Raw genomic sequence first — 144,179 nt, forward strand, 5'->3', positions numbered from 1 at the left:
CTGAATATCAGGGGATTTTACAGGAAGTTTCTTCAAGTCAGATAACATAACATCATTTTCCTCGTCATATTCAGTAAAACAGACAGTTGCAAACGTTTCACAGAGAGCAACAATTTCTGCTGCATAAAACAATCCATCGTCAATATACTTAGCCTGACAGTGTTCACCAACCTCCCAACTGTTAACTGTTGGAACTTTCTTTTTCTTGTTTCTCTTTTTCTTCTTTGAGGATAAATGATTTGTGTTAGGCTTAACAAAATTCTTGTTGTCAGATTTTGCTGCAGTAGTGCCATTATCCAATAATTCTGTTTTAAATGAATCAATTGTTGAGTCCCAGGCTTTGATTAATGCTGAATCGTCCCATGCATCTGAGTCAGAGGTAAATATCTCTATTGGTTCTGCCATTGAATTCCTGAATTGGAGCGATATGAAAATCAGTGTTGATCATTATTGGTTTTGGTATACTTGTAATTTCGAGTATTATTTAAATTACATCAATACATCACAGGTCTATGACAAATTTAAAAATGTTTTATTAGTGATATAGACACACAAAAAATATTATGGATGGCTAATTGAGGACTTGTAATAACTAAGATGGCTGGGATTTTCCTATCTTGACCTGCAATGTAACGAAAGTGACTGTCGCTGACATGCAGCACCACTCATCTAGCAACAGATAAAAATGTATCCCATTGGGGATCCTAGCCGTAATAGTACTGCTTTGTAAGCATTCTTTTAAAGTAGACTTAAGGGATCCCACAAGATAAAACACATCAGATGCAATCCAGATCTAATTAGAGCAAATATGGAATGTAAGGTTCCCCATACCTCACAGAGTGGTTAGAGCTTCCACCTTCTACACAGAAGGTCCAGGGTTCGAATCACAGTGTGAGCTAATCTAGAGGGATAGCTAAAGATCCGCTGGCTCTGTGAGAAGTTAATTCGTGTAATATATAATATAATGTCTCCTCGGTTGACTCAGCCAAATAATCAAAACACTGTGATTGAAGGTTAAATGAGGAGGGTCCTGCCAAGAAGATTGTCGAGCCAGTAAACAAAATTCTGCAAGCTAATAATTCTGCAAGCTATCAAATACTAGCTATAAAACTTTCCTGTTTTCTCTTTTGGTTTAGGTTCTCCGTTCTTTAAACAGCTTTTGTAAGTATAAAAGATGCAACAGTTTATTTAGAGTGTACGAGCAAAAATCTTTAAATCACCCATACTTGTTACCTGAGGACCCCAGGCTTTAATGTTGATAAACAGAAAAGATCGTTCTATTTAGCGTTAATTAGGTCTATATTTGAACATTGTTCTGTCATATGGTCCCCTCAATCTGCAACTCATCTTCAACAGTTTGTTGCTATCCAAAAGAGGGCTATTAAATGGATCAATGGTGAACCTTACTCTAGTTATAATGACGATAAACTTGCTACAGAGCAAAAGAAACTAAATATTCTCCCTGTTAAACAGAAGTTTATTTATAACGATCTTATGACCTTCTATAAAATAGTGAATAGCATAATTCCAGTTTCGCTCCCTACATATATAGTCCTATGCCGTCCAGAGGGCACCCGATACACTAGGCACAATGCTCAAATAATTGATATGTCGGATACTTCAACTTACATGAGTACCACTGTGCCCTGCTCGGATGCCTTCCGAAATAGCTTTTTTCATAGATCTATGCTGAAATGGAATAGTCTACCAGTATGTATCCGGCAGTCAGAGCGGATTTCTACTTTTAAGGCCAAACTGATCAAGTACCTCTGGGCTGCCGATACAGTCTGGCCAGATTAGCTCATCAGTCGACAGTCTTATGAGTCTCAGAAATCTGTTTTTCTTTAAAATCCTAAAACATTGTGTCAAACAGTATATATATACATTCAATTAAATCAAGTGATGCAATTGGCAGAGCACAATCAAATTTTAAGTGTTGCAATTGGCGGAGCACAATTCATTGCTACCAATAATTTTTTCAAAAACATTTTAACAAAACACATGATCTACTCCATTATAGGGGCAGGGATGAGGTTGTATGAAATTTCTGATAGCTGAATCTCACGTTTGGTGTCCACCTTCTTTCATCTGTTTTTCTTGGTTACAATTCTGTCCGTCCAATTTCCTATCTGCTTGTCCTTTTCTTTTTTCTTTATCAGTTGTGACGGAATTGTAATGAACAAAATCCTTATAATTATTTATGATATGTTTGATTTCTTGTTAATGTTTGTCATTCTAATTTGGTAGACGGCCCCAACGTTAATGTGGCTCTTGCTATGTGTTGGTTCAGCCGAATTAATTATTATATAATCAAGTTTATTTTTCTCGTTAGTTGTCATCCGGCCAAACATTAAGCAACTTATATTGCAGTACCATTTATCATTTAGTAATCAATATATGTCATTGTAATTTTGCATGGCTGAAATGTAACGCTTGATTTATATATATAATGATTAATTGAATTTTCAAATAAAAAACAACGAATAGAGATTAGGCGGAATGACAGGCTGAGCGCGGCTCAGTAACCGGGGCTGGTTACTGGATAATGGATAAGCAAATTTCATAAAAAGCCACACAACTAAACCAAACACAGTAGGGAAAACCTTAATTACACATTTTTTTCGTTAATCGTTATTCTTTAACGATATGATATGAATATTTTAAAATAATTTCCTGGCCTTGTAACTCATAAAAATAATTATACAAACATGCAACTGACATTTAATTTATTTGACACTGCAACCCCGCAAATATCAATAAGCGCGGCGCTTTTTTTCGAGATTATCGCATCAATATACGTAAAGGACGTTAAAGGATTGGCAATTGCTATTACGTAAATTATATTACTTTCCTTGTGGCAACATTTCGAGAAAGCTGTCCGCGCTATTTCGAAAAAATTTAGACGAATCTCATTCTTCAAGTTAGAGTAGCAAGCAATTAATTGTAATATAACTAGCCATAAACATGAACACCTAATTCATGTTGATAAATTTGTTGTAGGTTTACAACCTACCAGGACGCGCGCCGAGTTGGACTCGTCGATAATATATGGAACAAATATTTTACGAGTATCACCCGTTAATGAATTTGTAAGGCTTTTTATTAAAATGTTACATGTCACTTGTGACTTGTAGCGCGATGCACTACTGGGTCGCGCGCGCGCATCCAATAATGCTTCTCGCAACCACGTATGCAGATCGGCGAGATGCGAAGGATTGACATCGTGAATCAACATGTCACGTGATCAATATCAGACATGACAGATTTTTGCCAAAATCTCGTCAGAGGAGAATTTCAATTTTATGTCATTATGTGAGAGCAACAAGCAATAAACTAACAAGCTATTTCAAGCCAAGTAATGCTGTGTAATTTCGTTCGATCCAACGTAACGGAATCCTTTGACGGATATATTACTCGGCTAAATTTCTTCGAAGTAGCGCGCGCCGGGCCAAATCATTAACAATGGTCAACGGAATCCTTAGCTGAGCTATAAGTTAGCTCATTCTTCAAACTAGTTGACCATTGACACTGCGATTTTAACTTGGGCCTTTAAGTTTGGGGACAGTAGTACTAACCAGCCGGCAGTTAGCCTATGAGTCACATTGAACATGTCAGCATTGGAAATGGATTTCTCTTTTTCTATAATTTAGAGAAAAAGACCTAATTCATTTTTGGTAATTATTCTTTGTGGTATACTGATTATCTCTGCCCAGGAAAAGTTACCGGCCAGCGGGCGCGCCACCAATATGATAGTTTCGATACAGCTGAAGACACCGCGCGTGTCTGTAAAGTAATTAGCCATTACAATTCATGTTTAGATTGCGCGCGCATAGGAATTCTGTCAAGAATAGTTAAATTTGACCACAAAATACCATAAATGTATTCACAATGCTTGGATAATGATGGTAAAAATTTAATCTTTAAAAGAATTTTTGAATTTTTAGTTTTCGTTCAACAAAACCGATTTTACAGTTCAAAAGCAGAATTTTCAACTTTTTAATAACAATCCCTTCACGCCGCGCCGATATGTGTTTCTGTACTAATTTGCGCTCTTATTTCGCGTTGGATACTTTTACCTATAGATATGTCATTCTATAATTAGGATTGTTTCTGGGGCTCGCTTGCAATATATATATTCAACATTTTCTTTCCTATTTCCGTACATTTTGTATTTTCCTCGTTCGTGGTAATTAGTTTTTATTAGCACAATGAGCAAACGATCACGTACCGAAATAGAAGTTCAATTTCTTAGCGACTGTGTATACTCTGCGTTAGTCAAATCTGGATACTCAAAGCTTCCTTTCTGTAAGTACATTTTGGCACATTTTGTATTGTCAGAATTTGACGGACGCGTAGAAGACCATGTGAATCAATTTCCCCATTATTTTGGTTACGTTCGTAATTACTTGGATTCGCGAAATTTTCGTCGAATTATTGGTCAAGCCAAGTGTATCGCCGATAATAAAGAGGTTTTAGATTCTCTTAAGCAGACTTATAGGAGTGATCAAATTCGCATTTCACATGAAAACAGTAGGCCACAAGTAGAAGGCGTCCCTTGTAGTGTTTGTTTTAATATAAATCAAGAGGCTTGCATATAATGAACATATTGACACGGGTGCAGAGTTGAGTCTGTATGGAACCTAGTAGTTTCAGATCCTTGTTTAACTTGCCGTACAGCAAGGTCATTCACTACTTAAACTTTAGCCCGGCGAGGCACATAACTCCCTCTACAACTCCATGACAAATGTTTCATATATACTAGCCGAGTTCACAAGTTATATCCTTGTGTTTGAGAAGAGCTCGTTAGAACTGCTTCCTTTCCCTTCAGTATCCCACAGTCTCTCGAGTTTCGTAACTGCCAGAGAACTCTCTTAAACAATTACTAGACTCGGTGATTATAAATCAAGAGGCTTGCATATAATGAACATTATTGACACGGGTGCAGAGTTGAGTCTGTACGGAACCTAGTAGTTTCAGATCCTTGTTTAACTTGCCGTACAGCAAGGTCATTCACTACTTTAGCCCGGCGAGGCACATAACTCCCTCTACAACTCCATGACAAATGTTTCATATATACTAGCCGAGTTCACAAGTTATATCCTTGTGTTTGAGAAGAGCTCGTTAGAACTGCTTCCTTTCCCTTCAGTATCCCACAGTCTCTCGAGTTTCGTAACTGCCAGAGAACTCTCTTAAACAATTACTAGACTCGGTGATTATAAATCAAGAGGCTTGCATATAATGAACATATTGACACGGGTGCAGAGTTGAGTCTGTACGGAACCTATGTCAAACAATGACGGAGGTGATAATTTGAAAAGTAGATGCAACAAAATTTTATCCGAATTTGCTAATAACGAGTTAGGTCGTGGAAAGAGTTTTAAGGAAATCCACGAATGCATATGCAGGACTTCCTACGAAATTCTTTCTAGCTACGATAAAAGTGTCGAAAATTTCGAAATATCTTTGAGCGAATTAAAAGTGGAATTTGAGCGGTACAAATCGGAACTAACCATCAATGTTGCAAAATTCAATGATCATTTAACCGAGGCTAGTGCGCTTATCCACTATGGCAGTGGTCTTTCAGGAAGTCAGGTCGAGAATTTAGACCGTACTATATTTTGCACTGAATTTTCTAAAACAGACATCGAGCAACATCTGTCTAATCTACCAGATTATCGCCACATTAAGTCATCCGATCCAAATATTGAGCTTGGGGACCTGTTTAATGAATACTGTTCGCACGTCCTTACGTACCATTTCGAACCAGGTTTCTTTAAACTGGGTACAAAATATAGTTTAACTGGCCCTAAAGGAGGGAAAAGATTGTCCGATTATGCACAATCTGTCTGCTTAAATTACCTTTTACTTCCGAGAAATCATGGTATTTACAGTGAGTTAAGACCCATACTTGCTGTCCACAGTAATGCCCGGACACGCTACAAGCCCCACCCTCTAGTTGACGATCTTTATATCCCAAGAATTCCTCCAGCTAGTGTCGCTGATGAAAAAGTTGAAATACTAAGAGAACTCCAATCAATTTTGCTGGGGACTCCCCAGATACCACTTTTGTATGAAGGTTGGGATTTGGTTAAATCATGTCCTAAACAGGTAGCAGCTAACTCACGATTAGTTGACCTTATGTCAATTAGAGAACATTCCCTTAGTTTCCAGTCTGGTAATAATTTCTTGAAGGCCAAACCAAAAGAGCATTACCAAAATTTGTCGATTGACGAGGTGAAATGCACCTTAAAGAGTTATAGTTTGATTTGTGATAGCGACTTCCAAAAATACGACGAAAGTTTTCTTAGAAAAAAACTTGAAGAAGCTGAGTCTACAAGGAGCTTTGCAATGTGGTATGATCACGCCGTTATTTTAAACAGAAGTTACATCCTTTTTGTCGTTTGGCCTTTATACAGCAAGTCCCTTTACCAATCAAATGATCTATGTGAAGGGGATTTACAAAAAGCTGTCGAGCAAATTTACATCCATTACATAGCTATGTCTCCTTCGACAACCAAAAGCGAAGAGGCATTACAAGAATTTAGAACTAACCAGTTAGCTGCCTTTAAAGTTACAATTAAAACAAACTGCGGAATCGAATTCACGGACAGATTAAAATTTGTGAATGGCGATGCGCCTGTAAGGAGTGTTGAGAATGGTTCAAACAAGAGTGGACCGTATCGTAATCCTACCTTATTAGAATGCTTCCCTATAGATCATTATGAATATTACGAAATTGTAAAATTTGAACACATGACATTCGACAAAACTACAAAACATGCTAATAAAGGTGGGTTCTTCGAAAATCCTGAAAATCGCGGAAAATCGCTACAAGATTTAAAAGATAAACCCGCCTCAGCATTAGAACTAATGAAAATAAGATGGCCACATAAGCGTCTTGATAATATGAATAGCGAACAGATAAAAGAGTTTTTGAAAAATGACTTAGGGGGTATAAGGCGACCCCCTATTCTATTCATGGCTACTCCTGATAAATCACCTGAAGAAATTGGTCTTGAAGGGGCTGAACTTTTGGGAAATGAATGTCTTCATGGTCTCAGAGGCGAAACCCTCAAATCATTCAAACACATTCCAGGACCTCAAGGTGACGGACCATTAAAATTAGTACATGAGATTATATCCAATTGTTGTAATTTTGATTACGGATCAAAACACGAAAAATCTGGCGAGTCAGTTTTTAAGAATTTAATTGAAATTGTTCAGAAACTAGAAATGAAATTATTTCCAGACGGGTTGTCCTGTAATATTTGCGGGGATATTTTTACTTTGTCAATTGTGACCAAATGTCCTAAATGCCTTTATTATACTTACTTCAGAGCACTTCTAGAAATTCATATATTTGGATACAAAGATGAGTCTAAACGGTCAGGTGCCTCCACATTGCTGCTTCATAATATCATTTTTGTATGGTTTAAAACTTTGAAAGAAATACAGATTACGATACCTACTGCTCTTAAAGTTATTAATTCTATTTACTTCCTCGGCATAGTTTACTACATGGGTCCAACATTCGAACTTACTAACTTTTTGTCAGTGCATGCCGGACGCATGGAAGATATTTTTCGGCAACTGAAGGTCTCTGCTCACAGTTTTACCAATCGAAAACACTTTCAAGAGAGTTTCCTGCTTAATGTCCTAAAACGTCAAGAAATCTCCAGATACTTTAAAACTGCAAACAATTTCAAAACTTATCGTAGCACAGTTTCTTCTGCCATCACTGCATTTCATCAAAGAAGTCCTATTCCTGACATTGTTTTTACCAAAGAATTTATAACGTCCAACATCCAAGACTTTGCAGGACACGTTTATCGCATTTCAAATTTTGTCGTTTCCAATACTAATGAACGATATATGAGTTTGTCCTCGGAAAACGACCTTAAATTCTTTTCCTCTAGAGAATGTCGCTCAGAAAACTGTCTGTCATCATGCCCACCATGTTTATCAAAGTTATTTCCTGATTTCCCAATCCACAATATATTGACATCAACGATTGAGATAATTCTAAATACCAAAGCTGCTATCTATCAGAAATTTGCTTGCAACATTTTTGTCAATGGTGGGGTAGATTTCTCCAATTTGCGTAAACTATTAGGTCAGGGCCCACTATTAACACCTGATATCATAACGTCAAGCGAAATAATAGAAAATATTAACATTGATAGGGAAAATCCTAGCAGACAAAAGCTGCCTGCAAACTTTTCGTCAATGTTGAAATTATTGATTGAAATGTTTCCCTCTGATCCTGAAAAATACGATAAGCTTAAACACAGCAACATGGCTAAATGTATTTCCAAAATTCTTAACGCTGTCCCAGATGAAATTATTCACTTAGACAGTAGTAGTCGCAGATTAGCCTTGGCATCATCTAGTTGTATTAAGGATCCAAAAGACAGTAATAATAATAGACAGCATAATGAATTAGCATACTATACAAGTAGGATTACGGACTCAATTGAACTCATAAGCACCAAATTGTTATCTTACCAAAAAGACATCGACAAACTATCAGGTGCCGTAGATAAATTAATTACTAATAGGCAATCAACCGATTCCATTGAGGACAATCAGTTTGTCAAGAAACTTAGAGAAAAACAAAAATTAAAGCTCATAGCTCTCGAAGTCTTGAACAAGCTCACCTATGAAATTAGTACTCACAATTATTTTATGTACAGATCACTATAAATATTAGAGCAAGCAAGTCCTTTTAACCTATTTTGTATCATTCAGTATGATTTATTTTGTGTCGATTTCAAGTATTATTTATTTTGTGTCAATTGTTCGGTGTAAGTATTAAATAAGTCAGATTGATTCTATTGCAGTTATTTTATGTATCGTGACAAATTTATTTTATGATTGATTTATTCCAAGTTAAGTCATTGCATTTATATTATTTTTATTACATATTTTTATCTTGACTAAATTCAACAAAATTCAACGAAAATTTGTCGAGCAAAACATGTTTACATGTTTTTGAATCCAATGGAGTAGTTGCGAAAATTATTTGTTTATTATATACATTTTTAACATTATTTTTGAGAGAAAGATTGAGAAATTGACTGTTGTGTGAGGAGCCATGAAGTACTCATTGAGTTAAGATCACCTATTCGATCCTGCTAGTTGTGTGGTTGAAAAACACTGCATTAGGCTAGATTGTGGATCATAGTGTTGAGCTGGCTCAATGACTGCCTTGGAATTCACACCAGGAAGGAAATGAGCTACCAAATTTAGTTATGAAAGATAGGGAAGGGATTTGATGTAGTAACTTACATTTTTACAAAGTAGTTGGGAAGTAGTTGCTAAATAAATGCAGGGTAAAGTTTAGTTGGTGTAGTAAAAGTATCATGTTAAGCTTGTTTTCTTCTGGAAAAGGTCAGTGTCTCGTTTTATTATTATTTTATCGTCTGTTATTGTAATTATAAGAATCATAATTTTGTAACGTTTTAAATCATTTGTAAAAACATAACAAATATCTGATGCTGCTTTAATAGGTAAGACCTCCTCGTTGGTAAGCAGTGGGTGATGCAGATTTTGTTGGCTATGATTAACCGTTTGTGGGATAATGGCAGGGAGTTTATCCTTATTTTCACGTTTCACAGTAATCGAATTAACATTTTGCTCTTAGAACATTCGCTCGAGAAATATATTCCCTGCCATTGCTCATTTAATGCTGTAAAACATCATCTACAAGCTTGATGTTTTACAGTATGTTATTTTTCCAGCTACAATTTTTGTATTAGCAGACTATACCTTATTTTATTTTAAAATATTTTAACTGTATTTTAAGTGTGAGTGCAGAATTGAACTGTGTTGATATGTTCCTACAAGATTACAACTGGTTGTACTGTAAGTCTTCTGAGTACCAGCTCAGTACCCCTCACCTTCCTGGTAGAGAAAATCTGACTTTGCCACAACTACGTTCATATTTTGTACAATACAAGGTGATTTTCATTCAGTTTTAAGTCTGTTTAGTAACATTTTAACGTGAATATGACATCACCTGACTATCAGCTCTGTTCTATGCTCATTGAGAACTAAACGTTCAAATCAAATTACAACAAGATTGTCATTTTTTCCGATTCTTGGAATATAGTTTAATATTTCATATCCCTTTTTGAATGGTGATTATGTTATTTAAAATAATCTTATTTTACCAAAACCCATATTCATGGGTAGAGTGGACCGCTGCCAGTGTCTCTCTTTCCCAAACAAAAGGAAATGATATTAATTTGATTGACCGTTCTCAAATGCAAAATGATACCGAGAATGAAATCGGTCGCTCGCTTTTCCCATTCATTCACGGCTTACGAATTGTAATAAGTTTCGATTGATTACATCAGTCAGATGCTGTAAAAATCTCTTTGGGTTGCGTTCGGATCGATACCTAGTATTTCGGGGTAAGGGTAGTAGTTATTGCTTATTGAATTAGCTGAAGTTTATTGAATCTTTATTGCCGAGTACAGCTGCCTTTGGGTAGATCTTCTTAATCTATTACAATTGTAAATGAATGGGAAAAGCGAGCGACCGATTTCATTCTCGGTATCATTTTGCATTTGAGAACGGTCAATCAAATTAATATCATTTCCTTTTGTTTGGGAAAGAGAGACACTGGCAGCGGTCCACTCTACCCATGAATATGGGTTTTGGTAAAATATCATCTCTTTTTGATTATAATGTCAGGGTACTTTATAAAGTCGAAATATAAACTGATATCTTCATTAATTAATAAGGAGGAAGTTTCAACGATTTCGAAATTTTCCTTTAAAAACATTTCCTTGTGTTTAGGTAAGCATATCGGTCGATCACTGACTGAATATGCCACCTAATACTCATTCAAGTTGGCATTAAATTCATATATAATGACATTAAACTGTCGTGGCAAAGCAGAATTTGTTGGAAATCACGAATGAGCAAAATTCTCACCTTTCGCACGTGCAAACTTTGAGCGGACGTTGCGTGCGCATCCAATATTGAATCGCCGTAAATTTTTTCATGTAATTGTTTTATATATAGCTTGATAAGCATGCAAAGTTTCAAAGTATTTCAAGAAGAACTGTAATCACAACGGCACTCTAAAGTTGACAGAAAATGACGAAAACAGCAATTTTCAGTGATTTTAGCAATTTTCTATCAATTTGGGCGCGCGTGTCCCCACGTGTGCAACTTTTCGATTTTCAACTTCAAAACTAGCCTAATGCACAATTTATACCTATAGGAAGCAGAACTGAGCTCCTCAACTCAAGGCATGGCCCAACACCAGAGAATACTAAATCGCAAAATTGACGTTTTTATAAAATAATTCTTCAAAAAAGCACAAACTTCAATGACGAATATCTTTATGAAGGAGCAAGCTAGAAAAACTTTCCGGTAGATTTTCAGAATGCTTGAACAATTATTTAAGATAAAAATCTCCTCAGATTTTGAATAAAATTACTCCTTAACCTCTTTCTCACATGGGAAAATACAATGACATTTGACACCACGTGGAATAACCTGATCTATCAACTTAGTCCGGAACTGTTAAAGTTTCATGTCAATGCTATCCATGACACTGCGTCAACACCTAGCAACCTAAAGCTTTGGAATAAAGCCGTTTCAGGAAACTGTAAACTCTGCAGCAAACAAGGGACACTCAATCATATCCTCACGTTCTGCAAGGTTGCACTGAGACAGGGACGTTTCAACTGGCGCCATGAGCAGGTCCTACGTGAAATCATGAAGACTGTTTCATCACCCATTGAAGAGTTTAATTCCGACATCGCCAAGGAATCGAAGAGGGCACCGTCGGTCTTTCACAAGGCAGGCAATAAGCGCGAGAAGGTTACCTTAGCTGACCCAACTCATCATAAGACCAAAAGATATTTCTTTTCAGATGCCAACGACTGGAAGATAATATTTGATGAGGATGAGAGACAGAGGAACTTCCCGCAGCACATTGCAGCTACACCACTAAGACCTGATGTAGTGATCTATTCAGATAAAGCAAAGAAGGTTTATCTAATGGAGCTGACTTGTGGAAATGAGCAGAACTTTGCTGATCAAGAGAAGCGAAAGATGAAGAGATATCAGCAGCTGACAGAAGAGATAGAAGCCAACGGATGGGCTTGCAAGCTCCAGACAGTAGAAGTGGGAGCTCGAGGCATTTACAATTATAGCCTCCCAACCTTTATGAACCACCTGAACGTAAACAACAAAGAGAAGAAGAAGGCCTGCATGAAGATCGCTGAGATCAGCCTGAGGGCATCGTATACCATCTATTTGTCCAGAAACAATACCATATGGACAGATGATTGGGAGTTAGTCAAGAGACCAGTAATAGCATAGTAGGAGCGTAGAATGTTTGGGCCCAGAAAAACATGTTTAATACCGCTATGAACCCGTCATAAGCCGGGGACTACTATGAAAATGATGATGCTGTGTTGTTGAAAGACCTTCGACCAATCAAAGATGTACCTCATCACGCCAAGCAGTTATGCTTGTAGGTGAATATACACTTATAGAGTACAACAACTTTATAACACTCCTTATGATTGGAAATTGACCCGAGTGAGGAGGGTTATCCTCACATTGATTAACGGATTGGAATCTCCTTGGAGATATGGCGTTTACTCGTCAAAGGGAAGTTGCATGGTTTGATGGTTATGCCAGTAGAGTGACACGACTTCCCCTCTCACTCTGCGCCTACCTGACTTCTAACTGAGGGTGGCGTTTCTACGTCGGGCACCCTCACGAAAACAAATGACCGGGAAGTCCCTTGGGTGTGAACCCCAGCTCCCCTGCTACTATTTCACCCACAGCAACTAATAGCCAGCAAGATGATAGTGGAAACAACACAGGGCGGAGTGTTACACACGACCAACAGTGTGATAAGTGTAAAAGGTGGTTTAAGCACGTGAAGAAACACGCGAGATTTTGTAAGCAGACACCGGACAAGAGCCTGGAAGAAGATGCCGTAGGCATTATCGGTCAGGAAGGAGGTAACACGGAGACGGAACCCAGCCAGGATACAAACCACAGTGCAAAATGGAGGACGTCTACGTCTGCAAACTTTAGATCTCACGCAGATCCACCAGAACCGGTAGTTATTAAAACTCGATTAAAACTACCTAAGGCCAATGATATTAGGTGGGACAAGATTGATCAAGACCTCGGTCTAATTGGTCTCCAGTTCACTACACACAGCGACCCTAGTAAGGGTTTGGAGTTACTTGAGAACACCACCTATGATTACCTCGAGTTGATATGCGAAGTCGGTTCAACAAATATTATACCATCGAAGAAAAAACCGAGACTTGATGCTGAGTGCAGACAGTTGAGGGAAATGAAGAAAGAGAGTAGAAAGGAATGGAAGAGAGTATGCGACTCGAATGATGATGAACAGGTTAAAAGACAGAAGATTTCTTACCTGAAACTAGTACGACTTCATAACAAAGCAAGAAAGACCGCCCAGAAGAAAGAAAGGAAAAAGATGAAAGAGAATAGCTCCAAACTCTTTAGAAAAAACCCTTATGAGTATGGTAAGAAACTGCTCACGAAGGAAGAGACTAAAGATAAAGAGCCTGAGTTCGACAGTGAAGAAGCATCTAAGTTCTTTGAAAAGGAGTACAAAGATGATGACCGAGAGCGTGAATATGTAAACCCCACAGGACTGAAAGACCTTGACAAACCTAATTGGATCTGCAGTACAGCGCCACCCACATGGGATGAATTCCACCTAAAGCTTAAGTCAAGGAGAAATAAGTCAGCACCTGGGTCAAATGGTGTCAACTACCTGATCTACAAGAAGTGTCGAACTTTCAGTCACCATCTACACCATCTGATATGCAGGATTTGGAAAACAGGAGTTGTCCCCCCACAGTGGAAGGTGGGAGTGAGTACATTAATTCCTAAAACGGATGATCTAAAAGATCCTGGCAAGTTCCGTAATATCACACTCCAAAACTGTAGTGGGAAGCTGTTCTTTGCCATCTGGGGAGACCGTGTACTTGAGCACATGACACGAAATCTGTTCATTGACACCTCAGTACAGAAAGGTTTCATGAAGAAAACCCCTGGTTGCCTAGAACACACTCAAGCCCTCCTTGAAGAGATAAAAGATGCTAAAAGCCACAGAAGACAAGTCCACGTGATCTGGATTGACCTTATGAATGCGTATGGGAGAGTCCCGCACAGCCTTATTATTTATGCCCTACGCCGGTACCACCTACCTGAAAGCTTCATTAAGCTTATAATTGAGTATTATGGAAGCCTCAGTGTCCTAGTTAAGTGCAGGAAATGGACATCCAGAACATTCTGGTATGAGCTAGGCCTGTTCCAGGGAGACCCACTGTCCGTGATCCTGTTCCTTATAGTATTCAACATCCTACTGGAACTTCTAGCTGTACTGTGCAGTCAAGTTGGGTATGAGCCAAGCTTCTGTGATAGCAAGACCTCAAAGAAAGCATTTGCTGATGACCTAACCCTGCTCTCGAAGAGCGAGAAGGAGATGAAGAAGATGTTGAAGGTAGTAGAAGAGTTCCTGGACTGGTCGAAGAAAATGAAGGCTAAACCATCGAAGTGCCTGTCTATGTCTATGAAGTGTACTGGAGGAAAGTACAATACCTATGATGCAGAGTTTGTACTAAGCGAACAACAGGTGCCGTCCATTATCCAAGCACCAATGAAGTTCCTAGGAATGTACATGTATGTAGATCTTGAGGTGAAGGAAATTCGGTCCATGATTAAGAAGAAGTTAGAGGACCTTTTGGAAACAACGTCTAATGATGAAATCACTGGTCCAATGAAGGCGTGGGTGTATAACCACCTCATCATTAGTAAGATGTCATGGGGGTTTACTGTTTATAACCTACCCATCACATTTGTGAGAGAGCTTGAGGCACTGTGTAACAGATACCTTAAGAAGTGGCTAGGGATTGCGCATCCTTGTACCACCACCGTCCTCTACAGGAGTAGAGACCAGAAAGGATTGCAGCTGAAAAACATCTGCACTGAGTACAAAGTCATCCAACTTATTAAGGGACACCAACTTTGTAACTCAAGTGACCCCTACATCAAAAAAGTGTACTCTAACCATAAGGCTATTGCAGACACACAGAAGATGTGGTCTTATCCCAAAGAGCTGAAAGACCGTCAGCGCCAACTTTACTTCCAAGAGTTAGTTGGAAAACCTGCAGTTGGTACAACTGGCCTCGGGTATGGGACAAGATATGAGGACACATCAGAGAGGAAACTACTAACCAACATGGTGAGGACTTTTGATGAAGAGACACTTATTTGTTCACTTTTTGACAAAAAGCGGCAAAACCTCTTTCTCACATGGGAAAATACAATGACATTTGACACCACGTGGAATAACCTGATCTATCAACTTAGTCCGGAACTGTTAAAGTTTCATGTCAATGCTATCCATGACACTGCGTCAACACCTAGCAACCTAAAGCTTTGGAATAAAGCCGTTTCAGGAAACTGTAAACTCTGCAGCAAACAAGGGACACTCAATCATATCCTCACGTTCTGCAAGGTTGCACTGAGACAGGGACGTTTCAACTGGCGCCATGATCAGGTCCTACGTGAAATCATGAAGACTGTTTCATCACCCATTGAAGAGTTTAATTCCGACATCGCCAAGGAATCGAAGAGGGCACCGTCGGTCTTTCACAAGGCAGGCAATAAGCGCGAGAAGGTTACCTTAGCTGACCCAACTCATCATAAGACCAAAAGATATTTCTTTTCAGATGCCAACGACTGGAAGATAATATTTGATGAGGATGAGAGACAGAGGAACTTCCCGCAGCACATTGCAGCTACACCACTAAGACCTGATGTAGTGATCTATTCAGATAAAGCAAAGAAGGTTTATCTAATGGAGCTGACTTGTGGAAATGAGCAGAACTTTGCTGATCAAGAGAAGCGAAAGATGAAGAGATATCAGCAGCTGACAGAAGAGATAGAAGCCAACGGATGGGCTTGCAAGCTCCAGACAGTAGAAGTGGGAGCTCGAGGCATTTACAATTATAGCCTCCCAACCTTTATGAACCACCTGAACGTAAACAACAAAGAGAAGAAGAAGGCCTGCATGAAGATCGCTGAGATCAGCCTGAGGGCATCGTATACCATCTATTTGTCCAGAAACAATACCATATGGACAGATGATTGGGAGTTAGTCAAGAGACCAGTAATAGCATAGTAGGAGCGTAGAATGTTTGGGCCCAGAAAAACATGTTTAATACCGCTATGAACCCGTCATAAGCCGGGGACTACTATGAAAATGATGATGCTGTGTTGTTGAAAGACCTTCGACCAATCAAAGATGTACCTCATCACGCCAAGCAGTTATGCTTGTAGGTGAATATACACTTATAGAGTACAACAACTTTATAACACTCCCTTAAAATTAATTTTAAAAGTTATTACTTTGTCAAAAATCAAGTTTTAAAAACGGTTAACTTGATGACGTCATCAAGGGGTGTTTATGACGTCAAATAATTTTTTTATACAATGTAAACTAAAGTGTAAACAATTATTTGCAAGACCTGTGGTCGGAAATGGCTTTATCTTTTATACTTTTGAATCTATGGACAATTAAATACAGGCTACAATTGACTGGCAAAGCGTCTATCCCTGAATATGTATATATATATATATCACGACAATCTGTCGTAAAACAGGGGTTCTAGAAAACCCATTTCCCGATACTCCTGAAACCTGAAACTTTTTTTGCAGTCGATTTGATCAACGTCTAGACGCCCTGAAAAATTTCAGATCTCTAACTCAATTTTAACATGGTTTTTAAGGCACCTGAATATGGCGATTTTGGGTTTTTTACCGAATTTCGTATAACAGTGCTGGCGAGTATTTTATGCAAATTTCTTAAAAATCTCAACATAACTATTTTTTATTCCTGTCATCTTTGACATCAAATTAGAATGTTTTGAACTAAAAATAATTCTGCTTAACGACTTCCGATGAGTCTTAATGCCTGGAAAACTCCTGCCGGAGGCGTCGGCCTTCGGCCGCCGCCTCCGGCCGGAGTGCACGCTTCGCGTGCACAAAAGAGGCTTGTAACGTGTACCAAAGGGGGTATAATAGTAAAGGGGGTATAATAGTAAATGGGGAACATAGTATACCCACAATAAATGCAACGGTCGTGCTTGCCAGCACTGTGATCTTAACTTCAGACAGTGTTTCGGAGGGTGACAGTTCCTTCGCTTAAGTACACCAAGACTTCTTTTGAGATGAGGATAAGAATTAGGACCGGTGTCCAGCTTTCCCTGTACGAAAGGTAAGTTATGTTTATCTCTGAGAGCACGTTTCCTTGATGTGTGTAGTGGATTTCACAGGTGTAGTGGATTTTTGTTCCGGGGTAGGTGAGACATGTTTTGGTGGTTAAATAGTTAGTACCTGTCTCAAACCATCAGAAAACCGGGTTTCGACCTCTTGACCCACTCAGGCAACTCCCAGGGGCCACGCCAATCCCAAAATTACTCCAATCTAGGACAAATCAAGGCTGTAAAATTTTACCCCTGTAGTGGATTTTGTTCCGGGGTAGGTGAGACATGTTTTGGTGGTTAAATAGTTAGTACCTGTCTCAAACCATCAGAAAAGCCGGGTTTCGACCTCTTGACCTACTCAGGCAACTCCCAGGGGCCACGCCCATCCGTAAATTACTCAAATCTAGGACAAATCAAGACTGTAAAATTTTACCCCTAGCTGTAGTGGATTTTTGTTCCGGGGTAGGTGAGACATGTTTTGGTGGTTTAATAGTTAGCACCTGTCCCAAATGGTGATTATGTTATTTATAATAATGTTATCTTAACTTCAGACAGAAATTCGAAGGGTGACAGTTCCATCTCTTAAATACACAAAAACTTCATTTGAGATGAGGATAAGAATTTCATTTTGGACCGGTGTCCGATGGAAGGGAAGTTATGTTTCTCTGTCAGCTTGCCAAATGTTTTCTATCCTTCACTGCAATCGTCAAAAACACGTAAGTATTAATATGATCTTAAATTAAGAATTCTATAACAGACGCGCGCGGCCCTGAATCTTACAGTGCCTCTATGTCAAGGTGACACCCTTTTCCAGCCATTCCATATAAAAAGAGATAGCTTAATTCACATTCTTCTACTGTTCTAGCAAGTTTTTGACTACTTATAATGTATAAAGCAAATAGCGTCAGTTAAGTAAAACAGAAAGCGCGCGCACATACGCGCATATTTTCTTTTTGGTTGTATTGTCGATATTATGTATTATTTATGTCTACCCAAATTTTTTCAGGGAGTCTACTTAAAGATCATGAACATTTTCAACATTCGTCTGAATAAACTGAAGGAACTGTAGCGTAAATATATCTGCAAAGACAGAACATTCTAACTTACTCACCGGATTGGCAATTGGATCGAGCTGTTTTGAAATGTGAAACAAATGAGTAACCTATAAATATTTGTTTTATTAGAATTGGTTTAACCCTTGACGGATGTTACTCGTCTAAATTTCTTCGAAGTAGCGCGCGCCGCTTTCTTCTCGAAATGCCCGATGGCAAGTGCTACGAAGTAGCGCGCGCCGGGCCAGATCATTAACAATGGTCAAGTTTAACCCCCCAGTTCCATGGCCAGATATTATGCCAAATTATTAGACGGAGGTCCATTTCCCGTAGATCATCTCCGGAGATGATTCTCCGGCTCCGTCAACTGTATTAGACGAAGATTAAGCTCTGAGCTCTCCGGGAATTTCTCGGAGATTAATTCATACAGAATCATACAGAATCAACAAAATTACCGTAGATGGTCTCCGGTCGTGGAACTGCAAACCGGAGAAATATCAGTAGACGATCTCCGTCTAATAATTTGGCATAATATCCGGCCGTGGAACTGGGGTGTAAGGAATTGCTTTCTTATGATTTAAATTATTTATAGCGTTGTAGGGCCCTGAAAGTAGATGTTTGGGGCCGTTCACATTACGTAATCGGAGCCCAATCGGAGAGAGAGGCGGTGTTTATATGATAACGTTTGTGTAATTTTAACACAATAACTAACTCGTAACTGTAAAACTGGTTATATAGGGAGTAAGGGAGCTAAAATAGGCTGAAAAGTGATGTCTTAACATATGATCGGAACGACTCTCAGCTGTTTTATTGTAATTGGTGTATCTTGCTCTTATTATTTAAATTTTAGCGTTGTCATGTAGGCCCTGAAAGCAGATGTTTGGGGCCTCGGGCCATTTACATTACGTAATCATTGCGAAGAGAGAGGCGGTCTTCATATGATGTTTGTTTGTGTAATTTTACGAGCCAGATGTTTTGTGTTTGAGTCAAAAGTTCTAAATATTCTGTTACCAGTGCACAGCAAGTTCATCGAGTGTAGTATGAACTTTCAGCACATAAGATAAGAACTACTGAGCAGCTGGATAGTTACTCATTCAGATGTGAAATCATTGTACATTTGTTTAATCGAAAGACGCTTTCAATTTTGTTCAAAACAGTGTTCACTTCAATTAAAATTAATGGGATCCACTTGATTATCCCAAAGCAACAAAATGGACAGAAAAGACTATAACAGTTTTGGAAACTACTTCGTAATAAGTGCTGCAGGCGATCGGCAAAATACGTACTCTTATCTTCACGCGCATTTCCAAATATGGTCATGCATGATGACGTCACACGCATAACAACGGGTTTATTTTGCAAAGTTATTTTTCTAGCTTGTTGCGCGCAGCATCAAAAACAGTTTTTCTGTAATAACTTTTTAAAATGAGAAGCCCCAATTTTCCTCCTGGGGAGGTAACGTTATTTTTACAAGACGAACATTTTGCAAAAAACCGGAAGTCGCTATCTTTTTTACTTCCGAAGTTAGGCCCCTAACGGTTAGGTTTCCTGGGTGCACTGTGGTGATGATTCTTAATGAACCCTACCAGTCTTAACAAAATATTTGAGTTTACCGACACTATAATCAAAATTAAATTGAATTGTGCAACTTAAAGTTGTTAATCCTATTATCCATCTAAGTAGGGTGTACCATTCAAGTCTCTACAAACTTCCCAAGCCAGCTCTGAAGGAAAGTGCACAGATAATAACTACTGAAAATGCATATATTACATAGGAATTTTTGAACCATAAAGAACTATGGGATCAAAGTGTTAAGATTTCACAAAACTTTTAGACGATTAACTCCGCAAATAAATTTTATAAATTCATGCACTTTTTCATTACCATGGAGCAGGTTTCGAGAAGGACAGACCTTAGAAACCTTTCATCAAATCTGTGATTGTTCAAATACTATACAATGATGCACAGGAAAACAAATTTTTTAGGAAAACAAATTTAAATTTTGGTATTTATTAATAACAATCAAAACATATCATATCATAAAAATAAAGCCGCGCGTTGGTTGACTGCCTCAGTAAGGTGAATAATTTAAGCTTGAAGGTGCCCTGCGCATTTACAGAACCTTATGCGGCGATCACATATTTATGAGGACCTGTGAGCGCCAAAATTAATTTAAAGTTTCTAGAAATCATACATCACTAGATGAGTTACTCATGCTTTTGGATTATAAGAGTGCGGATTGTCAGGTATTTCATTCATTCATACTTAATCGGTTTAAAGCTGTATATTTAGAACTCACTATTGTTTATACGTTGCATCATTTTAATACTTTCAGCGCTGCTATATAACAAATAATTTGAGTTCAGGGAAAGTATGTCGTAATTCCCTCAAAGGGGTGCCGTAAGTTTACACGTTGCTTTAACAGCTGATTGTTTTGACCTTTGCTGGCTGTTTGTTTTAACTTTTGCTGAGTATGGGTGACAACAACAAGAGTAACAAGAGAGCCTCATCTAATACCAATATGTCACGAATTCCTTCCCCTGCAGACAAAAAGGCAAAGTCCCGGATCAAGAACAACACAGGACTAGAGGTGAAGGGAAAAGATGGATCTTGTGAGAGTATTGTTGTAGACAGTGATGTAACACTCCCAAAGATTGACAGTTCACACAGGGACAAGACAAAATGTCCATGCAATAAGTCAATATCATCATGGAAGATTGACTGTGTAAAGTGCAAGCAATATTGGCACATAGATTGTCTAACTATGAACGGACTCAATCAGAAAAATATACAACAAACATCACACGCTACATCACTTTGTTGATTGATAAATGAAAGAGGAGGATGGGTTCGGGGTGATGAACTGGTCTGAACGTCTTTGTGATGGTGATCTGTGGAGTAAAGATAGAAGTGAGATTGGAGATTCTAATCTGACAATTTTGAACAGTTCTAATAGACATGTGTATTTGTAGAGGTTGTGGACGGTAAGAAGGCCGTTCTTGTTAAACAACGGCTTTGTATGCTCTTTTTCAAAGAATTCCCTTCCTAGGATTTGTTCATCTATACAACGTGTTCTGGCACATGTTCTAAATTTATCTAGATATGCTTCAAGGTCACCAAATAGTATTCTGATACATTTTTTCTGAGTGATGAAGATAGGTTGAAGCATATTGTTACTCGACCCACCCCATACCGATATTCCAAATCTTAGGTGTGACTCAAATAACGTGTGGTACAATTCTTTATGGTGTTTTTTCGGGATAACGTGTCGTATTCTACTGAGTCTTCCGATCTCACACCTAAGTTTCGAGTTGAGGGCTCTTATTTGAACATCCCATTTTAGCTTTTCGTCAATAATAACACCTAAAAACTTGGTCTCTTTAACTTGCTTTATTACCGTATTATCCAGAGTTAGTATATATTCTGATTCGTTATCTGCCTCATTATCAGTAGCTGTACATGACGGCTTGAAGTGAATGTAGCAGCATTTCTTTATATTTATATGTAATAGATTGCATTTCATGTACTGGTGTAACAAACGGAGAATTTCGTTTGCTCTTTCATACAGTTTTTTTCTACATTCATCTACTACGAATATGTTTGTGTCATCTGCAAATAGTATGAACTTGCCCAGATCAGTTGTTCTAAATAAGTCGTTAACATATATTATAAATAGCAAGGGTCCGAGACAAGAGCCTTGGGGAACTCCAAAGAGAACAATTGGCGTTTCCACGTATTCCATAGTTGTCTAGTTTATTAAGTAGTTTTTCATGTGAGATCGTGTCGAACGCTTTAGATAGATCAATAAATATTCCAAGTACATGCAGTTTTTTGCTAAGACAGGATTCTATGTAATTCACTGAGGAGTTGAGGGCATGGCTTGTGGAGTGATTTTTTCTAAATCCGTACTGGTTCTCGTAAATCATTTTCTGGGACTGAAAGAAGCTATACAGTCTTTTGTAAATAATTTTTTCAAATATCTTACCAAAAACAGCTAAGGTTGATACTGGCCTATAGTTTTCCAGCAATTCCTCATTATCCTTCTTATAGATCGGACCGATTCTACCAGTCTTTAAATCATCTGGGAATACTCCATTCCTCATGCATTCACTGTATAATAAAGATAGTATAGGACAGATCACTTTAGACGATTCTTTAACTACATGTATTGGGATGTCGGATGACTTCCCATTCTTCAGTTCAGATATAATCATTCTAACCTCGTCAGCTGTACAGTCATTCATGAAAATACTGGACGTGTTTGCTCTAGGCAGGTAGTCATAAAAACTAGGAAGATTGTTAATAGTTAGTTCTCCAATTTCATTATATGCCCCGTTTAAATTAGACGCTAGAGAAACAAAATACTTATTAAATTCATTGGCTATTACTCTACGATTGGTTATCTTCTCATTGTTTATAGTAAACAGTGGTTTTATTTGCCGTTTCTGTTTGCCCCGTATTTGATTAATCAGTTCCCATGTCTTCTTACTATTACCGTTTGTGTCTGTAAATTTTCCCATAAAATACTTAGTTTGAACATCTTTGCGATCTTTTTTAACCATCCTTCTATAATCCTTATAAGTTTTGTATCTAGAACGTTTTTCACAACATTTCAAGCATTGACATGTTCCACCTTTATAATCAGTTTCACCAAGTTAAACCAGTGGCGTAACAAAGGGCCCCGCCGACCCCAGCTTTTTTCAGCGGGGGGGGGGGGGGGGGGGGGCTCCAACAGGCAATGTTACGCCAGTGGTTTGGGAGTGATTATTAGGAGAGATTTATACATCTGATATCAACGAATTAATATTATATATAATGATCCAAAACAACAAAATTTTCATGACAGAAGAAACAAGGTGTGACTGAAAGTTCACATTTAGTCACAGATTCTTGTCAATTGTTTGAAACTTTTAGAAAATATAGAGAGCATTTTTCAAAACATCATAAGTGATTTTAAAGACAAACCCTTTTGTCTGTTATCCTCATTTCCTGAATACAAACTATTGTAGGTGTTATGAGTGGTTGTGTGAATGAGACGACAGAGACTTGACAAATAGGGATGCATCCTCTATAGCTGCAGGGAGCTGTTATCATCTATTCGTTTTAACGTGTTTTAATGAAAAATGAATCCAATGTCACATCACCTGATGAGCTCAGCAGTTTTGTCAACACGGTGGTGTCCATGAAACAGTCCCTTCATACAAGGAAATGGGCTTCAATTTATAAGAGATCTTCTGTATCGAATACATCAACACCCTGCTCCTTAAGTCGGCATGAGGAACAATCTATTAAACATGATATTGTTAGCGATACACCAACTTCTCCCACCATTCCTGATGACATTATAGAGGAACAGGTTATTAGCTGAATATTCTTATTCTTATCAAGAAAGACTATGTACGGTTTTCAATGGAACTTGAGAGGAGAAATTGTGTCAATTGTTGTTGTACATATTTGAAGTAGATGGTTTGCAATTGAGGAATTCCATTAGTGGACCCATAACAAGATATATGTGATCTAGACAATTTATTTAGATTCCAATGTATTTTCGATTCCAATATGATTTAACTTGCCATTACTTTCAGCAATTTCAAAATTTCAATGTAGAAACAGAAGAAAGTCAACCTGAAGTGAGTAGCGAATATGAGCTCTCTTCAAGGTCTAAAAGAAAAATGAGCCGTGATCCGGGTATTTTCGACGGGGCTACCAGAGCTGTAACAGAAATGTTGGCTGGTGTCAGTGGCGTTGATATTTTCTCTGATACAGAGGATGATTTCAGCAACGAAATAACGATGAAAGTAAGTTTTCTTGTCAGATTTTATCAATTCAAATTAAATTCGACTGTTTAGAGTCTAACCACCCCATAATCTATGACTGAATGATATTTATCCGATTTCAGCAAATTATAAATATTTCTTAATTTGTGAAATTTCTTGCCCTAATAAATGTAACACCCAACCAGAGACAATCAGAAAAACAAATTGCTGACGTCCCAAACGGATTTAAAAGGAGAAACACTCGCCGATTGCAAGGCCCAAGTGGTGAAAAGATAATACTTCACAACAAGAGCGGTGCGGGAACATTGACAAGAGACATGGCCGGTTCAAAATGTATCTTAGATGTGGAGCAGGAGGACAAGGCAATGTTTGGATTTGTTGAAAAAGTTCTGGACACAAGCAATATTCAATCTTTGAATGGGTCACATGTTGATGTTGATGGAGCCAGAGAAGTAAAGACTAACGGAAAGGTGTCGTTCAGTAATGGTACAAATTCCCATCGTGAAGACAATGAACATCAGAGCAGTTTTGGAAAGCCACTATTGGCCTCTACTTTTATAACCGACAAGGTAAGATTATTCTCAACAAGTTTTTCGAATTTAAGGGAAAAAAGTACTATTAATATTATATTAAAATGTCCGTGATCTTAACTTCTTTTCTGAAATAAAATATCTAATTAAAAATGACCGTTTACATAGTAGATCAGCAGGGTTTTGCAATTTTCAAATCTTCCTCTGTCAGCAAATTTACTCATGTTTACATCTGGGAGGGGGGGGGGGGCATTGTTTAAAACATATAAGTGATCCGAAAAGTTTGTTTAGTAGGAGCTTTCAAAATACACCGTCTTACATATTTACAAATTTCATTAATTTAAATACTCCCTCCGTGAAGCACCTCTTCCTAGAATGCTGACGTCATATGACGTGAATCCTCCCTAAAGTGCTTAGATTAGCAATGTTGTTATATATCATCATAATATCATGAAGGTAATTTACTTATTGCATACACCAGCTATATACTACATATCGCAGTGACATACCGCAGTCATAACCACTTCATAATTATAAATCCCTCATAATTATAAATCCCCCGTAATTATAACCCCCTAAAATAAACAACAAAACCAGACTGGCGAGGATGATGCGGACAGCGTAGACAGCTCAGAAAACAGCCCCAGCGTTTTAGGAAGCCCACCACGTGACATGTCGTTCGACAGCACTGACCTGCCACTCTATAATAGGGTGAGTAATGATAACTTTGTAATTATAAAACTATTTTAGGTGATGGTTGTATGAAATGTGTACAGTTCCAGAGCCTTCGTGGTCGAATATGGGAACCACCAAATCGTAGACGTCTGGTGACGAGTATTTAGGGGAAGCTCAAGCATTACCCGTTTAATAAATTAACTTATTTTTAGAAGCACAGTTCAAATTTGCTTTATCTTTGTCGAGTAAGTGGGATATTTATTTTTGGAAGTAGGCTTACTGAGAAAATAGCAGCTAGTTAGGTGGTGCGTTTAGGGTTCAAGTCATTAAGGTCGGCGCCATTTCATTAACTCTGTCAGTTATATAAAGCTCATATCAAGCCTTCATAATGATGCGATAAAAGGAACCATTCCCACATGCCATGCCTTCCCTTCACAGAATTGTGAAGTGGGTACTCATTTTCTGCAGTTGACTGCTTTCAAATTATTCCAAATATGGTGCCATTTAAAAGATCAAAGAATCTTTGCCTGCGATTTGCTTCGCTTTTTCGTGACAGCATTTGTAGTATTCGATTCAGTTGGTTTCTATCTCGATTGAACATCAGCGGATTGGTTGCTCTGATTGATTTTAGTAGTTTTACTAGTTCCACTGCACTGTTCAGCTGTTACTTTCGGTGATGTCATATGGAATTTGTTACTTAGTTCTGTTTAAAGTTTCTATCGTTACTTTCTACTAAGGTGTCTAGAGTTGTGTTAGGTACAGGGTTATGAACACAAATAAAAAGATTTCTAAGGTATAGGTACACGTTCCGTCAGAAAATATTTTATACTGATTAAATTTTGCTACAGCGACCTGCGATTCCATTACGATATCGCTAAAATTTAAGTAACGTAAGACTTCGTGGGAATCCTTCGACATATAATTGGATTCCGCGTCGTTTTCTACTTGAATCTATCGGTAAACTATATTATATATCTATATTCTATATATTTTATAACCCACGCTATATGGAACTGGATACTGGTGGGGAAGTGAACCATATTTGCACAATGCATTGACTTTGACACGTAACAGAGACAGTGGCTTTTAATCGGCCAATGCTGGAAGCTGGTTGGATTGTCACTATCAAGCAGATTGCATATCCCACCAGTATCCAAAAATATAATTTGCTTATGTTCTATTCCCAAAGAACTTGATTTTCAGTTCTGAAAGCAATTTCATAAAATCAATGGTATGTTGCATTGTTCTGTAAATTTGAGTGTTCTGTGTTGCGGTATTGTACTAAACAGATCAGAAAATTCTACCGGGCTGTTCATTAGCTAATAAGATGAATTACTCGTTGCTGACTAAGAATCCATGAACCGACGAGAAGTTGCTTCTTCTAATCGATCAATCATCTCACACTTGCCCTGCTTTTCTTGAAACAATATCATGGTGATTATGGTGCCTATCAAGAAATGTGGGAACGTTCTGATTTTAGGGCACTGCCTGAATCATGATAAAAACATGGCCGCTTCTCTACCTTAAATTATCATGTTTATAAATGCTGTGATAATTTGTCCGAATCACCCTTCTGACTCCTCCTCCTCAGGTAGCCCCAATCCCCCGTATACTATCGTTACAAGGAAACTCCAGCAAGAGACCCGGAGATGATGGAACTACAAGCGACAGTGAGGACATGTACTCATCCCACAACTCATCTCAGTAAGTCTTTGTAGTGGTCCACATCCCATAACTCATCTCAGTAAGTCTTTCTAGTGGTCCACATCCCACAACTCATCTCAGTAAGTCTTTGTAGTGGTCCATATCCCACAACTAATCTCAGTAAGTCTTTGTAATGGTCCACATCCCATAACTCATCTCAGTAAGTCTTTGTAGTGGTCCACATCCCACAACTCATCTCAGTAAGTCTTTGTAGTGGTCCACATCCCACAACACATCTCAGTAAGTCTTTGCAGTGGTCCACATCCCACAACTCATCTCAGTAAGTCTTTGTAGTGGTCCACATCCCACAACTCATCTCAGTAAGTCTTTGTAGTGGTCCACATCCCACAACTCATCTCAGTAAGTCTTTGTAGTGATCCACATCCCACAACTTATCTCAGTAAGTCTTTGTAGTGGTCCACATCCCACAACTCATCTCAGTAAGTCTTTGTAGTGGTCCACATCCCATAACTCATCTCAGTAAGTCTTTGTAGTGGTCCACATCCCACAACTCATCTCAGTAAGTTTTTGTAGTGGTCCACATCCCATAACTCATCTTAGTAATCTGAGAGCTTCACTTTAGATTCACATCCTCTGACTTACATTTCACCATATTCAGTCATTCACTGTTAGCACTGTTAGCACTGTTAGCACTGTTAGCACTGTTAGCACTGTTAGCACTGTTAGCACTGTTAGCACTGTTAGCACTGTTAGCACTCACCAGCTACACAGATAATTTCCAGAATAATTAAAATCAACCAGGCCATGGCAATAATTATATTCCGATCTGATAATTATAGTAATGATTGTAATAATATAATTGTAATAATATAATTGTAATTCCCCCATAAAACTGAGGTGTTTTCGTCAGAAATTAGTAAAAGTGTAACAATTCCCCTCAGAGCGGATCTGATGAACAGTATCCTACCTCCAATACACAGTCAGAGTGTGAGAACCACAGTACACACAGAGGAACCCGACTTTGAGGAGCTGGAGAGGTACTTCCCAAACCATCAGATGTCACTTTTCATCGGAACCTGGAACATGCACAGCGAGGTAGTTACTTATTATATGTATTTAATATAAAATCGTATTTTATTTAGCCCGAATTAATTTGCATGTTTCGTCACACGTAGCCAAGCTCAACACCAATCACCATTGGCCATCGTTGATAGTTCATACGATAGTTCTAAACGACCAACTTGCCGTTCATACTCTATTTAATCGCAGGTATTTATCAAATTGCTTTTTCTGAATTGCCCACTGAATTACAATAAACTTAGAGCCACCAATAAATTGTTAACTGCCAGTAAATGTACACGACAGTGAGTAGTTGAGTACATGATGAACTGGCCGCGTGATAAAGTCATGTTGTGATAATGACTGAGTGTATGCTTGTTCAGCGCAATTTCACATATCTCGGGCCGGTTTGTCAAGCATCTAATTCATTTCAAATCTTTACTTCGTCGAGGAATGTATTCAAGCTGTGGACACGGCTTCAGCGAATAGTGATAGCTTTTAAATCCACGTTTTACCGTTCAACTAACGGGGGAAGACGCCAGGGTTGCATAAATTCTATTCAAATTAGGGATTTTGTCGATTTTAAGTTACCGTGAAACACTGAGAACAGAGACCACAGAGACCAGAGCTAGAGCTTTTCTCTGTATTGAGTCACATCGTTTATCGATCGTTATCATCTTAACAATACTCGAATCCCGGTTACCAAGATCCATTTTACCATCCATTTTTTATGGAGCTTCATCGAGCACTGTAATAACTAAAATACTGCAGGTAATTATTCCACCAGATGTCGGATCTGGAGCTTAAATGATGATAAGACTATTTTAATTTATATATACGTACGTAAAGTGTATATATACATTTAAGCACATTATAGCCTATATAATATATATGTACGTTTTAAATACTATGTGGTTTACATTGTAAGAATGTGGCCATGATCATGAGTTATACTTTAAATACTATTAGTAAATACTTTTTATTGATCTGATACCGATTTAGACACTCAACAGATGTTAACTTCATCCTCTGTTCGACTAAAGTACTAATAAGATGTAATAACGTTATTTCTTTAAAGGAATTGATGTAGCTCTACATTATCTTAAGGGGGCAGGGGGGGGGTCTTCATGGAAATTTTCTCAAAATCGACTTTTTAGTTGTTTCTGATAGATGGGAGTGATATCTATCAGATGCTTTTAATCCGATAGAAAAATATTGCTCCTAGCAGAAATTATCGCCGGTAGAAGGTCAGCGCTTGTGTGTAATTGTATTGCGCGAGCGATTTTTGATCGCGTGCCCTGAAAATCGAGTCTAAAAATCTATCTCCTCCTACATTTTTTGAGCAATCACCCTCAAACTTTCAGGATATGTTCTAGGGATCATTTAGAAGAGATTGTCCAGGCAAAATTTTGAGATAGGCCTTTAAAAATTTTTTATTCGATTTTGAAAATCTTGGACCTGGTTTTTTGACGATTTTTCGAGGTCCAAGATTTTCAAAATCGAATAAAAAATGTTTAAAGGCCTATCTCAAAATTTTGCCTGGACAATCCCTTCTAAATAATCCTTAGAAAATATCCTGAAAGTTTGAGGGTGATTGCTCAAAAAATGTAGGAGAAGATAGATTTTTAGACTCGATTTTCAGGGCACGCGATCAAAAATCGCTCGCGCAATACAATTACACACAAGCGCTGACCTTTTACCGGTGATAATTTCGGCTAGGAACAATATTTTTCTATCGGATTAAAAGCATCTGATAGATATCACTCCCCTCTATCAGAAACAACTAAAAAGTCGATTTTGAGAAAATTTCCATGAAGACCCCCCCCCCCCTGCCCCCTTAAACAGATGAAACACTATTGCACACAAAAAAGATTATTGTAATATATTGAACTTATTTATTTCTAAGTAAGAACAGGATTTAGGGTATTTTCAACATATTAGAATATAATATTACCTAAATGGGAAAAACCACTAATATAATAAACAGAAATAAATCACGAATCATGAAGAAGTCCGTCAAAGAGCGTTACACATTATCTCCTAAGCACAGAGTTTCATGCTGGTCATGCCCTCAGAAGAATCTGCAGACAAAAATGTCTGGTATGTGTTCTCGAAGAGGACGGGTCTCCCACCCTTCTTTTCCACAGCAATGACATCAAAATACCACGCATCACTCTCATCAGCCTTCAACGTCACACACTTCACAGTTCCCATATCAGGCATGTTTCCCAGCACAAACTCATCAAATACTCCTTCTTTAAAACTCCCCTCTTTCGGGTCAATGTAGCTGGTGTAAGCAAACTCTCCGTTCTCCCCCTCCAGCATCATACTGAGCCCGATACTGCTGCTGCCCGCATTAGCAACAGTACCAGTTACAGTGGTCACAGTGTAGGTCATGTCTCCCTGGAAGGACAGTGTCACCTTGGTAACACCCTCATCCAAGTCACCTGACAGTACCTGCTTCTTCACGTTGTAAAAGTACCTGGTCTCTCTGAAGGTCTGGGACCTCACACTCACCCAGTCAAAGAGGAATGCGTCAGAGCCCCTTATACTCAGTTCCAGTCCCTGTATCAGCATTACCTCCCCTAGTTGCAGCGAGTATTTGTCAGTGTGACCTGTCTGGAAATCATTGTGTCCGCTGTTATCCAGCTGACTTGATACGGCGCCTCGTTCCCCGAGGATCTTCAGGTCAATAGCACTGTCTGTTCCACTGTGCGCCAAACTGGAGGTTTTCACAGTGACCGAGTACCAGGTGGCAGAGTTGAGTCCCACAGAGAGAGAAATAAGGAATAGTGACAGCAGCATCGCTAACTCGTTTATCAGAAACAGGAAGGGTTATGAAAACAAGTTTCGCATCGCATTTTATAGTTATTTTTTACGTTCTTTTAATTATGATAAGTAGCGGGTAGAGTGGTAGCGTTCTTTGTCGGTGACTCGTTGTCACAAAGAAGGATTCAATCCGAGACATTTCTCTTTGTTTCCAAGTTATGGCCTGTACTTTTTAAGGAACCAGCCGGATCTACCCTCTATCATGTTATATTTATTGTCAAGTAAAAGAAAAGGTCCCCATAAAATTAAAGAGAAAACCAGCTGATCCTTGAAAACTAATGTCTAATGTCAACTTGAATAACAGAATTACTCCACCCTTGGCCCCTTGTGTCCAACGCCCTCGTGCGTCACGCTTCTATAAATGTGATAGAACTGTGAAGTGTGAGTGAAGTAAAACGACGAAATTCCACTTGTTTTTTTGGATAAAAACGGTTGCAATGTGAGTGCTATCAAGTAGAGCAAAGTGGATGTTATTGCTACAATTCACTTTCAAGTCTTAATCACGTGATCTTTAGTTTTACCTTACTCCCTGAAATTATCTTTATCTATTCCAGAAGGACGTTCCTCTGCTTGTTGAAGAGTTCCTGATGCCACCTGAGTGCGAGTACTTACAGGACATGTACGTTATAGGAACACAGGAGTGTACCCCTCACAAGTAAGCTCTTGTAACTAGGGTGTTATTGAGTTTTTAGAGTTAGTTTTTAGAGTGAGTTTTTAGAGTTAGTTTTTAGAGTTAGTTTTTAGAGTTAGTTTTTAGAGTTAGTTTTTAGACTTAGTTTTGAGACTTAGTTTTTAGAGTTAGTTTTTAGAGTTAGTTTTTAGAGTTTTTAGAGTGAGTTTTAGTATATCTAGTTAACAGGAGGATTTGATCTAGTTCTCAATTAGTTGTTAATTATTTGTTAATTATTTGTTAATTATTTGTTAATCATTTGGTTATTACTTGTTACTTATTTACTAATTACAGGAGGGAGTGGGAGGTGACGGTACAAGCAACACTGGGCCCCACCCACGTCCTCGTGAGGTCAGAGAGTCTGGGAGACATTCATCTCATCATTCTAGTGAGAAGAGAGATGATATGGATCATCAGGGGTCAGTTTCGTTTATCTTTTAGTTCGTCATAATAACATGCTCATTAGGAGTCAGTCTCCTTTAGATCGTCATAATAATATGCAATCATCATTCATCAGGCATTGTTATGATTAAATATGCTTTATCAATACGGTGACTGAATACTGATGCGTCTAATTTACTTTTAAAATCTTATCATACAGCACTGAAGATAACACTGCCTCTAAATAGAATATTTACCTGTCTATGATGGCAGATTTGAAAATATACTGAATCCAGAGTCCAGTGAAATTGAACCACCCGCCCGGCCGCCCTAACATCAGCTGATATCATGCTGATATACACACGGACGACAAAACATGGACATGACCAATGTTTTGAATATAACACGCATTCTTTAACACTGTCAATAACAGTTCACTCTTTACATGCTTTGGAATAACAAGCAAAAAATATTCAGCACAGAATCATTGGCGATATGTTCTTAGTATCGCTAGATGCAAGTAACAAGTGCATGAAAAATGAAAATTGCGGACAAATTCTTGCGATGCAAGAATATTCTGGTAAAAATCTTTCTCGTGTGTGGTGGCTGTTAAATTTTCACTTATATCGGACTAAACCAATTAACATTAAACATTCCAATTTGAATACAAGATTTTATCTTTTCGATTAATGTATTCTGCTTATATTTCTGTTGATATGAACGTTTTTATCCTCGTAAAATTCTGTCCATAACCAAACTCGGAACAAAACCACTTTAAAATCACCAATTGTATGAACTACGAGTATGAGGTGCAGTTGCGTCACTATGACGACAATAGCAAAGTAACTTGTACCTACTTAAATACGTCTTTGTGTACTCTAACTACCAAAAAGTATAAAGCCTTAAATGGTGTCTGTTTAGTTCGTTATGAGGAGGATATATAAATTATTGGTACCTAACCACTAACCAGTTACGAATGTGCCTGTATTATATGCACTTAAATAAATACCCCAAAAATAGAATCAAGCCATTCAAAACATAACTGCTTTTTAAATAGATTATAACATACCTAATAAAACCCACAACACAGAAAAATTCAGAGCCTCAGAAGATTTTGATGAGTTACACCACATCGTATTTTTACTTATTAGTACAATGTAGAATGCAGTCAGACAGTAAAAAAACTGCTGTTTTTCGACAAGACATTACTGATATCTCCAATTAAAAGCTATACTAACTAACAGTTACTATCTTTAATTCCCAGATGTGCAGAGCAGCACAGTAGCATGTGGTGCAGGAGGAGTTATGAGGAATAAGGGAGCTGTTGGGATCATCCTTACCATCTTCGGGAGCTCAATGCTCTTTATCACCGCTCATCTCAGAGGTTTTGTTTGCATATTGTCATGGTTATCTTGGTTTTATATACAGGGTGTACCGCATAAGATGTGACTTTTTCCACTTTAATATACATGTGCTATTCATAGGGCTTTTTGTTTTTATAAGGCCTTCTCCACAGCTAGCTTATAACAATGGATTTTTAAAACTAGCCAAAACGTTGTTCTAAAAGGATCTCAGCCGAATCAAACTCTTACTGATTTTTGTTATTTTGTTTAGCCCACACGACCAAAGTGAAAGAACGTAATGTTGACGCAGTGCGGATCTCAACCTCACTGGACTTCTCCCGGTACAGCGTGAAACAGACCCCGGGAGATGAGGTACCTCCTGACTGCACTGAGAATGTAAGAGTTTTAGAATTGTAGCCTTTTTAGCTGCACTGAGAATGTAAGAGTTTTAGAATTGTAGCCTTTTTAGCTGCACTGAGAATGTAAGAGTTTTAGAATTGTAGCCTTTATAGCTGCACTGAGAATGTAAGAGTTTTACAATTGTAGCCTTATTGGCGCAGTCATTGAATAGGTTTTTAATCTTTGACCAATGACTGTGATAAGCTGTTCCTTCAGACTGATGATAAGTTTGATCAGTGATCATTCTATCGATATTCAATCGTTTAATCATCCTAATATCTAATCAGCGGATTGTTAATTCATACTAATATGTAACACTAAAATGTTTGTTGTGAGATATCTTAGATTTCCACACCTAATAAAACCCTAAAAGCTGTGGATAATTAAATGCCCTTAAACTGTTACTATAAATAGAATTGTGCAGGTTGACTGCGTGTTCTGGTCGGGAGATTTGAACTACCGTGTCACGTGCGAGAGAGATGTGGCAGAGAAGGCAATCCAGAACAGCAATTTGGAGGTGAGAACCAGCCAGAAACTTAATATCTAAAGCAGCCATAACTTCGGCTACGGTCAATATTTCGGGATATTTTGTATCATCCACCACATGAAGTCCTGTTTCCTAAGGAACACGATGTTATCATCTGCATAACCCAAATATCCACCCTCATGTAGTCATGTCCACCCTCATTTCCACCCTCATGTCCACCCTCATGTCCACCCTCATGTCCACCCTCATGTCCACCCTCATTTCCACCCTCATGTCCACCCTCATGTCCACTCTCATTTCCACCCTCAATTCCACCCTCATGTCCACCCTCGGCCTCAGTGGTGGGGCTTCTTTTTTTGGATACTGGCCAGATTAAGGGAAAATAAGTCTCAGGTGGCACGCTAACCGTATTTAACCTCTGGTGCAACCCAAGATTTTTAGTTCCCTAATTGAGCATTTCCCGTAAGGACGTTGTATAAAACGTAATATTTGGAAATTCGAGATTCTTCAGAAATGATAACGAATGATTCAGGAATTCATTGAAACCACACAATAGTACACATTGAGACTGGGATATTATTGTCTATAGTAACTACTGGCAGTTATTTCATTCATTCACTGGTGCAACCTGTAAATGGTGAATATGCTGCTTCATGATGTATAAATTTGTGGTTGGCATGGTGACACTTCTTCTGCTGTAATATGGGGCTATGAAAATGAATTATCAGATATTTTTATAAGAGGGTGACATAATGTGAATATGATATGTAGGAATAGACCATAGCCATGGTTATAAGATGTTTAATGTTTAGCGTGTTTATCCTGCTTTACATATTAAAATCGATTCATATTTATTAAATCATCGAGAATTAAGAATTTGTAATACTCTTTAAATCTCAAAATTTTTGTTTTATTAAATCTTCCTAATGCAAGTGTGAATTTAGAACCAAACATTTTCAGCCGTTGATAAAAAATGATCAGCTGCTTGAACAAATCAGAGAAAAAGCTGCATTCCGGGGTTTCAGTGAGGCTCCCATCAGATTTCCTCCGACATTCAAGTTTGATCCAGGGAGTTCAGAGTATGACACAAGTGCCAAGCAGCGTGTTCCTAGCTGGACGGTAATACTTGACATTTTATTACTTTCCTTCTGTTGTTCCTGTTGTTCCTGTTGTTCCTGTTGTTCCTGTTGTTCCTGTTGTTCCTGTTGTTCCTGTTGCTCCTGTTGTTCCTGTTGCTCCTGTTGTTCCTGTTGTTGCTGTTGTTCCTGTTGTTCATGTTGTTCCTGTTGTTCCTGTTGTTCCTGTTGTTCCTATCCATAACATCAACTAACTCATCAAGTTGTTACTCGAATGATTTATCTTCAGTAATGATGATTTAATAACTGAAGATGAAACATTTCTGTGGAAGTATAGTCCTGTAAATTATTCATCTTATTATTTACAGGATCGAATATTGTACAAATCTCGACAAGATTCCATTACCCCTCAAATATACCACTACTGTCCAAACCTCACTTTCTCTGACCACAGGTATTCTTAACTTACATAATCATGTTATGAAATTTCCGGTTTAATATTGTTTTTTAAATTCTTGTTTCGGCTGAACTAAATGTAGGTGTTGTCTAATATATAACGTATCTAAAAACATTTCTTTCAGACCCGTTTTCGGAGTGTATTTAGTGACTTTAAAACCTTCCCCAATATCGTGAGTACAATTGTTTCCGATGATCCAGAAGTTTTGTAAGCGAATAAATTTGCTTAAAAGAGAAATTGTTAACTAAATCGTGAAACCTTTAGAACAGAAGTTGTAATTTCCATTTGCATTATATATGCCATCGTTAAATGATATAATCCTTTCGCAGGTCAACACTGCGAGCCACAGGGTGGTTTGACAAAAGAGCTTATGCTAGAGGTAAGAAAATAATGGTTTTTCGAACAACTAGATTTTTACAATTTAGAGCGTATTTAGAATATGCTATTCCCATATTCCATGAACTCTGCTTATTTTGTACACTTTTTCAGTAACACTTTGCGTAAAGCGCGAAACAAAAATTCTATGCCAAATTTTCACTGCTCTACGTTTGTTCGATAGAAATGAACGCGCGTCGCGCGCAATATTTAGTTATTACAAGCACCAAGTTGATTTTATTATATTTGTTGGCCCTAGCAACCCTCATAATTGCTTAACCGTTCAAACAAGATGATCTAAAAACGGAGATTTAAATTACAATGACTTATTGTATCCTTAATAAGTGATCGATTATGAACTATAAAGAGCTGTCTTGAGAATCATGTATCATATTTGCTTACGAATATACTCAACCGCTGCATGTTATTTTAGTAAATTACTTGATTACAATCGCATTTTATGTTTCAGGCATGAAGCGGCGTCAAATGTACTCTAAGTCTAGGGCTACCGGAAACGAAGGTAGCTCAATGGACAATCGAAAACTAAAACAATCCTCATTTGTTATGAAAGCTGTTAACACGCCTGTAAAGAAAGTAATGGCTAATCATAAGAGCAGCATTGTTTGTTCTATAATGTAGCGAGTACTTATGGGTAGGAACTAGGAATTAGGGAAATTTCAAACTTTTTTGGAGGTTGTGAATTAAATTTTGACATGATTTAAATTGCTTGTACTCATAGTTTTAATCTGATTGATAGTTGCTAAAATAATGTTACTGGTTGTTAAGAACATTTTTATCAGTTTTATAAACGTAGTCGATAATGATTGATGCCTGAGATCATGAAATATCAACGAACGGCCAAGTTTATATTTGTTAACCGTTTTTGTTAGAATTAATTTTTCTATTCCCTGCATGATGCATCACTTTAACACTGACTTAATTAATCTCTTTAGTCCCTGTACCGGAAATACCTTGATTAATTATTCCTAACGATGTACGCTAATAAGATTCTTCTCCCAATATCGAGACCAGGTAATCAGATTTATTCCCGATTTATATAGTTCTCGCGACCTATGCCGACTTTTTATCATGTTTGTATTATCAAACTAGACAGATTAGATTGTATATATTATATCAGGATTGTAATATACGAGACGGTTGCTATGTTTTATGTATAATTTTGTGTGGAAACGAAAACAATTTTCTGTTTTTTGTCCTGTCGTAACATTGATTCTTTAACCACTTCTATCTCTGTAATTAACAATTTAAGTTTCCCAAGCAAAATTCTAAAAAGTCACCATGCTGTCGAAAAAGAATGCTCCTGACACGAATAAAATAAAATCAGACATCTAAAAATATATCACACTGAAAGTTCAAATCATGAGCACACATACGTATTGTTTATAGCTACAAAGTCTAGAAATACTACCTGTTTGCAACATATTTTGCACTGGCCATATCATGAGCAATGTGGTATGCATGATTTCAAATTTTAAATTTGATTATTTTAGATGAACACTAGTAAATAATTTAAATACCATAATACCCAAGTAAAAGTTATGGTTTGTATGGAGGAGGTGGTGTAGTTAAATGAGCAGCACCAGCTTGAGGCTGATCGTTATCTTTAGATACACTGTCGTAAGACGGGGGTTGTTGGGAGGTGATGGTTGTATTCTCAGAAGGTTCCTCTCCGTGACGTAAGGGACACAGAGGTTGTGGTCTGTAGAGGGAACCCCCTGTACCTCGCCCTGATTGGAGGGTGGGAGGTTTAGTTTGACATTGGGTTGGAGTTAACATATCCTGTCACTTCCACGTCAATTAATTTCAATTTTGAATAATATACAGTATGGAACTTGACATGTTATTAAACACCGTCTCAAAGAAATGAATGTAAATTATTGAATCAAACGGAAGACTGTATACCTTCAGAAATGGCAATCATCTGGTTGATCCTAAACAACTCCTCTTCTTCAGCCTCATCTTCCATATTCTTCTTCCACTGTAGACAGCAGATAACCAACATTACGAGTATAAACAGCATCGACAGTACTACCAACACCTCCGTGTAGCTGAAATTAAATAATATAATCACAGTTTATTTCAGTTTCATTTTAATCGATACAAAAATATCTCATTTTCAACTAAATAAAAATGCGGTAAAAACGAGATGAACTGACTGAGTTTTAAGGTAGTAGACGATGTTTCCACTCCAATTGAAATGATGGCTACCGTGGTGGTTGCCTTGGTCTCCTTGTGAGCCATATCCCGTGTTCATGTACGCCTCCTTCTCCCTGCAGCAGCTTTTTGCACCGTAGTAGATACAACAGATCTGATGCTCGGGACAGCTGAAGGTTTTAGTCAGAATGCGATGTTGAGCAACGATATAGTAATTAGTAGTAAAAAGATCACTGGTGGAATTTTCAAGAGTGCACTCAGAGTAAAGAATACAGCTGTTTCAGGTATAATTGCTCGGGCGTTGATAATGTTCTGACCGTCAAAAATAGAATCTACTTAACATCTTTTATTATAGGGACACAGTACACCTTTCATTTACCAGATCTAATGCTCAAAATTTAAAACCCATCGCTTTTCGACGACAAGCATTTAATTCTGATCTTTGTGCACGGATATCCAACAAATTGTGACATGTCACAACTTAATATGTCGCAAAGTAATCAAAAACTTGGTCTATACCGATAAACATAATATATTTAATGTTCTTTTTGCCAAGCTTAAGATTATTATAATTTATTTGACTATAAATTAAATTAATTTCATGCAAAATATCCGGTAAAATGAGTGGACTTACTTCCAGTGCTCGAAGGAGAAGGTGTTAGCGTTGTAAAATGTGCATGATGCCACCTCTTTTATCTCCACTAACTGTTAAAAGAAAAAGTAAAAATCACCACAGTAATATAATTATAATATTCGGTCCTTGTTTAATGTTTATCGGTAATCAGCAAGACAGCAGAATAAGCTAAAATAAGATGATAAAGTCGTCATCTCTATTATACAGTAATTGACTGAATGACTGCAATAGGTGAATATTTAAAACGATCGGGGAAGGCAAATTTATATTTTACTGACACTGAAGCCAATGAAATATAAAGAATTATAGCCAATCCCCGCCCCGATGAGGCGGCCCCATTATTAGCTGGCATGAGCTCAATCGATCGGTAATATAGTTTTTACAATAAGGTCAGAATCAGCGGATGAATAATGTAAAATGTAAAACTAAATAACTCAGAAGCTAGCAGTAAAGAACTCGTGGTGGTTGCTCTATATAATATCCCTCGTAACATTACATTTTAAGATTTAGTTTCACCCTTTTGTAATTGTAGATTGTTTGTAAGAGTAAGTTTGCAAGTAGCACAATTTTAAGATATAAGGATTAAGGATCTACTTTTAGTGCTTTTATAGCTCCTTACAGTTACACTAAATTCAGGTTAGAATATAGAATGATCTTTTAGTATCTTGACACAATGATGTTTAAAGAGTTTTTCAGAACAACAAGAATTAGAAATAGTTAGTTCATTGTAAAAAAATAATCTGAACAGCTTCGATCCTAAATCCTAAAGTATAAAGGCCGTGGCCTTTTGCCCAAATAATTCTTTATCCTGTCATGTACCATAGGCATATGATGTCCCAGAATGAATACAGATTAATATGAAAAATAAGTATTACATTTTTTGTAATATTTAGCGCCCAAGAATAGCCCAAGAATAGTACAAATAGGCGCTTCTAGGAAGTTAGGAACCTGCATTTGTGGAGCTCAAACTTGGAATGAAATTTGTCTGGTTGCACAACCGTGAAACTGCGATTGAAGTTTTTCATAGTGTGTAAACCTCGCACTGCAGTTTCCCTTGCGGGTTGCGAAAAGCTACAAGCTTTGGTTTGGACAATATCATAGCTTCAATAGATAGTTAATGATAATAGTGAAATAATATTAATATCATGAATAGTTGTTTATAATGTGTAATCGCCTGAACGAGAAGAGACTTACGAAGATAGTAAAAAGGATTCTTTGAAGGGTGTGCGTTTTTTGTTTAAAAGCACTTATCATAAAAACTTGCAGTAGTCATCACATGTTCCCCTCGATGTTGCTCGTCCGCAGATAAAAGTAGGTTGTACTATAGCTAATGGGATAATTATATCATTTTTGGTTGTTGAAAATTGGAGAAGCTTTTTTAAATTTTACACAAATCTAATCTCAATGATTTCGTAAGAAAATGTAAAAGACAATTTAAAATAAATGTTAAGCGTATTATTTTTTAAATCCGCTGAATAATACTACTGGACCAAAATATTCTAGAATGCAGTCCAGTATCCGGCTTATTTTACCTCGATTAGCGATATACAACATCAGAATGGGTAGCTTTGAAGTCCAAAAGCCAGAACTCCCAATTGAAACGTCACCGTTCTCAGCAGATGAACTATCTACAGCTCTCAAGCAGACAAAGGACACGTACGGTCATGACGGAATTCCTTCTCTGCTGTACAAGTGTGTTGACTTGGACACTACTTTACTATCTCTGTTCAACAACATGCTAGCTACTGGTAAAGCCCCGGAAGAGCTCCTTGTCACTGCCATTCTTCCTATACCCAAAGGAGCTAAAAAGTTCTGTCCTGAAAATAGCAGAGGCATCTCCATCCTCCCTGTTGCCACGAAAATCTACAACAGGCTGCTTCTAAACCGAATCAGGAGCCACATAGAACCTCGCCTCCGATACAACCAGAATGGTTTCCGGCCTGGAAGAGGGACTCGTGAACAGATTCTGGCTCTTAGACGTATCATCGAAGAGGTTGTGAACTTCCAGCTTCCTTGTGTCATCTCCTTTATTGACTTCTCAAAGGCCTTTGACTGCATCTTCAGATCGCATCTTCCCGACATCCTGGCTTCCTACGGCTTTCCTAAAAAAATCATAAAAGCCATTATGTCACTCTACATCAACACCAAGGCTAAAATCATGACCCCTGAAGGTATAACCTTAGAATTCCTTACCAACCTCGGAATTCTCCAGGGCGATGTTCTTGCACCTCTCATTTTTATCATCGTCCTGGATTTCATACTAAGACTAGCAATAGGGCCACGTGATGGGTTTAAAGTTGGAAGTAACTACATTGCTGATTTGGACTTCGCCGATGACCTAGCAACAATTACTGACAGCTTCAGCGAAAATGGCCGCCTTTGCCAAAGTATTTCTGACATAGCAGCCCGTTATGGTCTCCTTATTAACATCGGAAAGACCAAATACATGTCCTATAACATCCCGCGACCTGTCAACTCAGACGATAGAGTCTTTATTAACGGCAACCCTTTAGAAGAAGTTCATGACTTTAAGTACCTTGGATCCTTTATAGCCTCAACAAGCAGAGACATCAATGTCAGGAAAGGCCTCGCATGGAAAGCTTTACAGAGTCTAGATGCTTTTTGGAAATCTAATATGTCCAGGAAGATCAAGACTAAGATTTTTCGAACTGCAGTAGAACCTGTTCTGCTGTATGGTGCAGAAACCTGGACTCTTAAAAAGGCTGATATCAGAGCACTAGACGGTGTTTATACTAGAATGCTACGAAGGGTCTTTGGTATCTCATGGAAATCACATACACCTAACTCCGTTCTTTACGGAAAGATTCCATCGGTGACAGATACTATAAAGACACGAAGACTTCGTTTTGCAGGACATGTCTACCGTCTACAGGACCAACCTGCTCAACAACTCCTTTTCTGGCAACCATCCTATGGCCAGCGTTATCGAGGACGACCACATAAGACCTTCCAGGACGTCCTACTTGAAGACACTGGAATGGAACCTGACCAGCTGCGTTTACTCATGTGTGATAGGGATAAATGGAGAGAAGCGTTGACACGAAACTCGTTCCAGATTTCATCTGGATCGACCTAGGCAGGTAGGCAGGCAGCGATATATGATCCAATAAAGTTCAATATCTGACCTTCTTTAGCCGGAAATCTGGTTTGGTTGCAAGCAAAGCAAAAATGTGATATGGTCGGTTGCTAGAATGAAGATCAATAAGTCTGTTAACTCTAATTAACTTGAAGTCTCAGTCTAAGTCATAATTGATATACTGATTCGGCCGGATTCAGGTATTAAAAGTATTTCTGGACCAATTTGGAATAAATTATCGGTCTATAATGAAAACAGCGATTTACCGCATATTCTGATTACCGTATAACTTTCCATTCTCACGCAGAAATGAGAAGGTAAATCGGGGTTTAAAACCTGTATCTGTTAGCACTTAGCGGTCTATCAGCGGGGGGATAATCAAGTGGGTGTCCGTGATAAAGTAATTGTGAGTTCCTGGTGAAAATCTTAAAGAAAATAGCCAGCTACATCATGACAAGTGCCAACCAAATGTTTACTGAACAGAAAAAACGTTGTTGATCTACGTCCGCAAGTAAAATCTCAATCATATCACAAGAGCGATGAACAATCAATTGAAAAAATATACAAAGTCCGTACTGTCCCACAAATGAAATGTAAAAAACAAAAATTTGATAATGAGCACCACTAACAGAGGGCAAAGAGTTTGTAAATTACAACACAGCGTTTACACAGAGTGAATACGCTAGTGCCTCATGAAACTTCTCCATTCACTCGCGTTGTGTAACTTGATGTTGTAGCTCGAACAATTAGTGTTAACTCTAATGTATATTGATGGAATTACATAACATAGCAAGTGGTACAATAGACCGCACTGCACCTGGTCAATTTATTTCCACTACACATTCTGATCTAGAGTTTTAACTTCTTGTTGTTTTTAGGAATATAGCCACTGAAGGCAATGATTTTGACCAAATACGCAATTCAAGGATGCAAGTTGTGATGAGAAAGTTAATAACCTACAATTGTTATTTGTTACAGATGTGAGATATCTCCAATAATAGCCTCTCCAAAATTAGTGTTTGCACAATAGCTAATTCAGTGGATGATGTTAGTTGTGGCTAATGTTAGTCAAGGTAAGCCACGTTATATTAAGAACACGTGCCTTGAAGACTAATGTCTCAAGGGATTTTGGATCTATGAATACAATTGAGATCAGTTAAAGTTAACAGTTACAGTCATTCTTAGAATTAAGTCAACTGGTGCAATGTGCATCGCTTACCATAACTACGTCCGTAAGTTTAACACGTATGCTACCAGCTATCAATTCTATTTTTGTCAAATGCGAGCGTAGCAGAATTCAGGCTACAAACAAGCCCCCGGAAAATTCTGGGAAAATTGGCGTATTCGACGAAATTTAAACGATACGAATGGTACGAAATCAACAATTCCCACCTAGCGAGTACAGTACAGTCAATTTTGTCAGCCACCATGAAGCTCTCCTCAAGACACCATAACTTGTTAGAGACGACACTGAAATTAATGAAATAAATACCACGAAGACCTGAGCTACACAGCCGAATCACGTACTGACTTTGAAAGCGAGGCTGGTTATTACATAGTCACCACTGACAACAATAAACATAACCCTAGTTTTAAAATTATTGAAGCTTGACCAGGTTATCGCAGCATTTTTCAAACAAAGCTCTGAGCCTGTGCAAGGGAAGCCTGTGCGTACTCTAAAACTAATGCAAGAACAGATCTAACACAGCTTGCTAATGGGTCTGGGCGTCTGCAGCACCAGTATCATGTGATTATCAACTCTAAAATATACGCCTATGGTGGACTCATGGACTGTAATTATGATGGAGTCAATCAATCTGATTCTTTTCAAGTTTCAATCCAGCAATGGCTGGTCTAAAATTGTAATTAATTCTTACACACGACTTTAGTACCACTCTCTCGAACACTTAGCCTCCAACGTATCACAATCCCAACTGTTTTAGCACCAACTTCTCCATCTCCACACTTCCAATTCCTCCACCACTTAAGTTCCACCACTTCTCCCGTTCCACCCTCTACACAGCAGTTCAGTATCCCCCGGCCCCCCCTTCTCACCCCCTCCCCCCTCACCCCCCCCCCCCCCCTTCTCAATTCTAGTATTACCCTTTCCGTCACTTAAGTTAGTTAGGTATTACCCAATCCGATAATATAGTACCACCACCTTAGCACCACCCAGACCTGATACTATTGGTAATCTGATTAGGAGTAAATATTGGTACAAACGTGGTTGATCCAAGATTAACTTTACAGTGCAAATAACATGAACTTGCGCGGAGAAAAGATCGTGGATTGTCTTGATATGGATACTCCTTCTTAATCCTAAATTCAATCCTTCCGGTAATTCATGATAGTAAATTTGCTATCAGAAAGCGCCCATGCTTTGTAGAAATCATGAATTCAAAATTGGCGGGAAGTGTGGGAATATTGAACTTTTTTAATTTGGAATAATTATCATAATTTGTATTATAATCCTTTCATTTCACTTTCAGAGTTTAACAAATCTGATTTACATTACTACAATGAGATTAATTCTTTTGTACTTGTAGTAACAGGACAAATACAACGATTAATTACTATTCATTTCTAGATACATTTACCCTAATGCGATTTGCATCAAATCAGATTTTACTGGTCACTGTGGCATTAATTTAGCTATTGTAATTCTATCAAATTGTCTAAATCAACTTTAGAACGATAACAAAGTTAAACTAAACTAAATTTCATGCTCCAGTAATACAATAAAATCATCGATACGTGAACTGTCTATTAATTACTGTGGGCTTATGCATTAATCGTTATTTTCTCCTCTAAATATTTGCCTCAGAATTTTCTAATTTTTGCGATTTGCTCGTTCGAGAATGCTAAGAAATAATTCCCAGCCATGTCCGTGTTACAACGGTAAAAGAGCTGCTGAAACCTCCCCAAACGTCATCGTCCAACGGACAAACAAGAAATGAGAACCATCTACCAATCAGAGATTGCCAGCTAACAGGTCACATGTCAAAGGGGCACGTTTGCGAACTCCCACTCGATTATGATGCCCCCTGATCCTCACCCGGCCTCACTTTTTATTCAATTACCAGACACTCTCCTCGTCCCGGTCCCGAAACTCTATCTGTTGCGTGGCTTGTTAGTTTGGGGCCACGTGACCAATCTGTCGGGTCATGTGACCAGTCAGGTGCTTCGCATCTCCCAAACCTATCCGAGATCACCCGCACGCGCCGCATACGTCACGCCAGCGTGAGAGACATTCTCAGCGCTGATTGGCTCGAATTGGACAGCTGACCCGGGCGCGGCGTGCTGATTGGCTGAAAGCTTCCCTCGCAATGGTATGAGGGCTCGATAGGTCGTATTTCTTGTTTACACAACTGGGTAAATACCGAGCGGCAAACTCGATCAGTCATTATAAAATCGTTTTGTGTTTGCTCCCATCATTGTATTAGATCCTGATTAAATTATGTCGTTTCCAGCAGAGTTTTTCAGTACACTTGTTAGTACAACAGCATCGGCTGAATCTACCCCACCAAACACATCGGCTCAGTTTACAGGGCAAGCTGCTGCTTCAGAAATCTACAAATCCTTCCCCTACTTCCCCCAGTCCTCGGTGGAATTTGCTCAGAACGCCGCCAACGGTAGACTCTCTCTATCTTTCCCCCAGCTTCCCGGAAACTATCGACTACCAGCTGAACATGCAGCAGCCATGCACTACCCATCGTATGCTGGAGGAGCCAGAAAACAGCGGAGAAACAGGACAAACTACTCTGCAATTCAACTCAACGAACTGGAGATCGTTTTCAGTAAATCGAAGTATCCTGACATCTTCACACGAGAGGAACTTGCTTTGAGGTTCGCAATTTTTAAGCTCAAGAGGGACACATTGTTTGTTTAAATGTTTAGGTTTGATTCGTCTCACGCTGACTTTAAAACTAACATTAAGGTTCTACATTCGCACTGGTTAAAGTCATCACGATTGCTGCTCTATCACTGTGACTATGGCAACAATGTTGCCGCGACATTAGTACTTCTTTGGTAGAGATCATCTTGAGTTCAGAGTTCAGACCCTCTGTTCGATCTTCATGGTTCGAAATTATAATCGCTCAAGTTAAGATTGGCCTCGCCAGTAAGTTTGATTGCCTGCATTAGACATGACCATGACCATTCTTACCGTCATTGCTGACTCCTAACGCCCTTGATGCTAAATTTAGCAAGTTTCCTTCTACAAGTTTCCTGGAATTATCCTCGAGTCTTGTCAGATACTCTAGTTTATCCCAGCCGATAATCCTTATAAATAGATGGGTTCATGAAGATTCCTGCTATCACGGTAAATTAGATCATCGATACATCCCACCTTGCGGGAACTGACTTGTGGGAGCCTGGACTAAGGAGCATAGTTTGTACAGGATGTGACCCGCCATAATGTTTTAAAATATCTGTAGATTGACTGCCTGAACTAAAATAAAACATCCCGGCCAGGTAATTTTGTGGCCCGAATTTGTCAGGCTCTGAGTATAACATAGGGTAACATTTGAAAGAGTCACTGATTTTAACATTTCTCTCCCTGCCTCGGGATTTTTATAGTAAACCGCAATTTTGTGAATGTTGCCTATCGGTTACAGAGCTGACCACATAATGCTAAATTTACTAAATATTCCCGGTTCCCCTTTTTCCCTAGATTCCTGACAGTCTAGAGTTAGTTTTAAATAATGTCTCACTTCCGAACAAAGAATTTCATGTCCTTTTTCGTACAGGTTGGGAGTTCCAGAGGCAAGGATACAAGTTTGGTTTCAGAACAGACGTGCCAAGTGGAGAAAACAAGGACGACTCTCGGTCTCCGGAGACAAGGAAGAACATGAGGTGAGGACGATTTTATGATAAAAGTTTTTAGATTTTCTGCAGATTTCCGCCGTTCTTACTGGGGCGCAACATGAGCAATCTGTCAATTCGTTCAACCGGTTTTATAGGAAAATAATTACAGTGGTCTACCATCGAGGTTAAAGTAATCGCACTGAGATCAGTTCATATCAAATCATAACTTTTATACGCGTTGGAACATATTTGATCATCCTAGAATCTAGGCGTGTTGAACATATAAATTCAAAGTGTAGACCCACCTAAATTCGTCTGGCTACAATAATCCCAATAAAACATTAGTTCAGTTTGTTAACTCTTCAAATTCCAGGTTTCCTCATCATCCCCCGGGCTAAAGGAGCATGTGAATGTGAATGTGAACGTGATGTCGCAAGATCAACAACAGTCAGTGGTTATGGACATCAAGCAAGAGGACAATATTAACAAACAAGTTCAAGCTCAACAAAAGGTAATAATATTAAAAGTCCCATATGAAATTAAATAATTAAGTAATATCATTATTTAATTCGCTTTCATTATTGAAGTCGTTGGCATTATTATTTACAGACAAATGTTCACAGATTGAGTAGTTTAAATTTAATAGTTTGGGTAGTGCTACTAGCTCGGGGCTGGGACATGTAGCAGATTCTGACGAACCAACCAGATTCATACACAAAACTATGACACCCAATCCGTATTAGCCAGCCACCTTTCCGATTATGATATCATTTCAACATAGTATTTACCATAAATTGTTAAATGAAATTAAGGATTACTTTTTCAGGGTATATCACCGGACACAACAAATCTGAAGATGGAAGCTGTGTACAGTAACTTTAGCGAGACTAAGGAGATTAAGGAGAATCAGAAGAAGATCGCAGAGAGGTTAGAGGTAGATAAATGGGGAATTCCTCCCAATATGAACATCTTCGGTAACCAGCAAATCTCCTGAACAGGTGACCTGGAATTTATTTCCTTGATAATCACTTCAATGTGGGAATTGTGATGTTGTGTCCATGGTTTTGGGCCGAAGAAACTGTAAGCAATTAAGCAGCAAAAGACATTTAATGATTTACGTATGAAGTGCGAACTGTGGATAGATTTTAAGTTAGAAGTAGTATAGTGAGATATTGCGATATTATAATTTATTGATTTCGCACACCAAAACTTTTAAAATTTGAGCCGAATTTTTTGGCTTTTTTCGTAATGGTTTTTAATTTTATGGGTTTTTATGAGTTTTTAAGGGTTTTTAAAGATACATAATGATTGCTTCAACAAATTAGAGTAAGGATACAAATTTACAACTATTAATTAGAGTTCACATTAACATTACTCACAAAACTAGTTTATTTATCCTGAAGCACCTCTAAGCCATTCTTTCTGGCTCAGTAGTTGACAGGTCATTCATACCGGATTGGATGATGAACGATTTGCTCCGCTCAATTTGTACCAGTGATTCCCTCATGTTTGCCACGGTTATTTCTGACGAAAGTATCGTGAAACTAACTTATTAGATTTTACAGCATTATAGAAAAACACCTTTGTTCAATTCAATTTAATGTTCAAAATAATCATATGTATTTTAAGATTGTAAAATTCAAACTTGTAATTATATTTTTCATTTACCAATAAAATAACAATAAATATAATTTCACATATTGTCCCATAGACGAACGGATTGAAAATAATACAGATCAACGACATAGCCCTTACTTCCTCTTAATATAGGGCCTGATCCTCCACAAAACTCTGATACAAGTTACAACCTAGCATAATTCGATGCTCCATCTGTAAAATTCCAATAAATTGAAAACTTAATGATAAACGATTACGATCGCTTCAAGAATCCACACCTGTGTTATACCTGGACAGGATAACCGGGAAAAAAGTTCGCCTGTGTTTGGTTTCGCATTTTGGAATCTTGATTGCCACACGTTTATTGGTGGGAGCATTTGTAACTTTAGCATTGTTCAGATAAACATCCTCATCTCCCTTCACACTGGACCGGGAACGGTACTCTTTGGACTTCTGAAATGTTTTTATAACAGTCAACTGTTGAAAGATATCTCTCAATTACATTAGGCACTTGCCATGAACAAAGGATTCTGCTTTCCTGCAGGTGAGCTTGTGGCATCAAATTTTTCTTTAAAGTGCTTCTATTGAGCATAATCCCCTAACTTCGTTATCCTCATTTTGCGATCGCATTATCCTCATTATCAAGCGCACTTTTTAAGGTACGTTTAACATGTTTTCACGTCCCGCTAGTTACACAAATCTTTGCCTGCAGCCATACAGTCTGAGTAAAATTTGCCCTTTTTACCACAACATTCAGAAATGTGGAATGCCTTACAAAATTCTAAAAATCGTAAAAATACCGCAGTATTGAACCCACTATTCGAGTCAGAATCCACATCCTAGAACGGAGGAGATAGCTCTGAGCAGTTCTCGACATCATTAGCTAATCGGCGATCTATTATATGATTGTTTGGCAGGTCACATGACCGCGCGGATTCCTCTGATTAGCTGGTGACTGTCACGTGGGCCGGTTATTGTACAAATAAGATATATCAGCTAACTGAGAGGGGATATCCATTACCTTGATCGTGTTTTAGTTCAGGCGCTGTGTTCTAAATGTAAACATTGTATCATTAGTCAGAGGGTTTGTTTATCTTGGGGGTCAAATTGTAAATGGGTCTGCTCCAATCGCATCTGTGCAAGAGACCAAGTATTACCTGACCACGTCCTGCAAATATTTGCGCTATATTTAAATCATCCTTGAAGTCTGAAATCACTGAAATAGTACACACGATCCACATTCCGGTGATGAATGGGCGATTGTATTAGTGCGACAAGAAGTAAGAACCATAGTTTGGCCATTCTTGAAAGTGATGTATTATAACGCCTTAACAAGGAGATTCTCACCAAGTTCAGCACTATGGACCCTGACATCAGGCTTGTTCCCTTTCACAATAACTTTCTTGCTATTCCCGTCACGTTCTACGTTACTGTAAGCCTGCCTCCAATAGGTGGTTGATGGCTGAAACTACACATAATGATGGATTTCAAGTTTAACAGTGTCAAACATGCAACTGATGTTGCACAAGATTTACAAACGTGACCTATATCAATATGCTATCTTCAAGATTATCCGTAGAGTACCGTTAATGTGACTCACAATGATCCTCTATCTGTATTCTTGATTTCGTCACTATACAGTCTACAGCTTTCAAAAGCCTGATCAACCAATCAGGTATTGGTTATCTGTTATCACCCTAGGCAACATATCATTTAAATGTCAAACTTCATCGGGGGTATGTACTACTACTAATTGGGTGGATTCTTTCAGGATTAGCTCTGAAAATGAATTTACACGTACCGCAACTTGTCAACTCGTTAGTCTCTCTCTCTATCTCTCTATCTCTCTCGTTAGTCATTACATCACTTCTAAATTCTCTAAAAATATTTTACTTATGGGCGACAGTTCATGATAGATTTTGGCCTGAGTTCAAGACAAATTTGATGGTGATGGGCTTGTCGTTGTGGTTAAAAAGTACTCTGCGTCAAATTAAATATAACCGATCGACGTTCACCTCATTTTAATGATTTGGCGGGAAAAATTTAAAAATTTCATCTAGAATTTCCACTGATCATATAGCTTGAGACACGGTACCAGGGCAACCAAGCAGAGGTTCGGCTAACTGTTGAGGGGATAATATTATCAGTTTGTTTAGTCTGATCAGTCTGCAATATTATCAGGAGACTGGTGCTTGTCTGTGTAGGTGTGTATAACAGACTACCAGTCTAATGAGACATTGGGAACAAAACACCCTAATTGATGGCTTGTTTGGGGTAATTGCTAAATTGGTGTTATGTTAAGTAAATTCTTGGATCAGAGAGACTGTGACAGTCAATCAGATCAAATTAACCAATCATTTGCCATGACCCATGGGAATCATCCGTGGTTGTGTTTGTTTGGGAATCTTCTAGAACTCCAACAATAACACATTATCAAATCCGTACACCTAAGTAGCAAATTCCCTCAATTCTGGTGTATACTGGAAATGGATTACTCACTTGATGGTCGTTACCATCCTGAAAGTAAGGGAAAATTCGCAATTTTGAGGCCTCAAGGCTGCAGTGGTTTCAATTTGACCGGTTACCTGTCTCCTGCTCCATATCACTATCAAAGGGGGCTAATTTAGGTTTCTATTTTTCCTATTAGATCATCAAAAACTACAGATCAACAGAAACCGATCAAAACTCATAAGTGCAATCGCGACATTCCATAGGTAATCATTGGCTGTAAATATTTAATAGAATCATCAATCAGATGATTCAAGTGCATGACATCCTTGCTGGTTAGTGATTAGTGTCAAATGTGGAGTCAGACCAATAATTAATAAATGACAAGTATTCATTTTATGCTTGTTTATTTTACGAGCAGGCTCGTGTATATTAGGATGCAGTAAAGTATGTAGGCTCAAGATAATTCAGACTTCCAGGCAAGGTGCTACGATATGATCGGAAAACACGACCATCCTTATCCCACAGTGTGAGTGAGCCACCCCCAAATTAGGTTTAAACCGAACAACCATCATTAATGGTAAAACAAACCTTTTTAAGTTTAGGAGATGAGCTTTTGTTGCTGCCACTTGACGATGACTTCTCTATCGTGACCGCAGTTAGGTAGTTATACTCCCGTTCTAGGTCCAGCCTGCAGCTTAGAGCAGTGGGAGATTTGTACAATCTGTACTCTTCTATGTAGCACTCCGTCTAGGGGATGGTACGTGATATTAGTGAAGTTAGCATATGGAATACTGGATAGTACGTGGTATACTGATATTCTTGTAGTTGAGGGACATTATTCCTCTATGTATTCCTGTATATGTATTCCCGGGAGCAAGGACTGTCGTGTCACCTTTTAACATTATCGAATTAAAAATAATCCTTATGACCCAGAACCATAAAATAGTCCGCTGTTATATAATTTCCACAAATAGATATTATTTCGGTTTTTTTTTTCGGTTTTTAGTGTTTAAACCTCATTTAATTCAAGAAATTTACAAAAGAGACCACAATAATAAATGTGGGCAGGAAAATTTAGGGTTGACTTGAAACTTTGAAAGTGAGGTCAGGCAGCATGTCAAATGATGTAAAATCTTAATTTGTTTATAAATTACCGGAGGTCAACCTAGAGCCTCTAGTAGAGGTTATTCAAATCAGAAGTTGCCCTGGCCTCAGCACAACCCATAAAAGATTTGGATTCTGGTATTTTTTAAACACGTGACAGCGATTTTGGGGTTTGATTGGTCAACAGTGGTAGCTGGCTGGCTAATTCCTGTTACGTGTAAAAAAAAAGCTCTACCTCCCCACCAGAATCCACATCTAAACATTTAATCAATAACTGCATGAGGGCAAACATGGAGATCTGCACAAAATTGAAAATTCATTATATTTATATGACCTTAATTTCAGATTTTTTACTCTGCGGTAGGACGACTAATTATAATTTTTGACAATCCAGTAAGTATCCTGATAAACAAATCAAAATTTGATTTACCTCATCATAATATCGGAAGCTGGGCGTCAGGGGTTGACAGTATTTGTATTTGTTGATGAACCTATTCTTCTTCAGTATCTGGTAATTTTTGGGAACGCTGCCTGGAACTGGTCGTGTTCTGTTTGTCTTCTTTAAACAGTCAACCTGGATCATTTGATTTTCATCAGTCTTACAGCTCTGAAACAGAAAAGTAGGGCGTGGTGCGGCATCAATGTTTGATAATATTCTTTATTAATAAAACGTTTAGTTATAGTTTCCAAGAGAGTGCTCAACTGACATGCAAAAGCATTTTAACAACAATTGAAACAATCAAAATTGGTAGACGAATCGTTTCACGATATTTAGATGGTGATAAAACAATACTAATCATCGGTGATATTCATTCACTAGCTTCGCACGGCTAACCGATACGGATAATAGGGCGGCATTTATTTTTAATAATGATTTGTTCATAATTGTTCTTTTATCTAGAAATTGTATATAAGAATGGTTAACTAGTGCTTGCTTTTAAGAGTTAATGTCTTTTGAGACAAAAAAAATTTGTTGAACAAAGATGCAGATGACAAATTTAAACATATTTGGAAACCTTTGGGCTAAAATTTCAAGATGATCTGACCTTCTGCAACCAAGGTGAGAGCTCAGGACATTTGAGATTGCTGTTGTAAGTTACCCAGGGCTGAGGACGTTTGATTTCTAATCGGTTGTAACAGTCCTTGAGGGTACCAGAATACTCACACAGACCTGAGAGGGAGCTGCGTCAGATTGAGGAGTACGTGGGCACTTTTAACATAATCAACCTACAACTATTGTCAAGTCTCATACTGGAAACTTTTTAAATCTTTTTACTTTTATGTGCTATGTGCATATATGTGCTTGTCACGCGGTGATCCTCTTAACATGAGATGATGAGAAAGCCTGTTAACATTCAACACTGCAAACACTGCAAACGTAGTTCCAGAGTTGCGAAAGGTACCGAGAAGAACAGTTCGTGAGTGGTGGTTTAGAAAACAAATAAAAGGAAAGCACGAGCTACACAAACTGAGCAGTTAATTGTTATTTGTTTGTTTTTAATTCATTCTAACTGACGAGGATAAGTAGTTAACAAATATTTCTCCGATCAAAAACTTAAGTAAAACTTAAAAGGAATGAAAAATTTTGCCAAAACAACGCGTTGTACAGTTTGACTGATATAAAGGAGAAGAAGATGACACGATCTAATAAAGCTGAACAGTTATTGCATATTGTGACAACCAAGATTCAATCAATGTTTATGAACTATCCACAAGTTCAATGAACATTAGACCAATTATAAACGAAGAAAACTTTTGGGTAAGCAGCTCTGACTCTCTGATCTTGATAACATTTTTAATTGTGCAAATAAGTAGTTGTACGGACTACGGTTGATAGCGGTTGTGTCAGGAGCCTTGGTGTGCAGTGTGACTGTGAGCCAGGTTTACTGTGAAACGTTTTTTTTTTCAGTTTTGAGAATCGATCTTGTGTTACGTTGATCAAATCGTAATTACATATTCGTCGTACAAATTACGATGAAATTGCGAAAATACAATTTTACGAAATTGAAAGAGTTCACGTCTTCAGTCAGACGCGCAACGATTTGAATTTAAACTTCTACATCATAACAAAGAATCAAAACAATAATCGATATCACAAACCTTTATTCGGTGCCATCGTGGTTGGTGGTTAAACTTGAACTGCTCACATGACAAAAGAGTCCGGATGAATCAAAACACAGCGGCTACTAATTCTAAACAAGCTCGACAAAACATACGCGTGCTGTCAAGGTTTCCTAAAAGTAAAAACAGTAAAACTTGTACATATCTCGCGTATGTATTATGCACGCGAAAGCTTCTCTATTCTCACTTGTAAAGGTGTATAATGATCGTGGGCGAGCTGACAAGCATTGTTAAATTATAGTTTGTAGATCAGTGAACCGTACGACACTGTAACTGCAGTACTCGTTCAGCAGTCAGCACTGTATTTACGGATTTACAGACTGCTGCTGCTAGTGTATTAAAGTATTAACACAGTATGAAGTAGTGAATGAGTATTACGACCGCAGCTGTTAAAACTTGTGAGAAGAATGATACATCTATACTGTACAAAGCATCAGAATAGATTAAATATTTTGGGAAGAAAGAGACGTTTTTTCTGGAGAAATCTTCTATGTTAGGGAAAATCTGAAAAAATTTCTGCCGATAGGACATTTTCAGATTTCCTCGTTGTGCATATCATGTGAGGCACCGAAAGCTAGATTACAGAAAGCTTTGATAAACGGAAAATCATCAGAGTATAGATGTGGATTGTAATTGTATAGGGAGAATATAATGGTAGTATAGGGAGAAGAAACGTATTTTTTTGACACGTGTCAATGATTCTGGGATTTGATTGGTCGATGCTGATTGTGTCAAGTAAAATATGTTATGTGAAAGTTTCATAAACCCTAGCAAGGTTCCGGACATGACTGTTGTCCAATAGTGAGAAGTAGAACTTGTACTCCCTGAGCTGTAGGCTATTTCAATATTCCCTCCAAGTTGAAGTAAGCTCTAACGACTTTTTTGTGCCCTATTGTTAGGAATCGTTCAAGCCAGGCTTTAAATTTCCCTCAGAAAACGTACTTTTCGGCTTTAGTAAGGAGTATGCTGTGATTTGATTTATCAAAGGCGTTAGCATAATGCAGATATATGCCTCTCCAACACTGAGAGCCTTGAGGGTCAATAAGTTGGTTGGTTTAGGGCACTTGCCTTACCTTTCATGGGGGAGTTAAATTAAGTCACATTTATAAGGGTCCTATGGAGCAGAAAATTGGATGAGAGCCAAATTAATTTCACAGCTAAACTGGGCAAATACCCACGGTGGACGGGGCCGGAAAGTGACTACCACCTGGATGGTTTGAGAATATTGTCAGCATAATCTATAAGTTAGGAAAGACAAATTCTTCGATTTCAAAAGACAACATAAGTACAAAATGGATCGTCCTATCCACCGATAATTTTGTGCTCCATATAATTTTAGATTGATACATGAGGACATGGGAAATCATAATTGTACTGTCCGCGATTGTGATAAGGGCTTGACTGAAAGTATGAGATATGAACTAAACGCATTAACCAACGCCTTAAGTTGAAAATAATCGATAGCGGACAGGGAATTGTGTTGTAGTAAGTTTCAAGTGGGAAGTCCAGATTTTTTATTTCTAATATAAATACTCAGAATACAAGTTTGTAAAACTAAGTTTGCAGACTGAAGGGGTTATTTTCAGTGTAAGCATCGACAAAGATTGGCCAATAAGTTGACTTGCTTACATTTATTTTCACAGACTCTTGCGACACAGAGGAAGCGATCCCATCGATCAATTAATTATTTCCAATTGCATGTTTCACTGTTAAGAAACAAGGAAAGGGGAGCATGATGCACCCTCACAACTGCCACGTTTTGGACAGAAGCTTAGATCTTATTAATCCGGTGAAATAAAATAAGAAGTAAGTACTTCCGCCAATTCGAGTAAGATAAACTCTAATAATTACGCTATACGAGGGTAATAACTCTGCACTTTAGGCGAAACTAACATATGTATAATATTATCTATTTAAAATTTGGCAACCTAGGAACAGTTATTGAGATCAGATCGCTGCCACGCCTTGTTACGGACGATCTTGGGGCTAACCATCTGCCACGCAAGTTAAAAGAGAACTACAAAATTTCCGTATAAACGCTCGTGCGCAGCCGCAATCTGCATAATTTATTCCTGGCGCCGTACACGATATGCTATATTTCAACGTGACTGCCCTATCTGACCAGTATTTGGGCATTATGACACAGCTGTTAAAGTGGACAAATAATAGTGATTATCATTTTAGTAACTGAATATTTCAAGAAAAGTTACAGATGTGATTTAACATGGATTCAGACAGCTACATAAAAACATTTCCTCGTCGCCACGATTGTGGTAATGTTCCCCAAAATCATTTATCCAATTTCTACACAAAACAGTTTTCTACAAAATGATATAACATAAACCAGAATCATGCATTACTACCATAAATATGAATTATCAAATATACCAAGTTTAATGTTATTTAACTGATCTTAATCTGAAATCTGGATCAGTTGTATCGGAATTTTTTAGATTCTTGTGAATCAAAATTGCAAGAAAATTTGTTGCTGTCTTATTTACTGTGGTTATTTTCAATACTTACCTCAGCTCAGCTGAAATAATTTCACAAAATTAATCTGAAATAATTGATAACGTCATCTCGATGAGCAGTAGTTTTAAAAACTATAAAAACTTGATTTGACGTCATTGATATAACTACCCATTCCAAAAACAATGTTACAATTTAGAAAAGGCCTAATCCTACTCTAATTCATTCAGCCGATTTAGGTTGAAACTGCTTCAAAATTTATCGCGAAGATTTTAAAATTTCTAAAAAGTGCAGTACGGTGGTTCTTCAAACCACAAAGGATCACAATTTGACCAATCTCGAGAAGGACAAATTTAAAGGACGAGAGTGCTTTAAAAACATCGCCTTATTCGGAATAATAAAGTAAAGCCACAAGAAAGCATTTAAGGATTAATTCAAATATCAGGTCCATTTCGCATTGCACAATTTTAACTCATTTAATGTTCACAATTTCTCATTTACTCTACATTACTTATCTTAGTTTTTACCGAATTCTTTCAATAGTTGTTTAATCGTGCTTCTCATAAAATTAACTAAATGAAACTATCCAATATATGATTTAACCCATTCTAGTTTATCCTCAGTATATTTTCGTTCCTTGAATAGGCTCCTAGATTATATTTCTCAGCCGAATCCAGCAAAGAAGGTCCATAGGACCTCATTGCTTTTCTGAACAATTCTTTGTCTACTTGCACACTGCACTCGGAAAATCCGTGGTCAATGAGTATGTCTCTAGATTGGGAGATAACGCGCTGTTCGTTTGCACGTGCGTTGACGTACACTCTGACTGAAGCAACTAGCACACTGCTCGAGTAGAGCCACAAATGAGGATCGTAAACATTCATCACGTTTTCTATCTTGTTAATCTCATCTAGTGCTTCGAAGAAACTTCCTTCTTTCTCTTGAGGAACACGCTGGAGTAAAACCAGGACAGAGTCCTTGAGAAGAGGGATTACTGATAGGAAAATGAGAACTGCGATAACCATAGAACATATTGGGTCAGATCGGTACCAGCCGAAATATTCTATGAGTAAGGATGAGATAATTACTCCCACACTGCCTAGAGTATCCGCCATAATGTGAAGGAATACTCCCTGCAGATTTCTGTTTTCTGTACTTCCACCACCGTGACTGTGACCATGATTCCCTTTGCCGTTGTTGCCTTCATGACTGTGACCACCGTCATGACTGTGTCCGTGACCACTTTCATGACTGTGTCCGTGACCTTCATCATGACTGTGTCCGTGACCAGCGTGATCATCAGCACATTTTTCCGCTCCATGACTATGCCCATGACCACTATCGTGACTATGCCCATGACCACCGTCGTGACTGTGTCCGTGACCGCTACTTTTTTTGGGAGGTGCGTCATGTCCGGCGCATGGAGCGCCCCCGTGCGTGTGGGCGTGACTAAACGCAAATATTCCGATAAGATTGACACCAAGCCCCGCTACAGATACTATCAACAGTCTATCTGTGCTAATCTCAGGAGGATCAACCAGTCGCTCAACAGCCTCACTGAAGACAAAGAAGGCTACAACACACAACAGCAGTCCATTAACATATCCTGATAACATGTCCACACGCGCAAACCCGTACGAGTAAACCCGCGTCTTGGGCCACTTCTGCATCAGGGCCGCCAACAATCCCACGAGAAGCGCTGCGCAGTCAAACAGCATGTGGAAACCGTCCGATATGAGACCAAGCGAGTTCGTCCAGATTCCATACAGCAGTTCCACTCCACAGAAGAAGAGATTTATACAGAGAAAATAAAATATCTGCCTCGAATCACTGCTGCTCATTATCTGTTGAAGTGTAGATTTTATAAACGGTATAACCGTTGAAGCGTCCGCTTTTTTATCGAATGTGTACATGGGAAGGCCTGATTCTGCGTATCCGATGAAAGTGCCGTGGTTTGGACCGGAGGGTTTGGAGAGACGTATAGTGGCGAGGGTGAGGAGGATGGTAGCAATCAGGACACCTCCGGAGATGTGATGGTGCGAAGTATCGCTAGTTTCCCCGTTCACTAGGATTAGAGGTCCGTGCCAGAAATATCCTGAGGAATTTTGTGTTACATTTTTATCGGAATATTCCACACTGTCCTTTTTTTCTGTTCTCCAACAAAAGCTTACATGATTTGAGTTTTTTGCTTACTGAAGGCTCAAGGCTCAGTAAACAAGATATCTATATTTGAAAGATCAGTCTGAATATTTAGATTATAACCAGAAAACAATATGTATATTGTATAAGCCCTATAAGGCCATGGGCCATGGCCTGATTTCAACAACCAAACAATGGTCACCACTAAACACAAACCTAAGACAAGAGTAACAACGAAGGAGATAATAGTGCTGTATTTTACAACTCTGTTCGTGTCCAGTTTACTGATCGTCAGTCCATCTATCACATAGTTTGCCACCTGAAGTGTAGATACTATTGTTATTAAAAACTTACAGGATCATCAAAAACTTACCAGATCGATACATTTATTGACAAGAGATGAGAATCCTCATGAAGTATTGCCACACCTTGTAAAGTTCTAAAACAGTAGTTTGAATATTTACAGCAACAGATAAATGACACCGAGAAAACTCTAGCCACATTGACTTCAGTTCGTGGCTGTTTATTTGTCTTCATGTTTGTGTGTCTTAAAATAAACGCGTCAGAACAACATACCACAGAGATAGCGATGAGGATAGACCAGGGCAGGACAGAAGAGAGCCACACCCCGTTGTTTGAGCTGGGAGCACCAACTAGCTGGAACACAGTCGGTAGGAAGAGGAGACAACCAGATACTAGGACAGTCAGGGCATGTAGCTTCTTGTTACCTCCTGAAAAAGGGGAAATGGTTAATAAAAAGGTAGTTTAATGGTGTGACTGTGGTGTGCCCGTGGTGTGCCCGTGGTGTGACTGTGGTGCGACTGTGGTGTGACTGTGACTGTGGTGTGACTGTGGTGCGACTGTGGTGTGACTGTGGTGTGACTGTGGTGCTACTGTGGTGTGACTGTGGTGTGACCGTGGTGTGACTGTGGTGTGACTGTGGTGTGACTGTGGCGCGACTGTGGTGTGACTGTGGTGCGACTATGGTGTGACTGTGGTGTGACTGTGGTGCAACTGTGGTGTGACTGTGGTGCGACTGTGGTGTGACTGTGGTGTGACTGTGGTGTGACTGTGGTGTGACTGTGGTGTGACTGTGGTGTGACTGTGGTGCGACTGTGGTGTGACTGTGGTGTGACTGTAGTGTGGCTGTGGTGCTACTGTGGTGTGACTGTGGTATGACTGTGGTGTGACTGTGGTGTGACTGTGGTGCGACTGTGGTGCGACTGTGGTGTGAATGTGGTGTGACTGTGGTGTGACTGTGGTGCGACTGTGGTGTGACTGTGGTGTGACTGTGGTGTGACTGTGGTGTGACTGTGGTGCTACTGTGGTGTGACTGTGGTGCTACTGTGGTGTGACTGTGGTGTGACTGTGGTGCGACTGTGGTGTGACTGTGGTGTGACTGTGGTGTGACTGTGGTGCGACTGTGGTGCGACTGTGGTGCGACTGTGGTGTGACTGTGGTGTGACTGTGGTGCGACTGTGGTGTGACTGTGGTGTGACTGTGGTGTGACTGTGGTGTGACTGTGGTGCGACTGTGGTGTGACTGTGGTGTGACTGTGGTGTGACTGTGGTGTGACTGTAGTGTGACTGTGGTGCTACTGTGGTGTGACTGTGGTGTGACTGTGGTGCTACTGTGGTGCTACTGTGGTGTGACTGTGGTATGGCTGTGGTGTGACTGTGGTGTGACTGTGGTGTGACTGTGGTGTGACTGTGGTGTGACTGTGGTGTGACTGTGGTGTGACTGTGGTGTGACTGTGGTGCGACTGTGGTGTGACTGTGGTGTGACTGTGGTGTGACTGTGGTGTGACTGTAGTGTGACTGTGGTGCTACTGTGGTGTGACTGTGGTGTGACTGTGGTGCTACTGTGGTGTGACTGTGGTATGGCTGTGGTGTGACTGTGGTGTGACTGTGGTGTGACTGTGGTGTGACTGTGGTGTGACTGTGGTGTGACTGTGGTGTGACTGTGGCGCGACTGTGGTGTGACTGTGGTGCTACTGTGGTGTGACTGTGGTGTGACTGTGGTGCTACTGTGGTGCTACTGTGGTGTGACTGTGGTATGGCTGTGGTGTGACTGTGGTGTGACTGTGGTGTGACTGTAGTGTGACTGTGGTGTGACTGTGGTGTGACTGTGGTGCTACTGTGGTGTGACTGTGGTATGGCTGTGGTGTGACTGTGGTGTGACTGTGGTGTGACTGTGGTGTGACTGTGGTGCGACTGTGGTGCGACTGTGGTGTGACTGTGGTGCTACTGTGGTGTGACTGTGGTGTGACCGTGGTGTGACTGTGGTGTGACTGTGGTGTGACTGTGGCGCGACTGTGGTGTGACTGTGGTGCGACTATGGTGTGACTGTGGTGTGACTGTGGTGCAACTGTGGTGCGACTGTGGTGTGACTGTGGTGTGACTGTAGTGTGACTGTAGTGTGACTGTGGTGTGACTGTGGTGTGACTGTAGTGTGACTGTGGTGTGACTGTGGTGTGACTGTAGTGTGACTGTGGTGTGACTGTGGTGTGACTGTGGTGTGACTGTGGTATGACTGTGGTGTGACTTTGGTGTGACTGTGGTGCGACTGTGGTGTGACTGTGGTGTGACTGTGGTGTGACTGTGGTGTGACTGTGGTGCGACTGTGGTGTGACTGTGGTGTGACTGTGGTATGACTGTGGTGTGACTTTGGTGTGACTGTGGTGCGACTGTGGTGTGACTGTGGTGTGACTGTGGTGTGACTGTGGTGTGACTGTGGTGCGACTGTGGTGTGACTGTGGTATGACTGTGGTGTGACTTTGGTGTGACTGTGGTGCGACTGTGGTGTGACTGTGGTGTGACTGTGGTGTGACTTTGGTGTGACTGTGGTGCGACTGTGGTGTGACTGTGGTGTGACTGTGGTGCGACTGTGGTGTGACTGTGGCGCGACTGTGGTGTGACTGTGGTGCGACTATGGTGTGACTGTGGTGTGACTGTGGTGCAACTGTGGTGCGACTGTGGTGTGACTGTGGTGTGACTGTAGTGTGACTGTAGTGTGACTGTGGTGTGACTGTGGTGTGACTGTAGTGTGACTGTGGTGTGACTGTGGTGTGACTGTAGTGTGACTGTGGTGTGACTGTGGTGTGACTGTGGTGTGACTGTGGTATGACTGTGGTGTGACTTTGGTGTGACTGTGGTGCGACTGTGGTGTGACTGTGGTGCAACTGTGGTGCGACTGTGGTGTGACTGTGGTGTGACTGTAGTGTGACTGTAGTGTGACTGTGGTGTGACTGTGGTGTGACTGTAGTGTGACTGTGGTGTGACTGTGGTGTGACTGTAGTGTGACTGTGGTGTGACTGTGGTGTGACTGTGGTGTGACTGTGGTATGACTGTGGTGTGACTTTGGTGTGACTGTGGTGCGACTGTGGTGTGACTGTGGTGTGACTGTGGTGTGACTGTGGTGTGACTGTGGTGCGACTGTGGTGTGACTGTGGTGTGACTGTGGTATGACTGTGGTGTGACTTTGGTGTGACTGTGGTGCGACTGTGGTGTGACTGTGGTGTGACTGTGGTGTGACTGTGGTGTGACTGTGGTGCTACTGTGGTGTGACTGTGGTATGACTGTGGTGTGACTTTGGTGTGACTGTGGTGCGACTGTGGTGTGACTGTGGTGTGACTGTGGTGCGACTGTGGTGTGACTGTGGTGTGACTGTGGTGTGACTGTGGTGCGACTGTGGTGTGACTGTGGTACTGGAGGGGGTTCTTGAAACATGTGAGTGATACGTTTGTAGTAGCAGAAGAACATGATAGGGTCAATAAGTAGTTTACAAACATTTTCTTTTATCGCTTTGAAAGATATGTAATTAGCTGGTTAAACTAGGAAAATATGAAAAAAGTTGAAAAAAGCAATAAATATTCATGGAACTCCGGGTGTAGAGGGAAAATGTGCATAATTATCTGTTTTGACGTGAGAAATTTGGAATCTTTGATCTATTATGCGAACCAAAAATGTACAAATCATTGGATAAGTGAGTTCTTATTGACTATTCCCGTATTCGTGGTGCAGTATTCATTGTGCAGCCTAGCACACATTTGCAAGTCACACACATCTGTTCTAGTTGCAAATTTGTGAAGAGACAATGTAACGGAAAATTATCTTCCAACACGCTCCGTAATTTGTTTTAAATTGTTTTAAAATTAGCTGGAAACGACGTGAGATAATGATGACCATGTTTCCGAGTGTATTTTCGTTTTCTTTACTTAGCTATTTAAATAATTTGCTCGGCACTTTGCTCAGCACTTTGCTTCTAGATTCCCCTTTTTGAATTATATTAGCTGGTTACAACTTTACCAGTGTATCTCGCTCACAATTAAGCAATTACTTGCTAATTTCACAATGAAGCACTATCCAACAACAATTTTCCATCATAAAGATTTTTGTTCGATTTGGCTTAATAAGAGTGCATTTTGCTTTTCGATTGCTCCTTTTTTCAATTACGTTATTACCTTCTAGGTTCTTGAAGGCTGTATCTGGATTTCAAAATTTTATACTTGAACGTTTTCACTCAAAAATCGGCACCATCTGCTAAATATCAAACAAGCCTCTCTGAACCCCGGACATCATTAAATCCGCTAATTACAATTTGCAAACCATAATTTTATAATTATAATCTCACCTGTTTCCACGGCTAATTTCTTCTGGTATGTTCTCTGAAGAGCGGACAGCACGAGCGCCAGGATTAGAACCAGTACTCCGTGTTTGTGGTCCGGTACTCCTGCATTTTATTAACTATTACTATTAACTAATTAACTAATTAATTAACTTTCAAACAAATGCACTGTAACCCTTTTTCGTGGGGTTTGAGATTCCGGGAATTTTTGCCTTTGCCTCAGGTGATCGTTAATCAATAATTTAAAAATCACTTGAAAATTCTTTTCTTTTTTAATCACTTTAAAAATCACTCCTTAATGCTCATTCTGATATTCGCACCATCGTAGGACATTTGTTTCAGGAAAAACACTTGATTTGCAATGAAGATCGATATTCATTAACCATCATCCCATTTTATTTCGATTAGCTTATATTTGAAGACGTAATCATTTATATGTAATTTTTTTTTATCTAGACACTTATTTTACTTCGGAGTATTCCAACAGCCATATTGTTACACAAGTGCAACCAGCCAATTACAGGAAGCCGAAGGATTTGTTTTTAGCCAGTGACGGTTAAGGTAGTGTGTACCATACTTTCTTCGCCCGAGACTTTGCTGCAATGTGCAGCTCCTCATTTAACCCTCACACCCGATTTCTCGAGTATTCGGCTGAGTAGACCGGGGGGCTGCATAGACCACTCACGATCCTTAGCTGAATGTCAACGACACTCACCCCACGACCAGGCAGGCAGTGGGATTTGAACCCGCAACCGAACGATTGCAAAGCTGGCTAACCAACTGCGCTACCTGGCCGTTAATAGATATGCAGAATGGAAAATAGGTTGAATTTGACTCTACAAGAACAATTGACGTAGCTTGCGACACGTGCGACACGTGGCTGTAGGATGAAAAAGTAAAATTTTCGCAGGGATAAAATTCGAAAAGTATTGGAATGTTTAGGAATGTTTAGCTCACTTACCAAGCTGATCGAACATAGCGTAGAGGGCATGTACCACATAACTCTCCTCCCCCGACTCGACGTGGTGGTCTAGTGCCGCGTCATTATCCAGGAACAGCAACATAATGAGACCCCCCACAAACAACATGGACCCACGTGACTTGTCTTTATCGTTACCTGGACACAGAATATTAGAGTCTCTTACATTGTAAAACTAGAGGCAGTGTGAGTTTTTATAACGTATATTATGTTTTCTAGCAAAGATAAAAGCATAATGGGTGTTTTAGATCAGTTGTGAATAATTGATAAGATTACATTGTTGACTTAGACTAATTAGGGAAACGAAGTGAATGATTATGAAAAGAAAATTGCCGCCAATGCAAATTTTAAACTAAGGAAAATATTGAATAGCTCAACCATTTTACACGACACAAATTACACACTTTACACAATGCACATCGTCGACATCCAAAATTCGTTCACTTAAAAAGCTCTAAAGCTGCCGCCAATAATAGCAGATAGCTAAATGAAAGAGTTACACTAACCAGCAAGGAGGTAGGATATACAAGCTAGCACAATAGTCTCGTGGTGGTCAAACAGCAGAACTGTTCGTATGGGTCCAACAAGACGTAGACCAGTACCCCAAAGCAGCATTACACCGGCGTACCAGGCCCCGTTAAACAATACCTGCGGGTTGGAAGAAGTTATTTCAGCATTACACTGGCCTACCAGACCGCGTTCAACAATACCTGCGGGTTCAAATAAATTATTTCAGCATTACACTGGCCTACCATGAGCAGGACGCGTTCAACAATACCTGCGGGTTCGAATAAATTATTATATTAAAGTCTCTATCAATATGTGCGATGTCATGGCACAAATAAGCTAACGTGGATTATTGAATATAAAACTGGTTAATGGTTATCTAGTGTCGTGCGTCTAACTACCTTACAAGTGATAATCTTGTGCCTTCCGATGTCAACTTTTAAGGACATGTTAACTGTAAGGATTCAAAGAGTTACGTTTCTTAATTCGTGCCACCATTTGTCTTCTTCATCTACAGTTTTAATTCCTTAACTTGGACCTTGACCAACTTTGTCTTCTCTGACAGCCAGCTTGACAGTGCTTCTTCGAGCATGTTAGCTGGTTTTGTCAGTTTATTATCTACATCTTTACAAGTATGACTTTCAAAACATGCTGCAGTCCCCGCATAAGAGATGGTAGCAGTGAAATGAAATCTTGCACGTGAACTACGTAGGTAACGACACTTTTGATTTAGAGCTGCGCTCTCATGATTTATCCACAGGATGGTTATCATCCACAGCAATTACATAACTGCTAAAAATATGGGTGATCGTCTAATATTTTGTTGCAATGGTATGGTAGGAAAAAGTAATCGCGTTTAACTACACTTCAGTTATAAGCAAAAACAAACCACGCAAAATTTCTTGAAAACAGACAACAGTTACAAAATTTCTTGGGAACGGTTGTGATGCAGCGGTTGGTCAGGTGACATGAATCATGATGGACACCTCGCCACAATGATCAATGATCATTTTGCTTTGATCTTTATTTTTTAAATAGACCTCTGTTCTTACAAAAAAACTTTCTCCTTAAAACGTTTCCCTGACTCCTGAGTTGTAAGTATATTATATATATAAAATATTATAGGTACTTTTACTTTCTGGTTGTAACGGATATTTCAGCTTATAACGCATCTCAAAATATTCAAACACACTTACTTAGCACTATATTAATGCTTTTCATACAAAGTTACTACAAAGTCTTCATGTTATCTATCCTGGGTTTGGACAGGATATCCCCGCTTAAAATATTTCCATCACGTTTAAACATAATACTCAATAAATGTAATAGATTTGTAGTGCTGTAATTAGTACGACTAGTACAGTACAGTACTACTAGTAGAGTACAGTACTTTGGTTACAGTACACTACAATGACAAACACCTGTCAACAACAGTCGTTAGTTATCAGTTGTCTGAGCACTTATTTTTTCTTGCATATCTCACTACACTAAAACTGCTAGTTATAGTGCGACAGGTTTTATCCTTTGATCCGTCGTGGATTTGTTGTTTGTTATGATATTATGCTATTGAGATGATACTAAATATCAAATTAATTAATATACCAATTTTAATGTATCATACGGACTTTCGATAACCACACGTAGGTTAGACGCTATTTCTGAATTTGATTAGTCACGCCGGGCTGCTCTCACTGATTGCTCAATCACGTGACGTCATACAGTCACGTGACGTCATACTTAACAAAACACCTCATCTCCGCACTTAAGTCTATTGTGACATCTATTATTGTCCCCAGAACTTATCATCCGATTAACTCGACAGGGTCACTAAAGTCTAAACCATTATAATATATATATATATATATAATATATAAATCATTATAATACCCCAGACCAAAAGTTCATTATAGACGACCCCAGCTGATTTATAGCTATACTATTATTAGCTGTAACTTTACCCTCCCTAATAGATGGTTAGGGAGATCGCGCCACAGCATGTTACGTTAAGCTATAATAACTTTGGTTGAATAAAGCAGCGTGCCCATCATTTATTAGAGGTCTGGTTATAGTTATAAGTTATTTTACGGGCGGGTGAGAGCATTGGGTCGGTGTTGCTTCTTTGGGACTTGGGAGAGGGCCAACACTGTTAAGTGGGGTTGAGTGGGGTTTAGTGGGATTTTCACTGTTACTGCCGTCAAGGCAGCCTCTCCGCCATTAATTATAAGAAACCAGAGCTGTGTTTATAAATTATCATGATTATAATCAGCCGTAACATGATTACCAATTGTAAGGTTTATCCTTGTTTTGTTACTGTTATCGATACTGTACGTTACCAATACCTATTATATATACTGCGCGTTACTGTGATACTTGGTTTTATTTATTATGTTCGGGAACGATCCACGTATGATGATTTTTTTTTTCATTTCATTTATTGTTTATGTAATTATTAGTAATTCTAGTAATTAGTTCTAGTTATTATTAATTAGTTCACCCAGACATTAAGACCCTTTTCTAATTATAGTCTCGAGTCTCGACCAATAGTATTAGTATAAACTATACTTAAAGTAAGGTAAAATTATTATAGTATTACATAATACGAATATTTAATGATTATTAATGAATTTGATAATGGATTGTCCTTGTTCTGATTTACTAAGAGAATTTAGGTAACACTGTTTCGTTATCTTGTCTTATATCTTTTATCTTCCTTAGCAAGTTTAATGTTAGGTATAAATGAACGACAGTCTGCATTCATAAGATTATCTATGTGATTGGTTTTACATTTCTCTTGTCAGCTAAAAACCACCAATGTTTTATAATATATGATCTGTAAATTTAGTTGCTTTAGAAGTAATAAATTATAATATGATATTTATGTCTCTATGATCACTATGACCGGATAACTGAAATGCTCCGTTTCATTTAATTTAATTTAATTTCAACGCAGCAGAAAATAGACAACCAATGCTAATAGCTGAACTGCTGAAATAATAGGCCGTATTTCTTCATTTAATCCCATTTGCATTTTGCCGCAATACTTTTAGTAATGAGCCGACTGGACGGAATAAGCACCAAATTGCGTTAATTTCCTGGTGACTTAACAGTTGAGATACATTTGAGACGAGGCGTATTAGTGAATTGTTGGGCATTATTTTGGGTGATGAGTTTTCATTGGTAAATATCAAGGCGATCTTTTAGGTGTTACAAGATAATTTCTAATACGAAATTTGGTAAAATCCGTTTTCGTATCATCATGGAGAGTGTTACAGCCAAATTACCAATTCGGTTATTTAACCTAATTGTTTTGTGACTAAACATTTCAACATTAATCCACTTCAAGCCATTTGCAGCGTACAGCTATGTGACTGGTCTGGTTGCTTTCAACCGCTTCAGAATTATCTGAGTTATTCCTGGTATTTATTATTTCCAACAGAGCTTATATTTTACTAACCGACAAAGATTCTGAACGATTATCATATTCATAAGTTCTGCTTGGTGCCATCCTCATAATTGCACAACTTATAACAATAACCACATGAGCTGTGGTTAGCTCAATTGTACGTGTTTGCATTGAAACCGTGCAGGAGACATCAAAATCCCTCCCACAAATTGACACTCAACAATTACGTCATTACGTGGAGTGACGTTAGGTTACTATTCACTAGCGGTTATTGAACTGCATTTGACTTTTGTCTAGGTGTGATTCACAGTTTTGGTGTTGGTTGCAGGTCTTTTGTTTGGGGTTTGAGTGCCCTTGTGTTTGACTAACATTATTGTCTCTCAACGATATTGGCGACATTGCTTGCCTAAGCTGCCGAGTGCCGATTTAATTTTCACCAACATGACATTTTCTTGAATTTCTGTCAGTTCCGCAAACCATCGCTGTTTCTCAAGATCAGCTTCTTCACAGGAAACAGAGTAACATCAGCAGATGGTACTTTACCAATTAACAATTTGTATCCTCTTCAGATTTCTCCTACATAGCCTTCAATACCGGAACATGAAAGGTTAAAGCTAGCAAAAAGGAAGTTTGTTTTGTGCCAGTACATATCAATATTATAAGTTTCTACCGAACTACATCTACTTACCAAATATACTGTTTAGTAGATACAAAAATGTTTGGTTCCTACCAGAATGTTTCTACGATGCAGCGTGCTCCTATATTTTCTGATTTCCATGGTATTTAGGATTTCTTGAGTACTAACCAAGGCTACGTTACAGAAACAATCTATGCACCAGGTCACCAGGTCACCAGTTCACCACTATTTAGAAGATTTTATTTGCCCAGCAAATGCAAACTGCGCACAGCAAAACTCTTGTACGTGACACATAGTGATTAGATAAACAAAGTAACGGAATACTTGACACACAAACTGATAGCTTCAATCAGAACGCGTGTCTCCCTAATTGGAATTAGCCGGGACTGCCTAAAATTCCTCAACTGCCTAAAAGTTTCCGTATAACAAGTGTCTGTGCCGTTCTGTCATCACTCTAAAGAAGCAAACATGCTACTAAGAGTGCCTTTTCTTACGGAGATGGCTAGGGACTAAAGTTTCCTAAAATTAATGTTATACTAGATTTTAGCTTCGTTACCGTTGCAATGTTGTCTGCTGTATCCCTGATAACCATACCATTTCAAAGAGGTAGATTCGTACTAGTCGTTAGTTATTTTAAGTGGTTTCGCCCAAAATGTATAGTTTGAAAAATTGCGATCGTTAAAGAACATGGATAATTGGCAAGGCCGTGAACTGTACATATGCCGTACCTTAGCACTTTTCCGGTGAGGAAACGAATTTGCTAGAAATGAGGCTGATATTATCTTGACCAAAACGTTGAGTTGATATTTACACGTACTGTTTTATTCTTATTCCAGCAGTTGTTCAATGTTCATCTTATTACAGTTATTGTTTATTATTCCATCAACAATCTAGAACATTCGCTTACCTTGATGAGGTTTTGTTTGGATAGAGTTCGGAGGACGTTGAGTGGTTGGTAAAGCATGACGTACAGTACAGCACTGCACATCAGCTGTGTGCTTATCACCTGCAACAGTACAGTTTAGTAATTAGTAATAGTAATTAGTAATAGGTAGTTAAAATGCTTGGATTGCTTGCAATTTATTGGAAACATTGCTGGTTTAGGGTATCTACAGTAAGGCAGCGTGAACATAGTTCTATGATCTTTACCCTAGAAACAAAATGCTCAGCGAGTACAGACCTGAAGAAGAGCTGCAGATTGTAAAATGTCAAAAGATACAAATGTTCCACTGACAAAGAGCAGTTTACTGAAAACCAGCATCAGAAGGAAGGGTCCTAACTTGCTCTGCCCTATTCTACCTAGTTCCTGCGAGTGGTTCCTGCCCCGACTCAACATTATGCTAGAAAACGAGAGTTTGTTAGTTTGAGTGAGATTTTATAGGATTAATCTTTATTTTTATAGAATTAAAAATGGATTTGAAGAAAGGGTAAGCGAATTTGTTACAAAATAACACAAATTAATACTTAAATAAAGGAAGTTGCTCAATGTTCGTCCTCATCACGTGAGTGTCACGTGGGCCGCATGGTATCGCAATTAGTAGCGGTACCGACCTACGTCCTACAATCCTACAATAGTATTAGAACATTCCTTCACTACTATAGAACTTTCTACTCAACAAACAACTATAACTCTAGCTTCCTCCTCGATAACTTTCTCACTAGTGCAGCTGCACATGAGTGTACAGCACATAGTCACATGTTTTGGTGGTGATTGCTCTCTCTCTCTCGGGAGCCACTGAGTTTTATTATATCTCGCTCCCGATTATAATATACTGTTATCTAACCTAATCACTTTCTTTTGTTGTTAAAAGGCTAAAACCAGCTTTACCTGATCAATTTAGCAATTTAAGTTCACAAGGCTGTACATGATTATTATACCCTAATGTAGCATTACTATTGTCACCAATGTACAGTACTTTCGACCACCTTTGTACTCGAAGATAATTAATAATAATAATAATAATAAGTAGGAATTTATACATCGCTTTATAGCCATAAAGAACTCAAAACCCAAAGATTCAGTTCAAACCATCTAAAGCGACTCATGAGTAACATGTACATAAGAACTTATTTTTATGAAGTATGGATTTTATGAGAAAGGTAATACATGATACTTATACAAATACGTTTTCAAAGAGATGAGTTTTTAGTTTCTTTTTAAATAAGACGATATCGGTTAGTGTTCTCAATTGATAAGGAAGCTTATTCCAAACAGAGGGTCCGCAGTAGCTGAAACTTCTCTCGGTTTTACTATAGTTTGAAATAGGAGGAACATTTAGGAGGAAATAGTCTTCTTCAGTTCTTAGTACACGTACAGGTTGACTTTTGATGTCAATACATTTGATGATTATTCAAAGGTGATTAAGTGAAAGGCTAGGCGTCAACCCAACGACAATTTAGACATTATACTACTATTGGCCGAAGAGGCTTTCCGCATTTTGGCTTAAAACCAGCTTCTGTGACGTATAATCTTTATTTTAGTTTGTATTTTGTCTAGTGAGTAGTGACATTTCATCTTGTTGCAAGCCTACATAGCTACATAGATTGCTAGTTCTGTTTACAACTGTTACATAACAGTAAATTAATTACCTGTTCGTCTTGACCAAAGCCATTTAAACTAACTATACTCCAATCTAAGAAGCCATGGCCCCGACACTTTTACCTGTTGAAGATTTCGATGCTGAGACTGATTGCAACAAGATACGGGCAGCTTTTAGCGGAGTTGGCACTGATGAGAAGACGCTGATTGATGTTCTCTGCAAACGATCACATGATCAACGAATGGCCATTGCTAAACTGTACAAGGTAAAAACATGACTTGATAATAACTTTTAAAAGTTTGGATAAAGTCTTTGCCCCACGCAACGTTGATATCTAGAGTCAGTCTAGTCAAGTCTGTAAGAGGCAGTGAAAAACACAATTATAGTTCTATTAGTTAACTGTTATCATTTCATCATGAATTACATTTCAGACGATGTTTGGAAAGGATTTAGTGAAGGATGTTAAGAGTGAAACAAGCAGTAACTTTAGGGAGGTCATGGTGTCGCTCTGTAATTCAAGAGCCAACTTTCTGGCTAGGATCTGCAGAAATGCAATCAGGGTACGTGAATGATACTCAGCACCATGAGATATCAAATTCATTAAAGAATTCGATTGTTTAAATGAACCAAGACGTTTTTTTTTGGCTTTTAAGTTTTACTCTACCCCAGTATGACAATTAATAGTTATTTATTTCTATAGGGAGCAGGCACTAGTGAAGGAGCATTGATAAACGTTCTCGTTGGAGGAACGAAACAGGACATTGCAGAGATCAAAGATGCCTACACAAAAAGTAAGATGCAAGTTTATTATGCACCCCAAAAATACTCATCATAAATTATGTAAGTCAAATTTAACCCATTAGGGACGATAGGGTCGTTTACGACCCACCTTTTCTAGAGGCTATAGAGGACAAACCAAAATACTAAACGCCAAGAATATTTCGCACATATGCTCAAAATTTATTGGGCTACATTATTGACTTTCCAGTCGAGACCCAATTAATCACTAACAACTAAATAATTAGGCTAATTAGTCGTCATAATTGGAAAATATTGCACGTTACTTCTTGCTTTGATTTGGACATTAAAACTTTATGTAGGCTTATTTTGTTGAGGACAAAGTAGTTGCGGGCAACGATTTCCTTGAGACATATGAAAAGCCCGTGATAATCAGATGTTCACAAACAGAGCTAGACGCTGTTTACTAACTGCGGTCGCATACGACCCACTCGTCCGGGTCGCAAACGACCCATCACGGTTTTTCGGCTTTAACGTCTGAAACAAAGACGTTAGGATAAAATAAAAACTGTAGCATAAGTTAAAACCATATGGTCAATACTGTGTGACTCTAACTTTTAAAAAATAAAGAATTTGGGTCATTAACGACCCACTCGGCTCACTTACTTATTACTACATATGTCCATGCAACTTCTTGAATTCAGCCTAAAACATGATATAATAAGTGCAAAATCGCCTCTCAGCAAGTGATAATCATCATAAACTGCGAAAAATCGGTTAAATGGGTCATTAGCGACCCACTAGGACCACAAAATTGATTAATTAAATATAATGTTGTCAAACTTTTACAAATATTAGTATAAAAACATGTTATATCTTGGTCATTACTCCTGTACGTTGATTTAACTTTTAAAATCGATCAACTGGGTCAATAACGACCCACTCGGAAGTTGAACCACGACATTAATTATCAGTATCATGCTGTTCCACCATTAAGAAAGACACTCGTAGGTCTTAATTCCACGCAAACCACGGTGGCTGACAACTAGCCCTTCTGAGATCCAGGGCCAACTGAACTTGAAGGGCCGTCATCACTCATCAAAGAGCTGCATAACACGACTGCATACATGCCTGAAGTTGCGTCTTGCCTATGGTGCGTGGGCCGTGGACATTTGTACCGAAAGGACCGTGGCCGTGCCGCAAAAGAAAAGGAAATCGGCCCTCGTTCCTAACTTGCTAGTCATGCTGTTGTTGTTGCTTATTATATTCTGTTACCTTTTTCGTCAATTTCGAATCTTGGTAAACGACCTGCTACATTAACCCACCGCTTGAGACCCAGGGTCCCACGGTGATCAGATCATGTCACTCAAGAAAAATCCCCTGAACGAAGTATACGAGATATCCTGTAACCTTGGGTAAATACTGAAAGACGAGTGGTGAAATTGCATATTCTAATCCAACATGCCAATCTGTTTGACATTCCTAGAAAGTACGAGAATAACTAAACAACTGCTGCATTCAGATGGCTACATCTACAGCTCTGTAAAGAAGGACAAGGAAAAAGCCCCCCCCCCCCCCCCCCCCATTTGGCTGGCGGTGCTGCAACCTGCAATCTCTCAGACAATTACCTCGTTGTGGGTAACAACAAGGAGGCAGCTTTCAAAACGAAAACAAGTATTACGTAATCGGCCTAGAGGGAGGGGAGTTTCCAAATGATTACGCTTGTGAACTTTTGACATAATAGCTATGTGGTGGGGGGGGGGGCGTAAAAATTGTCCAATAAGTAATTACGTAATATATGAACGGCCCCTAAGAAGTAAAGAACGGAAGCTGCCAAGAGAGTAAATGCAGCCATCTGAAATCTGAATCCAGCAGTTGTACAGTTCTTCTTGGACGTTCTATGAATCGGGAAAAGATAGGCATGTTGGTTGCTGTCTCACGACATTACGGTCGTGTACTAACAGCTGATAAACTCACCTACCTATCAATCCAATTCTGCCCATTATTCGTCAGTGATTGGGTAACGTGATCTGCAGATCACGGTGAGACTCCAAATCTCAGGAGGGCTAGTGGTCAAACTGGTCATCCACCGTGGTTTGCGTGGAATTAAGACCTACGAGTGTCGTTCTTAATGGTGGAACAGCATGATACTGATAATTAATGTCGTGGTTCAACTTCCGAGTGGGTCGTTATTGACCCAGTCGATCGATTTTAAAAGTTAAATCAACGTACAGGAGTAATGACCAAGATATAACATGTTTTTATACTAATATTTGTAAAAGTTTGACAACATTATATTTAATTAATCAATTTTGTGGTCCTAGTGGGTCGCTAATGACCCATTTAACCGATTTTCGCAGTTTATGATGATTATCACTTGCTGAGAGGCGATTTTGCACTTATTATATCATGTATTAGGCTGAATTCAAGAAGTTGCATGGACATATGTAGTAATAAGTAAGTGAGCCGAGTGGGTCGTTAATGACCCAAATTCTTAATTTTTTTTAAGTTAGAGTCACACAGTATTGACCATATGGTTTTAACTTATGCTACAGTTTTTATTTTATCCTAACGTCTTTGTTTCAGAAGTTAAAGCCGAAAAACCGTGATGGGTCGTTTGCGACCCGGACGAGTGGGTCGTATGCGACCATAGCTGTATCTTTTAAAGTAAACGAGATACAGATTAGCTTTTTTGGATATCTCATTTTTGCAGTAAAGTGACCTAGTGTGTTAAACGGCATCAAGATCGGCAAACTTTAAAACTCGTCGTCCCTAATGGGTTAAAGAAAAAGTAATGCTGGAGAGACTGCCACTGACTTTTTACACATATTTGAAATATGTTAAAATTATTAATTTCCCATGCACAGAGTATAAGAAATCCCTTGAAGAGGACATAGCTGACGACACAAGTGGTGCATTGAAGCATGTTCTTGTATCACTGCTACAAGGCAACAGATGCGAGGAGGGTGTGAGCCACGAACAGGCAACTAAGGATGCTAAGGTTGATCTTTATTTGAACTCAATAATATTTGCTAAAATAAGCTCTAATTATTATTACTGATCATCTCACGTAAGCTCGTGATTATTTCTTATTATACATCGCATACTATAAGACATAAAGTAATAAATATACAGGAACTGTTCAATGCTGGGAAGGGCATGTGGGGTACCAAGGAAAGTACCTTTAACAAGATACTTGTTTCCAGAAGTCCTGCACACTTGAAACGTGTTTTCAATGAATACAGAACCGTAAGTGTAAACCTGTCGGCAATTCAGAATGACATTACTACAACATGAATAGCATATAATCAAAATTATTGTGACATAAATCTAGTTAGCTGATCCGGACTATCTCTCAGATAGCAAGTGGTGACGACATTGAGAATGCTATCAAAGGGGAAATGTCTGGAGATACTAAGAATGCTTTTCTAGGAATTGGTAAGCTGACAGATAAGATGTCTAGTGCTACTATTGCCATTGATGCAGGCTATATTACATAACATGAGAGTATCTATTTATTTAAATTTTAAATTTATTCACTTTTAAATCCTGTCAAAATAATACAAGTAGATTTTCCAATTATATATTTTTTATTTTCTTGGATAAATTCTCTTACAATTACTAAACTGACATATTTTTAGTGAGAGTTATCAAAGATGCTGAAATGTATTTTGCTGAAGAGCTTTACAAGTCGATGAAGGTATTACAAAACATTAGTCACCTAAAATAATTCGATATGAAATTAAGATATACTTTATTTCTGTAACCTAATATCAGATCTAACTACACTAACTTATAAATGTTCATCTTGCAATTGACCACCAATGGCAATGATATGACAAAAATTGAACAATTCTTTGCACCAGGGCATTGGAACAAATGACGACAAGCTGATCAGGCTAGTGGTCTGGAGGAGTGAAATTGACCTGGCTGAAATTAAGGAATGCTTTAAAATAGTATCCAAAGGGAAGACGCTTGAGGATTTCATAAGCGTAAGTTTTTGTGAATTAATATTGCTATCTAGCTTTACAACTTGTTTTTGTCACTAATTATCTTCCTTAGAACAAAATGTATCTAAATTTAACATGTGTTTCGGTCTTGTGACAACTGCTTATTTGGCCTAACTATCAGGTTTCTAACTAATGTCTTATAATATGTTGAAATTATTTAGGGTGACTGCAGTGGAGACTACAAACGATCCCTAGTAGCACTTTGCTAATCTATGAAGATCAATGATTCGTATTCTGACTTGAAGCTTCTTTTACTTGACTCCATTTTAAACTTTAGTTGCATGTTCAATTTAATCCTTTTTTTTCAAACAAAGTGACAAGCTGTTAGATTATTGAAATAAATCATAAAATGTTGGAAATATTAATATAATTGAGTAATTATGACATAAAGTAAAAACAACAAAGATTTTTTATCATTTAGATTTAAATTGACTGGATTGAAATCATATTTGTTTTGCGCATTTAATTTTCGAAGTATACAGTTTTATTAATTTTGTGACTGCTGTAAAGTTTACATTATGAGAGTGTGATAGGTACTATGTAAAAATTAGACCTTGGTATTCTAACACAACTATGTTTTTATTATTATGTTCAAACTTGAGCTTCTATCAACATTCCAACTAAATGCTTGCAGATTACAAGAAAAAACAATGGCCATAATTTAATGTCTGAAGTCTTTTTCTGCTCTATAAGAGAAACGAATCTTCAATTCTAGTTTTTAAAAGAAAAATACAATCACACACATGTGCTCCGATGGAGCTATCTTGAATCCTCGATTCAACTAAATTGGATATTTTACACCTATCCCACTAAGAAGTACATCTTTCAGTACAAACACAAAAATGTTGAACAAACGCGAAGTAATTTATCCAAATGACAGCCTAGCATTTACAAGTGAATGTAAACATGAACAATTACATCAAGCACCTATAGCTCAGGTGAAGATCTTTGGCCTATAGTTGCAATAAACACTAAAGCATACACAAAACTCTCCTTCACTATACATGGACAAGAAGACCAACAAAGTAATTATTAACAATTGCAATTAGCGAGAACTGCCTCCCATCTGAATCTTCCTGGAACTAGTTAACAGAATTAAAAATGATGCCACTATATTAGATTAATTCGATTACCTATCTTGGAATCTTTATAATAGTGAAATTTATGCATCCATGAAAACTCACTCCTTTATCTGTAAATTAAGGCATACCTTGTAGTCAAATGTATTACTATTGGCTATTACTGTAAATATTCCAGCGTGAAAAAGTTAGAGGTGACACCCAAAAAGGTATCATGCTAGAAATACAGGTTCAACTACATAAAAAGTGTAAGAAATTTGTCAACAGATTAGCTGATCTCAAAGCCAGAAAGAGGAAGGAGAGGTACTGTGATGTAGTAAGGCATATAAGACTGAGGATAAGATTGGCTATGTTAATAACAAATCTTATTGCTCTTCGTGGGTAATGTACAGTGGCAGTGGTGTAACAAAGGGCCCCGCTGACCCTTCTGTGCGGGGGCGCCATCTTAGTGGGCGCCAAATTGTCATTTGAATGTGTTATGCGGGACAATTTTGAAAAACTTAACGAGGTACTAACAAAACTGCACGTTTTGCTCTAGAAACACACTTTTTTAGAGATTTTACCAGCATATCCTCTAAAATCACCTGATTTGTTCAATTTTAGGGAGGGGCACCAAAAGGGGAGGGCGCGCCAACAGGGGGCGCTTTTTTGGTGGGGGCGCCAACAGGCAACTTACGCCACTGTGCAGAGGAAAAAAGATTGACATCAAACATGAGACCCCTATATCAGAAGTCTCGTACAACCTCATCTCTGCCCCGATGATGGATTAGATGATGTGTTTTGAACTTTGTGTGTATATATTTTTACTGTTTAAAAGTTCAAAAATATTGGTAGCATTGGACCATTTCCGTTACCTATGTATTGTGCTCTGCAAATTACATCACTTGATTTAATTGAATGTATATATTGTTTGAATACTACATAAAAAACATTCTGAACCCATAGAATAAAAGAGTTCAAAGAAAATTCATCAAAAAAGCACAAGGAACTGAAACAGAGGCCAGGGGTTCCGTTCAGGCCCTTCATGAATTATAATGTTTAGAGGATATGTGAACGCTCTCTAACAATGAACAAAATGTGATGTAAGGTAAGTTATAGAACTCCTGACCAAACGAGTGCCGAAGGCACGAGTTTTGTCAGGAGTTCTATAAATTGCTTATGGTACGGCACAAGACAACAGTCTTGGGAATATTTTCCGACCAAAATCTTGAAATTTGGTGCATTTTAACTGTGTCAAATTGGCAAAAAACTGTATCTACTTCCGACACAAAGTGTTCATTACTATTCTATAACTTACCTTACATCACATTTTGTTCATTGTTAGAGAGCGTTCACATATCCTCTAAACATTATAATTCATGAAGGGCCTGAACGGAACCCCTGGCCTCTGTTTCAGTTCCTTGTGCTTTTTTGATGAATTTTCTTTGAACTCTTTTATTCTATGGGTTCAGAATGTTTTTTATGTAGTATTCAAACAATATATACATTCAATTAAAGCAAGTGATGTAATTTGCAGAGCACAATACATAGGTAACGGAAATGGTCCAATGCTACCAATATTTTTGAACTTTTAAACAGTAAAAATATATACACACAAAGTTTGTCAGGAGTTCTATAAATTGCTTATGGTACGGCACAAGACAACAGTCTTGGGAATATTTTCCGACCAAAATCTTGAAATTTGGTGCATTTTAACTGTGTCAAATTGGCAAAAAACTGTATCTACTTCCGACACAAAGTGTTCATTGTCCAATGAGCATCTTGCCATGCTACTACCATCGTGTTACTCTCGTGGTTGCCACATGACAGCTTACCTAACTTCAGTTAAACAAAAATTTCTTTCAGTTAAACAAAAATTTCAATTTTATGCCATTTATTACAGATTAAACAAGTTTACAATAAATCAATTTGATATTTAAGGGAATCCTAATTCAATGTGCAGTATGAATACTGCACATTGGACAGCGCACTTTTGTCACGTGAGTTACATTTATTGAGTACAGTACGGAATAAATGTAAGTGGTAAGTATACTCTTCATATTTACTCAAACTATATTAACGGGTGATACTCGTAAAATATTTGTTCCATATATTAGGACCGTCAGCGCGTCCAACTCGGCGCGCGTCCTGGTAGGTTGTAAACCTACAAAAACTATAAGGATGCGAATTGTAACCAGTCCCGCTTATGCCATCGCCCATCAACCCCAGGATATTATGTTTCCCTTAAAAACTGAGGAACATTTACAAAAACCTTTATATTAAAAGAAGCCAAACGATATATAGCTTATTGATGCTTTTCATACAAAGTTAAAACAAATTCTTCATGTCGTGCATCTTGGGTTTGGACAGGATATGCCCGCTTGAAATATTTCCATCACGTTACATTACATAATTCTCAATAAATGTAATAGATTTTTAGTGTTGTAATTTGTAATTAGTTTATGTAATATGTGCTTCACATAGCCATGTGTATATGCGTACTGCGTGACACGCTTGTTTCACAAGTTGAAAACTGGCCACGGGCCTAAATATTACATATCAATCAATTACAATTCATTAATATTACCAATATTAAAAACTATCGAAAATATTCAAGAAAGTATTCTCTAGCCAAAGGGCTCAATATTTAAATCTAAATCTTCAATATTGTCTGGTTTATATCGCAAGTAGAATATTTCACAAGTAGAATATCCTTTGCCGCCTTCGGCGGTCAAGCTACCGCAAGCGAGAGGGCTCTGGTTAGAGCAAAATATGAGTTGGCACAGAATTTATGTCTCTGATTTTAATAAATTTGGTACCAAAATTTGCCTCTAAAGTGTGAATAATACAAATTCACCGTGCAGCAGGATAAGGTAAAGCAATATGTGGGCATTTTGTGCATTGCAAGTGTGTAAATAAGACGAAAAATTAATAGTTTCTCTTTTAAAATGCTATAACTTCTAAAATATCAAATATTTTGAAATAATTTTATAGGATTGTAATATAATTCATTTTCATGTTTTTAAAAAAATTGTAATATAATAAGCTTTAAAAATTTGTAATGTTTAAAAAAGGACTTTAATGTTCTTACCTCGTATTTTAGTTTGTTGCTTGCTTCTCTCAGCTCAATATTCCTGATCTTCCTGTCTACAGTTTATGAAGCTCGAAAAGAGCGTCGCGCACAAGGACTTTTGTGATAGGTAATTGTGTTCAAGTTCAAAGTTTTAAATTAATGTTTCTTTAAATTTTGACAATCTGAGCTGATTACGCGCAACTTTAAAACAATTATTTGGTATTTCAAAATAACTGAAACTGTGGAAGTTATAGGCGAAAATTATAAAAAACTTTAAAATTTGTGCAAAAAGAAGCAAGCTTGGCAAATCAGCGCCATAAAACATTTTTAGCAAATATTAAAAAGTATGTGGAATTATTTTATATTCGTATTTTCAATTTTTAAACAACTTTTTAACGGGTGATACTCGTAAAACATTTGTTCCATATATCAGGACCGTCAACGAGTCCAACTCGGCGCGCGTTTTGGTAGGTTCTAAACCTACAAACAACTTTTAGTATCAAATTTGTCAAATTATCGAAAAAATAGAGTGTAGAGTAAGACGTTTATATTTTGTACATGCATGTATCACTTTCACATAGCTATGTCTAGTATACGCGCACGTGTATATGCGTACTGCGTGACGTGATTGTTTTACAGGTATAATATTAAATATATTTGTGCCGCCTTCGGTGGTCGCTCGCTACTGCAAGCGAGAGGGCTTTGGATAGAGCAATGTATCACTAATCACGTCGTAATCCCGGCCCCCATTGTCATTTATTTTAGTGAAATCACGATACAGCCGTGCACTCATGCGCGGCGGGCCTTCAACGCGAGGCAAGTTTGAATTTAAATCTGTACAAATATATAAAATTATTAAAATTATTCGAATAATAAATAAATAATTTTATATAATAATTTTGCGTTTGACAAATTATATCACATTACGATATTTTTAGCCTTTCTTAAAGCTAATCCATAATCTTTTCAACAATATGTTTCAGGAATTGCGAAGCCTCAAATGCTATTTTTTCTGTTATACTGAACACCAGTGGCGTGAAAGTGGCCTTTTACAAGTTAAGCACGTTGTCATTGTACTCACGTTTTTTGCTTTTCTTGTGAGATTGGTACATCTGCGAGATGCTCTGGACTGGTCTTGAGGGTGATGTACCTTTACATTTGTATAAGTATACCTTTACGATCTCGCAACGATGTCCAGTCTTGCGCCATTCTGTCTATTTGTTCCATAATATAATTTGAGTGTGTGGGAGACAAAATGGAAAGAAGCTGGGGCTTTGTTTCAACATCTTTGCAAACAGAGGTTACCATTGCTGAATTAATTTGTGTATATTGTTCGCACAACAATAGTTATGTATACATCTGGGGTTCTACATCTAAAGGTTCTTTAGCTTTGTTAGCATGCTCTGGTTTTACTGTCAACTATGTTTTGCTGGGTTTACATGGGACCATTATCGTTTGAATTCCATCCACTATTTCTTGAGTTGGTCGACTTTACACCCTTCTGCGGAGTCGTCTTATACCAAATCTGTTCGGGATAAGTGTTGGGTTCCCTTTCTGTATTTGGCTCTGTCTGTTTTACCTGGACTACCTGGCAGTCTGTGTTTGTAATACTTTGGAAACCCTCCCGGGACATTATCAGTGCTCATTGTTCACGACTTTTCGGGATATAAATCCCTAGGCATCAGGGCACTCAGCCTGTTAATCACGATTAGAAAATGTATTTGTTATACTGGAATAATAACAATTTTAAAATATAAAATAAGTCACTTCCCTCTGAAGTAGAACAGATGATGGGAGAGCTTCAAACATGGCGATGGAGGGAAGCGGTGTCTCACCGCTGGGAGGTAAATTAATACCCGTATCGCGATGGTAAAATTTTATGATATGAGATCTCAAGTAAAAAATAACACAAAAAATAAAAAGTGAATGTTGTCAGTGTAGTGAAATCGGAGGCAACATTAATAAAGACGTATACACTTAAACCGTTACAATTATAGTCCCCATCTTGTTTTAAATACTCACAATAAAATACACACAAAAAACACACAAACGTCCCCAAAACATTAACTTCAATTTATATTTCCCTAGTTGAAATTAACTTATTTTATGAAATTGATACATTCGAGAAGATATCGTGATTACATGGTAGCCATCCATGATCCCCATTTAGCCCTAGGTTTTGTATATGAAGCAAATGGTTCTTAAATCTCTTTTTAAATAGTGAAATTGACAAAATATGATACGGTACATCATGATCGAGGAGATAATTTAAAATTTTGGATGCATTAAAAACAAAATTACTATTCTTGGTCTTAGACATTGAGAATTTAGGATATAGCAGTCTGCATGATCTACTTGACTTGCTAAACCGGCGATAAACATCAACAGGAATTTGTTCTTTAAGTAGCCTCATTGCAATACATCCAGTAAAGTATGTAAATAAGTTAAACAAGGTTAATAATTTCAAACGAAAGAACATTGGTTTCGTATGTTGAAACTTGTGATCAATCTTTGTTGTTTTTCTACTCACAATACAAATACATTTTTTCTGCAACACAAACAGTTTTTGCAGCAAAGGATGGTGAAAAACAGCACCCCACAGTGGTATACAATACATTAAATATGGTTGAACAAGTGATATATATACTTGTCTTAACACTTTGGCTGGTACTATAGAACTTATGGAGTAGAGTGATCCGCAAGATTTTGAAACTTGCGTTATTACATTGGTAATATGATCATTCCACGTTAAATTAGAATTAATAATGACTCCCAAAAATTTACACTTATTCACTTGATTAAACTGGTTGTTAAGTATTCCAACAAACTTTTGATTCTTAGGAACTTTACTACTTCCGAATTCCATAAAACAGCATTTTTCAAAATTAATGATTAACCTATTTAAGCAGCAATAGTCGTGAATCTTTGATAATACCTCATTAGCATTTTTGTAGAGTAAATTTCGGTCTTTATTTTGAAGAAAAAGGTTTAAATCATCTGCAAAGAGGATAAATTTAGCTAACTCACAAATATTTGCCAAATCATTGATAAAAATAATGAAGAGCAGGGGGCCTAACACTGACCCCTGTGGAATACCACAGGTTATTTTCAAGAGACAACTTTCGAATCCCCCATAGCTAACATACTGAAACCGATCTGATAAATAACTGTTTAATAATTTAATGACATTTCCTCGAATACCATAGTTCTCCAGCTTTTCTAACAAGATATTATGCCGCACTGTATCGAAAGCTTTGGAAAAATCTATAAATACACCTAATGTAAAATTCTTATTATCGATAGCATCATGAAGATTTTCTACTGCTGAAACAAGTGCATGAAAGGTTGAGTGCTTACTGCGGAAACCAAACTGATTATCACAGAAAAGATTGTGCTTATTAAAGAAATCAGATACGTTTTTATGTATTAACTTCTCGAAAATCTTAGCAAAAACAGGTAACATTGAAATAGGACGATAATTGCTTATATCAGAAATAGATCCTTTATTCTTATACAAAGGAATTATTTTTGCTGCTTTTAATTCTTTCGGAAAATAACCTTCATTTGCACATTTATTAAAAATATCAGCCAGTAAAGGACTTAAAGTGGTAGCTAAAAGTTTGAGGACCCTAGGAGAATAATACGTACCCTTGCTATTATTAAGCTTACTTATAATATTATTTATTTCTTCACTTGAAAAATTAATATCCGATAGCTCGCTTATGTTCCTCTCAGGCATATATTTATTAAAATCTGTTAAATCCGCGTTAGCATTTTCACCATACGTTTTTAGTAAAAGATCATTAGCAATATTAACAAAATAATAATTAAAATTATGCGCTGCATCTTGATTAGGAAAAACTAGTAATCTGTTTGATCTCTTCCTACCTAGTAAACCGTTTATCAGTTTCCAAGTCTTTTTCAAATCATGTTGATTTGCTTTAAAACATTTATCAAAATACTCAAATTTTTCTTTACTTCTAATAGCATCAAACACTCGTTTGTAATCAACATATTTGTTCCAATTAACTCTAGTTTTATTCATAACCCAAATATCATAGAGTTTGTTTTTAGTGTCACTACTCTTGGCCACTCCTATTGAAATCCAATCAGAGCGAAGAAGAGAATTATTACCACTAGACTTCTGACTTTTAATAAACCACTTATCATACAGAGTTTTAAAATTTCTGTCAAAAAAGGAATACATATTTTCGGCAGAATCACTTTCAAGATCAAATTTTAATAATTTAAAATCATTCAAAAACCCTTGTAATAAAAAGTCATTAATATTTACTTTATTTCTATTTCTACACTTTTCGTTAGGATCAAAATTATAGTCCAAAACTACGAATGTAGGAAGGTGACGACTTATATTACATCGTATAAGGCCGTTACAAATTATGTTAGATATATTGTTAGTAAGTATATGATCAATACATGTGCCATTTAAGCCTCCAAAATGAGTAGCACGTGAGATAATTGGTAAAAAGTTATTGCTAAACATGCAGTCTAAATATCTCCTAACAACACTAGAATTGGAGTTATATAGATTTACATTAAAGTCACCAAGAATATAGCTTTTGTGTCCCTTAAATGTGTTCAATTTACTTAAGATACTGCCAAACATATCGATAAATGAATCAAAGTTTCCACTTGGTGATCTATAACAATTAACAACTAGTAACTTTTCAGATTTAACTGTTATTTCAACACAAAGTGATTCAAAATCAACGGTAGAATAACAAAGCTCAAATTTTTGATTAATATTATTAAATTTGTCACGCAAAAACGTTACCAAACCAGAACCTTTGTGTTTAAGCTTTCCATCCTCCTTCAATAATCGATTAAGTACAAATTTATTATAACCCGGTATGTAAAATGGTTGTGACTCATGTTCTGTTACATTAGTTTCACAAAGGAAATATCCATCAGCTTTGAAACGTCCATGGTGCACTAAAAAGCAGTCAAAATTTGATCTGAATCCATCAATATTCAAACTTAATAACGATAATCCATTGTCGTTCATTTTTTCTTCAAAATCATCTAACTTATAATAGACGCACTGACGCAGTATCTGGCTGCAATCTTGTAAATTCTCGCTAAGAGTTTCAACATCCGGGATAAAATCTATCATTTCATTGTAATAATATTCAAAAGGAGCAAAGAACGGTTGTTCGGAATAAAAATCAGTTTCAATATATTCAACAGTACTGGTAGTAGCAGTGTTTAAGTCAAGTAAGGGTAAGGGCATACATGACGAACAAATATTAGACTTAACACAGTTCTTGTGCAACATTTTGAAACATTGTTTACACTGTGCAATCTTTTCATTAAATATATCAATATTTGTTAAACATGTCACACACTTATAATACTCAATATAATCGTCATAGCATATTTTACAATACCATACAAATTGCTGAAGTATAAATATGGTACTATTGTCTAGCTTTAAACAAGATCCATGATATATGTCCTTACAGTTGTTGCAACGTAGAATGAATTGGTGAAAGTACAAAATTTTATGACAGAAGACGCAATGCTTACGGTCAGAGGGAATGAGGATGTTGGGAAGGGTCATGTTTGAAACTCCGTCATCCATAACTCTCTGTTAGAAATATTAAAATCTGAAAAATAGTTGTATTAGAATTATTCATCTCACGGTGTGAATTCAGTATTGTTCAAAAAGGGGCTCTCACAAAACAAAAACTCTTTAGGTTCAAAAGTAGGCACACAAATCAACAAATCAGCAGTATTCCTAATCAGCTTAGGATTACCGTTAGCATTCATTCTCAATAAAACATTCCCATTCTTGTAGTCAACCCAACAAGAGTTTAGTCCACCAAATCTGACAGCATCGTTGACCTGCCCTAATAATGCCGCTCGTTTATATGTTATATTGGGCTGTACCCCGACACCCTTTTCGGGGTTCTCAAACAGCAATTTCTTTTTATCTGGGGAAATGTTTTTAGTGCTTTTCCTATTTCTAAACACTTTCTGTGCTGTTGATCTATCTTTGAAGCGAGCAATAAACCTAGGGGCTTTACCCTTCTTGCCCTTCAAGGGATGAGCGGCTACAAGGTCTTCCTTAACAATGTCCACACCTAACTGTTCACACAACAAGACCACTTGGTCCTCACAACTATTGCTCTCATTAACTAGCAAATTGGTAAAACAAACGTTTTCCCTACGTGAGTATTGATCTAAATTATCTAGTTCCACTTCTAGTTTGCAAATCGCATCCGCTTGACGATCGACAACTTTGCTGAGCTTTGAGTTAACGTGTCGAAGTTCCACGAAGTCGTCCAACAATTTAGCATGATCACTACGAGCTATACTAAGTTCGGTTTCTAGATGTTGCATAAATTTCCATAACTCTTGAACTGATCTTAGTTCTGACTCACCGTTGGAAAAGTGAGGTAGCTGTGGCTGTTGTAGTTGTTGACGTGGCATCTGATCGTGCTGATAACCGTTGCCAAACTGAGAAGTCACGGGACAGTAGGAATTACGGGAAGCCTTGCTCTGTCGGCGATCCGAGTTTTGTTGAGAATTGCCATGATGAGACATGTCTTCAAATTTCAATAAACAGGCTGAGCAAGATTTTTAAAACGAATTGAAAGTAGTGATAAGAGATCTGAATCAACTTGTCATCCCGAAATAACAGTATTATATATATTGTTATATAACAGTATATATATACTGTTATATAACAGTATATATACTGTTATTATATATACTGTTATTTCGTTATATAGTGAAACAAATTTTTTTTAGTGAAACAAATTTAAAATTTTATCCTTTATTTTACAATCATAGTATAATAATATTTATAAGCCTCCGTTTTGAAAGTTTTAAATTTTAATACATTCACATTTCTATTTAAAATTCAATTTTATGTACAATAAATTAAATCAAGTGATGCAATTGGCAGAGCACAATCGTAAATCCTGAGCAATAGATATCATCTATCCCTCGTAGCTCTTCTCCTCAGGTATCAGGTTGAAGGAGACATTGGATATAGGGGCAGTCCATGCCTTCTTTGCCTTTCCACGTACACCTCTAACTGTTACTAGCACACTCCTCATTATATCCATGCTCAGGCGTGTCCTGATGTTACACATCACCTGGCTGTAGTCCTCCTTTGTCTTGGTGGCTATCAACACAGCAAGTCTCCTTATGAAACGCTTGGCCTCCGGTGCCATTCCTCCTGTAGTGGTAAATACAAGGGGGACGAATGACCCTTTCTCCAATTGTAGCACTCGGTTCATGTACTGGTTCTTTTTCTCATTCTCGTGCAGAGTGTAGAGCTGTGGCATGGTCTTTCCTTGATATGTAGGCGATTTAGGACTGAAAATGCGCACATTAAAGAAAGTCCTCTCAAATGTGCTCCACACTCCTCTTGCTGATATATCAAGCCTGGCCTTATCAGCATTGTTTCCCTTTTGTTGGAAGTTGGCCGATTCTATAGGTTGTCATCCCGAAATATCCTTGATCTGTATATATTTTCTTAAACACTTAGTCTGGGTCCCTAAGTAACCGTTCACGAGTAAATTGAAAACAACGCTAAAATGTTTCCATCCTCCAAGTTCCTAATCAGAAATTAACTTTCAACTTTTACGGTTCACTAATCAGACCACTTAGAGACTAAAAATGTTCTTTAAGATGTTATATCTTTAAAATATGTACACAAAGTGAACATATTCATCATAAGCAGTCACTCGTTCCACAGTCACTCTCGTTCCTGTACACAAGAATGAAGAAGGACCAGTTGTTGAAGCTTACTGCTTCACAAAGTATTGCTATGGTGACACCTATTACTGCCTGTGTCCCCGTTTATAAGAATGAAGCGAATCTATTATCCTCCTGCAGGACGACACACTCCCATGAATTCCATCTCACAGAAATTCTTGAACACATGATCCTGAAGCAAGACCTGGGTAGAAAAGTTGCAGAATCAGATCTACCTTTATGAAATAAAGACTCATACCTTATTCTAGAAACAACTTTTGATAAGAGTTATGGTCTTTATGTTATGGTTTTTTCGGTACAAAGGCTGTGTTTTTTCGGTACAAAGGCTGTGTGGCAACTGTTCTTTCACTGCATTTATGATTTCAGCATATAGTAGTTAGCTACACCTTATTCATATTTGAATTAGCTATTAATACCTTATTTAATTAAACAAGTTTTCTACAAGTTCTAACTCCATTATCTTACAGAATGAATAAAGCAGCATTGATTGCTGCTGGATCAAGTCTAGCAGCATCATGTGTTATTTACAATGTGTGGCAGCAGAAACAACAGTTTTACCCCACAGTTGTGCACATAAGCAAGAGCTCCTCGTGCATGGCAGTATTCTACATCCAAGCATTTTCAGTTGTATATTTATTTGCCCACATATTCAGGTTAGTAAATTTAATCGAAAATATCTCATGTCTTGCAAACTGGTCTATTAATTCATCTAAATTTTGTATTTGTAGCTGATTGTATTATATATATATATTATCTCCTCAGGAAAATATTTTTCGGTTCTCTGAGAGCAGCAGAGACCGAACATCTGATTGAGCGCAGCTGGTATGCTCTCACTGAAACATGTCTTGCATTTACTGTATTCCGGTTAGTTAGTTGCTTACATCTTACTGCCGTTTAATATCAATGTTTCTAGAATATTTATGAAACTGTGGAACTCTGTTGAAATTGATAAGGCATGTTTTAATATCAAGAAATTTCACCAGGCTGTCATGTAATTTATGTCTGTATAAACTATAAATTTATGCAACTAATTTGTAACTCTGTTTCAGGGATGATTTGAGTCCAAGTTTCATAGCTCAGTTTGCTGTCCTGCTGTTCTTGAAAGCATTTCACTGGCTGCTGGAGGACAGGATCGATTACATGGAACGAAGTCCTGTCATTGGATTCTTCTTCCATCTCAGGGCGCTCACTTTGATGAGTATTTTAGCTGTGTGTGATGCTTTCCTCCTTTCTTATGCAGGTTTGTCGTTTGTTTCAGTTATTTGGTTTCTTAATTAGATGCTATAATTAACTTTTTCCAGTAAATTATACTGTTCTGATCAAAATCTCAAACTCAGGGTGCTAATGTGACATTCAAATAATTGTCGTCTAATTTTATCCCTAGTTGCTGCTTTGAGTTTTCATTATAGAGATTTTACTACAAATGGTATCAGCGAACTATTAGTATTAAATCTCTCCTCAGCAAACTATTTAACCTCTCCTCAGCAAACTATTTAACCTCTCCTCAGCAAACTATTTAACCTCTCCTCAGCAAACTATTTAACCTCTCCTCAGCAAACTATTTAACCTCTCCTCAGCAAACTATTTAACCTCTAGCTCTCCTCAGCAAACTATTTAACCTCTAGCTCTCCTCAGCAAACTATTTAACCTCTAGCTCTCCTCAGCAAACTATTTAACCTCTCCTCAGCAAACTATTTAACCTCTAGCTCTCCTCAGCAAACTATTTAACCTCTAGCTCTCCTCAGCACATGTTACCCTACAAAAGGGAGCCTCAGTACACCTGGTGTTTGGGTTCGAGTACGCAGTTCTGTTGCTCTTAGTGGCTACTATCCTTGTCAAGTACATCTTGCATCTCATTGACCTGAGACATGAGAACCAGTGGCCTAACAAGACCATCTACCTGCTCTACACTGAGCTGGTAATTGGAGCTGTCAAGGTACGTGAACTAACCAATTACTATTGAATTACTAACCAATTACTAACCAATTACTAACCAATTACTAACCAATTGCTAACCAATTACATCGTGACGTCATTTGATCTGTGCTTTGTTAACTGTGGTCACTACGTTAGGCTGTACACATTAGAATACACACCAAGTGTTCTATGTAAAGAACGAATGTATACTACAGACTGTGATTATGTGTATAGCTTTGTGTAAATGTACTCTTGCTCTAGATAAGAAAAGCTAGCTAGATGTTTGTGCATTATTAGTTCAGACCTTGAAAAAGATCTCTTATTGATTCTTATGGTGACTATCAAATAGAACACTACATAGTATCTCACATAATTCTGTTCCACAAATAGTTTGCAAACAGAAAAATAAACAGAAATTTATTGTTTCACTGCACAATTAATGTAACATTCTCCCAGGTTCTAATGTACGCGATGTTTGTAACAATAATGATACGAGTCCACACTTTCCCGCTCTTTGTGATCCGGCCCATGTACCTGGCACTGCGCCAGTTCCAGAAGACCCTAGTGGATGTTATCAAGAGTCGTAAAGCTACCTACAATATGAGGGAGAGGTACCCTGACGCTACCCCGGAAGAGATCAGTAACGGGGACAGCACGTGTATTATCTGTAGGGAGGTAGGAACAACCTCTTTAGAGCTTTAGATGTAGTGAATTTAAAAAACATTATTTAGATTTATTATTTATTTGTTGTACTACTCCGTTGCGATATTATAATCACTATTTCTCTGAAGATATAACTTTTTAATAAAAGGTACGTAATTGCCGTATTTATTCACAGTGCAAAAGAACGCATAATATCATGCAGTACTTGCTAAAACTGGATCTTCAAGTTTTAAAAGCTGTGTTGTTGCGTATTGTACACTACTATTATAGTAAAAACTATTGTACACTACTTGCTAGTACTATTTACAGGCTACACCAATTAGCCTCCCTCGTAATTACAAAGTAGCAACATTACTGAGTACTAAGTACATTCTTTACAACCGTGCAAGTACATATTTACATCCTCGCAATAATATTAGCACCTCGCTACTATTTCAATACGGCATTGCTAGAGAGGCCGTTACAGTATCATGAGCAATTTTAGCATGTTCCACAGATTACAAACGTGATATAACGTGTATAAGATTAAAGATTCTAAATAATAAATGAAAATATAATCTCTTTCGTCCCTATCTGGTCGCTATTTCGGGAACCGGAACTTTAGCTCTGCAAAAAAACAGCTCACCACTAGAATAACCAGAATGGTGCTCTCCAATTTAAAGACGGAACTGGAACCATTCCAATTTTGACGGAGTAGTATACTACATATTAATGTACCTTAATGCCCCTAAATAGTAAATATGACTGGTTGCTCAGGCAGGGGTAGCGAGTGTCTTTACAGTTTAACCTTATTACATAGCAAGATATTCAGTCTTCTGTTTAGAGTAACTGTAGGAGTAGAAGTTACACTTCCCACTCATATTCATCAAATTGTCACACACATAATTTTAATGACCAACAACCGCTAAGTTCGACCACAATTTGAAACTCAATACTACACTTACATCCATCTGATCTCGTTGACAGTTTAACGACACATTTCCATTACTACAGGAAATGACAGCGGCTAAGAAGTTACCGTGTGGTCACATATTTCACCTGGAATGCTTGCGGAGCTGGTTGCTGCGACAGCAGACGTGCCCGACGTGCCGTATTGATATTTTGCAGCAGCAACAACAGCAAGCGAACCAACAAAATCCCCCTCCCAGAAACAACGCCCCGCCCGCGCCAGGTACCACACAATTACACAACTAATTTTATAATTTGTTAAATACAGAACTAATTGCAGCGCATTTGTCAAATATCCGTTGAGAACTTTTTGTCAGTATCAAATTTAATGTTCTTATTTTTTTCAGGTTTTCAGGGACATGCGCACCCACCTCCTCCTCCTCCGATATTCACCTGGGAGAACAATAATAATAACAACAATAACGCTAATAATAATAACGCTAACAATAATAACGCTAACAATAATAACGCTAATGCTAATAACAATAATGCTGGACCTAGTGGAGCAACTCCCAGGATCTACTTACCGACCTCCAGCTCACAACCTAGCGGCAGTTTTACTTTATCAGGTAAAATAAGTTAATTTTGTATTGATTTAAACACAAATCATGTTCTAACATGGATGTTACGGGTTTCCCCAACCATATAGCTGTATAGTGCAGTCAAATTCTGCTCTACTTGTTCCTACCCTAATCAGTCCGAAGATTTTTCCAGCCCAAACATTCTTAGTCGTTAATGATTAAAATTCAAGTCTCCTAGTTCTATAATTCTGTATTATTTGACGAAAGTTTCTAATCCTCCAGGTTTCGCAATGCCGCCTCCTCCACCATCACTTCACACACTCAGCGAGGAGGAATTAAAAGCCTTCGAGGGTAGTACCCGCCAAGCTATCGAGAACAGACTTCTTATTCTGAGAAACGTTCAGGTAATATCAGTTGCTAATCAGTTTCATTTAAACGATGAAAAGTATTAGGATGGTACGAGACGTGAGCGTAAATCAAATATTCTGAAATATATAATCCTACTATTGATTTCAGATGCTGATGGAGGCGATCCAGGGGCAGATGCAGCTTTACAACAGTGTTGCTGGTCCCTTCCCAGCATCTACCTTCGTCTCCTTCTCTACACCTCCAGGTACACCAGACTAGCTCAGATGAGAGCGGGGGGGGGGGGGACCGGGTTGGCAATAATGTGAACATTCCATCAGTAGGGCCCCCTAAAGTTATCTGCAAAATTACAAATGACAATGATACCCAGCGTTCATTAGTCTTGCGGTAGTGAAAGTAGCACTACCACTGCGCTATTGTATATATCTTGATCTGGCATGAAGTAGAAGTAGAAGTGCCGGTTACTGTACCCTGGAAATTGAATTGAATCAAACTGTAAACTAATTTCTCTGCCCTTGATACCGGTTTAAACAGGTTTTCTTCAATCACTTTTGTGATTTACCGTGGGCTGTGGCCGGAAGTCCCCACTTCACGGCACCTCAGCTTTTCTTATCTCTGCTTATCGAAAATATCCCCAAATTTATAATATATGTGCTGCATTGTGTATATTTTATTGTGTGTATTGTGAATATCCGAAAAGGCTTTGCCTCCATTTTTAACCAAATACTTCATCATATATCCGTATTTTTCTTTTGTTTCATACAGTGGCACTTTTAACCTTATATTCAAGTAATTTTAAACTCAGTCCTAATCAGAGTCAAGTAGGATAATACTCCTTACCAGATTATCCTGGCTCGATTATAATCTGGTAGGGGATTCCAACAGGATCTAAGTTCGTTGTTTGACTGTTCCACTGTCTCCAGGTGCAGCTGCTCAACCCTCAACCACACCAGCAGCCCCACCAGCTACACCAGCAGCCCCACCAGCTACTGATCCTCCAGCTACACCTTATAAAGTGGTTATTGGTGATAAGGAGGAGGTGTTTGGATCTAAAGGAGAATGTGAGTTTTAAAAAGCTTATTATTATCTACTTTTTGTTCTCGTTTTGGTTAGTAAAGTATGTTTTTAATTTAATTTGTTTAATTCAACCAAACGGTTCTACTGCGGTAGTACTGGGCTACAGTCAACTCTCATTTAGCTGTGATTTATCAAAGTCCCCAAATATCGGCAGGTACTATAAATAGTACTTGCGTAGTACTACGCAGGTACTATTTAACCTTGCAACCACTGGGGATTCTCAAAACTAGTCAAATTTGGCACCAAAATTATATTATTGATAACCACAAACCCTGCCCTATCAACTAATGATTCCCAAGAATTCTCTTGAACCGTTTATAGATTTTTATAGTGGCTTGTAAATTTTGCTAAGTGACCCCGTCTTCCATGTCCTTATATAGCATTATAAGCCGTAAAGCACACATTGACGGACTCTTGATCTTGATTAACATCTTGTATTCCACTTTTGACGAGATGTCTGCGGTTTAGTTCCCCTTAATGATGTGTATAATATTTGGTAAGCTCGGATCATGTTTTGCTCCGGTGATGCTGTTGACAACTTTACTGAGACACTTTCTGGTGTTGTGTAGGAATGTGCAGAATGTGGAGACCATCATATCTCATTATATAGGTATTTAACTGATAGTTAATAGAATATAGTATGTTCAATTTCTTGAATATTTTGACCCACCCATCCTCTTTGCGGTACTAACCGTTTTTTCGGATAATAATTCTCAATAACTGTTGAGAAATCAAGGTACTAACTGTGTCTTGGTATATAAAATAAGATACCCACCCAAAAATTGCTTTAAACAGCACATTAAACACGACTTTTTAGTTTTAAAAGGATCCGATATTGAATGTAAACAATAAAACTAACAGTTGAGATATCTATGCTTAATTCTTTAATTAAATACAGATTATACTATGCTAGCGGGCTGAAAAATTCTGGGCCTTTATAGTAGCAGGCTGCACGTGCCTGCTGTAGCAAAAAGAGCCCGCCGGTGGATATAAAGCTGTTTTAGTGTATACGACTCGCATGGATACAACCTTTCAAAAGATCATTATATTGGTGGTGATGGTATGTACTGAAACATGTTTGTACTACATTACACATCATCCAAGAACCAGTAATTGAAATACATTTATAATAAATTAAACACTGCACCTTCTCAAGTGAAAAAGTCAACAGGCCACTTTTTAAAATTATACAAAAGATCAATCACATACCCTTATTTACTAACTGTTTTTGGGTAAATTAGACCTAAGACCCACAAATTAGACCTAAAACCCACTACGTCCTTACTCCTTGTGCACCGCCCCACTGGAGTAAGAGGTAACCTTTGCGTTCCAAGTGTAACTGATACACTTGGCGTTGCTATAGTAATCTAATGAGAGCAGGTTCGCAGAATGCTGCGCTCTTATTGGCTAGTGAAAGGTCCACGGCCTCTCCTCATTGGGTGATAGACATTTGTCACCTTCACACTAATCTAATTTGTGCCTCATGGGATAGCAGTCGTCCTGGTGTTAATGTCGTTTTGCAACGTGTTCCTTATCCAGTACGCCGGTTTTGTCTTTATTGTGCCCGTTTGCCAGGAGTATCATATTATACATTCAGTAAATAGTGCATTTTATAATTGAATTAGCAATTGAGACGCTAAACTGACTAATAGAAACAACCTCGTCTCGTTTAAAAAATATTAAATCCCTTAGAGTAATTATCGTATTAGTTCAAAACGTTCAATTTTGCTAATTTGCTATTCAAATACATATATTAACACATTTTGTCTCTCACATCGTAACCAGGCATTTGATAATATTGAAAACTGCTCAAATATTTTAAATATTATCACAAATATTAATACGATCACCTCCTGGCGTGCTCATATTCCTGATCGGCTAAAATGTTCTGGTAAAAACAAATAAAATTCCAATTCCTATTTCTATAGCAAGTTTTACATCGGTTATGTTCAGTGTAAGCATGTTTCCCTCTCATGGCCCACATCTAAACCTTGTCTCTTCTGGCCTCTAGGCTCTAGACCCATCTCAACCTTGTTTCTCCTGGCCTCTAGACCCATCACACCCTTGTCTCTCCTGGCCTCTGTAACCATCACGCCCTTGTCTCTCCTGGCCTCTAGACCCATCACACCCTTGTCTCTCCTGGCCTCTAGACCCATCTCAACCTTGTCTCTCCTGGCCTCTAGACCCATCACACCCTTGTCTCTCCTGGCCTCTAGATCCATCACACCCTTGTCTCTCCTGGCCTCTAGACCCATCACACCCTTGTCTCTCCTGGCCTCTAGACCCATCATACCCTTGCCTCTCCTGGCCTCTAGACCCATCACACCCTTGTCTCTCCTGGCCTCTAGACCCATCTCACCCTTGTCTCTCCTGGCCTCTAGACCCATCACACCCTTGCCTCTCCTGGCCTCTAGACCCATCACACCCTTGTCTCTCCTGGCCTCTAGACCCATCACACCCTTGTCTCTCCTGGCCTCTAGGCCCATCACACCCTTGTCTCTCCTGGCCTCTAGACCCATCACACCCTTGTCTCTCCTGGCCTCTAGACCCATCACACCCTTGTCTCTCCTGGCCTCTAGACCCATCACGCCCTTGTTTCCTTGTTGCTATGTCTGCCAAACTGGTTCCTAGATTCACTTTCCTTCCTGACCGAGCTCCAATCTATATCCCTTCTCTTAGCCTTGCCCCTCCGATGGGGCGGCAGTTTCGGGACTAGATACGCTCCAATGATAACCAGAGTAAATAACCCGATCTGTAAGAGGAATATGGGGTGTTGTGCTATCACCTCCAGCTCCTGCCCGGTATTCTGTCTGGAGATAGCTTCCTTGATGGTGTGGTAAAGTCCCTGTGTGGTGAACGCTAGCAGAATCAGAGCTAACATTATGGTGGGTACTATCCGAGACAGCTCCATTCTCTCTCTCTCTCTTCTTCAGATTGGTGGTGAACTGCTACTGATGTGCTTTTGAGAACAGTTTGTGAAGTGGTCCTCAGATCGTGTCCCCAATGCAACTGTAGCGAGAGTAAAAAAGTTGAGGAAACTAAAAAAAAACTAAATATTCTACACGTAAAAACCCTGCCCATGAATTTGGAACTCTACTCAAAAGACGAATTCATTGACATCGGATACATAACAAAGTTTAGCAATATAAGCAGATAAGTCAGTAAAAAGGGGACTATTTTAAATTAGGATAGTTTGCACCCTCTTCTCTGATCATTAAAAGTTCATTTATGGTGGTTATATCCCAATTATGTAGTGACACCGGTGCTGGAAGTAATGTAGCATATCCTCTATCACCTTGTCACTAGGTTCACTGTCGCTGGCTCATTACCGCTAATCTTGACTCTTGAGATACATCGTCTTTTTCCTCGACTGCAGAGAAATGTCTCTTGAAAAGGAGGGATCCGTCCAGCAGTACACTAATTAACTGATGTATCTAAATCACAAATAATACAGACTCATCATTATATATCATTTACTTGTGTCAATTAGTATTATACACTCAGCCTTTTCTTATCATCTACATTCTAGAATACTGAATAGGAAGTCTCTTCCTCCTTTATACTTATCTACCAAATCAATTAGGAAAAAACTTAAATTAATATACCTCCAACCATCGACCAGCTCGAATGTAACTTGAAGAAAGTCAGGTACACACACGCCTAACAAAGATTATAATAATATAAGACCCCTCTTCTAATTGGCAATTACTTTGTAATCATCCGGCTATTAGAAATATCTAAGTTAGATAAGTACGACATTTAAAAAACCTCGAACGTTCAATAATTTGATTTATTTTATAACTTTAAACCAGAATTCACGGTAAAACCACTTGATGGCCTGCTCTGAGAGTCAAGTAACCACTAATAGTAACCTTAGTAACCGCTAATAGTCTGCGGATGGGGAGATGATTGCCTCAATTAGACGAACAGTTACTCTCAAAGTTTGGCAAACTCTCAGTTCTGTTACCAGTGAAAGCAGGATTAATGAACGAATAGTGTGACATTGGGTTCTCAACCATGGAAATTTAAAAGTCTCTACATGCTGTTCTTTCTGGCTCCATATGCTAGTTAGGGGTCTGAGGTATCCGAAAAATCATGTTTTGGGTACCCAAAGTGTTCTGGGTGCCAGGAATGAGGTTATTAAAGCGGCGAAAATGACCGGTTTTGGACTATTTATGAGCTTTTTTGCCCATTTTCATGAGATAAAGAATCAGGAAAGCTGCTCTAGATGATTGCAATGGTTGATACCAATGAGGATACGCCCAACACACATAAATATTCGTGATATATGTGATTTTAATGAGGAAAATATGATCTCAGGGCCCATTTTATACCAAAATTTGCCAAAACCATTCGCACTTGTCAAAGCTTCCTCATTTTAGACACATTTAATGATTATTATGGTATCTAACTTATGGTGGATCTGATAGGAGTATGTCTTAGCTTCATTTTAAGCCATCAATGAGCATGCTGGTGTGTATGAAAGTACTTTAATCCTCCCGTCCATTGATCATATAGTCTGGGCCATGCGCGCGCGCGCGCGCTTGTTACAAGCATGAATTTTCTCCCTCAGTATCTATCTAAAGCTTTTAAAGACATGATTAGAATGCTATCCTACTCAGCACATGAGTGCTACAGGATGGTGAAAGAATTTCCATGAAAAATCATTAAATGTGGAAGATATGAGGTCATATGTGTGTGCGCGCGCGCGCGCGCGCGCGCTTGTTACAAACTTGACATCCTCAGAACTTTCACATTTACTGAGATTTTGTTTCAAACTTAATTGAACCTGAACCGAAATTGCCAGAGGAAACAGATAGTGTAACTCAGAAAGACCACAAATGGATAGTTTGTGAGATATTGAGGTTATACTCCTAAAAATTTACAATGATGTCACACCAGAAAACCCCTATTTTTGGTATATTTAACCTCATATCTCGAACGCGCAGTACTGGATTGAGCTAAACTTGGTCAGGTTTTGTAGCCCTGACTATCCTCGATCATATGGAACAGGAATAAAACTGTTTAGATGTTATATCTTAATTATATTAGGCACTTAGTTCTGAAAAGTGAGAATGTCATTAATACTGCTTTCACTGTTACATGTTATGACATTAGGTGGCCAGCTTTAGACGTTTAAGTGGTAATAAGAGTCGTGCTGAGATATTGGTATGAGGCTATGTTATTGTTGTTGTTGTTGTTGTTGTTGTTGTTGTTGTTGTTGTTGTTGTTGTTGTTGTTTTTGTTGTTGTTGTTGTTGTTGTTGTTGTTCCTGTTTGTTTTCTATAGTGTTCTCAGGTTAAGTAGAGTTAGAGTTGGTGTCAATTAAACTCTCCTCAATTATATGTATTTCAAACTCCTAATATAATACCACAGTTTCAATCACAATATCATTAATATTATTAGCTGTGTTAAGTGTTTCAGAAGTTATGGCATTGTGCCAACTCTCACAGTGTTTTTAATTTCCCACTTTACAATATCTTACACCATTACCGTTACACATCCCTGTTAATTGAAACACTACCTGTTAACCATTAACTGTTAATCTATAGAGTCACGGGATTGTTAACATTTACCGCATATTTCCTGCGTAATTAGCCTAATGCCATGTAAACGACCGTGTTTATACACAAATATGTAGTTGTGATATTTGTGCGTTGTTGTGTCTTTTTGTATGTGACTTCTCCTCCTTGGCAGTGCTTGTGCTGTTTTATCATATTGTACCCATAATTTAATTAATCATTCAATTATGCTAACAATATGTGACCACAACTGAACATTTCCTTGCGAATAATCCTGTATCAGTACCTTAGTACGTGATTTACCTCCTCGTACGTTACTCTCTGCCTTCTCATGTAGTTATCACGGAGAGTGGGGGGGGGAGACGTTTTCAGTTCTTTAGTCAGAGCGGCTGTAATGTAGCAGCTGAGGGCGCTCTGTTCAGATCACGTCTTGTTTTCTCTGTTGTCACTTGTTTGTTTAGTGTCTTGTTTCCCTGTTATGTATAGATGGAGACTTAGCAGCTAGTTGTCTAGTTATTTAGTTGTTTATGTTGAACTATACAATACACAGAATCTTAATTTCAAAGTCTGGTCCTAAACACTTCAGCGACTTGTCTATAAATTAGACCACTAGACTACTAAAGTCTATTTACCTAAAGTAGACTTGCTCATTTCAATTACGGTTCTACGTCTGATATATTAACCTACTCCAGCAGCTAACTAACTCCCTCTCTCTCAGACGAAGAAGAGATAGACAGACGACGTGACACACTACTCCGCGAGTATAACCTGATAGGAGACGAGGAGTACGAGGCTGGGGAGCGAGTAAGAGAACAGCTCCGTGCTGCGCGGCTCGCTGCTCTAGATACTAAACCTGGTCCTTCTGGGGTTGTGACGTCATCAGATATCAAGGTTACAGAGTCAGTATCTCATGAAGATGTTAACGTGACGTCATCAGATGTTAATGTGACATCAGCAGATGTTAACGTGACGTCATCAGATGTTAACGTGACGTCATCAGATGTTAACGTGACGTCATCAAATGAAACGGAGACGTCCGTCTCATCAGAAAGCCTTGTACACGTGCAACTAGAGGACACTGCCACCACTGCCACCACTGCCACCTCTGCCACAGATAATATGACTGAAGATAACCCTTTTTCCGCGCTGACGAAGGAAGAGGATAAGATAGAGGACGTGAATCAGGACGGCCTGAGATTGCGGAATGTTGGCAGCGAGCCAAGAGAGGATTAGGGGTAACTGTAGTCAAGGCTGTTATAATCACGGACGGGTTGTAGAGACCGTTTAGAGAGGTACCTTTAGTTTGGGTTCACCCAGTTGCCTTGCACTTAGCTTAGATTTATCCGGTTAACTGTATTAATTAAATGATCTTCTAACAGATTACTCGTCTCCTGATCTGGGGTAGAATATTCTGGTATTCTGGCTGTATTTTCTAGCTTTTCTTTCTTTCTGCGCAGTATGATATTTTCTATTCCTTCTTTCAGACTGGGGTTTGGTTTAAAGTTTCCAGTTTAATTTGTTGAATACTGATTTTTCTCATTGCATATTTTAGAGAATTTTGTTATGAATGATGTTAATTGTGCGATTTTAAACAACATTTTGAAATCCCATTTCATGGTTCTAGTTTCACTCTAATCTAAATAAACTTTATTTATATAATATTCTGATTAAGGACATAATAATAACTTTTAATTAACCCCTATAATAACTCTCAATTAACCCATTAATTAACCAATAGAACTCATCTCACATTCTCCTTTAGCCTGATGTTTAAGCCGCCTAGTTATGGACGACAGTATAAATTCAGACGTGAACGAGCGTAACAACGGAACTATTTCCACCCTTCAACTTATTGACTCAGGTGAGACACCCAACATACCTTCTAATTCACATCTTTAATTAGGTTTTAAATATAATTGAGTTTCAAGTTTTAAATAGTTACTTTTTGAGTGGGTGAGTGCAAAGTTCGTGGGCGTAAAGTGCGGTTGTCTCACCAAATGCATCATAAGCACTTTGTTCTCCGTTTTGTCTGGGTTAAATGCAATATTTTACGAGCACTGATCACGATATGTAAGAATATATTGTTGCTCCTAATTGCTTGTAAATTTAAAGGTAAAATACACATTCTGCACTGTTGGCTCTTGTTGAGTTCGTTGAGAAAAGGTTCAGTCCAGAACAGGAAATACAAGTTATCGTCTTTCTTATCACTCTTTCCCTGTCTTGAATCCTTTATTTTTCCACCGAATATTCTTTTATCTAGCTGATAATAAGACTAAGATAAAACTGTGTTTCTATTTTGGGCTCCCACACGTTATAATGGTATTGCAAGTCGAACTGTTGAATACGAGTTTGTAAGCTTTAAATTTCCATCTTGAATTTCTGAGAAAAGGTCTGCGCTACTTCCTGTTTTTTTAATTTTCACTGAAATTCACACGCGTAAGTTTTAGTTTTGTAATAAGAAGTGAACTGGAACACTCAGCTCGGTGGTTATTAAGTTTAGATAAACTGGTATTGTAGCAGATAAGCAGGTCTGTGGCTAGTAATTTTATTTTTTTCTATTTTGGATCTTCTGTGAAATACCCTAATGATAGAGGGTTTTATATTACAAGCTTTTCAGTGATTTTCCCGTTTGTTTCTGCGATTGTAACTTTAGTAATTTATTATATTACATCATGCCATAAATATCGTCTGAGTTTATTAATACATATTTTAATTTGTATTGAAGCATAACCGTGCCAGATCGTAATTTAAATTAAGTGCATGCTTTTATTTTGCAGTTAGTTATTTTGTAATGCAGTCGTATGTTATTCTGAAAACGTTTAAATGTCGGATAACACTAACTCTTTGCTGACCTTCCTTAATGAAACGTCTTGCGTATTGTACTCGTATTGTACTCTTATTGTACTCGTATTGTACTCTTATTGTACTCGTATTGTTCTCGCATTGTACTCGTATTGTACTCGTATTGTACTCGTATTGTACTCGTATTGTACTCGTATTGTACTCGACAAAATATAAACGTTTTTGGAATTATCAACGACAAATTTAAGGAGATTACCAAAGGTTATTTTAAGTCGTCGTGTCACTTAAATGTTTCCATGCAAATTTAAATGTCTAGTATTCTAGTATCTTCATGAACATTACAACGTAAAAGCTTCTGTAATAAGCTTTCAAGTTGAGCAAATATCATTTTAAAAATTTTTTAAGCCCCATCTTAAGTGCTATTGAGATTAATAATATCTGTCTGAATTTAATGTGATTAACTAGATTATAATGTAATTTGATACTCTTAGAGGTCAATAATTCTCTCAATAATTTCTCCTTTCATTTCTAATATGTCGCAGAACTGCTGTAGTTTTGTCACTTCTCACGTTACCTAAAACGTGTTATTATAAGTATAAACAGTCTAGAATAGTCTAGATTTCTAGAAGTAGAACCTTCCTTCATTCAGTTTGTGCGATTGTTACCTTGCTAAGCATATTCCGTCATGCTATAAATATCGTATGAGTTATTAATACAGATTTTAATTTGTATTCGTACTGTTGTAGGTTCCATCATGTACTAAGTTTTATTAATAGTCTAGAAGTAGAAGTAGAATTTGCCAGAACTTCTTTATGACATAATTGACATGGTCTTAATCTGCGTCCTGCACTTACTATATAAGAGCCTCAGTATTGATCGTTACAATTTTGAGTTTGATCGGTTTTGTTTCGAAAGCTGTGGAAATGCTACCGTCGTTCGGAATTTTGAGCACTTCCTAATTATTCCATTCATGAAAATGTTTGATGCTACTCTTCAGATTTAATTGTTGTTTTTCGAATTGTAATCGATGTATTGTTACTTATGTACAGCAATGTTAACATATTGTATTCGAGCTTTTCATTTAGAATTGAAATATGTGCATATTTTAAATGTACTAATATGTTTTCTTTTTTGAAGCAATACCTGTTACTATGAAGTTTATTGGTGAGCAGCTTGGTGCCCATGAAGCCTCAACCTGGGGATGTGAGTCCTTGTGTTCTGTAATTTGTAATTTGTAATTTGTAACTTGTAGTTTGTAATTTGTAATTTTGGTTGTGAAACATAATCATTAATCACGATCAGTTGTTGTTGATTATTTGTGGCGTTGTGATATCCTTCTCTGCTGAACATCACTTATAATATATATAATAAGGGTAGTCTCTTTTGTGATTCACGCTAAATTTAGTGTGGCGTGTATGTTGAGTGTTACAATGCTAGTACACTGTACGCTGTACACTGTATATTGTGTACTGTACAGTACAGCAGTGTACAAGATGGTTTATATGAAACTACGAGCTAGACTAAGTGTTCTCTAAGTGCCCATGATTCCAACTATTACATTGTAATTACGTACAGTGTGTACGCGGCCTGGTGTACGCAGTAATCATTATATTTCAGGGACTTCAAACCCAAAATAGAACATTTAATTTGAATGATATTGATCGTTATTTAATATTCAATATAGGAAGGTTTATTCCTTTTATAGATTCATCATAAATATATTCTCATTGGATTCATTCGAATCTCTCCACGACCAATAGCTTACTGGGTTAAATTATGATCAGTTAAATTTTAATCGATTAATTGTAACCATCTAAAAAGTATATTAGACAGTAAATGTAAGCACACAAACAATCACTCAATCTAAAACTGCTACTATTTCAGCTCATATAGTATCAAGTGCTGTACTAGTAATCCTACACAATGTCCTACTCCTACTTCTAACCCTACTCCACCTCATCGCTGGTTATGTATACATTACTCTGCAGTGGCTCTGTCTTTACACTCCTGTAGTTATTCAGGTAACTATTGCTACTTCTACTTCTGTGTACAATAAAATATCCCTTATGTATAACACGTACAATTGAGTGAGCTTATTAGTAATTTATATAGTGTATATTATTGCCTTTACACTATAACTAGCTAACTAACTTGTGTATTATTTTCTTTACACTATAAATAGTGTATATTATTGTCTTTACACTATAAATGTGTATATCATGGTGCGGAAGTTAAAACAAGAACTGTAAATACCAGGTTCCACATAGGATGGTGCTCATGTTAGTTGACAATGAGCCCCCCCCCCTCTCCTCCAATGTTGTAATGTTCTATTGTCCAAAAAGATAAGAATGTTGTGAACATAAGATTGGCAAAGTGCCAAGTTTCTGGCTGTGTCCTCTTGATTTAGAAGTAGAACTTCAAGTTCTGGACCGTTTTAACTTTAACTGAAAATGTATTCACGTTATCCCTGAAAGGATATTATGGTCCCGCTATAATCAATATATCATACGATAAATGGAATTTATCAGATCACAATATGGGAGCTGGTTGAGAGTTCAGTGTTTCACAGTAAATATCTAATTAGTTAATTATCCAATTAGTTAATTAATCACTAACCTCGTATCTTTCAGGGTGTAGGATGGGTGTTTAGCTCCTTGTTCTCCGTCACCAGTCAAGCTGACGATGTGATATTATCTCTATCTGACTCATTGTATCACGTGATAGATTCCTCCCTTGATACCCTCGCTACCTGGACTGTTGAACTACAGATACTGTTACCTTACTTTGTGGCAGTTCCTTTCCAGGTATGAGTTATAGGAGTTTAATTAATATTATGTTATTTAATGTATATTTTATTAACAGTTTTAATTAATTAGTATAACAGTTTATATACAGTTATTTAGATAAACTTAATCACCTTAGAAGTATATTTTTATAAACATTAGGATTTTCACCCTTTGACTTTTACTGTGGCTTCTTTTTGCAGCGAATCACTTGCAGCCGCTGCAATGAATCGTGCTGCAAAGCCACGGAAAACATAATGTGGTAGTTATACTACCGTAGTAGTAGTAGTACTACCACTTATACCCATTAAAACATGTCTGACTAGTGACGAATTATAATGCATTGCAATATACAAATTAATAGAAAACCTTTACCGCATATTATGATGAAGTGTTATTTTCCGTTAATAAAATAATAATAATAATAAAAGTGTCAGCCTTGTCCTCTTGACGTGGAACTTCAAGTTCTGAAAGGGATATGATTGGTCCGCTATAATCAATATATTATAAGATAAATGACTGGAATATAATTAAATAGTGAAGAATTAATTATCTCTCCAACAAAACAACGTTACATAATTTCAGTAATATAGCAAGCTATATCCTCATGCTCTGTAGACCCTGAAATATGTTTTATTGTCTCTTTAACCCTTAGTTTTCTTTGGAGCTCCAGACAAAATACTCCGCAATCATTTCTAAACTACATTCCAATGATGGTCATCAGCCTAGAATGAATTATAGATATCTCATGTCAGGACGAATCACGTTTGACGTCTTGTTCGTGATTTTTCTTGTTCCCTCCCGGCCCAAATAGATGGAGTCCAGTGATTGCACTCTTTTCCTTTTCTCATTTGGTTTAAATCTCTTCTAAGCTTCCACATTCCAGCCTTAATTTCGGAAACTCGTTAAATTAGAAGTAGTATAGTTTAGTAGTATATTAGTATAGTATAGTGATTACAACTTAGCCAGTTTGTAACAGTAAATCTCTACATCGCTCTAGTATGTTCCGCATAGTGTAACTCTAGTATTGTGTAACACTTATCAACTGTCTGTGTGTAATGTTCACGTTGATAGCATTGACACAGCATATTACTTTATGTTACTTCAAGGACGCCTTACACAATTACATATTGCAGCACCTCGTCTCTCTATTAATATAACAGAACATATGTTCTAACGTTCTCTCAGTATTCAGGGCTTTTTAGAATATATTACAGTGGTGTAATGGCATAGTACGTGTTAAATAAAACACGACTTTTAGATTTCCGTTGTACCTTCCTTTTAATCTAATCAATATATGAGGTAAGGTAAAAAGAGTGGTTTGACCGGTTTGTGACTTCTAGTAACTTCTAGTACCGCTCACTTCAAAATTACATAATTACACTTCATAAGGGGGGGGGGGATCATGTTTTTTTGTCCGTTTTTGTCCGTTTGGCAGCTATATTTTCAAAACGGACAAAAAATAAAGCGGACAAAAACGGACAAAAACGGACAAAAAATAACAAAAATTGAAATAACATTTAGATGCTTCCTCCTCCTCCTCCTCCTCCTCCTCCTCCTCCTCCTCCTCCTCCTCCTCCTCCTCCTCCTCCTCCTCCTCCTCCTCCTCCTCCTCCTTCTCCTCCTCCTCCTCCTCCTTCTCCTCCTCCTCCTCCTCCTCCTCCTCGTCCTTAGTCCTCTTTATCAGTCCTCATCAGTCCTCATCAGTCCTCCTCCTCCCCAGTCCTCCTTTTGGGGCCTTTTCCTGGGTCCTCCTCCTCTTGGGTCCTCCTCCTCATCCTTCTCCTTAGTCCTCCTCCTCCTCAGTCCTCCTCTTGAGTCCTTCTTCTCCTCCTCCTCCTATTCATTCCTCCTCCTCAGTTCTCCTTCTCAGTCTCACTCCTCCTTCTCAGTCCTCCTCCTCCTCTTCTTCCTGGTTCCTCCTCTTGGGTCCTCCTTCTCCTCCTCAGTCCTCCTCCTCTTCCTCCTCTTCCTGGGTCCTCCTGATCCTCCTCAGTCTTCTTCCTCCTTCTACTCCTCAGTCCTCCTCCTGCTCAATCCTCCTCTTCCTCCTAAGTCCTCCCCTCCTCAGTCCTCCTAAGTCCTCCCCTTCTCAGTCCTCCTCCTCATCAGTCCTCTTCACCAGTCCTCCTCCTCAGTCCTCTTTATCCTCATCCTTTATCTCCTTTCTCCTCCTCATCCTCCTCATACACCTCCTTCTCCTCATCAGTCCTCCTCCTCACTCCTCAGTCCTTCTCCTCCTCCTCCTCCTCCTCGTCCTTAGTCCTCTTTATCAGTCCTCATCAGTCCTCATCGGTCCTCCTCCTCCCCAGTCCTCCTCATGGGGCCTTTTCCTGGGTCCTCCTCCTCTTGGGTCCTCCTCCTCTTGAGTCCTTCTTCTCCTCCTCCTATTCATTCCTCCTCCTCAGTTCTCCTTCTCAGTCTCACTCCTCCTCAGCCCCCCTCCTCTCCCTCCTCAGTCCCCCTCCTCAGTCCCCCCTCCTCCTTTTCCTCTCTTTAATCTCTCAATAATTTGTTCAATTTATAATTATTGTTGGTGTTATTGTTAACATAATTTATTGTTATATACTAAAATGTTTTTAAGCGCATTTGAGTCTGACTCAAAATGTGCTCAAGAATCTTTGTGTTTAACAAAGTTTTACTCTCCAGTAATAAAACTTTTCATCCCTTTTTATGTTATTAAAAAATGTGTAGACTATTCTTTGTGCCTAATTGAAGATTAAAAGTTTGAGAAAGGACCATGGTCATTAACCGGGCTACCCATTTCTGCAGATAGCCTGTTACAAATTGTGGAGAAAATTTAAATCAAAAGTTACAATTTTTGTCCGTTTTTGTCCGTTTTTGTCCGTTTGGCAGCTATATTTTCAAAACGGACAAAAATTAACGGACAAAAACGGACAAAAACGGACAAAAAATAACATGATCCCCCCCCCCCCTTCATAATCACATTATTATATATGTTCCCAGCATGGCCCCCACCCTATACTACAGAGTCTGGTTCAGCATTTTAGCTTGTTTCGTGTTGGATGAGAGTATGTCTTTGAATTTACTGTACCGCGATGAAATAGCCTACCAGGTAATAATTAAATAATAGTGATCAATAGTTAATAGTTATACATATTTTGATGTACTATTACTAATTCCTTGAATAGTGTTTGTACTCTAGTAGCTGAGTGTATATTTTGTTTATTTGAAAACTTAAGCAGCTTAGTTCTCTCCTTTTAAATGATAAAGCCACATGTTATATCTGTAGTATACTGTTATCATAGTACTATATCCTGACAATAAATTCTCTTAGTACTATCTTATCTCCTATAAAAAAACTTTGACAATGCATCACAGCAAGATACTATGTCATCATAGTTGTTGAGTGCCAATGGATCTACCAAAATAGGTTTATATTATCTCTTACTATGTGACACTTCTTATCTGTCTCCGACTTATCAGATAGTAAGATATCTCTGACTGACCAGTGACCAATGATTATTGCCTTTAAAGGCTATTAATTTGTCGAGTCAATACCCACCGTTCTTAACTGAATAACTGTAGAGTTGTTAACTGAATAACTGGTCAGGAGATACTGACTACATTATGTAACGTCTGAAACCAAGGTCGGGTAGTAGGAGCAGCCCTTCAAATGTCATACTCCGCAAGCAACCCTTCATTTTGTAATATCGCCAGCATCAGTTTCATGTAGTCTCAGCTTGTTCGCCCTCATTGTATAGTTGTGTCAAACCAATCTAATAACTTTAATGTACATGGTGAGGTAATTGCTTATTGACTACACAAGACAACTTTTAATATTTTCATTCTTAACATTCTTCATACTTTATGCAGATGATGCAAATATCATTATTAAAGGTTCCAATGTCCAAGAACTAATGCTAAGGGTCAACCAATTAACGGAAACATTATCACGGTGGGTTAATAGCAACGGATTAGCACTAAATCTAAAAAAGACGTGTTATATGATTTTCTCTAAAAAGCGCATAGAACCATCATTGATTAAAGTACAAATAGAAAATACAGTATTAGAACGTAAAACTGAAGCCCGGTTTCTTGGTGTAATTGTAGATGAAAAGCTTAACTGGAGTAACCACATAAAAGCACTGAGGAGCAAGATGTCAAGATTTATTGGGGTGATGTACAGGATAAAACATAAATTGCCAATGAAGGCCCGTTTACAGATTTTCCAAAGTTTTGTTCAGTCCCATTTAAACTTCTGCTCACTTGTATGGGGATTTGCTTCAAAATCTCTTATAGAATCTCTTTTTGCTAAACAAAAACGAGGTATGAGGGCAGTTATGGCTGGAAATGTGAACTACTACTACAAGGACGGAAAACTGCCAGAGCACACAAAACTAGCATTTAAAGAACACGAGGTCTAAACCGTTCAAGGGGTTATCGTTAACAACGCACTTATTTTACTGCACAAAGTTCGAAATATGTCTAGTTTGTTACCTAAATCGATTTCAGAACTTTTCCCTCCTAACACACCCAAACAAGGAACGACACACGAACAAAACTTAGACTGGTTATCAATTTACTCACAGACTGACCTGAGATCTAGCATCTTTTATAAAGGCCCAATGCTCGCTATTTCAGAGCATAACACTCGCATTACATGCCCATCCAGTATATTTTCTATCAACATATATAAGAATTCGTCAAAAAAAGTACTACTAGACTTGCAAAGTGCTGGCTGCAACGACGAATGGCCACCATTTTTACTCCACAACCTACCCGGATTACGTAAATCACAAAGAACATAGTCAATAATATTAATCACTCAAAACCAAACTCATACAGCTCAAATTAAACAATCTGAATCAGGACAACATTTCAAACCACCTGCCATTCTAACAGCACATTCCTTATTTCACTGCCACATAGCGCATATCTACACTGATAACACACCTAATTGCGGTGAGGCAGCATCATAAAGTTACTAATATCAAATATGTTTGCAGATCAGGGCCAGTCGACTCGACCAATAAAATTTTAATTGAATAGTTTTAATAGATAACATCACAATTATAATCTGCGTGCCCCTCGGGGATGAATATTTAACTTATTTCAATTATATATTACTTTTGAGTAAACATTGGCTGGTACTACGGACCAGTCCCCCAATCAATCAATAATCAATTTCCCTTTATTAATTTCCCCTATATTCCCTATCTCCCTAATTAATATTCCCACTCTATGTGTTACGTTATACGTATTTAACAGTAATGTATCCCCTCTAGGTGTTTTGTATTTAACAGTAACGCATCCCTATTAGGTGTTACGTATTTAACATTAACGTATCCCTATTAGGTGTTACATATTTAACAGTAACATATCCCCTGTATGTGTTACGTATCTAACATTAACGTATCCCCTCTAGGTGTTACGTATTTAACAGTAACGTATCCCTATTAGGTGTTACGTATTCTACTGGACTGGAGTAAGATAGTTGGCGGTGTGTTCACGTATCTTATACCAAGTGAATTCTACACAGCTCAAACAGTATCTTATCTTATGGAACTAAAGTTTGCTTTTCTCGACCTCTCTGGTGTTTCTTGGGTAATTAATTTACTTGCTTTATTTTGAATTCTAATTTCTCTCATGTTATAAATTATTCCACGTTTAACTCTAATTAATTTATTTTAATTAAAGTTTCTGTTTATGTGATGATTTACAGCACACGATAAACGTGTAGTGTAGATTATTGGTTATTTACACCATTGTGAGCTCGTGTTTTAGATTGCGTATAAACTATAAGTGTATTAGTGTCTACGGTTAGTGGTTACTTGGGATTATTCAGCTACTCATTTGTGGTTTTAGCAATAACGGAGTTATTACCCGAATATTGTCAAATAAACTTGTACCTGTATTTTGAAATAAAGGGGATTATTAATTATTAATTTCAGATAATATTGAAGTCAGTGATGGAGCAAAGCAGTAACTTTATCTTCAATACGCTGATAAGCCTGATAACGTCTGCTAAGTACATCACCTACTTTATTATACGGGCTCTACAGATATCATGCTGCCAGGTAACTACTTTACATTTGTTTAATATGTTGACATGTGATTGATATTGATAAGCTTGCGTAAAAATTGGAGATTTGTACACTGCAAGCTGTTAGGCGTTCTCGGCTGTATGGAAATTTCTACTGAAACTGACCAGAGTTTTAGAGAAATTTGAACAATATTTATTTCTTAATAAAGAGCTATCATTGTCGGGCCATATCACGTCACTCAATCAGTGACGATTAATTGATGATGTGCTCCAGTAGATTGACTTATAAACTATTGAGTCCCTCGCTAGAGTATAGTATAGTATACTATACATAGTATATAGTATACATATATACATAGTACATACTATGTATAGTATACTCGAGTAGTTCCGCGAAATAGACCCTGCTCCACAGCACTTGCTGGCAAAGCTTCAAAATGTAATAACTTTGCTGTCCCCCCTTTGTTTGACAAGCTTGATCGATACTCGGTGGATCTGATTGGACCATGAATGAACATGAACAAATTGTATAGTCATTGGCAACAGGTATTGTTATATAGCTCTTGTTGGATGATTGCAGATCAGAGGAGACTTGAGGACAGCAGTTTTACACAATTTTAACAAAAACTATAAGAACAATAGCCATCTTTAAAGCGCCAGCTAGAATTTCTTAGTCATAATGAGCGGCTTTAGCAGGCTTAGTGGGGCGTTAAACTTATCAATAATAATATTCTCGATGATAATCTTCTCGATGTTGAATATTTCTTATGGTCTGGCAGCCTAAACCTCAAATGTCGGTGAGCTTCTAAATTCTGATTATTATCTTATATCGTAATGCATCGTAGTAATTTTGTAACATTTCAATTAGAATAGACTTATTAGCTTATTGCTAGACGTTTCGTCTGAGTTTGAGCCTGAACTGAAGGGAGTTAAATGTTAATAACAAATTAAGCATATTCAATATTCATGGCGAATCATAAACGGTGATGAATTGTACTACTGCAGTGTCAGGGAAAAGAGCTAAAATGTAACACGCTATATCTACTGATCTTGTACAAAGCACACAAATTACCATTGTGAGCACATTTACTGCGCGCCACGTTGACGAGCGTTTTGTTTTGACGCGCAAACGGACACGTCTCGCAGTCCCAAAATAGCAAGTACAAATAAATAAGTGGTCTTTAAATTTTGAATGATCCATTTACAATAGACGTATGTTTCAATTTGGAACGTTGGTAAATTGGTCAGGTAATTGGTACACTGAAGACTCTCATTTCGAAGAAAAAACATTGAGCTATGAACAGCTATATTCTGCCTATCGTATTGTAAACCAGACATCAAAATTAAAACTCAAAACTAATGTTACAATTTTCTGAAGTGTTCTTTTCAATTTTCTGAAGTGTGCTCTCCTCGGCCTACACTCACTTATCCTCATTTCGTAATATCAGATGGTTAATCCCTTAAATAAACAAGTTAAATAAAGTTCTGCTCAGCACCACAAAATACATCCAATTCAATAGCAAACAGATAAAAGTAAAGCAGTCAATGTCACTCCAGCCGCTGGCACTTTGAACTTTAACAATTCGTCGACCCTGAAATTTTATTGGTTGTTGCTGACAATAAAATGTAAAATAAGTACATACCAAAACGCACCTTGTGAAAGTAGAAAATTACTCTGAAAGTTTTCGTACAGCTTACCATCGGCTGGCGGCGGTCGAAGCGATGCAATGCATCATAATAAACCCAAACTCCATTCGTTGCAACTCAGCTTTATCTTCTGCCCCGATGGGAATGATAGCGATAGCTTTGTTTTTCAGGGAGCATAGTTTCTGTACCGCCACACCGCCCATCCTAACCAGTAAGAATATTCAATCTAACAAAGTAACACACGTACACTACCACACAAATATAACGTACAGCAAGATTAGAGGCAAGTCTACACAGGATATCAAACAATAAGGGTAAATCCCGTGATCAAAGAACTATTGGCATGAGAACAAAACCAAAACAACGACCAGCGGCTAGATGGTTGTTTAATATTACCAACGTTACAAGCGTGACTCACAAACAAAAGCCATATAATGAGGGCTATTCAAACAACAAACTACCTCTGTATCAAGCAGTCTCTGTTTTAACTGGTACTACACAATCCAGAGTATAGTCATAATACAGCATATACATTCCAAGTGGTAAGGCACAGAAAATGTCATAACAATCGTCTTCCTATATATTTGCTGGAATGTTGCGTACTACAGACAAACCTGATGTATGCAGATAATTTGTGACAGTTCACCGCAATAATAATATTATTGGCCTATCTGATTCAATAATCAAACTGTCAATTTACGGCTTAAGGGGGGGGACAATGGATATTTTTTTGTGAAACTTGATTTCGAGATAGCAGTTGACCAACAAACTAGGACCAGTGACCGAACTTTTGAGGGGGTCCCGGACCCCAACCGCCAAACGGTGCCCGCGGGGCAGCCACGCCCATATTTGGTCCAAATAAGGCCCAATTTAGCCAAATACCCTAAACATGCCCAAAACCCAGATTTTAGGTGCTCTACTTGTAGCTAGTGGTCTCCTGAACTCGTATATGAAATTTCATCAAGATTGGACAAAAAATGACTGAGTTATGGGCCAAAAACCATATGCCCATATTTGGGCATACGCACCAAATTTGGTAGATTTCGTCCCATAAATTGGGCAAATATCAATATTTTTAAACGAAACTTACTTTATATGAAAGGTAAGCCTAAACTACATATTCTTTGTAAGTTATAGCTTTTTATCACGCTTTCGAGCCAAATTTAGCAGGAAAGCAGAATTGATATTACATGCCCCGATGGGGAGCACTGGCTCTCACCCGGGGGCATGAAATATCAATCAGTTACTCAGAGAGAGCCCGATATTCCCATAGGAACAAGGAGCCCACTCTCAACAACTGTTCTACTACTGCGAGGTACTGATTTAAATAAAGATTTAAATCGACAACCTGAAGTAGTCTATGACCGTTAATGCAATGATCAGGTAAGCTTTCCAGGATAAGGAAAAATTTAAATTTATACCTGGTTTTGAAAATATTTCCTTGTGTTTGAGATGCGTCAAGCAAAATAAAATTTTTTGTTGTAAAACTTTTTCAAGCTGTTCCCTTTTTATTGCACTTTATAGTTCAAAGCCTAATTAGGCTTCGGATGATGAAACAAAGTAAAAACTCCCTGGCTTGTACGAGCTTGAAGTGACTTAAGGTTATTGAAAACGAGATCAAAGTTTACAAGCAGACTTGAAAGTTTCACAAAGTTTTGGTACTTGTCAGCGATACAATCAATCAGGATGATTAATTTCCTTAATCGCTTACTCGAAATTAAAAAGGAAGTGTCAGAACAAACTACAGTCACCCTCACAAAAAATAGTAAACACTAGACGATGTTTGATTAATTCGAACGAAGAAAACACACAAAACAAAGCCAGATTTCAGACCTCAATTTTAACCCTAAGATGGCAAGTACGTACGGTACGTACCTTTAAATTAGCTGTACGGTACGTACTTAATAAAGTAGGCTGAAAGGTACAAATCCAGTTGATAGCAATGGACAAGCGTAGATTAAGGTTGCGACCTGAGCTAGCTGAAAAGCTGGTGTTCGTATACTGCAACAAAAGGATGAAGCTTTGAGTTTAACGATAATTACAAGTAGTAGTAGTGCTTTGGTGAGATTTATAACTAACGTTTGATCAAATTCTGCTTTCCAGGCCAAATTTGGCTCCAAATAATGGCAAATAATGGCAAGTAAAGATGTATACTGACTAAGAACTAAGCAGAATACTTGATAAGATTCTAAGTCAACGATTACAAGTTGCATTGATTAAATCATTCTGAAATAACAGACAATCAAGAATCAAGACGGACGATAATATTGTTGATGTAAATTAGGGTGTGCAGTGTATAATGTGGACTGATAAATAGACACTAATTATGACCCCACAGCTCTATTCAAATACAAGAACCAGGAAATTCTTTCACCTTATCGCAGATACAGATTATACGATAAGGACTGTGATGTATAATCAACACTTAAACGGATGTTCTATACATTATACTGCATCTACAGTTTTAATGACTCTAAAAATATCTAATAGAAATAAAGTATTATAATCACCTCACATCAATTGATTTGCAGGATGTAATTACGTATCAAACGCGCTCGCGGCGGAATATTCTAGACACATAAGTACAAGACCCATAGGCGGAAAACACATTAATATCGCATGCACTACGTATCAATAGAAAGCAAATTGGGCGCGGCATACAGCATTCACTGTGTCATAAATGTGGGAACGTGAGATCCTAATTTTACGTATTGTATCTTCGATATCTGAAATACTAACTTATCGAGAGCTATATATAGCTTGGACATTATAAACATAAATAAGTTCGACATGTCTAGTTTTGCTTTGGTGAGATTTATAACTAACGTTTGATCAAATTCTGCTTTCCCGGCCAAATTTGGCTCCAAAGAAAGTGTGATAAAACATTAATCACATGCCTTCTCATGCGATATCAACATTTTCAAAACTCGGCAAGCCTCGTGATTGAAAATGTCGATATAACCCTCGGCAAGCCTCGGGAAATATCGAAACTTTCGCTAACTCGGCAAGCCTCGTGGGCGAAAGTTTTGATATCGCATGAGAAGGCATGTGATAAATGTATAATATCTGTTTAAATGTGGATACTAAGGCGGAAAACCCACAAAAAATGAACTAAATTGCTCGTATCTTGGTTCGCGATATTCGCGGAATTGATCTCATTAAAATTGTAACAACTCAATCAGTTTTCAAAATTTTTCCATGAAATTTTCGGAATCGACTCGAAATCGCATTTCCACCTTATTTTGAGAACAGATTTTTGATTTAGGCCTCCAAAAAAATTTGGCGGCCAAATTCCAAAATTTTCCCGGAAAAATTCAGAATTTGGCCGCCAAATTTTTTTTGAGGCCTAAATCAAAAATCTGTTCTCAAAATAAGGTGGAAATGCGATTTCGAGTCGATTCCAAAAATTTCATGGAAAAATTTTGAAAACTGATTGAGTTGTTACAATTTTAATGAGATCAATTCCGCGAATATCGCGAACCAAGATACGAGCAATTTAGTTCATTTTTTGTGGGTTTTCCGCCTTAGTATCCACATTTAAACAGATATAAAGCTATACCTGATAGAGAATATGTAGTTTAGGCTTACCTTTCATATAAAGTAAGTTTCATTTAAAAATATTGATATTTGCCCAATTTATGGGACGAAATCTACCAAATTTGGTGCGTATGCCCAAATATGGGCATATGGTTTTTGGCCCATAACTCAGTCATTTTTTGTCCAATCTTGATGAAATTTCATATACGAGTTCAGGAGACCACTAGCTACAAGTAGAGCACCTAAAATCTTGGTTTTGGGCATGTTCAGGGTATTTGGCTAAATTGGGCCTAATTTGGACCAAATATGGGCGTGGCTGCCCCGCGGGCACCGTTTGGCGGTTGGGGTCCGGGACCCCCTCAAAAGTTCGGTCACTGGTCCTAGTTTGTTGGTCAACTGCTATCTCGAAATCAAGTTTCACAAAAAAATATCCATTGTCCCCCCCCCCTTAATAACCAGTCCAATAAAGCCTGGTATTGCAAATATATCTATCGTATTGTCACGCAAATGTAGCTGTACAACTATACAATGTGCACAACATTGCGCTACTCCCATTACTCAATATCAACTGATGACGCAAACTGTTCATGTACATTGTACAGGAGAGGTGGAAGATGAAAGCGAAATCTAAAACCTACTCAACAGAACTAATCATCATAATATCAGTGCGCTTATATTCATCAGAATACGAGCCTGATTTTACGTAATAACGGTTACGGATGTACCAGTTCTTGGAACAGATGGATAAGCATGCTACATAAATATATCATACGATTGTTATCTGAATTATCAGATGATACTGGTGATTTGCGGTTATTTCGATTGAGGCTGTCATAATTAATGTGCGGCAAATCTTCTATTTTTAGAATATCAGTAATTTGAGAGCGGTTGAAACCGACTCGGGGGAGGTTATAATGAAACAACTGCTCGTGTAGACTACCACAAAGACAGAATATAACGGAACTAAAACAAAGGCCAACATTAAACAAGTTATTCCACTATATCACAATGCTGGCGAATGTGGATAATAATAGTTACAAGGCACTCTAATAACACACAAACACAGACCACAACAACAGAATAGAGAGTAGAGGACTCTGGAAGCAACAGTTCCAGCACTCCAGCGGTCTTTAACTACCTAGAGTAACTAACACGATTATAAACTGGGCTCGGAGAAAGTGGTAGTTCAACTACCAGTCCACGAACAGTCAGTGTAAACAGATGGTGACAATGAAATACTGAACTAGGAGTGATATAATGCATTTAAACATATTATGCTATGTAATATATATTAACATTTAAATCTATTATGTTGAGGAAGAGTTGTGGTGAGGGTTAGCTGACGTTTGATATGAAATCGACAGTAAGGGTTGGTATTCGGCCGCGGAGGAGAACTTAAAGTCTGCTCGTAAAATCACTAAGCTCTTCTTTTCATCTGCAAAATCAAGCAGATCGTATCTAAATTTAAAAGAAAGAGTATGTGGACTGCAATGATTTACATAACAAATCACTAAAAATAGAAGGAAACTTGTTGTCTGTATAATGTATAATGTGTTTATTAGACACTCTCTAAAATGTATGACTATTTCCTGTAACGCAAAATTCAATGGGGTTCTTGATTGTCTTATTTAAAGGCAGAATTCTATGTGATCCGAATGTAGAAATGTCTGGTCTAGCAAAGTGTACTCTGTGTAAACTGTAACAAAACTAAATCGCTTGAAATAAATAAAGAAGATCTTACTAATATATGGACAGGAGTGCGTAATGCTTTGCCAGGTTAATTGGCAATTAGCTAATTGGTCTACAATATGCTCACAGGACTGGATAACATTTACCCCATTAGCTCTCATTGATATAATAGCATGTAAAGCACTTGTAGACAATTGTAAGCGGTGTTTTCTCCGCTTATCATGTCTGATAAATAGCCAGGTTGTCCAGTACCAGGAAGAAGCTATTTAATTACCTTACTAAGGGGTCGTTCACATATCACGTATTATGTGAACGACGTAATATGTGAACGACCCCTAACTACAGTATATTACATAGCAATGTATAAGACAGATATATAAGCACGCATATTTGAATACAGCCGTAACCAAGTCAAAATGTAAGCAAATCATATGAACAAGGGTACCCTATGAAAGTGGCGATATAACGAAGATTATCAAATAAAACGAAGATTTAAATATAGTCAAATTCCATTTATATTTGTTAATATTAATATAATTATTATGGAGTGGGACGAGTTATAATATTATTATATTTATTATCTTGACAGTTACTGTTGTAACTTAAGATATGAAATTTGTATTCATTGTATTCCTTGTATATGATCATATTAGGTATGTGTCTCAATTCTTAAGCAGTGATGACTAAAATATGATTAATCAAATCATATGCAACCAGCTAGCTGGAGACGGATGGTGGAATCTGTAGAATATGTAGAATATGCTGCATTGTTCCTAACCTTGTTAAACTTGGATAGTCAAAACTATTTTAGGAAATTACTGAAACCAATATATGAATTTATCAAACTATCGGAGAAAAATAGTCGTTAGACACAATACTGAAACTTTTGGACCAACTATGTTGAAAAATGTGCAGACTTATTCAAATTGATCTATTTGGGGGGGGGGGGGGCGACAGCTTGCAGCAGTGGCGTTGTAGATTGTGTAATTATATTTACAAATAATCATGCGTATACCACCAACAATCCCGCCCCTCAATCATGGTTTCAGTAGCTCTCAAATATATTAACTCTCCTTCTCCTCAGATCCTCCCGACTATGTTCGAGACAGTTTGTTCGAGTCTAATCCTGGTGCTCACGAAGCTCCTCAACGTTCCCTCTCAGATATTCTTCAACCTCTGTGTACTTGTGGAGTACTACGAGCTGGAGCTGGAGAACATTAAGGTTGCTTAAATGTGTTTATAATAGTCTTAAGAGTCAGATCACTTAAATCTTCTGAACTAGACAGTTGTACGAAAATTAGTAATGAGTATAAAATTAGTCGTGGGTATATAAAAAGGATCTAAGACTTGTGTAGATTTTCAAAATTGGCTGTAATAGTATAATTATAACATAGCAACCAAGTTCAGTTGTGTATTATTTGCGAGCTCTTACAATGGTTGTACTCTCCCAGTCAATAACAAACATGAAATTTCAGATGGTAATAGTACTGAGTGTTCAACTGATCGTGTCTCTGTTTTATCACGCTTACTTCTACACAGTTCAGCTATTTCTCCTGATCTTCCAGCCTATACTCTCTCTAATGGAGTTCACTATATACCTCCTTCACGCTACTTTTAGTGTACTTATACCTGGCGGCCTCGTCACTATACTGATAGGTTAGTGGGCTTACAGTGAAACTTGATGTTTTCTATTATTATTAATCTTTTTTTCTTTTTTTTCCCTTTTTTTTGTTATCGTTGTATGACTTATCTAACAGTATCACGCAAGCATAACATAATTATTATTAATCTTAACTTCGTCATGAGTCAATCTTTCTTTAGACTATGTATTTGACAGTCAACAGATTAGGTTGTGGCGTGATGGTCCGCCGGTGTATTTCAAAGCTAGACGTCACATTTCTGTCATACTATGAATTGTTGATGTGTTGTTCTGTTACTTAGTAGGCTGGTTGTTAAGATGAGCTCTAATAAACCCAAGTCAGAGTCAGACCTCTCTGAACTACAGGCCTCACTACGCTTCCTGACCCACTTGATCTGTCTTACTAACCTCCTTCTCGCAGGTCTCATCACATTCTGGAAGTGGTACAACCCCACTCAACCCCACCCCAGCCCCACCTCCCCTCCTCCGCAGACTATCCAGTTCACCCCACCTGCCCCTCCCACCGAACCTCAGACACCAGAAGAAGAGCTCCAGGAGCAACTAAACACTGAGAGAGAAGAGAAACTGTGCGTAATATGTACTGTTAACATGAAGTGTGCAGTGCTGCTGCCGTGTAGACACTGTTGCTTGTGTCTGGAGTGCAGTGAAAAGGTGAGGAATGTGGAACAACCCCAGTGCCCGCTCTGTAGGAGGAACATTGCTAATGTCATGCAGATATACTTGTGAGACTGGATACTGGTTAATGGTTACTGGTTACTGATTAGTTAGAGACTGGTTAGTTAGAGACTGGTTAGTTAGAGTAATAGTTCACAGTGCGGACTGGTTTCCGGAGAACAGATACAACTTACAGATGGCCTCTGTAGAGGTAGGATAGAGGATATGTCCTGATATATTCCCAGCTGAGCTCATTATTTAGAAGAGTGTCAGGGGAATTGTACCGCGAGCGTAGAATATAATATCTGAGTGATCATGATTTTGGAATGGGTTTACATTTTTAACGTAGCTAGAATTAGTGAGTGACAGTTCAGTTTATGATGAAATGGTGAAAAGTAGCAGAATAACACTATGGAGTATGACATGTAAAGTAAAGGTTAAAGCTGATGTTCGTTAAGACAGAGTTTTTGTAAAATATGGAATAAAATAAAAAACTGTATTTCTGTCGAAGAATGTTATTTAAGGATGCTTTGCAGAGATGTTTGTCGACAATAGCCTGTCAGAAGTCCTTTTTTTATGTGTTCGAGCCCAAAAGAGATCCAATTTTTAGGGCTCTTGCAATTTTAGCTGAGTCCTGAAGCAAAGTCCCGTATTTAACCTTTTTCAAATGCATGCGTTTTTCAGATTTTAAAGATATTTCGTAAATTTGTATTTTATGACTAAACAAAATTGATGACGTTTATTATGCTTTATATATCAACGAATATTTGATTGCTGGATATGGTGTATTGTAATTTAAATTTATCGCATATGAAACGAACTATTTTGACCGATGGCCAATAAATTACATTTAGGCGAAGACCTTTGGAGATTTTTCATGTACGTCCTTTTTTGCGTACATTTAGAAATTTAATGACATTCATTTGAATTCAAACTCGTCTTTGCTGGGAGCCCACAACCCATATTTCTGGGAGCCCACGACCCATGTATAACTTCAGAAGTTTTGTGGAATGTATTTCAGCATGTTAAATATAATATCGATGTTTGGTAGAACGTTTAAATATTTTGAAAGAAATCTTTATTGTATCGCAAAGTATATATACGGAGAAGTTACGCAAGAAATTTAAATTTTTGAGTATATTATTAAGCAAATTTGTCCGATTTGATAATTTCCGAATGAACATGACAACTTGTGAGCAAATTAGTAATTGTATGTTTTTTATTTTCAAAGAATATTATCATTAGCAATTTGATGTAATCTTATGAATAAAATAATTAATCATTAATGCAACATAATTTTATTAGTTTAGTTTGTTATTTGTTCAGCTCTACTGCAAATCAATCGTTAATACTTGAAGTTTAAAGAATAATTTCCACCTCACTAGTAAGTAGCGTAAAAACACGAAGAAAACGTTCAGTTCCACGTAAATCTATTCAATTAACTAATTACATTGTATAATTTGACATTATATTTAGATTCGATCCTGCATATATGCGCGCGTATTACAAAATCAACGCGCGCTAACAAAAATGTCGTGTGCGCGTTCCATAATGTACCAATTACCCACGGTATATACCAGATCAACGTCAGCATTAGTAACGGAAGATGCGACGGCTTATTGTACGCTAGTTATTATGCAACTAATCGCTAATTCTTGAGGCGGAAACTCGGGACCTTAATTGAAAATTTCAAAGCAAATCTCCAGCCATCTCTGTGGTGTACTATAAATATGTGTATACATCTAGTATGTTTTAAACTAATTACAACACTACAAATCTATTACATTTATTGAGGTATGACCAAAATGACCAACATGACAACAATGTAATGTAATTGGAGGTATCAAATCTATTCAATCACTTCAATCAACTTCAATCAACTTCAATCGACTTCAATCAATCTATTTATCTACAACCAACTCAACCAACTCAACATCATGAATGATTCATTGGAAACATTTTTCGGCAAATTATTGATGGAATGTGATACAAAATGTACAAACTGTTCAGATCTTAAAACTCGCGTGAAGTTTCTGGAGCGTAAAGTGTTCATTTTAGAGGAAATTGTTCAAACCTCACAAACAATAGCAGAGATTAATGAAACTATTTCGCCTCAAAGTGAAAACCACTCAATTGCTCAATACAAGTGTTTCGATGTATCAGTGCAAACGGACTCCAGCAACAAGAACATTCAGTATGACAAGGAATGTGAGGTACCAGAATCATTTTTGTTGATTGATGATGATGGCTATGTAGAAGCACCTCTATCAATTATTTCTAACAACATAGACATTTCAACCAGCGAGATTACAGACACTGGCTCAGTTATTCCAAGAAGCGGTGAATGTTATGCAGGATTAGATTTAACACCTGTGTCAAGTTCAGACCTTACTACAGACTATGAAATCCCTGATATCGCCATCACACCTGTTGAACTTATTGAACAGGCACCATTCAGCAAATTTTCTATTGAAATCTTATTTGAGGAATTAAAGTTCAGCCACCACTTCCATAACAGGAAATCAGTCTACTTTGGGGAACATCCTTACGTGTACAGTGGAGGAATGCATGACCCAAAGAAGATCCCCCAGGGATCTTACATGGCAAGTATATGTTCCTTTCTAGATGAGCTATTCCCAGAATACAACTACAACAGTGTTCTGGTCAATCTCTATGAATCTGGAGAGGAACATATGCCTGCTCATAGTGACAATGAAGAATTTATTGAAGAAAATTCGTACATTGTAACAGTGTCCCTTGGTGCTTCCAGGATGATGCAGTTGACTGAAATCAAAACAGGACAAGTGGTGACTTCCCTAATTTTAGAACATGGAGATGTATGTCTTATGTCCAAAAAGTCCCAACATCAATTCAACCATGAACTATGTCCCGATCCACTATGCACAGACAAAAGGATCAGTTTAACTTTTAGACTTATCAAACCAGTTGTCTGCAGTCAACCAAGAAAATCACCTTCTACAGCTAGTGGATATGTACCCTATAACGAAAGTGAATTTGAAGTCCACCATTCCAAAGTTAAGAGTTCAGCCAAGTCAACTGCAGCGCCTCCTTCACCTGAACAGACCCCAAGTGACCTGCCAACTGATACCATCTACATCAGTAGCAGTATGTTCAGGGACCTCAACGGAACTTTACTAAGTTCGAGGAAACAGAAAGCTAAGGTGTTCTTCTACCCTGGAGCGAACTCTTCTCAAATGTTAAATAGGCTTTTACATGATGAGGAGTTCAAAAAACTGGACAAAAAGGGTGTAAAGCGTGTTTTCATACTAACAGGCACAAACTACGTAGATTCTGTCTGTAACAATTATATTTCTATGAAAAATGCAACAGAAGGAATTGATCAAATACTTAGTATACTTTGGGGAATGTTTATTGGAGCAAGAATTTCAGTTATAAATATTTTACCTAGGAACAGTTATAACAAAAATGAAGTTATCGACGAATTAAATAGGTTTATTTCTAACACCTGCTCTAGTCATGGGTTAAATTATATAGATTTAGAACGTACCAATAGACTATTTACCAGCCGAGTTACTGGAGTAAGGAAACAGGTATTTTTCAAAAAAGGAATAGATAATGTTCACCTTAATATCAAGGGAATCGCCAGGTTGGCGAAACATTTAAAATATTTATCCCACAATGAGCAAACTTAGTCTCTCCATTCAGATTGTAGAAAGTTCTTTAGTTAAATGAGTATTTGATACTTTTATCAAAGAATCACATTTTAAATTATTAAGTCACAAATAAATCAGCATGACATAAAACTAAATGTCATGAATTTTATTTAAATTGCTTGAAGAAGAAACGTATAGATTTGTCCTCCTTTTAACTTTATTATTACCACATTCGTACCTCAATAAACGATAATCTCTCTCTTGGTCTATGTAATATACAGGGTGGCCTGACTAATCTGGCAAAAACTCTCGAACTACAGGAGTTAATATTTCGCGAAAAGCTTGACATAATTGGAATTAATGAGACAAACCTTAAATCTGATATAGACACTAGTACACTTAACTTCCCCTTAAACTTTGATTTTATAAGGTGTGATAGACCTAACGATAGAGGAAGAGGAGGGTGTGGTATATTGATCAACCAAAATGTAAACCACAAATTACTCAATTTAGATATAACTTACTCTGATATTTCTAAAATCGAAGCTATATGGATACAACTCAAGGATGCCAATCTTTACATTTGCTGCTTCTACAGATCACAAAACTTTTGTCACCTAGATACTTTCCTTGATTATATGACTGAATGTATGATGAAACTTCAAGGTAAGAAAGTAATATGGATTGGCGATGTTAATGTTAACCAAAACTCTTTATCTGATCTAGATTATAAAAAGTTAGATATAACAATGAAGCTCTTTGGAATGATACAGACTGTTACAGGAATTACTAGAGTTGCAAACTTAGATGGTAGGATAACGCAGAGCACAATAGATGTTGTCATGACTAACTGTTACTCTAATTTCATAGAGTGTAAAGTACTTGATGATAGAATAGGAGATCACCAAGCTCTCAAATGTGTTCTCGACTTTAAAGTAAGTAAAGCTAGTAAATTCCAGAAGGTTCTTATCAGAGACCACTCCTTAAACAATCTGAAAGCCTTAAGCTATTTTCTTGGATCCTGCAGTAACTACAGTAATATTTTAAGCTGTACTAATGTAGACCATGCCCTAGATGGACTTAATCATCACATCCAGGAATCGTATGATAATTACTGTCCACCTAAACAGATAAAATGTAATAGTAACTTTCTCTGTAATCCCTCTAAAGAACTGTTGGCGGAAATACGGAAGAAGAAGATGCTTTTCAGAAAGTATAAAAAGTGTTTAGGACAATTAAACAAATTCAAGTGTAATTGTATTAATGGAATATGTAAATGCAGAAAAAGTGAACTACATAAGAAATGCTCTACTTCGTGGGATAACTATCGTCCCCAAAGAAACTATGTGACAAAATTATCCAAAGAATCACAGAAGAAACCTGCAATTGTATTCTTAGATATCAAAAAGGCCTTTGACACAGTAAGCCATAATATTTTATTAAAAAAACTTAAGTATTATGGAGTTGATGGCTTTGTCATAAAGTGGTTCAAAAGCTACCTTGGGGACAGAAAGCAACACACCAAAATACGTGGTAATGTAAGCACATCACTCCCTGTTAAAACAGGTGTGCCACAGGGTAGCATATTAGGACCAATTCTATTTAGTTTATTTATAAATGATCTCAGTAGAAATTGCACACAATCTACTGTTTACTTATTTGCAGATGATAGTGCACTATATTTTGATAACATTTCCCGAGGCATATATGAGAATGTAATTAAGGATATGAAAATTGTGTATGAATGGCTTAGAATCAACAAGCTGAGACTAAATGCTTCAAAATCTTCATTCATTGTATTTGATAGATCACCTAATCTGGACACGTTGTCAATCCCTCTGGATTTGGAAAAAGAATGCCTATTTATAGAAGAAACTAAATCTCAAAAATATTTAGGTCTCATGATAGACAATTTATTGAACTTTCAAGACCATATTGATTATGTGAAATCAAAAATTGCTAAAAGAATAGGGGCATTATACAGGTCGAAAAATCTTCTTCCACTGAAATATAGAAAAATGTTTGTAAATGCTCTTATGCTCCCCCAATTTGACTACCTGGATATAATATGGTGTAGGGCTGCCAAAACCAAACTTAATTCTCTTGATATATTATACAAGAAAGTAGCAAAAATTGCTCTGGATGTTCATTGGCAGGAACCATCAGTAAATGTATATCGAAATATGAAGTGGTTACCCTTACACTTAAGAAGACAACTCCATCTATCAACGTATATGTATAAAATTCTTAATGAGGCTGCACCATCATCATTCACAGATAAATTTTCTTATGTATCCGGAGGATCACGTGATGCTGAGAGGTGCAACCTTTATATTCACAAATCCAGAACACACAAAACCTTTACATATTTAGGTGCAAAATGTTGGAATACAATTCCAGAGAACATAAGGACTATAGAATGTAGTGTAAAATTCTCACAATGTATGAAATCTAAATTTATGTCAGATGTAATTCAAGGAGTCTCATCCTATGAAATAAACAATAGTTTCGACTATTTCTACACTCTAGCTATGTGACAACTGAAACAAATTTTATGGTGCTGGAGTTTTTGTCGGTTGGAAAGGCCCCCTGCGTTATATATGACCTAGGTATTTCCAGAAGTATAGAACTTTAATCATCTCCTTTATTCGTTCCCATTTGTTATCATTGCCAATCTATTATTGTTCTATACTTCTCTGTATATAACTGTAAATAACATTACTAACGTAATCCCAAAGTGGGCATCTATGTAATCTTAATTGTTACCTTCATGCCCACAGTTCACTGTTAAATCATATCTTATTTTATCACTCATTAATTTATTACTCATTATGTTTTACATACTATATCCTTATGTCCCTAGAAGGGTGTTCTGCTAACAGTTTTCGACTGACTTGAATGTCCTGCACAGCAGATTGAAGCTTCTTAAATTATTTTTATTCTTATTGTATTGCTGTGTAAATTTGATTCTAATTCTAATTCTAATTCTAATGTTTATTATACATGTATATTGTACATTGACCGTGACCAATGCTTTAAACCCAAACCCCTGAAATGCTTATCTGCCAGTGTACGTGAGAAATGGGAATCAATACAATCTGATGATGTACAGTAATTACGTAGTATTTGTTTCCTATCAGTGATGTTACATTCTAAACTACATTCTAAAATCTACGTGTTTGCAGTGAGATTGTCATCATATTAAATGAGGACAATAAAACCTTACACTGTATAGTTACAAGCCGCATCGTTTACGTTTACAAGCGCCATTATTTACACCATTGTTTACACTATACAGTCCACGTGGCGGAATGAGAACACAATCTCACAACAGTTGCTGCAGGACACAGCTGGACAATACGTGTCAAACCAGCGCAGAATCTGAACCGGTTTTATATTTCACTGAACAGTGACCATACCGGGGTTATGTGTGAAAGAAAGGAGTCTCTTTATTGGAATATCGGCCCGTTAATTAACAGGACCAGCTGGTGAACAATAAAACGTGGGAGTCTGGATATTTTAAACATTATTTAGATACATAATAGTTACTTTATTAAAACAATATGTTCGTTTAAGGATGGCTTTTAGACCGCAAGTAGAACCTTATTACTGAGGACCGAAAACTATTATTATCAGCAACGTGATTTCTCTTGCACAGTATTATTCTACTAAAATACAGAATATCAAGCAGAATATCGTTCACCCCAGAATGGAATAATCTACAACAGTAACCAGTGGTTTACACCGACACCTTCATTATTAACCTAATTAAAGTTACTAGATTATTACATATTTAATTACCTACAGTGGGAGATGAGTAATGTACACATTCATTTAAATTTCATTACTTGAACCTACTAGAAGTAAAAGAAGATATATAGAACTTTAATACTTTCAACACTACCATATAACAAATAATTTGAGGAAACGATGTAACAGAGTCGATATATTTTAATGTTGTCATGGGTGGGAAGTCCCCATGCATCGTGGTCCGGCAGTTTCATTGCGTCTTAATATATATTATATGTATGAAATTTGATTGGAACGTTAAAAGAAGAAAAATAAATCAATCAATTATAAGATACGCGCTCATACCGTCATTATACTAATCACATTACGCAATCTGTGCACTGTTAAAATCATGGTATGTACACTGAGTTGCACAACATCCAGTACTGCAGCTGGTGCACTGTGTGTCACACCGTTTCATACTTCATTACACGATTAGTAGTTTACCTATCACAGTACTTTACCTATTACATGTATTGCATGTGTGTGTGTATTTTATAATTGGGTGCATAAGGGCTGATTATTACGTGTTACCGGCTATTAGGCTATTGTGTATTATGTAATTAGACACGGCACTTAGTAAAGTTTATAATTTGTAGATCTCGGGCAATGTCTCCTTATTTGAGCATCACGTGACACAGCAAGATCTTTTGTCTATATTTGGTCTAACAAGCTGCTAATCACAGGAAAGATTTGTGTGTAGAATCTTCACTGTACATAGAACAGACTAGAACAGTCTAGAACACACTGGTATTATTGCGACATAACCACAGAAATACAAGGGCACGCCTTTATAATCCATTATCCCTTACTTGTAAGTTGTACGTGTAGCAATAAGAAACTCATTATTATATTTATTAATATTATCAACGCTATATGAATAATGAATAATACGACGGCCCAGAACGATTATGGAGTGACATGAAAGATGTCCACGATTCATAAGCCCAAATAAGTCTAAATTGATACAGACACGGTAGAGAACTAATGTATACTAGTGGTACTGCACTACAAAACGAAAGCTGGGCTCTATTTGAGAAATGTGTAAGAATTCAGGAACATTAAATTCCGGTGTAATTTTACATGTATAGCTACATAAATATGTCAATATATTTTATCAGGCGTAATGGTTTAAATACTGAGCCTGCAATAAAGGAACGAAAGTAATGAGGAGTATTAAATTGTACGCAAGTTGTCTGGATTGACGTCAGCAAGCTGTGTGGCAAGCTGTGTGGCAATAACACTGGCAGGCACTCAATATTACACAACTATCAGGTAGATCGGAGGGCGTGCTAGAGAGAGCACGTGTTGCTCACTGGATTGTGAAATTTCATCTTCATCACTTACGTTTACATCTTTTTAGTTCAAGTAAAATCTGGAATGAAGTAAATTCCAGAAATTATTATATTTAAAAGCTTGGGGAAGTATTTTCGCTATCCAATTTTGGGCTTTTTGTGAAACTAATAAAAATATTAACAAATCTGAAAAACATATCAGAATTTGTTCGCAAATGTTTCCGCTATTTCATTAATGGCGTAATCGAAATTATCCGGATTAAAAGAAGAATGCCAAATTATAGAGCGAATCGAGGTTACTGAGGAACAGGGAGTTTTTAAATATTACAGTTAAGCCAATAACAACTCAAATATAAACGAGAAAGTATGTTGAAATTTGTAATAATATACAATTGAAAGAATTCTATAACATATGTATTATACTTAATCTGTGTAATACTCTCAACATAATACAGACCATTTACCACGAGGCTACCTCTTTATTAGAATATAGATTCCTTTAACTTTAACTGGGGATTATAAGTTGCTGTTTAAATAATATAATATTTATCTGGAGAAGTCTGTAGACTGAGGTACATGAAAGTGGGTTGTATTGATATGTAGATTAGAGATGTAGATTAGAAATGTAGATTAGAAATGTAGATTAGAGTGCCCTCAACCAGTCAACCTACTACAAATGGTACACATTGTACATGCTAAATGCTAATTACTGTAAAGAATGGTCTGATTCCTCATTCCTGGGTATTGCAACACTTATAACGATTTGATGGATTATGTTACATGATCGCTACTCCGTGTACATTGTACATTATGTAGTGTGATACACGAACGTTAAGAAACTTAAGAATTTACAAACAGCACCCACTCTCAGACTCAAGGGCTCTATACAACAATAAATATACATTATAAGGGGGGGGGGGGGCTGCCTTTTGTTGTACAGTCAAATTAGATCAAAGTGAGACCCCTTGGAACATTTAAATGTATATTCTTTGTGTAGAGTTACCACGAGACTACAAGATGTGTATTTAGCACCTGGACATTAGACACTAGACAGTTTCTCACTTAGTCGCTAGATGGGGGGTACATTTAGGGGCCGTTAGCAGTTAGGGTACAGCGAGTGAGCTGTTTATCTGACGGATAAGCAGTAGTATAACTCATATCGTTGGAATGTGATCAGGGTGAGTTTTATTCTTGGTGGTTTTATCCGTGAACCCGTACTACTACAGGGACCTGTACAGGAACCTACAGGAACCTACTATTTCAGGAACCTACTCCTCAGATTAATAATAAAGATAGCCTTGTCTTATAACTCGTTCCAGTGGTTAACATCACCAAAACATCTGTAATAATAGCGTCTGTGGTGTATTATACACTGCTATAAGGTAGGGTGCAGTGATGTGCGATGTTTACAGTAGAGTGTGTAGACACAGTAATTACACAAACATAAACAACACTTTACACATGACTTACCTTATGTGAATTAAATGTAAGTGCATCTATATTCTATAATCGGCCTGATATTATTATAAATACAATCCCAGAAATCGACTTGATTTCCGAGGATCAAACTTATCAGGATCTTAAATTATTTGTTTCTCAGGTCCGGAAGCAACCGTGAGAAAATCTGCACTACATAACATGAGTTAGCTGAGTATGAACTAGGCAATTAGTACTAGCCACTTTGTAGGTTTTCTTCAATTAAAGGTTGAGAAAGTGCTTGGCTAGTTAATGAGGGTAAGGAACAGACTGCTTGAAAACCAATACAAGTGTTATTCTCTACATTACAATGCGAGAGTAGTGAGTAGTGAGTAGTAGTGAGTAGTGGTGGTGAGTAGTGGTGAGTAGTGGTGAGTAGTGGTGAGTAGTGGTAAGTGGTGATGTTGAGGGCAGGATTCAAAGTTTGAAATTCTGATAATCTACATGACGCTTCATTAAACTTACAGTTGGTTATTTAAATCCATATTCTTATTGTGACAAAATTTAAAACCATCAAAAATCTTAAAAAGCTCCATTCAAATACCTTTAAAATATTAGTCGACAGACCAGTAGCTGCTCATGAAATTAGAATTTAAATTATTTAACCCCCGAAATTGTCCAGCAACAATTAATAGAAATCCCTGCTAATTAGCGATAATCATTACTAATTAGCGATAATTAGCAGTAAGTAATAGCAGGAAATGAGATCCTCATCGTCAGGAGTTTTTCTCTCTACCAGTTTTTCTTGTGCTCATCAAAACTGACTCCACCAGGACCGAGTGTGATGACGTAGAGTAGACCGCCAATAACTGATAACGTCTGGAGAGATAGGAGGTTAGTCACTGTTACTGTAGTCACTACTGTAGTCACTACTGTAGTCACTGTTACTGTAGTCACTATCTGTTAGTTAATAATGATAACAATAAATTGTTTATTATTTAAGAGCTTCTAGACAAAATGAATCCCTTAAACGAAGCATATCATAGCAAATCTTTATTTGCAAACATATTTTTAATAAAACAAATATTTTAATAAAACAAATATTTATTTTTACGGCACAATCAAACAATATCAATAATAAATAAATCAGGGGAGGTTTGAAGAGGTTTCAAGTGCCGAAGGCCACTGCTTATCTTTAGGATTTGAGAGTGACCTGTGCTTGAAACCCCCTCAACCATCCACTACGTCAATATAATACTTATTATACAAATATAGAAAAATATATTTATCTAAGCTAAAATTGCTTATTGGTCTAGTTTGGTGACATAGGAGAGCCCAGTTGAGTTTTAGTTTAGGTTTATGTTTTAAATCATAGTTTGAAAGGTTAGCCATGTTTCATGGCAGAGAGAGATATCATGTGTGCAGAGCCGTACGCGTACCAGATGTAGAATTTGAGATATAATATAGATTAGTTACCATATATTAGGGTCACCTCGATTTTGGAGGGATAGCAAGTGCTTTTTAAGGTTAGATTTAATAATACCTGACGAGGCTGATAAGTCTGAATTTTTGGAAGACCCCGGGATTATTATCCCATCTACATTAGCATCACATATTTCGAATACATAGGGGATGAGATCATTCCATATTTTCGTAGAGGTGTACAAAAAGTTCTGTTGGGAGATATCTAACCTCAGTAATGGGACAATCAGACGAAGTTTTTCATTTCTAGGACAGAACTTGAAAAGATCTTTAATCGACTGGGGGACATCAAATTTAAGAATTTTGAATAGCTCCATAAATGTATGGTACATGTGCAGATTCTCCAGGTTCATAATTTTCTGCTCAGTGAATAGCGGTTTAGTGTGTTCAAGACAGTAGTTCTTTTTAGCCATATGTTCGTTATAAGTTCTTGAACGTGCACAGGTTAAGTAGTATTCTTTATGATCAAAATTGGGAATGTTACCAAATAGCAGTCGTATACATCGTTTTTGAATAGCAAAGATTTTATTCAGCTTATGTTTAGGGATCCCACCCCAGCAACTTATACAATAGCTAAGATGTGACATAAAAAGAGCATTGTATAGTTTCAAATATTCAGATTTGGGAATGAATTTGCAAATTCTCTTAATCGATACAATACTGGAGTTCAGCTTTAAAGATAAATGATTAAGATGTGGTTCCCAACATAGCTGTTCGTCTATTATCACCCCAAGAAATTTAGTACATTGAACTTTTTCTAGCTTTTTGCCATCTATTGAAATCGTTAGATTCCTGTTAAAGGGCCGTGTTCTAGCACAGGTCTGTGTTGCTCTTGACAAACCTGGCTGAAAATGCATAAAACAACTTTTCCCTGCATTTATATGTAACTTGTTGTTATTAAACAAATAATAAGTACTGTACCTGAAAGAAGTCATATTTGACGAAGTCGTGCATAGCTCTACTTTTGTTGTACATCCAGAAGGGGTTGAGATAGAGATTGATGATGAAGAGCCATACAACTAGAACACAGCTAGCTAGCTTCGTTTTGTAGCCAATGCAGACACATATCATCAGAGGCAGTCCAACCTGGAGCAACATTGCAATTAGTCCAAACTAAAATAATATAATGACAGCTTTTACCATTGGTTTACTGTTTTCGTAAATAAGAATTAATCAGCTTTTTAATTCAAAACCGGTTTTATAATAAAGTTAAGGTGGTCAGATTATCTCGGTAATGAGGATAAAAACCATTTTCAGTCTTCATCCAGTTTATAAATTCTAACTATAGCTTCATAATTTACCAAGTTGTATTTCTAAAATTCAATGATTCTAGAATGGTTAAAATTGTCAATTTGGGAATATAGAATTAGATAATAATAATAATAATAAGTAGGAATTTATACATCGCTTTATAGCCATAAAGAACTCAAAACCCAAAGATTCAGTTCAAACCATCTAAAGCGACTCATGAGTAACATGTACATAAGAACTTATTTTTATGAAGTATGGATTTTATGAGAGAGGTAATACATGATACTTATACAAAGTGCCATCCATGACATCTATAACGACATTGGACTCGAGCACGACATAGAAGAACCAAGAAATAATTCTGACCTTACAATATCTGAACCCCACTGCCAACACTTTCTTGACATGGTTATCAATAACCAACTCAAAATTCTTAATGGTCGTACCCTTGGGGACACCACTGGAAAAATGACCTGTCACAAATACAATGGAAGCAGTGTGGTTGACTATTTTGTAATCACCTCATGGGCAAGAGATCATGTAAACTCTCTCCAAGTAAAAGAGTTTACATCATACTCTGATCATTGTCCATTAGTCTTGAAACTCACTACATTTGAACCATTTGTCGCAAACTTCCAGCTCCCAGACTTTTCTAACTTTCCTTGTGGCTATAAGTGGGATAGCAACACCTCCCATTCACTATTTAAAAAAGCCCTTACCTCGCCCGAAATTATCAACAATCTGGAAAGCATTGTGACAAATGAATTTAGCAGTACTCTGGAGGGCAATCACGAACTGAACGATGCAGTCATAAAATGTCTCCACAGTGCTGCTGATATAGCCTTAAAAGTGAAAAAGCCTCCCAAAAATTCTGCCCGTAAGAAATGGTTCGACCCACAAGTCAACTCCTCACGGCGGAACCTAAATAGGCTAGCAAACCGGCTTGGTAGTAAGCACTGTAACTGTATCCTCAGACGAGAATACTTTAAGCAACGCAACAAGCATAGCAATTTTGTAAACAGTAAGAAAGTAGCTTTCCTTAAGAAGTTAAATGAAGCTATAGAAGAAGGTCACATACTCGACTGGAAAAAATTTAAACGGCTTAAACAAGAACATGACACTAGCCCCTTACTTGACAAATTTGATTTAGCTAGCTTCCATGACTTCTTTGCATCCCTTTATAAAAAACCAGACCAGGAGCCAGATCTCACTCACCACAATCACAAACATTACCCTGAACCACCAGATCTGGATATCCTAAATAAGCTCATGTCAGAATCTGAAGTGACCTCTGCCATCAAAAATCTCAAAAAAGGTAAAAGTTGCTCAAACGACTTGATATCCAACGAGATGCTTCAGAGCGTAACTCCGCTTTGTCTCAAAGCCATCCTCAAAAACTTCAACCACTCACTGGTCTCTGGTTACTATCCATGGCACACCAGCATCATTACTCCTATTTACAAGTCTGGCAACCCTTTCAGCCCGGACAACTACAGAGCAATAGCTGTTGGTAGCTGTATGGGTAAACTATTTTCTAGCATCTTACTTGAGCGTCTCCTGCACTTCAAAAAGCTCTACTGCCCTGACCCAAAAGAACAACTAGGGTTCTCGAAGGGTGCTCAAACAAATGACCACGTTTTTACCCTTAAGACAGTCATTGACAAATATACCAAGGTTAAGAAAGCTCGCCTCTATGCATGCTTTGTTGATCTAAGAAAGGCCTTTGACACTGTATGTAGGGACCTCCTTCTGCACAAAATCACATGCCTTGGAATAACTGGAAACTTCTTCAATTGCCTAAGTGATATGTATAGAAACTCAATAGCTCATATAAAAATCTCCAAACTCTTGTCCCCTAATATTGACATTGGAAAAGGAACAGAGCAGGGACACCCCCTATCACCGGACCTTTTTAAAATCTATATCAACGACTTGTCATCTCTCCTGAAATCTGTTGGTGATTATCCTATTCTAGCTGACGTCCTAATATCACATCTGCTCTGGGCTGACGATCTTGTCCTACTTGCCCTAAGTCCCAAGGCCTTGCAAGACAATATAAACATCCTATTCGACTTCTGTAACTCCATGGGCCTTGAAGTAAACATTAAAAAAACCAAGATTCTCATATTCTGCCCTCCTAAAAGAAAACAATCCTATGAAACATTCATTTTGGGAGGCCAGCCCATCCAACACACCGAAAAATACTGCTATCTTGGCATTATATTCCACAGAAATGGATCTTTTACAGCAGCAAATACTGAACTGAGGGCCAAGGCTCTCCGTGCTCTCTATGGCCTCAAAGGCAATATCGTCAAAGATGCCCTCTCTCACCGTTCCCTAAACATTCTATTTGACTCTCTAATAAAACCGATACTGCTCTATGGCTGCCAAATCTTATGTCCTCACTCAAAAACCATGAGATACCTCTCCAAAACAGATAGCAAAGCCAACCCCCAGCATACTCTCAGGTACATCTCACAAGACCACTATGAAAGATTCCACCTTAAGTTTATCAAGTGGTCCTTGTCTGTCCATTCAAAAGCATCAAATATAGGCTGCTGGGGCGAAAGTGGGCGCCACCCCCTCTTCTTTGAAGCCTGCAAACTTGCAATAGATTTCTATAGTCGTCTTGAAAGCACTGAAAATGAACTTCTCTCCGCTGCATTTCACGAGCAGATTATGCTGGGCCTTCCTTGGTACACCAACATCTCTAATCTTCTCACCAAATATAACTTCCCCCACTCATCCTCTTCAAAATCCAAGCTCTCTACCCAAATCAGTCACAACATGAGGGAAGAATTTGTGGATACCTGGAAATCTGCCAAGGCATCCTCACCTAAATTAGAATTCTACAATCAAATTAAACATGATTTTGAACCAGAAACATACTTAGGAGTGGTTAAGATCCCCGATGCTCGGAAAAGCTTAACAAGGTTTCGTATTAGCTGCCACAATCTTTACATTGAGAGGGGCCGTTACGAAACCCCCCTAGTACCAAGAGAACATCGATGGTGCACTTTTTGCTTTCTCAGCAAGGGGCTTAAGCCTATTGAGGACGAAATTCATGTTCTAACTGACTGTTTACTCTACTCCTCAGTTAGAGAAAAATTTAACTTCCATCCCAAAAATATTACTGACCTAGCCGGTTTGCTATCCGATAAAACACTAGACCCTACAAAATTTACTGCCACAGCAAGAGCAATCCATTCAATTCTCTCTGTGAACGAACATTTTACAGCCTACTATAAGAGCCCAGATTTCCACTCAAATACTGGCCAATGCATAATGCTATAGGACCTCAAAAATAGTATTATAAAACATTTCTATTTTATCCCTACACATTTGTAAATAACTAGAATTGTGTAACCTTAAATTATTTCAGAATTATAACTATTGTGAATTCAATAAAATAATTATCACTTTTGTATCCTTGTTGTATCCTTGTATCCTTGTATCCTACAAATACGTTTTCAAAGAGATGAGTTTTTAGTTTCTTTTTAAATAAGACGATATCAGTTAGTGTTCTCAATTGATAAGGAAGCTGATTCCAAACAGAGGGTCCGCAGTAGCTGAAACTTCTCTCGGTTTTACTATAGTTTGAAATAGGAGGAACATTTAGGAGGAAATAGTCTTCTTCAGTTCTTAGTACACGTACAGGTTGACTCTTGATGACAATACATTTAAAAACATAGAAAGATAAAGATAAGCGGAACTTACAATGATCTCCACAGCTCGGACAATCTCAGTGAAGAAGTTATCAAAGCTCATTTCGCCGAGCAAAGTAAGGAACATAAGGCAAATAAGCACTCTTCCAGCTAGTTGCATGTAGTTCTGAGGCTTATTCTCTCCTGTGTAGTGATATTAGCGTTAATTTGCTGGTCAATAGAATTAGAACGCATAATTTTACCAAAAATATGGGGTAATGAAGGCGGTGAATTTAGCATATTTTGTATCCTATGAATTTAGAAAATTCAGATTAAGCTGTTACTAAACGAGATTTATAAGTAAGAAAATAAAATTAGCCTACCCATAGTAGGAACACCAGCGAACATGGTTTTAGCTTCACCCATATCCTCTGCTAGCAGTAACACAAGGCCACCCATTAGTGCTACATTTCTGAAGAATTGTGGATATGTTAGTGAAAATGTACAAATAAGGGCAACAATTAGATGCATGTTCATTTTACAGTTCGTATAATCTCAAATACCACTTTGTCAAAACTATGGAAAATAATCTTACATAAGTTAAATTTAATGATGAGATTTTGGCGAGTAATAGTGCACATTATGGTTTAGAAGTTGAAGTTCAACAAGTTTAGATGACACGTGATGCCCATATAAGGAGATGGTCATATTACGTTTCATACTGATAACGTTCGTTTAACGATTATATGAGATAATTTATCTACATGTATTGCACTAGATGCATGAATCGTTAATAATAAATCACATTAAGGGCTGCTGCAAAAATGTATAATCCTATCAAGTATGTCCTTGTAAGTATTTTGTATTCAGATAAAGTTATAACCTGAGCAAAAATCGGACGTCGAAGAGAATTCCATAACCAACAGTTTGTGTGAGGACAACACCAAATAGTACTCCTACACATATCTTCACATACTTTCTTGCTAATACCAAACCTGTAAAAAATTGTTAGTAAATAACAACTTCTGGGCCAGAGTAGACAAAAGTTAATTTTAAGGGTTTACTGTTTGTAATTGCATAAGATATTTAATTAATAGTGGTTACATGATAACTATGTTTTGAAAATGATAGCACACATGATGTGACCCTAACCTGATGGTATGATCTGTCCAAGAAGATTGTAAATAACAAAGGAGTTAGCAATAAAGGCGCCACAGTTCCAATGGTGGTTTATGTAGTTGCTTTGCTCCTTCCATTGGTACCACATTCTCACTCCGTCCTGTTCAAAGTGAGGTTAATTCTATAATTTCTGAGAGAAACATTGCAATTTAAACAGTTGTTAAACTCTGTCCTGATGTTTGTTTTCATTTTTTGATACTGATATTCAATAGATTTGATAATACTTACTTCAAGAAATGTTGCAACAAGGCATAATCTTGATAGGAAGGGGAGATAATCTTTGGTTTTTCTCAAAACAACATCAGACTGATCTTCAAGTTTCTTAATGAAGTCACTCGACATGTTTACTCTACTAGTAAAGTGTATATTTTTAGTAGGAGCATTAGGTATACAAATTTTGTTACAAAGTATACCGAAAAGGATATTTGTCACAATAATATCAAGAAACAAAGGATGAGAGCAATGACTTTATAATTTGAATTGTTATAATTCACTATTTCATAACTCGTTCACATTTATAGACCACATTTAATTTATTACTTATTATACTTAGTATTTATTTTTGGTGACTGTATCACCCAGTTTTAACATTTGATAATTGTACAGTTTATTGACGACACATTGACTGAATGTTATTTTATATTCTAATTTATATTCTAGATATTTTATTTATTTTTCAACAGACGACAACTTCCTGTTTTTTCTTCTATATTAGTTACTCATATCTCTTGTACAGACTGTTTTACAAGGACATTGACAGATGATACTCACATTAGGCATTCATTATTGCATCTAAATTATTTCACTTGCATTAGGTTTAGAAATTTATTCTCTGGTTAACAGATTCAAATGTTTAATTAATTTGTAGTATGACAGTAAGGTATCGTATATAAGAAGTTATTTAATTTTGCTTGGGCTATTATATTGACTATTGAGGTTTAATGATGATATGGAATTTGAATATTATATAAATTTACACTATGTAGTTGGGGCATTTTGCATAGTAAATATGGTTACTACTCCTCTATATGATATTATTTGATTGGTATTCGATTTCTGATTATTTTCCTAGGAATATGATTATTATATCTCAATTTGGCTTTAGGTAGGGTGCCCCGCTAAAAGAACTGGATTCTTCCAGGAAGCATCCCGTGCACAGAGCTTGATCTACATATATAATATTAAATTATTAACCATTCATTCTGTATGTGCACAAAAATTTATTTCAATCAATTTCTTTTATTAGTACAGGGAAATCCGTCTAAAAAAATCGATCTGCTGACACACGAAGCTTTCAGAGGATTTTTGACGTTTTTGAGTCCCATTAGGTGCCCTTTATGGCTGACCAACTTTTCCAAACTTTTCCACGTGGCTTAAGGCCACTTTTTGCCACTTTACCACTTTTTACCACCTTTCTTGTTTGTCGAATATCTTTAGTTGTGAACATCGTAAAAGGTTGCGAATCAATCGAGTGTGTTCATATTATCAGGAAGAAAAACTTTTGTTCTAACAATTTTTACGTCAGATAATAAATTAATTGGATAATTATCAATTAACCAATTAGCAAAATTCTAAAAATTTTTTATTGGCTAAAAATGATCGGAATAGCTTGAAACACGGAGAAAAGTAGTTTTTAGAAAAAATTTGAAAATTTTTCACTTACATTTTTTTTCGAGACTTCGAAAAATTTCGAAAATTCAAAATATTTTTTCCCGCCAAAAGTGATCAAATTGCATGAAACGCGGAGAAAAATGATTTTCAAAAAAAACTTAGTCAATTTTTCGTTTCAAGAATACTTAAATCACCAATATTTGTAGTTGGAGTTTAGTAAATCTCGGCAGATTTTAGTAATAATCAGGAATTACTAACTCTAAGTGGAAAGGTCTGAAACTGAAAAACGTTAAGTTTAACCATACGATCGTGATATAAGAGTTTCATAACTAATTACAATACAGCCTTATCGATTTTCACAGAAACTGCACCAATGGCACAGTCAAGATCGAAACGATAGCCTGCTGTACTGTCATTTTATTGATTTCAATGATGAATCAGTGGGGTTAAGATTTGTAATAAATAAAACCTCTCTGTACCGTCAATTGTGCTAATCTAAACCGGCCTACCTGTATTACCAGACCTCTTCTTTTCCTCAACAATCAAACCGAGTTGTTCATATCGCATTTGGTGGGTGATGTAAACTAAGTAGTAATACATATCGAGCTATATTCAATCACAATACGACACAATGCAACACGTGTATATTATATTATGGCCCTTAATGAGGTATATAAAATGTTCTATACCGTACACTTCTCGTTTCTCCCGTGAGAGGCCCGATATGGAGAGGTTTTACATTTTATCACGAAAATGTCTACTTGGTCTCATGGCTCTTTGACAGCTCAAAGAAGGCAAGAAAAGACCAAAAAGCTTAGAATGTCAACTCGCAAGAGCGGGCTACCGGACAACTGAACCCAATTTAGACATTTAGATTAACCCTAACTCTAACCCTAACCCTAACCCTAACCCTAACCAATTAAGCTGATTGGTTAGTGGGAACTAGGTTCAATTGGGTTCAGTTGTCAGTCTTCGATCTGTCCCACATTAATCCCGAGCTGATCATCATGGGCCCCGAATATCCTGCGGGAAGAACCTGTATTTTTACTTCACGACGTCCGGATTTCAAATCAACATCCTCAATAACATTAACAATCCTTCCTGATCAGGATCTGTCTCTATTAGCAATTTCCAAAATATCCTGACTCTCGTGGAACATTTCACTGAATAAATTATTACCGGTTATTTACTACCCCTTGCCCGACACTGTACTCGTATCTAAATCTTACCCTTTCCCGTATGTTACCCTTGTTGATTTTACTTTTAGCCGACCCTGACATATGGGGGTGATTTGAGGTATCCCGCAAATGAAGCGGTATGCAGTACAATACAAAACAGTTACAGTAGATGTTGGAAGGTGTATTTACACTTGCTTCCTGGACCTGGCTGTTCCTCAGTTTCCCTGATCTGTTCTTGCCCTTCTTCGAACTGTAAATGGGCCATGAGACCAAGTAGACGTTTTCGTGATAAACTGTAAAACCTCTCTATACCGGGTTTCTCACGGTATAAAGCGTTTCATAAACCTCATTAAGAGCCATATAATATACACGTACTGTGTCGTATTGTGATTGAATATAGCTCGATATGTATTACTACTTAGTTTACATCACCCACCAAATGCGATATGAACAACTCGGTTTGATTGTTGAGGAAAAGAAGAGGTCTGGTAATACAGGTAGGCCGGTTTAGATTAGCACAATTGACGGTACAGAGAGGTTTTATTTATTACAAATGTGATTATCTTAACCCCACTGATTCATCATTGAAATCAATAAAATGACAGTACAGCAGGCTATCGTTTCGATCTTGACTGTGCCATTGGTGCAGTTTCTGTGAAAATCGATAAGGCTGTATTGTAATTAGTTATGAAACTCTTATATCACGATCGTATGGTTAAACTTAACGTTTTTCAGTTTCAGACCTTTCCACTTAGAGTTAGTAATTCCTGATTATTACTAAAATCTGCCGAGATTTACTAAACTCCAACTACAAATATTGGTGATTTAAGTATTCTTGAAACGAAAAATTGACTAAGTTTTTTTTGAAAATCATTTTTCTCCGCGTTTCATGCAATTTGATCACTTTTGGCTCGAAAAAAAAATGTAAGTGAAAAATTTTCAAATTTTTTCTAAAAACTACTTTTCTCCGTGTTTTAAGCTATTCCGATCATTTTTAGCCAATAAAAAATTTTTAGAATTTTGCTAATTGGTTAATTGATAATTATCCAATTAATTTATTATCTGACGTAAAAATTGTTAGAACAAAAGTTTTTCTTCCTGATAATATGAACACACTCGATTGATTCGCAACCTTTTACGATGTTCACAACTAAAGATATTCGACAAACAAGAAAGGTGGTAAAAAGTGGTAAAGTGGCAAAAAGTGGCCTTAAGCCACGTGGAAAAGTTTGGAAAAGTTGGTCAGCCATAAAGGGCACCTAATGGGACTCAAAAACGTCAAAAATCCTCTGAAAGCTTCGTGTGTCAGCAGATCGATTTTTTCAGACGGATTTCCCTGTACTATATATTAATATCAATTTGTCGAACCATGATGGTAAAATGTATCCTGAAAAGACAAGTTTCATCCATTATTATATAACTAGAAACCCTGTGGTCCCAAGGAGGATACTGATATTATTCTTTGAAAGCCTTCACACCTGAAGATATAGCCAATTTAAATGTAACTTGATTAAAACATCGCTCCAAAATCTTTGCACATGATTATGATGTGAATTTTCACCCTCGTTACTATGCAACTTTCTAATTTGCACATCGCGGTGGTTGTACTTAGAAGGAACCGTTCGGATTTTAAGAGAGATATACGATAGATATGAAACTTCAAGAAAATACTGATATGATTGTTCTTAGTATAGATGTGTACTTGCATGCCACATAATTTATGAACATGTATAAACCAATCAAATCAAATCAAATCAAATAATAATGACACAAACACCATCACACGCCATTACAATCGTTTAAAGTTTTTACAAAAATCAATAAATTAAACTACAGGGGCAACAGGATCCTTGACTGAGTAGTTATAGCGAAGCCGACACCACCAGTACCTCCCCTATGTGTGTGCGGGGGCAGCACCTAAGCAGCGGCGTGATTTTAGAGTAAAAGTTTTAAGAAAGTGTTTTTCTGGAGCAAATCAGCTATCTAGCATTTAAATCATAACAGTTAAAAAGATATAATACCCATGTAATGCGAACAATATAATTTTCATTAAAATTCTTGTCTCTCAAAACATTTGTAAGAGAAACAAATTTTTGTTTGATTGTGCAAGACTATTAATTAGAATATGCGTTACAACAAAATCATTAAATTGAGCATATATATCAATATATGGTATATATAGTGAGGTATATGGTATATAGCTAGTGAGGTATATGGTATATAGTGAGTCCGGACTGCATATATAGTATAAATGTACCAGTCCCATGAAAATGAGAAAAACGGTGTTACAATGCAAGGGTTCTTGAAATAGAGAAAGGAAGCTTCACGCCGTTAGTTTTCTCAACGTCTAGTGGAATGGGTGGTGAAGCTGAAAGACTGGTGAAGAAGCTGGCTAGTCAGATGGAATATAACACAGGTCAAAGATATTCAGACGCTGCTGGATAAGAACAACAGTGATTTCTCTCCGGGAACACAGAGGTGCGAGATAGAACTATGTTAATATAAATAGTTTAGATTTGAGAACATTGCAAGTATACATGGGTGCTGTATTCATTTGTATGCTGATGACACCCAGCTGTATTTCACTCTTGATTCTGATGACCCATCACAGCTAGAGCACAATATGGAACACTGTATGTCTGATATCAAGAAATGGATGACAACAAATTTCCTTCAACTGAATTCTTCTAAGACTGAAGTCATCGTTATATCCTCTAAATTTGACTCAAAAAATATTCCAGCCTCTCTACAGATTGTTAAGGATCAAGAGCCACATGTTGTTAGTGGAACTGTGAAGAGTCTTGGGCTGTATTTGGACAGTTATCTTTCAATGAGTGATCAGATTACGTCAGTGGTTCAAGCATGTAATATTCAGATCAGAAATTTGTGGTTTATTGCATCAAAACTGTCTTTTAACCTTAAGATTCAGCTTGTTCATGCTCTAGTACTCTCTAGAATTGATTATTGCAACAGCGTATATTTTGGACTGAGCTCATATGATTTAAGTCGTTTACAGAAGGTGCAAAATTCTGCTGTAAGATTTATTTTCGGGAGAGGAAGAAAGGCACACACTACTCCACTACTTAAGAAAGTTCATTTTCTACCAGTTAGATTTAGAATAGATTTTAAGATTGCCCTACTTGCCTACAAGTGTTTAAATAATATAGCTCCTCCTTACTTAAAAGAGTTGATATCTCCTAGGCAGCAAAGTTTTAAAAATGTACGTCTTGATAATGATTATTTTTACCAGTTTTCCGCCCTCTCCTAACTATGTAAACACAGAGAAAGCTTTTAGTCACTGTGCAGTTAAAGTATTTAATTCCTTGCCATACGACATAAGATCAGCTGAGTCAGTTACATCTTTCAAGACCAAACTTAAAACATACTTCTTTTCTCTAGCATTTGATTGATTTTGCATTTACATAGGTAAAATGAACTTGTCATGTCTAATTTTCAATTAAACTAAGCTCAGTTAATGTAAGAGCCGCTTTAGAAAGCACTGGAGTTTATCTCCAGGATTAAATTATATCGAGTTATATGATTTAGCTATAAGGCGGTTTATAAATGTTGTATTTATTATTATTATTATTTGGAGCCACAAGGCCAAGGGTGATTTTCAAATATTTCTCCCAATATTTGAGATAGGGAATATATTGATTTAATGAAGGGTCGTTTTTACATATATAATAGGGTCATTGTGACAATTTTTGTACCACAGTCCACACACCATACTCCACAGATGATATATATATATATATATACACACAAACACACTAGTACCGAACAATTGCACTGCAAAACATGCTCACGATACACTCAAAATTGGAAATATTCAACGGCTCGTATATGAAACTAAGCGACTTACACTCAGTGTACACCCAGTATTAACCAGTATTACACACTAGTAAAT

The 144,179-nt window shown here is 37.5% G+C and overlaps 11 protein-coding genes and 2 long non-coding RNA genes across 16 annotated transcripts in view; 6 read left to right on the plus strand and 7 right to left on the minus strand.

The window, feature by feature from the left end:
- Positions 1 to 499, minus strand: part of LOC134820522 (survival motor neuron protein 1-like) — a 2,684-nt gene extending 2,185 nt beyond the window's left edge. Inside the window, exon 1 of the mRNA XM_063830947.1 lies at positions 1 to 499. This exon is cut by the window's left edge and continues 2,185 nt beyond it. Within this exon, the coding sequence (XP_063687017.1) occupies positions 1 to 405 (405 nt within the window). The 5' untranslated portion in view covers positions 406 to 499.
- Positions 500 to 3,959: 3,460 nt separating this feature from the next.
- On the plus strand, positions 3,960 to 18,396 carry LOC134821096 (uncharacterized). Of its 2 annotated transcripts, XR_010160971.1 has the most exons (4): positions 3,960 to 4,305; positions 17,196 to 17,299; positions 17,840 to 18,004; positions 18,295 to 18,396. It is a non-coding gene; the product is annotated as an uncharacterized LOC134821096 (long non-coding RNA). The 2 variants fall into 2 exon arrangements; XR_010160972.1 differs by lacking the exon at positions 17,196 to 17,299 and having other exon boundaries at positions 3,963 to 4,305.
- A 4,939-nt stretch (positions 18,397 to 23,335) lies between these two features.
- On the plus strand, positions 23,336 to 37,370 carry LOC134820854 (phosphatidylinositol polyphosphate 5-phosphatase type IV-like). The gene is made up of 16 exons (XM_063831492.1): positions 23,336 to 23,696; positions 23,926 to 24,138; positions 24,303 to 24,686; positions 25,245 to 25,358; positions 26,914 to 27,026; positions 27,929 to 28,082; positions 31,430 to 31,530; positions 31,840 to 31,964; positions 33,191 to 33,310; positions 33,541 to 33,665; positions 34,093 to 34,185; positions 35,116 to 35,274; positions 35,600 to 35,685; positions 35,813 to 35,860; positions 36,018 to 36,067; positions 36,533 to 37,370. The coding sequence occupies exons 1-16, from the start codon at positions 23,457 to 23,459 to the stop codon at positions 36,700 to 36,702; spliced, it is 2,295 nt and encodes a 764-aa protein (XP_063687562.1). The 5' UTR covers positions 23,336 to 23,456; the 3' UTR covers positions 36,703 to 37,370.
- Positions 30,033 to 30,879, minus strand: LOC134820855 (uncharacterized). Its single transcript, XM_063831493.1, has one exon. It carries the CDS (start codon positions 30,849 to 30,851, stop codon positions 30,087 to 30,089), a length of 765 nt encoding a protein of 254 aa, XP_063687563.1. The 5' UTR covers positions 30,852 to 30,879; the 3' UTR covers positions 30,033 to 30,086.
- Positions 37,277 to 40,201, minus strand: LOC134820857 (uncharacterized). Its single transcript, XM_063831494.1, has 5 exons — positions 40,067 to 40,201; positions 38,873 to 38,943; positions 38,241 to 38,408; positions 37,987 to 38,132; positions 37,277 to 37,811 (listed from the first exon to the last, which is right to left on the minus strand). The coding sequence occupies exons 1-5, from the start codon at positions 40,124 to 40,126 to the stop codon at positions 37,621 to 37,623; spliced, it is 636 nt and encodes a 211-aa protein (XP_063687564.1). The 5' UTR covers positions 40,127 to 40,201; the 3' UTR covers positions 37,277 to 37,620.
- A 5,005-nt stretch (positions 40,202 to 45,206) lies between these two features.
- On the plus strand, positions 45,207 to 48,426 carry LOC134820367 (diencephalon/mesencephalon homeobox protein 1-like). Its single transcript, XM_063830733.1, has 4 exons — positions 45,207 to 45,815; positions 46,718 to 46,823; positions 47,149 to 47,286; positions 47,602 to 48,426. Exons 1-4 carry the CDS (start codon positions 45,427 to 45,429, stop codon positions 47,767 to 47,769), a joined length of 801 nt encoding a protein of 266 aa, XP_063686803.1. The 5' UTR covers positions 45,207 to 45,426; the 3' UTR covers positions 47,770 to 48,426.
- Positions 48,158 to 54,247, minus strand: LOC134820368 (uncharacterized). 2 transcript variants are annotated; one of them, XM_063830735.1, is made up of 6 exons: positions 54,048 to 54,247; positions 52,994 to 53,118; positions 52,378 to 52,521; positions 51,432 to 51,590; positions 48,671 to 48,845; positions 48,158 to 48,299 (listed from the first exon to the last, which is right to left on the minus strand). In XM_063830735.1, the coding sequence occupies exons 1-6, from the start codon at positions 54,061 to 54,063 to the stop codon at positions 48,184 to 48,186; spliced, it is 735 nt and encodes a 244-aa protein (XP_063686805.1). In that variant the 5' UTR covers positions 54,064 to 54,247; the 3' UTR covers positions 48,158 to 48,183. The 2 variants fall into 2 exon arrangements, with proteins under 2 accessions (XP_063686805.1, XP_063686804.1); XM_063830734.1 differs by having other exon boundaries at positions 52,378 to 52,554.
- Positions 54,248 to 55,949: 1,702 nt separating this feature from the next.
- On the minus strand, positions 55,950 to 70,164 carry LOC134820366 (proton-coupled zinc antiporter SLC30A5-like). Its single transcript, XM_063830732.1, has 8 exons — positions 70,009 to 70,164; positions 69,736 to 69,834; positions 64,788 to 64,929; positions 64,264 to 64,419; positions 63,309 to 63,407; positions 59,253 to 59,407; positions 58,893 to 58,995; positions 55,950 to 58,632 (listed from the first exon to the last, which is right to left on the minus strand). Exons 1-8 carry the CDS (start codon positions 70,162 to 70,164, stop codon positions 57,146 to 57,148), a joined length of 2,397 nt encoding a protein of 798 aa, XP_063686802.1. The 3' UTR covers positions 55,950 to 57,145.
- Positions 70,165 to 71,464: 1,300 nt separating this feature from the next.
- On the plus strand, positions 71,465 to 76,687 carry LOC134820679 (annexin A13-like). The gene is made up of 9 exons (XM_063831191.1): positions 71,465 to 71,633; positions 71,800 to 71,928; positions 72,069 to 72,159; positions 74,974 to 75,107; positions 75,242 to 75,355; positions 75,466 to 75,544; positions 75,748 to 75,806; positions 75,973 to 76,098; positions 76,278 to 76,687. Exons 1-9 carry the CDS (start codon positions 71,472 to 71,474, stop codon positions 76,323 to 76,325), a joined length of 942 nt encoding a protein of 313 aa, XP_063687261.1. The 5' UTR covers positions 71,465 to 71,471; the 3' UTR covers positions 76,326 to 76,687.
- An 11,777-nt stretch (positions 76,688 to 88,464) lies between these two features.
- On the plus strand, positions 88,465 to 100,625 carry LOC134820858 (E3 ubiquitin-protein ligase synoviolin B-like). Its single transcript, XM_063831495.1, has 11 exons — positions 88,465 to 88,649; positions 88,759 to 88,860; positions 89,046 to 89,236; positions 89,742 to 89,932; positions 90,370 to 90,588; positions 91,570 to 91,747; positions 91,872 to 92,093; positions 92,328 to 92,449; positions 92,562 to 92,658; positions 93,335 to 93,472; positions 99,729 to 100,625. The coding sequence occupies exons 1-11, from the start codon at positions 88,465 to 88,467 to the stop codon at positions 100,241 to 100,243; spliced, it is 2,160 nt and encodes a 719-aa protein (XP_063687565.1). The 3' UTR covers positions 100,244 to 100,625.
- Positions 100,626 to 100,766: 141 nt separating this feature from the next.
- LOC134820859 (uncharacterized) lies at positions 100,767 to 121,124 on the plus strand. 2 transcript variants are annotated; one of them, XM_063831496.1, is made up of 9 exons: positions 100,774 to 100,871; positions 102,950 to 103,015; positions 103,697 to 103,833; positions 104,443 to 104,616; positions 110,020 to 110,163; positions 110,511 to 110,636; positions 118,560 to 118,697; positions 118,951 to 119,131; positions 119,536 to 121,094. In XM_063831496.1, exons 1-9 carry the CDS (start codon positions 100,796 to 100,798, stop codon positions 119,859 to 119,861), a joined length of 1,368 nt encoding a protein of 455 aa, XP_063687566.1. In that variant the 5' UTR covers positions 100,774 to 100,795; the 3' UTR covers positions 119,862 to 121,094. The 2 variants fall into 2 exon arrangements, with proteins under 2 accessions (XP_063687569.1, XP_063687566.1); XM_063831499.1 differs by lacking the exon at positions 102,950 to 103,015 and having other exon boundaries at positions 100,767 to 100,871; positions 119,536 to 121,124.
- On the minus strand, positions 112,115 to 112,390 carry LOC134820860 (uncharacterized). The gene is made up of 2 exons (XR_010160939.1): positions 112,301 to 112,390; positions 112,115 to 112,194 (listed from the first exon to the last, which is right to left on the minus strand). It is a non-coding gene; the product is annotated as an uncharacterized LOC134820860 (long non-coding RNA).
- Positions 121,125 to 129,895: 8,771 nt separating the features above from the next.
- LOC134820913 (surfeit locus protein 4-like) lies at positions 129,896 to 137,839 on the minus strand. Its single transcript, XM_063831563.1, has 7 exons — positions 137,709 to 137,839; positions 137,454 to 137,580; positions 137,185 to 137,296; positions 136,685 to 136,773; positions 136,375 to 136,505; positions 132,328 to 132,492; positions 129,896 to 130,803 (listed from the first exon to the last, which is right to left on the minus strand). The coding sequence occupies exons 1-7, from the start codon at positions 137,820 to 137,822 to the stop codon at positions 130,717 to 130,719; spliced, it is 825 nt and encodes a 274-aa protein (XP_063687633.1). The 5' UTR covers positions 137,823 to 137,839; the 3' UTR covers positions 129,896 to 130,716.
- Between the last annotated feature and the right edge of the window lie 6,340 nt (positions 137,840 to 144,179).

The sequence above is a fragment of the Bolinopsis microptera genome, chromosome 9 (genome assembly GCF_026151205.1).
Source record: "Bolinopsis microptera isolate Bmic1 chromosome 9, MBARI_Bmic_1.0, whole genome shotgun sequence".
In the NCBI taxonomy this organism is placed as follows: Eukaryota; Metazoa; Ctenophora; class Tentaculata; order Lobata; family Bolinopsidae; genus Bolinopsis; species Bolinopsis microptera.

What these genes read in the sequence shown, in the direction of transcription:
- LOC134820913 (XM_063831563.1), bottom strand. Translation starts at nt 137,822, where the DNA reads ATGTCGAGTGACTTCATTAAGAAACTTGAAGATCAGTCTGATGTTGTT. An exon ending in TGGACAGATCATACCATCAG is followed by an intron (nt 137,297 to 137,453) that starts GTTAGGGTCACA and finishes AATTTTTTACAG; the next exon opens with GTTTGGTATTAGCAAGAAAG. An exon ending in CGCTGGTGTTCCTACTATGG is followed by an intron (nt 136,506 to 136,684) that starts GTAGGCTAATTT and finishes ATCACTACACAG; the next exon opens with GAGAGAATAAGCCTCAGAAC.
- LOC134820857 (XM_063831494.1), bottom strand. Translation starts at nt 40,126, where the DNA reads ATGATAAGTGCTTTTAAACAAAAAACGCACACCCTTCAAAGAATCCTT. An exon ending in TTCTCCTTCGAGCACTGGAA is followed by an intron (nt 38,409 to 38,872) that starts GTAAGTCCACTC and finishes TAAAACCTTCAG; the next exon opens with CTGTCCCGAGCATCAGATCT. An exon ending in GTCTACTACCTTAAAACTCA is followed by an intron (nt 38,133 to 38,240) that starts GTCAGTTCATCT and finishes ATTTAATTTCAG; the next exon opens with CTACACGGAGGTGTTGGTAG.
- LOC134820679 (XM_063831191.1), top strand. Translation starts at nt 71,472, where the DNA reads ATGGCCCCGACACTTTTACCTGTTGAAGATTTCGATGCTGAGACTGAT. An exon ending in TCTGCAGAAATGCAATCAGG is followed by an intron (nt 71,929 to 72,068) that starts GTACGTGAATGA and finishes TTATTTCTATAG; the next exon opens with GGAGCAGGCACTAGTGAAGG. An exon ending in TTTTCAATGAATACAGAACC is followed by an intron (nt 75,356 to 75,465) that starts GTAAGTGTAAAC and finishes ACTATCTCTCAG; the next exon opens with ATAGCAAGTGGTGACGACAT.
- LOC134820855 (XM_063831493.1), bottom strand. Translation starts at nt 30,851, where the DNA reads ATGCTGCTGTCACTATTCCTTATTTCTCTCTCTGTGGGACTCAACTCT.
- LOC134820858 (XM_063831495.1), top strand. Translation starts at nt 88,465, where the DNA reads ATGAATAAAGCAGCATTGATTGCTGCTGGATCAAGTCTAGCAGCATCA. An exon ending in TTATTTGCCCACATATTCAG is followed by an intron (nt 88,650 to 88,758) that starts GTTAGTAAATTT and finishes TTATCTCCTCAG; the next exon opens with GAAAATATTTTTCGGTTCTC. An exon ending in TGGTAATTGGAGCTGTCAAG is followed by an intron (nt 89,933 to 90,369) that starts GTACGTGAACTA and finishes ACATTCTCCCAG; the next exon opens with GTTCTAATGTACGCGATGTT.
- LOC134820859 (XM_063831496.1), top strand. Translation starts at nt 100,796, where the DNA reads ATGGACGACAGTATAAATTCAGACGTGAACGAGCGTAACAACGGAACT. An exon ending in CCTTCAACTTATTGACTCAG is followed by an intron (nt 100,872 to 102,949) that starts GTGAGACACCCA and finishes TCTTTTTTGAAG; the next exon opens with CAATACCTGTTACTATGAAG. An exon ending in CCTCGTCACTATACTGATAG is followed by an intron (nt 119,132 to 119,535) that starts GTTAGTGGGCTT and finishes TCCTTCTCGCAG; the next exon opens with GTCTCATCACATTCTGGAAG.
- LOC134820368 (XM_063830734.1), bottom strand. An exon ending in TCTCACCTTGGTTGCAGAAG is followed by an intron (nt 52,555 to 52,993) that starts GTCAGATCATCT and finishes TTTCTGTTTCAG; the next exon opens with AGCTGTAAGACTGATGAAAA. An exon ending in GCTTCCGATATTATGATGAG is followed by an intron (nt 51,591 to 52,377) that starts GTAAATCAAATT and finishes ACCATCCCCTAG; the next exon opens with ACGGAGTGCTACATAGAAGA.
- LOC134820367 (XM_063830733.1), top strand. Translation starts at nt 45,427, where the DNA reads ATGTCGTTTCCAGCAGAGTTTTTCAGTACACTTGTTAGTACAACAGCA. An exon ending in CGAGAGGAACTTGCTTTGAG is followed by an intron (nt 45,816 to 46,717) that starts GTTCGCAATTTT and finishes TTTTTCGTACAG; the next exon opens with GTTGGGAGTTCCAGAGGCAA. An exon ending in GAGACAAGGAAGAACATGAG is followed by an intron (nt 46,824 to 47,148) that starts GTGAGGACGATT and finishes TTCAAATTCCAG; the next exon opens with GTTTCCTCATCATCCCCCGG.
- LOC134820854 (XM_063831492.1), top strand. Translation starts at nt 23,457, where the DNA reads ATGAAAAATGAATCCAATGTCACATCACCTGATGAGCTCAGCAGTTTT. An exon ending in ACCTGCCACTCTATAATAGG is followed by an intron (nt 25,359 to 26,913) that starts GTGAGTAATGAT and finishes CCTCCTCCTCAG; the next exon opens with GTAGCCCCAATCCCCCGTAT. An exon ending in TCATCCCACAACTCATCTCA is followed by an intron (nt 27,027 to 27,928) that starts GTAAGTCTTTGT and finishes AATTCCCCTCAG; the next exon opens with AGCGGATCTGATGAACAGTA.
- LOC134820366 (XM_063830732.1), bottom strand. Translation starts at nt 70,164, where the DNA reads ATGTTGAGTCGGGGCAGGAACCACTCGCAGGAACTAGGTAGAATAGGG. An exon ending in TCCTCATCGCTATCTCTGTG is followed by an intron (nt 58,996 to 59,252) that starts GTATGTTGTTCT and finishes TCTACACTTCAG; the next exon opens with GTGGCAAACTATGTGATAGA. An exon ending in CGTTGTTACTCTTGTCTTAG is followed by an intron (nt 58,633 to 58,892) that starts GTTTGTGTTTAG and finishes AAAATTCCTCAG; the next exon opens with GATATTTCTGGCACGGACCT.